The sequence below is a fragment of the Poromitra crassiceps genome (assembly GCF_964638095.1).
Source record: "Poromitra crassiceps genome assembly, chromosome: 17".
NCBI classification, from domain to species: domain Eukaryota; kingdom Metazoa; phylum Chordata; class Actinopteri; order Beryciformes; family Melamphaidae; genus Poromitra; species Poromitra crassiceps.
In genome coordinates this window covers 27,416,208-27,528,844 of record NC_139635.1, presented here as the reverse complement: position 1 = coordinate 27,528,844, position 112,637 = coordinate 27,416,208, and the positions used below count along the sequence as shown (strand labels likewise).

The 112,637-nt window shown below is 43.0% G+C and overlaps 3 protein-coding genes across 9 annotated transcripts in view; 1 reads left to right on the top strand and 2 right to left on the bottom strand.

Annotated features, from left to right (window-relative positions):
* Window positions 1–13,447: 13,447 nt before the first annotated feature.
* Window positions 13,448–42,276, bottom strand: mfsd14a2 (major facilitator superfamily domain containing 14A2). The gene is made up of 12 exons (XM_083653461.1): window positions 42,119–42,276; window positions 39,180–39,275; window positions 30,915–30,977; window positions 28,454–28,581; window positions 28,158–28,272; window positions 27,457–27,675; window positions 25,830–25,943; window positions 24,513–24,584; window positions 22,243–22,355; window positions 17,949–18,046; window positions 17,152–17,309; window positions 13,448–16,878 (listed from the first exon to the last, which is right to left on the bottom strand). Exons 1-12 carry the CDS (start codon window positions 42,200–42,202, stop codon window positions 16,666–16,668), a joined length of 1,473 nt encoding a protein of 490 aa, XP_083509587.1. The 5' UTR covers window positions 42,203–42,276; the 3' UTR covers window positions 13,448–16,665.
* A 2,026-nt stretch (window positions 42,277–44,302) lies between these two features.
* On the bottom strand, window positions 44,303–85,617 carry LOC310791778 (myosin IXb). Of its 6 annotated transcripts, none has more exons than XM_083653436.1 (41): window positions 85,177–85,617; window positions 83,626–84,452; window positions 73,529–73,623; window positions 72,438–72,500; window positions 71,946–72,045; window positions 70,751–70,851; window positions 68,251–68,374; window positions 68,051–68,086; window positions 67,813–67,929; window positions 66,829–66,963; window positions 66,491–66,612; window positions 65,721–65,862; window positions 62,791–62,980; window positions 61,431–61,506; window positions 60,599–60,691; window positions 60,411–60,450; window positions 59,930–60,052; window positions 58,851–58,931; window positions 58,606–58,716; window positions 58,136–58,258; window positions 57,541–57,690; window positions 56,399–56,547; window positions 55,262–55,621; window positions 54,949–55,021; window positions 54,505–54,702; window positions 53,419–53,528; window positions 53,259–53,332; window positions 52,599–52,783; window positions 51,953–52,060; window positions 51,465–51,635; window positions 50,090–50,131; window positions 49,877–49,988; window positions 49,695–49,768; window positions 49,305–49,497; window positions 48,625–48,753; window positions 47,720–47,825; window positions 47,372–47,503; window positions 47,100–47,223; window positions 46,482–46,588; window positions 46,245–46,372; window positions 44,303–45,803 (listed from the first exon to the last, which is right to left on the bottom strand). In XM_083653436.1, the coding sequence occupies exons 2-41, from the start codon at window positions 84,391–84,393 to the stop codon at window positions 45,514–45,516; spliced, it is 5,655 nt and encodes a 1,884-aa protein (XP_083509562.1). In that variant the 5' UTR covers window positions 84,394–84,452; window positions 85,177–85,617; the 3' UTR covers window positions 44,303–45,513. The 6 variants fall into 6 exon arrangements, with proteins under 6 accessions (XP_083509562.1, XP_083509563.1, XP_083509564.1 ...); XM_083653437.1 differs by having other exon boundaries at window positions 52,599–52,741; XM_083653439.1 differs by having other exon boundaries at window positions 45,620–45,798.
* A 25,830-nt stretch (window positions 85,618–111,447) lies between these two features.
* LOC310791795 (uncharacterized protein) overlaps window positions 111,448–112,637 on the top strand; it is a 6,762-nt gene continuing 5,572 nt past the window's right edge. For both annotated transcript variants that reach the window (XM_083653460.1, XM_083653459.1), the window contains exon 1: window positions 111,448–112,637. This exon is cut by the window's right edge and continues 120 nt beyond it. In XM_083653460.1, the coding sequence (XP_083509586.1) occupies window positions 111,756–112,637 (882 nt within the window). In that variant the 5' untranslated portion in view covers window positions 111,448–111,755.

Below are 112,637 nucleotides of genomic sequence, written 5' to 3'. Positions count from 1 at the left end.
AGCAGAATGACATCGCTGCCCCGGAACCATCCCGAAAAAGAATGTAAACCATCTTGAAGTTAGTGTAAACCGTCCAAAATTATAAAGGTTATCCTTTTCCTTTGTTATTGTCATCTATAGTGGTTATATGCATAAAAACACAATTTGATTTGGAAATGATTGTATGTTTATTTAAACATTGTGCTTTGATTAAAAAAAAAAAAAACTAAATTTGTAACTTGTGTTATAGTTGACAGAATGACTGGTATAATATTACTGAAATCATATTGGTAATAAGTTATTACTAAGTTACTGCTAAAAGTAATATATTACATGCAATATGTCACTTTTGTAATGAGTTACCCCCAACACTGGTCACCAGTGATGTCACTCGAGTGCTCAGTGATGATGTCATCAGTGAGGGATGTCTTCAGTGATTATGTCAGCAGATGATGTCATCATTGTACGAGTTACATCACATCATTAGGTAATTAGGGCAATTAATCTGCTCTAATTACCTAATGAAAAAATCCAGCTCCATTAGGTCACCCACAGGGGTGCTCTTTACACTTCCTGAAAGATTCAGCGCGATCACACGTAAAATGGCATAGCTGTGGCCGACGGCCGTACACAATTCTGCTCACACACAGACACTTCGCATTCTTATTGGTGATAGGATTTTTATGACCTCTTCTTAAGTCAGTGTTATGGAAATTTGACTAATGCCCCTTGGAAAAACTGTCACCTACACCCAGGTTTTAATGAAGTGGATGGTGGATAGGCGAGGTTAGACTCTCAGCCCATCTAATCATTAAAAACTGAAGAATCGATCGATCAAGATAGATAGATAGATAGATAGATAGAAACATATGCTCACCATGTTACTTGATGTTGATTTGTATTACAAATCAACATCAAACCTTTTCCTGAGCTTTGGATCTTTTAGTGATCAAAAAACGGATCACAAAACAGATAAATTCACTCCTCATTTGTGATTGGCTGAGTCAAGCATGACACAATTTGTTGGTCCAAATAAGGGATTCCAGATCCAACCCTCTTTCAGTTTAACATCAAAATGAGCATTCAAGCCTTCTGCGGCTTTATGAGCCAAGGACAATGGAATATCTACACTGTGGTTGTTAGTATGGTATGCAAGTATATAAAATCAGGTTTCGAAATCATGAAAAACTAAGCAGTATTCTCTGCTCTGAAACTGTGGACGTGTCTGCTGAAGTGCTCCCAGTGCTAGCTCCCCCCACAGTGCTGCACAACTTGACACATTCTGATCTATTTTTTTAATTTGCAGGGTAGAGGCACTTCAGCCTGATTGGTTCGCCGCGCACGCCCACTTCAATCCCAACATCAAAAACAGTGCAAAAACTTAAATGGGAATATTAGGATTTGGATTTAAACTAATGTCTAATACTTTTAGATGCTTATGCAGATAAGACCGTAAATTACATAGTTAGGTTATTGTGGATTTGGATTTCTGGGGGCTTTAAATTCAGTAGCTAACACATTAAAAATACATAATAATGCTGTAATTTCTACTATTGTTTGGCCCAATCACATTTAATTTTTGCAGTAGGAGGAAACAAATGGATCCATGTAGAATCCCAAAGCCCTGAGATGACAACACTTGAGTGGACAAATTACAATAAACACACATCTGTAATTGCGTCTTTCACAATCGATATGGAATAACCGCCCTCGCTAACATGTCACCTCGATTGGCCCAAACCCTTCAGTACATAAGAATAATGAATCACTCTGTATCTAAACTGTGCACTTGTCAAAACTTGACTGTTAATACAAGCTCTCTGTCAAGCCTTTCCCTTGAATAGTAGCTACATTTGACAAGTTGTATCTTGCACACACACACACACACACACACACACACACATCTGGGTAAGAAAGTACTTGTGACAACTGTGACAGAGGTCATAAGAGTAATTCAGCAGTAATCCACCCTCCGACGGCATTCAAGGCTCGCAGGCTAGTGAGTGAGCAAATGACTAGCCATGGGCTAGTGAGTGAGCAAATGACTAGCCATGGAGGGTTAATCAAATGTTCATCGTTGCACAGCACTAACAATGACTGAATCCCATCAGACGTGGTCCTCTCTCTTCGCATTGGGAACCAGCCCAATAGAACCACCGTTTGGATACACCGAGCAGCTCAGATGAAGCTGGCGGAGAGCCAAGTGGTCCGTGATCCGATACTAAGAGAGGTGGGGGTCAAGTCAACACAGAGGAAGCTACGGGCAGAACTACGTTCAGGTAAGGCCAAAAGTCTTCATGCTAAGCTATGGTCATCAATGCTAACTCCTGCCCAAACCAATGTACATTTCGGTCTACGTTGACGATGATGCCAAATGAATATGATCTGGGTAAGAAAGTACTTGTGACAACTGTGACAGAGGTCATAAGAGTAATTCAGCAGTAATCCACCCTCCGACGGCATTCAAGGCTCGCAGGCTAGTGAGTGAGAAAATGACTAGCCATGGGCTAGTGAGTGAGCAAATGACTAGCCATGGAGGGCTCACTCGAGTGCTCAGTGATGATGTCATCAGTGAGGGATGTCTTCAGTGATTATGTCAGCAGATGATGTCATCATTGTACGAGTTACATCACATCATTAGGTAATTAGGGCAATTAATCTGCTCTAATTACCTAATGAAAAAATCCAGCTCCATTAGGTCACCCACAGGGGTGCTCTTTACACTTCCTGAAAGATTCAGCGCGATCACACGTAAAATGGCATAGCTGTGGCCGACGGCCGTACACAATTCTGCTCACACACAGACACTTCGCATTCTTATTGGTGATAGGATTTTTATGACCTCTTCTTAAGTCAGTGTTATGGAAATTTGACTAATGCCCCTTGGAAAAACTGTCACCTACACCCAGGTTTTAATGAAGTGGATGGTGGATAGGCGAGGGTAGACTCTCAGCCCATCTAATCATTAAAAACTGAAGAATCGATCGATCGATCAAGATAGATAGATAGATAGATAGAAACATATGCTCACCATGTTACTTGATGTTGATTTGTATTACAAATCAACATCAAACCTTTTCCTGAGCTTTGGATCTTTTAGTGATCAAAAAACGGATCACAAAACAGATAATTTCACTCCTCATTTGTGATTGGCTGAGTCAAGCATGACACAATTTGTTGGTCCAAATAAGGGATTCCAGATCCAACCCTCTTTCAGTTTAACATCAAAATGAGCATTCAAGCCTTCTGCGGCTTTATGAGCCAAGGACAATGGAATATCTACACTGTGGTTGTTAGTATGGTATGCAAGTATATAAAATCAGGTTTCGAAATCATGAAAAACTAAGCAGTATTCTCTGCTCTGAAACTGTGGACGTGTCTGCTGAAGTGCTCCCAGTGCTAGCTCCCCCCACAGTGCTGCACAACTTGACACATTCTGATCTATTTTTTTAATTTGCAGGGTAGAGGCACTTCAGCCTGATTGGTTCGCCGCGCACGCCCACTTCAATCCCAACATCAAAAACAGTGCAAAAACTTAAATGGGAATATTAGGATTTGGATTTAAACTAATGTCTAATACTTTTAGATGCTTATGCAGATAAGACCGTAAATTACATAGTTAGGTTATTGTGGATTTGGATTTCTGGGGGCTTTAAATTCAGTAGCTAACACATTAAAAATACATAATAATGCTGTAATTTCTACTATTGTTTGGCCCAATCACATTTAATTTTTGCAGTAGGAGGAAACAAATGGATCCATGTAGAATCCCAAAGCCCTGAGATGACAACACTTGAGTGGACAAATTACAATAAACACACATCTGTAATTGCGTCTTTCACAATCGATATGGAATAACCGCCCTCGCTAACATGTCACCTCGATTGGCCCAAACCCTTCAGTACATAAGAATAATGAATCACTCTGTATCTAAACTGTGCACTTGTCAAAACTTGACTGTTAATACAAGCTCTCTGTCAAGCCTTTCCCTTGAATAGTAGCTACATTTGACAAGTTGTATCTTGCACACACACACACACACACACACACACACACACACATACACACACACACACACACACATCTGGGTAAGAAAGTACTTGTGACAACTGTGACAGAGGTCATAAGAGTAATTCAGCAGTAATCCACCCTCCGACGGCATTCAAGGCTCGCAGGCTAGTGAGTGAGCAAATGACTAGCCATGGGCTAGTGAGTGAGCAAATGACTAGCCATGGGCTAGTGAGTGAGCAAATGACTAGCCATGGAGGGTTAATCAAATGTTCATCGTTGCACAGCACTAACAATGACTGAATCCCATCAGACGTGGTCCTCTCTCTTCGCATTGGGAACCAGCCCAATAGAACCACCGTTTGGATACACCGAGCAGCTCAGATGAAGCTGGCGGAGAGCCAAGTGGTCCGTGATCCGATACTAAGAGAGGTGGGGGTCAAGTCAACACAGAGGAAGCTACGGGCAGAACTACGTTCAGGTAAGGCCAAAAGTCTTCATGCTAAGCTATGGTCATCAATGCTAACTCCTGCCCAAACCAATGTACATTTCGGTCTACGTTGACGATGATGCCAAATGAATATGATCTGGGTAAGAAAGTACTTGTGACAACTGTGACAGAGGTCATAAGAGTAATTCAGCAGTAATCCACCCTCCGACGGCATTCAAGGCTCGCAGGCTAGTGAGTGAGAAAATGACTAGCCATGGGCTAGTGAGTGAGCAAATGACTAGCCATGGAGGGTTAATCAAATGTTCATCGTTGCACAGCACTAACAATGACTGAATCCCATCAGACGTGGTCCTCTCTCTTCCCAAAACAGAAATAGATCTCCAGTTATTTTTAGAAGCAGAGGAAAAAGACGAGGAAACGTGTCCTTGTGCGATCCAGCCATTGTTTGAAAATAAAACGTGATGCCCCTCCCGACCTTGAGACGTTTCTCACACTCACACAGGCTAATGGAGCAACAAGTGGGATTACACATCACGAAATGTGTTCAAACACAGAGCGTTCAAAGGCAGAAGAAAATGTCGGAGATTGTTCTTCCTGGCATGTTCGTGCACTGGAACCGAGCCCACGGTGCCATCTCCGTTTACCACCGCTAATTCACTACCTGTTTACATCCTCCATCAAAAGCAGCAGCATGTTTAGTGGTGGATGAACAACATGTCCTGTTGCTAATTTAACTCAAATAGACCTCTATTTTACTGGAATACTAAATAAGCCTTGCTTACGGGATTCCCGGGGCGGCTGTGTGTCTGAAAAACACTCATGACTGCAATATAGGACGGTTAATGTATCACTGTACCAATCTCCTCCTCAGAGGCAATATTAGATCAGTCCGCTGACCAGAAATATACCATTTAGCTCACATATTTATCATCAATTCACTGTGAATTGTATAGTTTTTAAGATATGTCTGCTGGCACATGAGGAAGCTGGCAAATTTGTGAACAGTAAATGTAAAACAGTAAATGCACGCACACTTTTCTCTGGACTGGAAAGAATTGGATAGTATGATGTTGTGACCTATCCATGTTTTTGTTTTTTGTTTGTTTGTTTTTTGTTTATCTATTTTATATCTTGTTTATATGTTGTGACGATCAGTTTGCCACATCATTTAGACGCAATCATTGTTTGGTTTGGCTGTCAATCATAGTCACCATTTTGTATGATTGGCTAAGGTTTCGCGCGTCAGGGGGTTTGGGCTGTTGATTGGTTTGACCTAACAGAGGGCGGCCCTTACCGTGAGACACAAGAGAGTGGATTGAGGACAGTGGAGCCGTGAGCTCTGAGCGAGCCCATGGCGAAGGGAACGTTTGCCATGTGGACTCTGGGGAGATATTGCAAACCATGAATGAACTGATGAGTCTTTGAATGTAACCCAAGTGTTTACAGTATGTTTGTACCTGTGTATGTCTCTGGACCTTATCAATGTCTTTATTTTTGCTTACTTTATTGCATTTTACTACTGTTTTATTTTATGCTATGTGTGTTCTGAATGCGAGCTGCTGTAACCTGTCCCAATTTCCCCCCGGGGATCATTAAAGTCTTTCTGATTCTGATTCTGATTCTGAAGGGCCCTTCCGGCGCATTGGGAACCAGCCCAATAGAACCACCGTTTGGATACACCGAGCAGCTCAGATGAAGCTGGCGGAGAGCCAAGTGGTCCGTGATCCGATACTAAGAGAGGTGGGGGTCAAGTCAACACAGAGGAAGCTACGGGCAGAACTACGTTCAGGTAAGGCCAAAAGTCTTCATGCTAAGCTATGGTCATCAATGCTAACTCCTGCCCAAACCAATGTACATTTCGGTCTACGTTGACGATGATGCCAAATGAATATGATAATAATAGATCAGATAAACACTTTCAAAGCCGCGCCGTAACAATGTGTATGCATTATTGTGTATTGTGGTCTCTCTATGAACTCGCTGCCTTGAATTGACCCCTTGAGTAGATTTTGATCGAAACCATCTGATCGTGTGACAGACCACTAATCACCATCATCTCTACCTGAGACAGTGAAACCGAAGCAATTGGGTCAAGGGTCAACGCTCGCTGCGGTTTGTAATCTCACATTTCAACAAGTGTCACTCACAGAGAACCAAAAGGCAGAGAGGTTACCCGGTGGGGCGATGGTAATAAGCTACTGAGGCGATTTGACCAGCACTCAAGGAACATCTGGCATTATGGAAGGCAGCAGAGCTGAAATGCACTGCAGTGAATGCATGTGTCCTCACTATAATCCCATATTATTGAGTGGGCAGTCCGTCGGTGTGAGGTGTCATAAGATTACAGCCTGTTGAGTGTCTGGCTGGATGAAGTCACACACATTCATAATCTACCAGCCCAATAAACATGTTTAGCCTGTCAGAATGAACATCTTGACTTGCCTGGTGTTGGGCTCGTTAAGGCTGATTGGGTGCACCTGGGCTCAGTGGGCTCATTGGGCTTAAGAAGACCTTCAGACCATTCAGTTTTGCGCCCTCCTCACCGATGCACCTGTGTTGTTCTGTTCTTTTCACTTGTGTTTTCTAGTTATTTTCCCTTAGTTGTAATTATTAATAAATTATTGTTTTAACTTTTATTTTGGCGTCCCCATTTCTTACTTCCTTGAGCTGGGTTGTAACACTTTACAACATGTCAACTATGGCAGTACTACCTTGCCACCTTGCTATAATTTCCCCATCTCAAAGGGAATTCCACTGAATTGACTGTCGGTTTGATGTTATGCTAAAAGAAACACATTTCCTCTAAGGGGAATTTATGGAAATCTATTATTGTTATTAACTGACAATTAATTGTTTTTTTACTCTTTCTTTTGTTGTTTTTTTTGCAAATGCCCTTAAATATTGGCACCTGTAGATCGACGGGTGCGGCTAAGGTTTCAGCAGAGCAATCTAGTAAGAGAGTGGCGCCAGCGGAGGTCCAAAATGTGTGACTCATTAGCCAATGAACAGCCAGGAAGGGGGCTCGGGCTATTTTTGAAATGTATAAAATAAAGCTGATAATATACAATTTTATTCTTTACACGTCTGACCCTTTCAAAGTACATCACAAATGGTCAATTTTGCTGCAACTCGACAGCGCTGCTTAATCCAGAACCTTACTTCCGGGGACTTTTGTGAGGTAAAAAAAATGGTACATTGGATTGAATGGAGACGTCGCAACTCTTCTATTATAGCTCGGGGTTTCAGTACACAGACCTTCATCAGGTTATTTTGTTTTTAAATAACCTGATGAAGGTTTCTGTACCGAAACGTTCCCAATAAAAAGAAATCTAATTGCTGCAAGTGAAGAAGAGTTCTTTGTTCTACTAAGGTCTGGGGAAATGCAATCGTATGACAGAATTCTATTGTTTGGACAGTCATGTTCCCAATAAAACGTCTCCTTTTTTCATACTTCAATCTAGATGTTGAATATGGGTCTGGGAAAGTGAGTATCGCTAAAGAAATTCTGTCAGTGCAGTTTGAAGATGTTGTGGATCTTTCTTTATCTCGAGTGCTTAGAATGCGAACTTGAAAATGACTGTTATCGTCCCTCGCCTGGACTACTGCAACGTGCTCCTGGCTGGCCTACCTGCCACCGACATCCGACCGCTTCAGCTCATTCAGAACGCTGCAGCCCGTCTGGTATTCAACCAACCCAAATGCTCTCATGTCACTCCCCTCTTCCGGGACCTCCACTGGCTTCCCATCTCAGCTCGCATCAAATTCAAGACACTGGTACTGGCCTACAGGGCAGTACACCAGTCAGCTCCCCTGTACCTGCAATCTATGGTCAGGTTCCAAACCTCTCACCGCTCCCTTCGCTCCTCTACCAGTGCAGGGCGCCTCGCTCCTCCTTCGCTACGGGCGCTCAAAAGTCGCTCATCCCGATCTCGACTCTTCTCCTCCCTGGCACCCCAATGGTGGAACGAGCTGCCACCTTCGGTCAGGACTGCTGAATCACTGCCGATCTTTCGGAAAAGACTAAAGACTCACCTTTTCAGGCTCCACCTGGGCCCTTCTTGATCTAACTTCTTTCTCTCTCTTCTTTCTCTCTCTTTATTAAAAAAAAAAAAAAAAAAAAAAAAAAAACCTAAACTAAAACTCGTACCACTGTTCCTTCAGGATTTGTAGTTGTCATAGACTGTGCTCCATAGTTGATTGCTCTATTGCTGACAAAAAGTGTGTTACTGTAAGTCGCTTTGGATAAAAGCGTCTGCCAAATGACGTAATGTAATGTAATGTAATGTAATGTAATGTAATGACTGAAATTAACAATTTTCAGTGGAATTCTCCTTTAAAAATCAGTCTTCTTTTTGTTTCTTTGAAGCATGATGGTATGACAGTGTCCCATTTCTTTACACAGTTCTTTGCATTAAAAGTCAGTTAAAAGTACGGTTAACCTTAACCCAAACCCTGGCGTCCGGGTAGTGTAGCAGACGAGCAGTAGACTCCATGCCTACCAACACGAGGGTCGCAGGTTCATGCCCCCGTGTTACCTCCGGCTTGGTCGGGCGTCCATACAGGCACGATTGGCTGTCTGCGGGTGGGAAGCCAGATTCGGGGTATGTGTTGTGGTCACTGCACTAGCAGTGACCACAACCACCTCCTCTGGTCGGTCGGGGCACCTGTTCGGGGCGAAAGGGAACTGATGGGAATAGCATGATCCTCCCACGTGTCGGTGAAGCTCCCCGCTGTCAAGTGAAAAGAAGTGGCTGGCAACTGCGCATGTGTCGGAGGAAGCATGGTGCTAGTCTACGGCTCTCCCCAGATAGGTAGAGGGTGGAGCAGCGACCGGGGCAGCAGGGGGAAATTGGCCAAGTACAATTGTGGAGAAAATGGGGGGGGGGGGTCAGAAAAAAAATGAACCCAAACCCTAACCTGTTTAAAACCTGTTTTCTCTGCGCTCACTGAACTCTTCTTGACCAGATTAGAGTCATTCTGACTCAGCACTCAGCAGCGCTATTGATGTGTTATTGATGTAAGCATGAAAAAAACAAATGACTCATAAACACATGATCTGTGTGCTGACAGTGGGGCCTGTTGCTGTGCAGTCAAGGGGTCTGTTTGCTGAGCTCTGGCTGGTAATCCTGACGGCTCTGACCTGCTTCCAGAGGCCTTTGTTGGGGTCAGGTCAGCACTGCAATCCCATTATATACACGACATCACCACAGGGCCTAGTCTGCTTCAGCTCTGTGTGTGTGTGTGTGTGTGTGTGTGTGTGTGGGGGGGGGGGGGCGGTGGGGTCAACCAGTGAGAGTCTCTAGGCAGTGTCACTGATAGTGTTATGCCGCATTCCATTTGCACTGGGAACTAGGACTCTCCCAGTTGCATGACATCACACCCGGGTTGACTGCGCTCCAGTAAAACAGCCACAACCATTGTTAGCAATACCAGATCATAACAATTTTGCGCATACAAACACCGTCGTAACATGTCCACACATAGAAGTTAGACAGTACTGTGTGTACGACTGATTTAATAAGACAGAAGTGCTAGTAATAAACAGTGTATTACTACAGCTTTCACTTGTTGATGCAATAGCTGCCATCTTGGATTTTGAGGTCGGGGTTGGTGAGGTTCCCCTGAGTTTTGGAGTAGGAATTCTGAGTTCAGGTGACATCACAGGGGGCGTTTCAATCTGTTGACCTGGGAAATACCCAGTTCCCAGTGCAAATGGAACAGGGAATTACTGTATCTGCTTGTCCATTTCAAATAGACCAATAAAGACCCACTGCAGGCTGATAGGAGAGAAAAGATTCTAAACTGTCACTCACAGTGTGTTATCTTACATGCGATGTAATGCGATGTGATGCGATACGCCTGTCTCAGGGGTATATAAGGTAACAACAGATTTATGTCAATAATGACATAAATCAACTTGAAAGGATCAACTCGCAGCAGGAAGGGATTAAACTGTTCTCACATAGGAGCCCCGAGCTACACTTTCTGGCACACTTTGGGAGTCTGCTGCATAATAGTAACCATACACACGGCTGTGTAAGCTCTACCTCATTCCTACATATAGGTCCTGTATGTAGGTAGCACCCTGTTTGAGCATGACTAAAACAACAGGGTCAGGGTTCAGAGTGATAAGGCTGTAGCAGTGGCCTCACTCTGTTGTTAGGAATAGGATATGTTGTGGTTATTTTTAGCATTCCATAGTAGCATATAGTACAAAACGGTGAGATATGGGAGGTAGAAAGAAGAGGGCGGTTGACATGTTGATCTGAACGATTTGTACGAGCTGCACTGTTGGGACAAAAAGTCACAGCCTTGTGTCCAAGCGGTCTGGGGCCCCCCGTGTCAAACAGCGAGTGGCCAGAGGCCCACACCCATCCTCAGGTTAATGGTCAACTACATGTGCCTGGAAGTCATGTGAAGAAACATGGACGCTCTGCATATAGAACATGGGAAAGCAGGGCGTTGTGGCAGAGGTTAGTGATGAGCCCCCCTGTTCACACAGACCTGTTTGACTGGAAGAACAATGAGGTTCACACATGATTCATGCCCGGGCTCTTCCTAGACGCCAGTGCGCTCCGCGCCGCCGTAGCAGGAAGTGAAGATGCCATGTGTCAGGGCCGAGTGTGACATCCGCCACTCAGCTGACTTCCCCTCCTCTCGAAGGCCTGTCGGGCTCGAGGTGTATCGCTCGGAAGAAAGATTCCTTCCTGCTGCCGTTTCCACTGTACGCCAAGACAAGATGGATGCAGTGGTTCTCTGAGGTTAATGGACACTCACATTTATACTAATGGGGGCTGTGGTGTGTGTGTGTGTGTGTGTGGCCTTTGGCCAACTCCAGGTGGTCAGGTTTTCAAGCATGTAAGCATTCTTCCAGTCTCGTGCACCCAATAGGAGCCTGAAAGGTAAATGTGCTATGACAGCGACTCTGCATCACAATACATTCCTGTTCCCCGGAGGGTCACGCGGCCCTTTTCATCCCCGACACACGAGCGCAGGCAAATAAACGACGGGGGAACCGCTCGCTGCTCTCCCCACTGCCCTCACCTCACACCTCCACCTTGGAAGTGAGCTGACTGAGCAGCCATCTTCTCTGCAGCACTCGGTAACGTTGCTCTTGTTAAAACACGCCCAGTCCCCTCCCTGTCAGAGAGCAGTTAGCCTAATCCCAACAGGCCTGTGTGTGTGCCCCTAATTCCCTGAAGGCTGGAAACTGCTGTTTGCTGATGTGTTGAGAGCAGTGGAGACTATGAGTTGAAGCATTCCCTTCTTTCTCATGCCATTGAGCATTTTCAAAGGAAAAAAGGTTACACACACCTTACCAGTCAAACATTTTGACACACTTTTCTTTTTTCTTTTTCTTTTTTTACTATTTTTCACATGGAATTATGCACTGACAAAAGAAATGACTTTGACTTTGACTACCTTTGACTGGTAGTATATGCTTTAGAATACAGCCCGGTCTACTTGCAGGGTAAGTACAGGGTACAAAATCTGTACTTACAAGGTAAGTACGGGGTACAAAATCTGTACTTACAGGGTAAGTACAGGGTGTCACATCACATCTGTACTACATGGTACAAGATGTGACTTACAGGGTAAGTATGGGGTACAAGATGTGAATTTAATTCCCTTGTAGTTACATAGTAACTACAGGGGCGCGGGCTGTATTCTAAAACAATGGTAATTATCTCGTAGTTACATAGTAACTACAGTGTAACTACAGAGGTGTGGTAAAGTCACACCTTGTACCCCTGTACTTACCCTGTAAGTAGGCTACAGATTTGATACCCTGCACTTACAGGGTAAATTGACATATTGTACCCCCGTACTTACCCTGTAAGTACAGATCTTGTACCCTGTACTTGTAAGTAGATCTTGTTACCCTGTACTTACAGGGTAGTTTGCGGGCTGTGTTCTAAGGCGTTACCATGTATATTTGTCAACCACGTGTTAATCTTATAGAGGAGAATAAAATCATGCTTTAAATATGTAATACCGCAGTGCTTTATCCCCTCTGCCCAGATGGCCATCTTTTTTCAGTGTTTATGCGGCAGGATAAACGGATTCCTTTGCATGTTGTAGGTGATTATCTGGTACTTAATAAGGTACCCTATTGTGCTGATAAGTCCATCATAACCAAACCCATATGGCAGAATGCAGCGCCATTGGCTCATTAAGAAACAATGGGCATGGATTGAGGCTAAGAGTCTTATCGCTATCTCTTCCATCCCTGGTTAAGACCACATAACATCTGCTGCTCCACTTGGGAGACTTTCGCCTACATCATCATATTCCAGCAGACAATGCAAAGTTATGTGCTTCGATTTATGAAAATGGTATTTTACAAAGTTCTGCCTCCTGTCCGGTCAATGATATAAAAATTAGTTACAAAGTCAACATCAAGCTTAAAATGTATTCTACAACCTATCCTCATCTGCATTATGCTGTTGATTTAATTAAGAAACTGGAAACTTTGCAGAAATGATTTACCATTCAGATGATGAAAATATATCAGAGGATGACCTCCTAATCAATGAAATGCATCTGTATTTAGCTATTATTACAGTTAAAAAGATTTTAATTGTTTTGTATTGTGACAACTGACCCTACTGTAGATTCAATAGTGGCTCCTGTTCTGCCTACACAGGTATGTGAAGAATGCACTTTCTAAATAAAGTAAGCTTTCAAACAAAAATTCCACAAATGGTTAAAAAATAAGTTTGAATCCGATTCCAAATTAATTTGAGTAAAAGGAGCATACATCTGTGGTAAGCACTTGTTCATGGGCCGGAGAAGCCAAGGTGATGGTCTTGTTAAGAATTTTTGCCAGACTACTGCCTCCATGTGGCTTTAATAAAGAAATACACAGACCATAGGAAGGAAATGAGCTGAGAGCCGTGCATGGAGGAATAGTTGAGGATATGGGTGAAGGAAAGCATTAACTCCATTTGTCTTTTTTATCATTTTATTATATATTGATGTATTTATATTGTAAGAATTATGTGCACTCCAGGTAGCATCAAACAGGTGGTGTTTATTCATTTTAAGAATGGCATTTACCTGTTTTTTTTTGCAAATGAACTCTATGGTTAACTCATATGAACTATTATGAATAAACAATAAAACCAACTGGGGTACTATTTGTTCAGAAGGTGACCCAGTAGGATTTAGTAGCCATTAAATCTAGGATCACCATTTATAAACATTAAACTCCAACATTACCATTACGATAATATCTTGACACAAAATGAAAAATGCATGTTAGAAACATAAGGTTCCCACCCCCGAACCCACAAAAGCAAAGTCAACCATCTCATTGTACAATAAACCTTTAATAAATAGTTTGTCATTAGTTTCCCATATTTACATAATATCCACCATTTACTCATGTTGCCATATTCATTTCTTGGCTAATTTTAGGCACACAGAGAGGGGCTCAGGCCACAAACCACATTGTACTATAAACAGGAGTGGCTAGCAGGTAAGTCTTGAGAAATATATATTTGCACCATACAACCAAATAGACCAATAAGTGGCCATCTCCGTGAGCAATCCATATATACATTTGCTGTACGTACAGGTGATTTTGTACATTTACAGTCATTTGCTTGGGAGCTGTATGAGTGCACATGGGGCTGGTGCAGAATCTTACCAATTTATGTAGGATCTGAATTAATGGGTGTTGGTCCAATACGCTAAATAAATAAAATAAAGACAAGAAGAAATCAGTAATGATGGCCTCTTGTCTACCAACCTCTGAAATGATAAAATGCTATGGCAGGCATAGTCAAAAGATTTTAGGGTATAGTATAGTGGGTTTGTTTGGTATATACTGCATATCAACATGTACAGCTTAGCTTGAACGTTCCATGATTTTTGTCATGTCCTCTGTTGATACACGTGAAACAAAGCTTATCAAATGTAATTAACCAAGGTGAAATGCTTGTTAAATAAAGACGGAGACCGAAAAGAGACAAGAATGGACATTCAATAATTCACCATCTAGCCACAATGTTGAAAAGATTCCTAAAAAATAATGACTGGATCAAGTTTTAAAAAGCTATAAGAAAAATAGCATTTGAACTTACATCTTCAGCCAAAGAAATTAAGACAAGAGAAAACGAGAAAAAAAATAAAATCCAAATCACTCAAGCACACGCACACACAAAAGTACAAAAAAGAAAAAAAATGGCACATAAAATATGAGTGAAAAGTATATTTCAGTTCAGATCGATGTTAAACTTGAGACCCCATTGTTAGCTAATCCACATCAAGTTGTGATTTGGTTATTTCAATGCACTTGAGGCATTAAAAAAAAAAAGTTCAAAATTACACCAGCAAAAATGTAGCAGTTGCTAACTCAGTATCTGAAATATTCGCTGCCATCTTTGTTAGACATTGTTTCAGGAATATAACCTTGCGAGGCAGCTGATTCACAACTCCATCTTTCTTGCCACGCTCCAATCTATTGGTTTGAATCTGAACCACCAGTGGTTCGCACCAATCAGCATCCTAGCCATCGAGAGTGAGCCCGTGATAGACCCGATGGTTCATCCAATCACCTGCCAGGTATTTTTTGAAAGTGCCTGCTTTTGAAACACTTACCCGAGCGACTCGCACCCAGATGGCAACGTGAAAACAAACCATCTGGCAGCGTCAGGTTATAAGAAATACCCAAGTGCCCATTAATAAGCAGTTCTACGGGAGCGTGAATGTCAAGGGATTCTTTGCAACCGTTTTATAGTCCAAATACCAGTTTAGGTCCTCCATCACACATCACATTTAAACCTTTTAAATTTTCTATTGCAGCAGCACAAGTGATATTCTATATTTAACCTACTGATATTATTCCAAAGACATCTTATTAACACAGTCAGTGCCAACACTGACACGTTGATAGCAAAACTATAGCTCCAAGTGTTTGAGAGGCTTTAAAAGGAAACTATGGTTCAGACAGCTTTTGTTTCAACCCTGGTGGTGATAAATTTCAGAAACAAAAGAAAGAAGACCAGGAAGGGCATGAGTTGGGGGGAGGGGGGGTGTCAGGGATAAAATGTATATCTCGGCTCCGATGGGAGCGATAGCAGAAGATTACAGAGCCTTCTCAGACCTCGGTCTTCATACAGGTTGCGTAATTTCAATATATATATATTTATATATATATATATATATAAAGTCACTTGAAGGCAACATTTGTTTTCTGAATAAAAACGTGAAGCACAACTAGCCTTCAGCCTGAACAGAGGAAAATAACACAACCCAAACCGTACTGCTAATCTACAGAATGGCAAGTAAACATTGAAAACGGTCGCGGCAAATAAAGTGGTCTCTCCCGCACACTTTTCTGCCTGGGAAGTGTGATACCGTATTCAACAAAAGTGTGGTCTTTAGAATCTCTCAAGTTGCCCAGAGTCCCTCTGTAAAAAAAAAAAAGTTTGTTTTTATATCTGCACTGGCTGACCCATCCCAAACTAGCTTAAGGAGCGCCTCTCCAAGTCTGGTTTGCAGAGGCTCTTTTGGGTTTACAGTCGCTGTTCTCCCCTGTTGTACGTCCAGATGAAGACCTGCGTTCCCTTCTTGAATGCTTAAATGAAAAGCATCAGAACAGAAGTTAGCTCGTGAATGACCATTAGACAAGTCATCAACTAACCGTTTGTTACACTCTCGTTGGGCAAAAGGTGCCACTGAACGGCCTACAGAGGAATAAGAAGAACCACACAGGGATTTAGTAACAATTAAGATATGCCCACTCTCAACCAAATCACTTTGTGTGTGCTTGCAGGTTTTTGTTTTTGTCTTGCACAGGGGGGTAAGCTGCTATACGCTCCACCCTGCTTTACAGAAACCAAGGGTTAGAGTCCAGCTCAGGCAAGTCACTCCCCAAAACACGCGCATACCTCTCCACAGCAGCCCCCCAAAATACTCCACACACTCTCTGCCTACAGAGTCCTTAGAAGGTCCTCGCGTTACCCTGCTTATAAAAGAAAGACAAAAGGGCTGCTAAGGAGGGACTGCCCACTTTTGTGCTGTGGACACACACACACACACACACGCACGCACACACACACAAACACAAACACCTCTTCCTGGCACTCGGACCTCATGTGCCTGAGGTGCGAGTGTGTACATGTGGTAAAAGGTGTGCGTCTGTCCATTAGTGTGGGGGGAGTGGTGGTGGTGGTGGTGGGGTGGAGCGGAGCGAGTGTGTCCTCCCCCCTTAGCTGGGGTTATACACTGCTGTCCTCCAGTAGCGGCTCCTTGCCCTCGGCCCCGCTGCCCTGCGGGCTGTGGGAGTGACTCTGGGCCCCGTTGCTGTGCTTCTTGTAGGCGCCGGGCCTCACACCGGGCCCCGTGTGCTCCGGGATGAACAGGGCCACCAGCAGGGACAGCAGCACTGAGCACGCTCCGAACAGGAAGGGGGGTCCTGGGATGATGGCACTCTGGGGACGAGGGAGGAGAGAGGACAGATTGAGGATCAGGGTTGCCACTTTTTTTGTAATGATAGATTTCAAGCACAAGCAAGTTATTTCAAAATTACGGGCCAATAATTCACAGAGATGTTCACATATACCAGTCTCCTGAGATGACGGAGCGCACAAGGCTTTTTTTAACCCACCCTAGTAATATTGTCTAAATTCAAAACAGACACTATTATTTTATCCAAGTACATTACATGCATTTACCATGTCTTTTGTAGTGTGCAAACAACTCACCTCGTCAGTGGGGTTGGCCATGTTGAGTTTGGCACCTTTCTCAGAGCCTTCCGCGTCGGACAGCTCCACATGGAACAAGTAGAAGACGAAGCCGTACAGCGCCGGGCCCAAACCGTTACACAAGCCTCGAATCCCTGTGATCATCCCCTGGGCCACACCTAGCGGACGACACGCATACAAACACAACACAGTCAGGAAGATGTCCGATAGATGCCACGTTTCAGCGGTTAATTGACATTTCAGAGTGCAAAGTCAACTGGATCTCTGCTTGATGAATTCTGACAGGTGGATCTAACTAACGCCATTGGTGCATAAGTAATTTGCAGATATGGTTACTTGTGTTTCCCAGCTCCTAAGCCTCGTTGTATCAGTGGACAATGCTCTAGACCAGGTGCCCAGCAGGTCAACAAGCAGTTGTGGGAGAAAGTGGAAGCGATGCAAAAAGGCCAAAACAATAACTATTATGCATTAAGAGTGACTGGGCTTGGCTTCGTGTCTGATAATGGACAGAGGGGTTTGACTCAGAGCACTGCATCCATCATCGATTACACAAACAAAATGGTAGATGCACCGTTTTAACAATTATACTTTCATTATATTGAGAAAATGTATGGTCTTAATGGAAATTATCAAATCTTGCCAGAACTAAACAAAGTTGTTGTTACACAGACACACAATCTAGATGTATACACACTGAGCATTCAAGAAGGCTATAAAGTGATGTTAAGAACTTGTATCTCAACAGGAAGAATGCATTGTTGCGGACTGGTATGATAGTGATTGGTTGAGAAACTCACCCTGTTGGTCAGGGTCGGCGTTGCGGGACACGATGGCACCAATGGCTGGGAAAGTGATGCTGGACATGGCTGCTACAGCTCCAGCCGCCCACATCATCCTGCAGAGAACACATGCTTGTTAACACTTTCAGTGCCACGGCCCTTGGGCAAAAGGTTGCTTGCTGTGCCACATAGGCCGCAATGCATTTTAAAACAGTCATATCATTTCTTTAATAATTACTATGTAAACACTGAACACGCACAAATAACGATGAGACTCTCTTCTATCACCTGCAAAAAAAAGTTTATTGATCCCATTTTCCGTTCTTTAGTTATGAGCCGGAGAAGATAGCTTGATTGAACGAAAAACAGAGCTTTTTTTCTACGAGCTGAGATAATGAGCCTTTTGTGAAATTAAACATTTCAAGCACATCACTGACTCTGAAGCTAATTTTCTGATGTAGTCACACCTCAAAAATAATTTCCTTCAATAAAACAGTGAAGGCAAGGGAATTTTGTTTGGAAGAATAATATTTTTAGCTGAAACCAGCAGCGCTGGCGCCTGCATGCGCTGCTGGTTGCAGCTTCTTGCTGATCTTTTGCTGCTGGTGGGCATCGGATATTCTGGCTTGCGTTTGCCAACCCTGTCCTGCTGTCTGGGTCTGTGTTGTGTACTTGGCTCTGCGTGCCCACCTCCCCCCCTCCTCCTCCCCCCCCCCGTTGTGGGAGGAGTGTCTCTCTGCTCTGCTGTTTTCCCTGCCTGTGCTCAGCACTGAAAAAGTCCGCTAGATCCTGCTTTTTTACAGCCGCGTGTACCAGCTCCCATGCTTCGAGTTGAGAATAATAACAAATCCACGGCTGATCATGTGTTGCAGCGGACACGGAGGCTGTTGCAGCGCACACCGAGGTGCTCAATTGTGATAGCAGATTGGCTGCTGCAGGGGCACAGCTAAACGTTGCTTCAATGAAGCCTCTGCATACGGACGGATGCGATGCGATTTCCTTCCCCCCAATGACTTCTTCTGTGTGTTTCACTCCACGTTCTCTCATCTGGAGAGCGCTGTCGCCACCTAAGGGTTCTGTAAAATAGGTTAGACACATTCAATACCTCTGAATATTGTAAGAGGCGATGTAAGAGGCATAGATCGACACCCCCCCGTCAAAAAAAAAAAATCGAGTTATTGACGCCATTTGGCGTCGCTGGCACTCTACGGTAAATTTCTAATGACGCCATATGGCGTCGCTGGCACTGAATGTGTTAAGGATACAACAAACAGCTTATTTGACCATTCAGATGTTGGATTTATTCACATAGGTTTTTGAAGAGGCTGACTTGCAGGTATGCATGGTAAATAAGCCTCTTTTTGTGCACTTTCTCTGACCATCAAAATAGGTCTTTTTTCCCCTTGAGTGTTGACAAACAAATCTCATGTTTTTTTCTCAAGACCTCAGGAATAATAAATCAATTTAAAACAACCAACAAAATTGAAACCAGATTGATTGTTAGCTTCTATAGCAGTGATCCTCACTATTTGTTCGATGAGAGCCGCACTGGCAGGACAAAGTCAATAGGAGAGCCACTTTTACCGCAAAAGCCACCCCAACCAAGCACATCTGCCTACCATTTTTTTGTGTTTTTTTGTTTCACACACACAAGTTTCCCCTAGAAAATCTTTCAGGCCTGGAGGGATTTCGAAACGTACCCCGACCGCAACGGTGGGGGCCGTCTCACATCTATGTTCGCAATGACATCCCAAGTATCATCATACTATTATGGGATGCGATGCAAACAGTTGTATTATGGGATGTGTGTTTCCCAGGCAACGACACATGTTGACATGTTTTGGAACAGCGCTGCATGCTGGCACAATACTCCTAAAAGCAAAATGCTTATTGTTTTGAATGATTTGGCACCTTCTATTACTGTCAACACCAGTATTGTTGTATTGTAATAATATGCCATAAAGGTTTATTGAAATTTTGGGGAGAGCAGGGGGGAAAAAATGTAAAAAACAAATGTAAAAAAAATATATACAGTATCCACCTTATTTTTGAATGCCCCACTGTAAAAAATAATTGTGCGTACAAGGTCCGGTTTAACGTGACTATTGCTGCAGCTTGCCATTTCCTAATGTATTCTACTTGATTTGAAAAGATGGCTGCCTACACTCAGTCTCTTGTACCCTGGCTGAATTGAACATAACTTGGTCAATAAGTATGTAACATACAAAATAAAACAACCCATAATATCTTAATTTTATGTAGAATGCAGAGGACATGTAACTGTTTAGTTAAACTTGCATTCCAGGAATATTGTGCTCTTAAGATGACGTTAGTGGCTCGAGTCTGTTTCATCCTGAAACCCACACGCTTTGCGGTGGTGGTTTTAGCGTAACCTATGTGGGATTCGAGGCGTAAAGTATGTGCGTTTTAGCGTAACTTATGTGGGATTCGAGGCGTAACCTATGTGGGGTTTGGCGTAACCTATGTGCGATTCGAAATAACGTATCCGAGATAGAAAACGTTATGAATATAGCCACGTTATAAAGAACAAACTAACGCCGGTGATCCGTATGGAAACAGTGTTACTCGAAATGGTTAATATTGGCCACAGCAGGCGATTACCCATGAATGCACTGCGCTCTTAAAGGGATATTTATCGACGAGATTTTTGCCAAGCTGGACCTGATTAGTGATTTGCTCCGTTCGCCCAGACGGGTGTCAAGCTGTCAGCAACAAGGCTGGGAGGATCACACCGGAAGAAGCACCCATCAGCAGATGAGGCAAAAATGGCCGCCAAAAATAAGGTGGATATATATATATATTTTTGCAAATTCTTAGAGCCGCCAACTAAAGCTTCGAGAGCCGCCAGTGTCTCACGAGCCGCACAATGAGGAACTAGGTTCTATAGGAACATAGTTGTTTAACCATCTGATAGCTCACAGTAAGCCTACCACTGTTAAAACATAATGGCTACCAATCAAATCCTAAGTGAAAAACCTGTGGAAAATGTACTTCCATAATCCAATGTTTCAAATTTATACTACAATGATTGGGCTTTTAAACCTCCAGACTGTAGGATCCACACACAGATGTCAAACTGACTGCTAGCCCGTTAGCACTACCAAGAATAAATTCTATTGAGCATGCCTGCTGCTGCTTGCTTCAAGTGCAAAGCAAAAAGAAAGTTCCATTGAAAGTTGTGAAATGAGTGAGTAGTGTGAAGAGGAGTGGGAGTGTGTGAGATACAGCCATGTGCCCCTTATACAACCCTAGGTTAAAACAGTCTGACAGTCTCATGGCGTATAAGCTCTCTGGGCTTCCTTCTCTCCCAACACTTCCCACTGATTTTTGGATTGTTGGTTTGTTTTATTTTTGGATGCGCCAAATCAAATCAAATCAAATCCCTCTCCAGCCTAAGTTGTTTAGAGTGGGATACTGGGTGAAAGCAACATTTTAGAGCTTGTGAAATGTAGTGGGATAGAAACTTGTTTTTTTTTACATGGAAATCATTTCAATCCTAATATCAGAACTACAGAGAGCAAATGTGGCCTTTATTCAGCCACATTTCTAGAATATTGATCAAAGTAGTGATAACACCAACAAGACAATGTACTCATTCAGAATCAATAGACATTACGTTAGTCCAGCCCCCCCCCCCCCCAGGCCACAACGACAACAGCAACAGATGAAGCTGCCATCAGCTCACTTCAGGAGAAATTAAACTCATACCGTGACTAAGGTTTGTGGGTGGCTTATATTTGCCAGCATTACTTTTGTGTTTCCAGGTTCCAAGTCTGAATGGCCCTGAATCTCATCTTTATTCACATTAACAGCTATTCATTATTACAGCCTAACTTACATTTTAATTCACCATGGGATATTATTAAATGTTTTACTCCAGTCAAATAAAATAGATTTGAGTTTACACAACTAAATTAATCTTTTTGAAGAGTCTCAATTATCAAGATAACAGTGTTAGAACAATGGTTAGAACCTGGCTGGTTGTTGACAGTGTTTTTTGGGGTATTTGCTTCCCCCTGGTGGGGTTGTCAGCACACTACAATAATAGCAGGCAATTGCATGGAATTTCAATGTGAAATTGCATTGAGATGTCATTTAAACTCAAGCCATGCCAGTTAAAATAGCAATAATTTATTTATCATTTTCAGTACCTGGTAATTGCTCTGTGGCTGTTCATTTCCGATGTTCAATAAGCCCAGATGATGCATTTTCATTATTTTTCCATTACTTTCTAGCAGCAGGGGGCAATTTCCCAAGCAGTGTGAATGAAGGGTAAAACTGTGTTACTGACCAGGGCTGGGAGCCGAAGCCATACCAGGCCAGCTGGAGGATCTGGAAGCCGAGACCCAGCAGGATGGTGTTCTTATTCCCTATGGAGCGCATCAGCATCCCCAGCACCACCGTCTGATAGGCAGAGCACACGAGTCAAACAAGCCCCAAAGACACATGACCAAACAGACTATTTGCTCCTCGCTCGTTCTCAGCCATTATAAAATACCTGTGAAAATGCACTGTTACCACAACAGCAAATGTCAAATGTCAGTCAAATGCTATCAATCTCAACTTCAACCAGTATTACAAGTACTATAAATATCACATGCTCCTTTCTAGCGTGCCTCGCACGCGACCCTAGTCGCACATGCAGCTCGCCTGCTCAACTGAGTAATTGTGGGCTGAGTAAACCGCTGCCGGCTGCCTTATTGTAGTTATTGACAAATTCATTTTGTTTAGTCACAAACAAGTGAAAATGACGTATTCACCTTCTTAGCCAATTCGGAATGAAATCAATTTATCTATTGGAAATATCAATAAATAAACAAACAAACAAATAAATACATGTAAAAGAAGTAAATATTTATTTTCTCAGATTTTTATATGGAATCTCATTATTTTTACTTTCCAGAAAACATCCGATCAATGCTCAGATTTTTTTATCCTAATTCGTAGCACTAACTAGTAACTACATTTTAAATCCCAACCCTAACATGACTTCATTTCTAACCCCAAACCTGAGATTAATCCTAACCCAAACACAAAATATCGAGATGCTGCTTTATATTAAAATTTTTATTCTGATTTATGGTCGTGCGCTTGACGTTAATGTCGCTCAACAGAAATAAGAGTTGCACGACCTTTTCAATTTATACTTGAGCGTAAGGTTACAGTCATCTCCAAGGTAACAGCGAGTCGGCTCCTCCCGCCCCCTCCTCCCAGCAACAGCGTCTATTCCCCTCACTGACTTCACTGACTCCGAGGAGGAACAGCTGTTCGCCTTCCTCTGAGTCCAAATCACTGTATAAACATCTTGCCCAAGTCCTAAATGCAAAAACATAACCACAGACTCTTGTATCTGTATCTCCCCGACCGTATCACTTGACAGACAATGGCTCACTCCTCTTTTCATAGAATCGCTCCTCTCTTCCAGACCTCCACTCCGCCCACACCGGGAGGAAGCTGCTGGCCTGGGCAGGCTGGCTGTCAGACACTGCTACACTGACGGAACTCTCTCTCTAGCCAATCAGAGTGCACGACAAAATGTGACGGTGTCGGCAACATAACATTCTCCAGGTAGGCAACGAGAGACACTTTTTTTCTGTCGCTAAAGACGTCATATCTGTCGAGACACAGAAGTGTCGAGCGAGTGCGACGAAGCACATATTTATGTTGGGTTTCCAGGGTGTTGTTGAGGACTTTTTAGTTACACAATAGTCACATCACACTTCATATTAAGTTTGGACTATCCAAACGATGCAGGACCCCGTTTTCTTTCCCTAGAGCGGTTGTGGCATGACGGGCTTGTCCGTTACGAGAGTGTGTCCTGGGGGCTGGAATTTATTCATTTTGGGGAATCCAGAATTTCTGACAGTTAAAGATTATGTGCAAAGCAAACCTGCCCATTTCAACAGTTACACCCCGCCCAAACATCCTGTTCTGACTGGATGTTTACAATTTCAATACTTTGAATAACAGAAGACATATCAAAGCCAGTTCCTTGTGACATATCAGATTAAAGATTAAAAGTTGTATTGACTTTTTTTTATATTACCATTTTTATTTTTTTTATTACAACTATAATACAGTATTGTCAATTGGTGTTTACTGTGTTATTGCCTTTCTATGTGAGCAAAAGTCACTCAAGGCCATGCTTTATGGTGATTTTACAACAGGGAGGAGGGTTTTGCTTTGTGCCTAACAATGCCTCTAGCAGTTCCAAAATCACTGTACAGTGTAGCCTAAAGCACGGGAATAAGTATATATGACTGCTTAATCTGTGCTGTGAAAAAATAATGGTCCGCACACCAAAGGAGCTTAATCTGTGCTACCTTGTTGATAAATTTTCCTCATTTTGTAGATTTGAGGAAGAGTTCTGACAGAGGGAAAAGACATTTGAGATGAGACCCTCTATGTCACGTCATACCTCAATTAACTTTTGAACGCAGCATTCATTTCTGATATGCAGGGAACCATCCAATATTCATAAAATGAGTGGCTGAACAGTTCAATCCAGGGGCGTGTGCATGCATGTCTGCTGCAAGAGAATGATTTTTTCCTTTCCGATACCTGAGCGAGTATCGAGAGGATCCCCACCACGGCGATGAAGGCAGCCACCGTCGCTGATGAGAAGCGTATGACCTGAGGGCGACAAAAGCATTCATACAACACAAGTTAGGACACGGCGACTCACCAACAGACAAGCGCATATCTCAGCACAAAGCACAAAGCACACGACACACCCCTTTCTCACACGCATGAAAACCTGCAGGAGTAAAAAACACAGCAGAGAGGAAGCTTTGTCTGGGGTCTTTTGTGAACGCGCACCATTTACTACTGCATCCTTGGAATAACAAAAGACCTTCTTTCTTTTTCCTTTCCTTTCCTCTTCTCTTCTCTGGTGTTTCCAGGTCAAATGCGATCCCCTCTGTCTCCGTCTATACAGGCTACAGCAGGAGTGGGGCAGCCAGTGCGTAGGGGTCATTTATGACAATGAATGAGGACAGATATACGATAAAGCAATTCTGGCACAGGGGTGGTGGTGGTGGTAAACTGGGACAAAGGGGGCAGGTAGCAGTGGTGAGAAATGCTATCCCCACGTAGCAGAGAAGCAGGAGGCTTTGTCAGACCTGCTTGACAGGTTCTTCTGACAGTGTTTACACAAACCTAACAATCCTCAAGCCTAGAACAGTTTGGGAAAGGAGGAGACCATGTCGGTCAGTTCGTCTCAAAGCTGCCAGCTCCTTCCAGATGTTGTAGTTGGTTCCATAATAGCCACCTGAAGATGTCCGTTGCGGGCTTACTTCTGTTTTAAATGCATTGGCCTTTTTCTGCACCGCAATTTTGCTGAGACACCCAATGAAATTGTTGTAGTTATTCACAGGCTGAAACGGGCTGCTCAGCAAAGCTGCTAATCCAATCGTGTAGCAGCGTCGGTGAAAAGTGTCTGGTCGGCAACTTCCCCCCCTCCCATTTGTACTCAAGTACATCCCTGAGCTTCCCAGTAGCAATCTCTGCCTTTCATTAGCAACACAGATGGCGGAGGATGGAGCTGTCACATACAGCATGCTAATCCCAAACTATATGATCCCTCTCACCATCCACAACATCACCATGTCCTAGATGCTGCACATCTCTGCAGAAATTCTCCATCCGTTTCACACTCAACTAAAGGACTGTTGTCATTTGAGAATACACCTGCATCCTGGAATACTGGGTAAGCCCCGCATTAGGTTGGGCAGGTAGGTACTATTGCATGTGGTGGCATGTGTAGGTCTACATGTATGCAGAACAGTGTTTGACTAAACAATCTGTCCACTTTAAGTTGATCGTAAACAGTGGAGTGGCCTTTCTGACGGGATGTGTGAGGCGAGAGGGGGGCCTTACCTGTTTGAGATAGAGGAAGAAGCTGGAGTACTGGCCGGCCTCGGGGAGGTAGGAGAGGAACACTGTGATGCAGATGAGCAACACTGTGGAGTCCTGGCCCACCTTACGCAGAGACTGGGCCAAAGGAAAACAAGAAGAAAACAACAGATATCAGTTGGGGGACAGCCAAGGGAGGGAGTGAGCTCTGTCAATAATGCTGACGAAGAAAATCTCTGCTGCATCTCATTAAATGCTACCAATGTTGCTTCATCTTGTAAACCTAAGAAGCACTTGAGCAGCCTAATGTCACGCCATAATCATCATGATATATTACACATAACCAGTTATGCTAATGAGTCCATTAATTAAACAAATGAATGCATGAATTTGCAAATCAGCACACTTCACACAATGCATGGGTGATGTTGATAAGAACCCTGCATTAGTTTTATTACACAGCTTTGCTGAATACTCGATTGGTCAATCACAGCAGTCTGTTTCTGCATAACAGACTGCTGCTAGGCATAACAGACCATTGCTATGGACGCCGTTCTGAAAGACTGGAGGACCACGTCCAGTCATATCAATCTGCAGAAAGAAGTCCGGTAAATTTAACGGTTAATTTAGCTTATCCATGACACCCGGTGGCAAAAAAAACATTACCGTATCTTTCTTTAGTAAGTATCCATGTAATAAGCAGGGTAATGTAGAGTGAGCCGGTCATTGATGTGATCACCTGAAGGGGTTTATTTCATGATAATGATGAGCGTTGGACATTATCTCTAACATGATAGCTCAATACATTTGAGTGTTGCGACCTTTTGCACACAACTCTGTACATACGTTTAGTGTTGGGTACTTCTGTTCTGTCCCACTAACAGTTACATGTAAATGACATAGACCTGTTTTACTGTGAAGTAGGGGTGTCACGATACACTCAGTTCACGATACGATATGATACATGATATTGGGTTCACGATAACAATACGATATCTTAACAATATTTTTTTGCGATCGATTTGTAAGTTGAGGGGGCATCCTCCACGCTAATTTGAGTAATTTCACCATTTTCATCCTCCGTGTCTGTAACGTCCCTCATCTGTTCAAACAAAGCAATGAAAAGGAGAGCGAGCACGCAATCACATGCAGATCAGTGAACCACCATGTTCAGCTTCTTTTTCTCGCGATATGAGATTTCATCTCAACGATACATATTGTCACGTTTTGATATCGCGATATATTGTGGGACGATATATTGTGACATCCCTACTGTGAAGCTATTTGGATAAAGCTTCCACCCAGGGGTTTAACCTTCATTTATTATTATTTTTTCAATCATGTGCCAATGTGAACCAAGAGTAAGGATGTTTTCACTCAGATCAAAGACTACCAGCTCATTTCACTGATTGACACACCTGCTACCAGAGAGGAAGAACCAATCGGTGAAATCAGATGCTGTGTGTTTGGAATTAAAACACGGGGTACACCCCATTTCACTTAATGGCATCCACATTTCCCTCACTTGCATCTTTCCCTTGTATCCTCGCTCATAGCTCCTCAGAGATCTATCCTCAGAGCTGGATAAGAACTTTGGGACGCTCTTATGGGTAATCTCCGTTGATCGAGCCTACTGTGTGTGGTTACTCACAGCGAAGGGGTCGGCCTGTTCCCAGGAGATGGGCGCTCCCCACGACGCCGGCCTCATCTTCTCGGGCAGTGACTCCGGTACGGCCACCAGGATGAAGCAGATGTCCAGCAGGGCGATGGCTGTGGCCAGGATCACCACCAAGGTGTCGCCGTACGTCTCCGACAGGTAAGCCCCGATGGCCGGGCTCGTCACCAGGCTGGCCGCAAAGGTGGCCGACACCTGGAGGGAAGGCGAACAAGAGACGGGGTTAGTAAACATTCATTTGACCGTAAGCTGTTGTGCCTATATTGGCTAATGCTTGATTGTAAGACTTTACTGTTCACTTTTAAGGCATGGAGGCATCCGGCATCTAGACCTTTAGACCAATTAACCCCATATGAACCAAATCACAGCCTGAGGTGTTTCAAAGTCTTGACTGAAAACAAGAAGTGCTCTGGCCTTAGTGTTTAAACTGGCTGCCTTTATGGAAGAGGCTTTTGTTCATCGTTCTTGGCCTCCTTTTTATGTGTTTTATGTTCTTGCCCTGTTTTTCTGCTCATGGCTCTGCTTACATTGCTTACTTTGGCACTGTGTTTTGAAAAGTGCTTTACAAATAATTATAATTTTCGCTGACTACTGCTTCCCCTTGGTTACATAATGATTCAGGACTAGATATATTGAACAGAATCCTGTGAATCAATTTCAAACGAGCATCTCCTCACCAAACCGTATGCTGTGCTCCTCTCATGCTCCTGCGTAATGTCCGCCACGTAGGCAAAGACCACAGAGAAGGTGACGGCAAAAACGCCGGACATGGAGATGACTGCAAAGTACCACCTGAAAGAAGAGAAGAGAGCGGCTTGTCAGCACAGGCATTGCGAGTCACAGTAGCCAAGGTGGAGAATTGAGATGACAGAAGCCCTGAGGTTCTGCAGAGGGCAGACAGCACAGGATAAGGTTCCCACCACACACTAGGAACACTTCAGTAGTCGAGGAGAGTTGTCAGTGTTGCGCTCACCATGGGCTGATCTTCATCAGTGGGATGGGCGCGCACGTGAAGAAGACGGTTAGCAGCAGAAAAGACTTGCGTCCCCAGACGTCTGACAGCGCTCCAATCAGTGGAGCACTCAGAAATGATAATAGGCCCTGAAGGAGAGAGGAAGGGAGGGGGAGAGAGAGAGAGAGAGAGGGAGGGAGGGGAGGGGGAGGGGTGGAGTGGTAGACATACAAGAGAAGCATAGAGGACAGTGAGGGGCAGAAAGGGGACAAGTGAAAAGGAAACAAAAGTGTGTTCATTGAACTGAGAGCTGTAAATGGATAACTTGAGTTAAGTAACCGTTCAGATTCACAGGGACGATGCTTAGAGTAAACGGCCTCACGCTATGAACAAAGATCCAGTTCTGAGTCTCATGTGAATACTGTAGGGCAGGGGTGGCCAAACTACAGCCCGTGGGCCAACTGCGGCCCGCTGCCTGTTTTTAAGTGGCCCGCCATGAATTTAGCAAAAACAAAAAACAAAGAAAAATAGTTGTTTTTTGCCGGTGAAGCTTTTTTCGTTTTTCCATTTTAAATTTTGAAATGGAAAAACAAAAAAACTGAAAACGTTTTTGCCATGTAAAACCATTGAAAATGGGTTACTTGAGTCCCCTGACCTGGTCTATAAAAAAAAATTGTCCTTTTTTTTTAAATTACATTTTTAATACTGAATGTTGGTGAAATGATCTCTGTCTTAACCTGTTGGCACAGGAAAAGATTTTAAAACATACAGAAATACCCATTGTAACAGGTGAACACTGAACACATCAATAAACTATGTGTCATATATTTATTTAGGTGGAAATTAAATTGTTTATGGCACAAGGGTTTTCTGGTCTATCCCCCCTTCAGTTTCAACAGGTTGAAAACTGCCGCGCTTAATATTGGCCCGCGATTCCTATATCTATATCCATATCTATATATATATCTATATCTATATCTATACATGGTATAGATATATATATCTATGTCTATCTATATCTATCTATATCTCTATCTATATCTATCTACCTATCTATCTATCTATCTATATCTATATCTATCTATCTATATCTATCTATCTCTATCTATCTATCTATCTATATCTCTATATATATATATCTATCTATCTATCTATCTATCTATCTATATCTATATCTATATCTATATATATCTATATATCTATATCTATATCTATATATCTACTGTATATCTATATCTATATATTTGTCTTTGTCTTTGTTTGATCATAGCATGCTTATGGTTTTATCAATAATGTGGTCTGAATGTTGGCATGCTTTAACTGTCTGTGCTGGTCTGTCTGCCTGTATAGTCTGTTTTAACTTGCATGGTGCCAATTGCTTTGGCCTGCTACATGTTATTTTTACTTACATTTTTATTTGCTTGTGTGTATTATTGTTGGTGTTTGTTTTTAATGCTTGCTTGCTTGCTTTTAATGGCTATCCTAAGTTCTGGCCAAGGGACATCAGTTGAAAATTAGCCGTTTGGCTAACACTGGCATGTTTACAGTCATGTTAATTAATGTGCACTGTCCCTCAAATAAATCAATAAATACAAATATATATCTATATATATATATATATATATATATATATCTCTATATATATATCTATCTATATATATATATAGATAGATATATATCTATCTCTCTATATATCTATATATATGGTGGGAAAAAAAAAAAAAATCTATATATATCATCTTGCACAGTCTGCCCTGCTGCCGACCCTAATTTCACTGCTTACTGTATTATTGGTACAGTAAGAGTGTTGTATGTGTTGCTGTAAAGGGAGAGGTAACAAAAGGAAGTGAACAGCATATCATGTATTGTGTATTGTGATGGGTGGGGGGGGGGGACAGCATTGCGATATAGACTTTTGATATCGCCCAAGCCTGCATAGTATACAAACCTTGTCTATAGTCTATGTAAGCTTCTAGTATTTCAGCTGTTACAATTACAATCCAGGAGAGAGATGTAAACAGGTTCTTTAAGAAGCAGAAATAACAGAAACCAGCCTGAGTTGACTCTGTCTCACCCTCTGCCCAGAAGCACTGTGCTGACCAGCTGGCTCCACTGGAGACATACTGTATGATGCCACGCACCAGTCTGCTTCAAGACCTCAACTATTATCCCCATCCCGAAAAAGGCAAGACTGGACTGTAAGTTCCTATTTATCACTCCGGTCCTTCTAATACATGTGTATATTGTATATATTGGACTGTACTTTAGATTTTTTTGTGATTTTATCTGTTATATTTTTTGTCTTGACCGCTACGCTGCATTCTTACACAAAGTTAAATTCCTTGTATGTAATCTGATTACCTACTGTGGTAATAAAAGTGATTCTGCTTCTGATCATGAGAGTGTTTCCCACAGAATTCAAATCTACTTGTGTTGGTGGGTTGGTTGTCTGATTCTGTTTGTGTGAAGTACTGTCTCTTACCTTGACGCCATGAATAAGCCCATTCATCAGGAATGTGTGTTGGGGGAATGTCTGGTGCAATACCTGCAGAACAAACACAGATAACAGAATATGAATCCACCTTGTCCATATAAGGTGACCTACAGTAGGTCAAACAGTGACCTACAGAGGCTGGTTTACTTCTAAATGTTCATCTTACTAGGCAAAGCACTGAGGCAAGTCTGACAGTGTACACATATGTAATGTGGAAAATAATGCCCTTGGAAAGGTTGAGATGGAGAATATGGACTGAGGCTTATGGGACAAGACTAGATGCTGCAAATATTCATTGTAACAAGGAAAAAAGTGTTCTTGTACCAATTATAAACATACATGTTTGAAGATGAATTTCATTTCTTGTTTCATTGTACGCTATATGAGGAACCAAGATTATCTCTATTTCAGTTAATGCAAAATAAGAAACCGGAACTATTTTGGTCAGGAGATGATGCGAAGTTGGAATGGTTGTTCAGAGAAGTCTTCAGTTTGGCCAGGTTTATTGTGAGGGCTTGGAAACTCAGAATGGAGAAGCTGTTCATCTGAATATATAACTCTGTCTTGTTTATGTTTGAGCATTTTGTAGCTTGTTTGTTGATTTGTTTGTATTGTTGAACTTGAATGATTTGTGTCTTGTAAGCCCAGACGGGCTGGGCACCTTGAATATGGTGCATGACACGGAAATAAAAATGTATCTATCTATCTACATGTAATGCACGCTAGCTGTACATTCTGTATGTTACAAATATAAATATTTAACCATTTCTAATGCCCAGGTTGAGAACGTCAAAATGGAGTTATAGACACTAGATAAAAAGGGCCTGGCAATAACAGCTGGGTAATTTTGAGGGGGGAAATATCACAAAATGAGAGTACCGTAAATTCCGGACTATAAGCCGCGGCTTTTTCCCCGTTTTTTGGCCTTTTTTGGCCCCTGCGGCTTATATAACGGTGCGGCTTATCTATGGATTAAAAAAAAAAAAAAAAAAAAATCTCTTTTTTTAGCACTCTTTCTAACTATAAATCCACTTCTGTTTTAATTTCCTCTCTTGCCCTCTTTTCACCACACCACGGACACTGTGTGCACTGTAAAAAAGAAACACAGGTGGTGTTGTGTTATGTTGTTTTGTTGAAATGTTAATAAATGGGAGCTTCCTCAAACAGCCATCTCTTTCCCGACAATCCCCTCTGTGCATGAACCCTTACATATGGTAATTAAACATTAAAACACAATAAAAAAAAAAAAAAAAAAAAAAAAAAAATACCATTAAAACACCCGCGGCTCGCTTACACCTTTGTAAAGCCAAACTGGCCCGGATATATCCTGGCTCAGACCCAAATTGCATCAGATGCCATCAGTTTCCGGGTACTCTGGGCCACACGTTTTGGACTTGCCCAAAATTGTACACATTCTGGTCAGACATTTTTAATACATTCTCATATACCGTATATGTCAAAAACAGATTGACCCGGATCCAATTACTGCAATATTTGGGGTTGCCCCTAGCAACAGTGGGATATCCAGACATCAATCAGATCTAATGGCCTTTTCAACATTACTAGCTCGCCGGCTTATTCTTTTTAGCTGGAAATCGCCCACACCTCCATCACACTCACGCTGGATTCGTGAGGTAATGTCATTTCTTAAGCTAGAAAAAGTCAGATGTACAGTCCAGGGTTCTCTGGAAAAGTTTGAAATGACTTGGCACCCCTTCTTAGATTATTATGATAAGGAATTTGACGCAAGAACTTTAGATTAGTAGCCCCCAACAGCTCTACCCTACCCTCTTCCCACCTCCCTCTTGTTCTTTCCTTGTCTCTATTATTATTATTTTGTTTTTTTTGTTTGTTTTTTGTTTTGTTTTTTACACTTGGTTGTCATTGCATCACAAATACTCAGGACATTGTATACACGTATGACATCATGCAACCTTGCACTTATTTTGTATTGTCTGTCTTCTATGGGGTTTGCTTTTTCTTGTTTGTATTGTTTAAAAACGAATAAAAACAATTTGAAATAAATAAAACACCCGCGGCTTATAGTCCGGTGCGGCTTATATATGTAAAAAACAGTCAACTTTGCAGGTGCGGCTTATACTCCGGTGCGGCTTATAGTGCGGAATTTACGGTATTTAGTTCACCCAGTGGCCATTGCAGTACAATGCGACATCCTTTAGATGATGGCGTTTTAGTGAAAGTGCTGAGCGCAGCATTGTTCTTAGCAATGTTGATGGATGAGCTGTACTGGTCATTTTAAAGAGGCACTCTGACTGAAAGCTGCTGTGGTGTTAAGAGGTCTGGGGAATTTATCCTACCAGTGTCCACACATGACAGCAGGGTTTGGCTCAAGATCATACCAGATTGGCTTTGAGTGATGGTTTAGTCTTAACTCAACATCAGTGACGGCACCATTTTTCCTCTATCCAGACACACGGTATTGGTTCGAATTGCAATAAGCAAATGTCAAATTGTTGTGAAGACAAAAACAACAACAATCACTGCCCTCTCCCAGTCTGCTCCTCTCCCACTGTGGCCAGCAACAATGAAGACGTTATTCTGCATCTCCTGCGGGGATTCTTCTTCCGACAATTAGCCCACTTTAACATGGGCGTGTGCCGTGTAATGGAGATCACTGACTCGGCAAACGAGTGACAAACAAATATGCATTAAAACCCCATTATATTCTGTTAACGGGGGAAATCAGGCAGTTGATATCTTCAACTGAGCCACTGCCTTACTCTGAAGTCTATTCATATTCTTTTTTATTATTATTCTGTTTTTGTTGTTTTTTTAGATTTCTGTCATAACTAACAGACATGGTATACAGACTAGAGGCAGCTGATACTGACTGAGCGACAGGATTGGTGGCATTAAATGGGTTGGGTACCGACGACTTGTTATTGACGTTTCATTTAGCGAGCCCAGTAACTCATATTTTGTTTAATGTTTTTATTGACGTTTCATTTAGAGAGCCCAGTAACTATAACTATATATTAGGGGTGGGAAATCGTGGAGTAACTCACGATACGATATGGTCACGATACTTGGCCCTCGATAACGATATTATCACGATACAGCGATTCTGCGATAATCGATATATTGGAAGAAATTTAACCTACGATACATCACGATATCTGTGTAACTGAAGAGAAAAAAATACCCCTAAAAGGCAAGAAGCAGGTATTATGTATTTATTAGCAGAATTGACATGAACTCTCTGAGTTCACTCACTCACTCATACCATTTTCGATACCACGGGGGAAAAGTTACACATTAAGTCTTTTTATTATTATTATTATTATTAAAACAAGAAAACCTATATAACCTACCTACCTATATAATTTCTAAAAGTAGATATTAATGATCAAACATTTCCATTCATGTAGCCTACAGTATTTATGTTTTTGTTTCAACTACAAACATAAACGTCAACTTGAAACTATGTTTCAACTACCACACACAGCATAATATTTTAGCCTGTTTATTAATTATTATATATATATTTTTTAAATAAACATATCGATACTTGGTGGCAGTGTATTGATAACGTATCGCAAGTGGAAATATCGCGATACCGTGAGTATCGATATTTTGTCCCACCCCTACTATATATATCTATATCTATATATATTTATTGACGTTTTATTTAGCGAGCCCAGTAACTCATTTTTTTCAGGCACTGAAGTTGTCCATCCGACTTAAAGACTACGTTTCAAACTGTCTTTCCATTCAATTTGTCAGCACAGACAGCAACTCCAAGGAAGACAGATGTGCGGTGTCATAGGGGCAATGAATTGTGGTCATTGTAGTTCATTAAAGGGATAGTTAGGATTTTTTCATGTGGGGTTGTATGAGGTACTTGCCAGTGTACTACATGCAGTAGAAGCCAGTGTACTACATGCAGTAGAAGCCAGTGTACTACATGCAGTAGAAGCCAGTGTACTACATGCAGTAGAAGCCAGTGTACTACATGTAGTAGAAGCCAGTGTACTACATGCAGTAGAAGCCAGTGTACTACATGCAGTAGAAGCCAGTGTACTACATGCAGTAGAAGCCAGTGTACTACATGCAGTAGAAGCCAGTGTACTACATGCAGTAGAAGCCAGTGTACTACATGCAGTAGAAGCCAGTGTACTACATGCAGTAGAAGCCAGTGTACTACATGCAGTAGAAGCCAGTGTACTACATGCAGTAGAAGCCAGTGTACTACATGCAGTAGAAGCCAGTGTACTACATGCAGTAGAAGCCAGTGTACTACATGCAGTAGAAGCCAGTGTACTACATGCAGTAGAAGCCAGTGTACTACATGCAGTAGAAGCCAGTGTACTACATGCAGTAGAAGCCAGTGTACTACATGCAGTAGAAGCCAGTGTACTACATGCAGTAGAAGCCAGTGTACTACATGTAGTAGAAGCCAGTGTACTACATGTAGTAGAAGCCAGTGTACTACATGCAGTAGAAGCCAGTGTACTACATGCAGTAGAAGCCAGTGTACTACATGCAGTAGAAGCCAGTGTACTACATGCAGTAGAAGCCAGTGTACTACATGCAGTAGAAGCCAGTGTACTACATGCAGTAGAAGCCAGTGTACTACATGCAGTAGAAGCCAGTGTACTACATGTAGTAGAAGCCAGTGTACTACATGCAGTAGAAGCCAGTGTACTACATGTAGTAGAAGCCAGTGTACTACATGCAGTAGAAGCCAGTGTACTACATGCAGTAGAAGCCAGTGTACTACATGTAGTAGAAGCCAGTGTACTACATGTAGTAGAAGCCAGTGTACTACATGCAGTAGAAGCCAGTGTACTACATGCAGTAGAAGCCAGTGTACTACATGCAGTAGAAGCCAGTGTACTACATGCAGTAGAAGCCAGTGTACTACATGCAGTAGAAGCCAGTGTACTACATGTAGTAGAAGCCAGTGTACTACATGCAGTAGAAGCCAGTGTACTACATGCAGTAGAAGCCAGTGTACTACATGCAGTAGAAGCCAGTGTACTACATGTAGTAGAAGCCAGTGTACTACATGCAGTAGAAGCCAGTGTACTACATGCAGTAGAAGCCAGTGTACTACATGCAGTAGAAGCCAGTGTACTACATGCAGTAGAAGCCAGTGTACTACATGCAGTAGAAGCCAGTGTACTACATGTAGTAGAAGCCAGTGTACTACATGCAGTAGAAGCCAGTGTACTACATGTAGTAGAAGCCAGTGTACTACATGCAGTAGAAGCCAGTGTACTACATGCAGTAGAAGCCAGTGTACTACATGTAGTAGAAGCCAGTGTACTACATGTAGTAGAAGCCAGTGTACTACATGCAGTAGAAGCCAGTGTACTACATGCAGTAGAAGCCAGTGTACTACATGCAGTAGAAGCCAGTGTACTACATGCAGTAGAAGCCAGTGTACTACATGCAGTAGAAGCCAGTGTACTACATGTAGTAGAAGCCAGTGTACTACATGCAGTAGAAGCCAGTGTACTACATGTAGTAGAAGCCAGTGTACTACATGCAGTAGAAGCCAGTGTACTACATGCAGTAGAAGCCAGTGTACTACATGCAGTAGAAGCCAGTGTACTACATGCAGTAGAAGCCAGTGTACTACATGCAGTAGAAGCCAGTGTACTACATGCAGTAGAAGCCAGTGTACTACATGCAGTAGAAGCCAGTGTACTACATGTAGTAGAATGCTGCCGGCACGGTCCCAGTTTGGAGAAATGGAGACCGGCCGCATCAGGCAAGTAGAGCTGTCTGCTGAATGTGCACAGGGTCACAAGCAAACAGGTAAAACAGCAGAAAAAATGGCTTCCATACTGCTTAACTGGTGTAATCCAAGTCTCCCCAAGCTCTGAGATGCCAGGTTGACTTGGAAAGACGTCATTTACACCCAGTTTTAGCTGAAATCTGCACTGTAGTCACGTACTCCAAGAAGTGTTCAAGCTGGAGGACAGCTCCAGTGCAGATTTCAGCTAAAAACAGGGTCAGCTTGTCATCACAGGGCTTGTGAGGACATAGATTACGCCAGATGAGCAGTATGGGGACTTTTTTTCTCCTGTTTTTCTTTTTTTTTTAATGTTTTTGTAATTTTGTAACTCATGACCCTGTTCACAATCAGCAGACAGCTCCTACTTGCCTGATGACTTGCCAGCTGCCTTCTACTGCATATAGTACACCGACTGTAGGCAAGTACCTCATACAATCCCGCATAATAATAAAAAACCTGAACTATCCCTTTAACATGTTTTCAACACTCGGCAGCATTAAATCTTGACTGTATTAAAACTACTGCCGGCTCCATGGATCACAGCACCCGAAATTAGTCCAAATTGGTGGGCTGTTAGTTTGCCTGTGCGGGCCACGCAAATCTGATCTTAACACTGTATAGGAAACAAACTAAAGTTAGCAGGCTCAATCCCAGCCAACAGCCTTTTCAAGCATCCCTGAGTCCAAGACACTGTACCTCTACCTTTGTGTCTAAAAACAGGCCAAGTACATGTGACTGCAGAGGGGAAGTTCATGTGGATACAAATCAATGTGATGTTCAGGTCAAAGTCCACAGCATCAGTGAGTGAGCAGCAAGGACAGAGCAGAGGTGTCATTGACACGGGTGCAGGAACATAAAGCCCCTGCTTAATTTAGGACACGGAGCTTGACTGGGACTGAACAACAACAATGATGATGATTGGCCAGGCGTACAGCGTGAGAGCTGCGAGTCAGTTACTCCACAGACACAATGTGAATGCAGCAGTAGGAACAGTATTGGAAAGGGTTGTTGCTGCTGGATACTAAAGAAGCAGTGTGCTCATTGGGCGCAGCGAGGCAGTCCCTAATGAAGCAGTGTGCTCATTGGGCACAGCGAGCCGGTCCCTAATGAAGCAGTGTGCTCATTGGGCACAGCGCGAGGCAGGCAGTCCCTCCCGTCTTCCGGCGCCCTCTGATTAGCCTAAAATGCTAATGCTGCAACCGCCCAGGGATCTTAGGGGCAACAAACCCACAGTAATGAATGCTAAACCATCACACATACAACCGCCACTTCAAACCACAGGCTATTGGAAAGCCTGAACATTGCATAAAGCCTGTCTGGTAGATATCATGTGGCCCACAGATGTTTGTTTATCATTTGTTTGAGATAAGAGATTTTCTACCTCAAAAAAATATGGTGGGGGAAAAAATGGACAAGAACACAATAAATGGCAGTTACAAAGTGAGATAGCTACAGTCAGATGTTTTTGGGACAACTCATACAAAATGCTACAATCATTTGTGTTTTTTGAAATACTAGGCACCTCGCGTGCTCGATTCATAGGCTCGCGCGGCCTCACCCGCCCTGAAGCTCGGCCACTGTGCGGGCTCATTTGCTCCCTCGCCCGCCCTGCAGCTTGCCCGCTGTGTGGGCTCACATGCTCTTATGACATCACTGATGTCACAACTTTGCATCACTGATATCACTTGCTCCTATGACATCACTGATGATGTCACAATGCCTATCATCAGTGATGTCACACTGCGCAATTGCTCAAGTGACATCACTGATGACATCACTTCCAGGACTTTATGACATCACTGATGACATCATCAGTGATTTATGACATCACTGATAACATCATCAGTGGGACAAAAATGGAAACAGAGAACAGAGAAACATTGCCCACATGCTCCCTTTTATAATAGGAGGATTGACATGATTTTCTAATGGCATTATTAAACAGGATTTTTGGAATGTAACCCCTCAAAATGAGAACTCTCTTTTGTGCTGTGACAAACACTTGTACTAAACAATAACTGGCGTGCATGGAGGTGAGTGCGCGGCATGTTTGCCTGGCCTACATCTGTGCTGCGGCCTGACAACACAAACCACTGACCCCCTGATAAGCCTTTCAACAAAGAGCCACTGCTCACACAATAGGCGACGCCATTTGATGCCCTTTTCATATTTCTCAGTCCATTAGTGGCAGGCAAAGCATCAGCAAACACACACACTGACAAACACAACACTAAAGTGTGTCATCCAGCCTCTCATTTGATTAGAAATTAAATTACTCATAGAGGTGGCCCTGGCCTTGTGTGACTCCAGTCAATGGGAAATGTCACGCCCTATCTGCGCTTACAGAGATGTAGGTGTAGAGATGTAGGTGTATGGATATATCACAAGGAGTTATGTCTATTTACTTCACTGTGTGTGTGTGTGTGTGTGTGTGTGTGTGTGTGTGAGAGAGAGAGAGAGCATGGGGGGGGGTTTGCTACAAGACTTACCGCAAGCATTGGGGTGGTGAGGAGACCCCATGCAAAAAACTCCAGGAAGATGACCACCACAGCATGGTAAACACTAGGCTCACCGATTCCCTGAGGCTGGATGGAGAGAGCAGAAGAGTACAGACAGAGAGGTTAGCTGAAAGGCTATAAAGATCTCTCACCACATACAGTTAAGTGCCTGCTAACGGTAACACATAAACAACAGCTTGATGGAGACAGAAGGCTGGAATCAATTTCAAGACAACATTCACCATGAATATGCATCACCTGACCACTTGGGAAAGCATCACCTGACCACCTGGGAAAGCCATCTCTGTAAGCCAGACAATGGACCAAGAGATAAAGCGAGGGGATGAGAACCAAGACTGTGAAGATAGGATGAGGTGGGCTTTACTTTTTACTCTAGACTTTTGAATGTAGTAGTAAATATCAATGACGACATTCAAGCTCTGCACATAGTGCTCTTTCGGTGTTTTCATCTTATGCTGCACTGACTTGGCAGTAAAGTATTGAATGTCGAATTATTAAACGCAACAACAATCCAATTACTGTGGCCCATTTTTACTCAAATTCAAATAGGCTACTTCATATAACTAGCACAGCCCTCTGAGAGAAACTAACCAGAGTTCAGAACAATGTCAATGTAAACTCAGTTCTATTACCAACCAATCACAGCACAGCATTTTGAGACGTGTTCCAGGAAACTGAAACCATTCTCCTTTTTGTATTTTACAGCCTGGACCCAAAGGGGCTCAACCTAAGATGTGAGCTAATTTAACAATTCTATGCTATAGCAAAGTTCACTAGGTCAGTTGGAAATGCAGGTCTAATTTGTGTAATGAGTAAAACACAAATAGACCTTCCTTTTAATCTGTCAAACCCACTCCCAAGGGAGGAAGTCACTTGACAGCGGCACAATAAAATCCATACACGTCTATAAGATGAAAAGAGAGGGTGATGGAGTCAGTATGGATGCAGAGCAGGATCCTTGGCAGGAAACAGGGCGAGGTGTAAAAATTCTGGGGACTGTAAAGTAGGCCAGCCCAGTGCCATCACAATAATGACACTAGCTATCGGTTATTTATTTCCCCGTAGCATGGATCAGAGCGTCACATGAAAACCACAGGCCTGGGTGCAACAGCAGAGGACACGTACCACTGGGGGTGCCAGCACCAAATCTGATGAAACACACCCATCCTGTTTGTTCCATTATGAATCTATGATCATTCATGCCACCACTGACAAAATGGGGAACAAGCTGAAACGGTTTGTTTCTGTGTGTTGCAACTTCCTCACTATTGTAAAGATTCCCACAAATGGATTCACACTGTGCTTAGCCATTTTCCGGAGGAACATCTATAGTTAATGGTTGGATTGAGAACTAGTGTTGATGAAAAAGTCTAAACTTAATGGTTGAGGGGCGTCCGGGTAGTGTAGCGGTAGATTGCTTGCCTACCAACATGAGGGTCGCAGGTTCGGCTTGGTTAGGCGTCCATACAGGCACGATTGGCTGTGTCTGCGGGTGGGAAGCCAGATTGGGGGTATGATTGATTGAGTGATTGATTTAGGGTATGTGTCCAGGTCGCTGCACTAGCGCCTCCTCTGGTCGGTCGGGGGAAAAGGAACTGGTGGGAATAGCGTGATCCTCCTACATGCTACGTCGGTGAAGCTCCCCGCTGTCAGGTGAAAATAAGCGGCTGGCAACTGCACGTGTGTCAGAGGGGCGGGGACTTAATGGTTGAGTGGTCAGACCTGGCCACAGCAAACATTGTGGAACAACAATACTGATGTGAAATGAAGGCCTTGTCAGGACAGGCCACATCATGACAGGTGTTTAAGTCATTTACAGGCACAAAGACTGTCATCAGTGGATGGCCTTGCTATCTCTAAATAACACCTTGGATCTTTTCAGCCTATTTTCCAGATTAAAACTCTGTCTCTTGAACTCATTCATAATTTCACTTGATGAAATTTCAGCATATCAATTCAATTTCGGCATAGCAGCCTATTGCATAACTAGCACTAAGGCCTCATTACAGTCATAACAAACATTTCATCAGATCCGACTCGTAGAGAGATTTAGAGATAGGAACAACCATGACTTAACCTACTCATCTAACGTTATAGTGAACTACAATAGTGGTTTACAAACTCAAGGGAACTCCTGTCCTCTCTGGCCGCTAACGTTAGCTATCTACTTAATTCATTTAGTTGAGATATGTTGGCGCTTCCAAGGTACCAAAGAAGATAAAAAGTATGAATATTTCAGCAACCACAGGCCATAACTACTAAGTTACGTAACTAAACAACACCAGACAGCAAGCATTTGCTCACTAGCTTGCCAGTTAGCTAACGATAGTTATTAGCTAATGTTGGGCTGTCATTTGTATTGTTGATTGTTGTTCGGGTAAGGCTAACTTTTCACTACCGCCTGCCATGAGTAACAGATCAGATGTCATGCTTTGCAAGTTCGTGTCCCACGATATAACCTTACCACCATTTTCACGTTAGTTAGAAATTAGGGCTAAATGGGTAGCGTTAAGTACTGTTTTGCCGAATGCAAACGTTAACTATGATAACGTAAAGTAGCTAATGTCAGAGGTAACGTTAATTGGCGTACTATAGGAAACAGTTAAAATGTTAAAAGCATAGCTAACATTGGCTAGCTGGCGTTACCTGAGCTGAGTGAGCTGACGTGTAAACGATTAGGCCGCTAACGTTAGCTAAAGCTAGTTTTAGCTAGTTGTGTTAGCCAGCTAGCTAGATTGTCACTTCACCACCTAACATTAGCTAGCTGCAGAAAACCAAAACCATAACGTTACGTCGCGACAATGGCAACGATTTTGGAAAGAAAGCATGACTAACTAACTTTAATAACCAAGAGCCAGTGTTGGTAGCTCACAGGCAAGCTAACGAAGATAAATAAATATTTAACTCACACTGCCTCCATCTTTTATTATAATTTTCTTTGCAAGAAGAATACTGCGGTTCAGCCGCTTTTTCTTCTTTTTCTCCCCCGTCATTGTTAACTGTCCATTCTTGGTGTTAGAGGGCCATCGTTGTATCTATCAAAATAATCTATTGACTTCGGCTAGTGATCTCGTCAGCTCGCTATTCAGCTCCAGCTAGTAGCGACTAGCGAGCTAACTAGCTAAATGATGATTTCCCATCCCCACCTCACTTCGACCAGTCTTCCTGAACTAAATAGTAACCCGCCCCCTCATACAATATCGCTCACTGATTGGTTGATACATGTAAGAGGAAGTCAAAACTGTGCGTTTGATTGGCGTAGCAAAACGTTTGTACCATTGATCCCAAAATGTTATTTGTGAGCATCATCGCGGGTTTCAGTGGAAACAAAGAGGAAACGCTTATATGGCGAGTACACGATGTTCAGCCACCTCCTTAAAAACCTCACCGCATCTTTGAACATAGGTCCTTATATTGAGCTTACAGTATTTAAAAGCGAGAAAAAACTTGTAGGCCTGTGGCAAAAAAAGGAAAAAAGTATTTTTTGTATTGAGAATAAAACTTGTTGCTGTCAAAGTTGTATTAGCTTATTGTTGTCTTTTCTACAGGTATAGCCTACTAGGTAGGTTGGTTTCTCAACTAGACAGTAGACAGTAGACAGTACTTTATTGTCACTTCATGGTACAAGTGAGCGAAATTCTGCTTGGTTCACTCTCAGAGTCGGAGAGCAAACCGGGTCGCCATTGAACAGCGCCAGCAATTTGGATTGGACAAAGCATACAACTATCTTACAGATAGGACTCAGGCTACACAGTTTGATGGTCTGACATCTGAAGTCCTAAATGTTTGTAAGGGGGTCTCTCAGGGTTCAGTTCTGGGCCCACTTTTATTTACTGTTCATATAAACTGCTTGGGAGAGAATGTCCAAAACTCATCTCTCCATTTTTATGCAGATGACACGGTTATTTATTGTTATGCAGCAAGCGTCAAGAAGGCTTTTGAGTATCTGCAAAATGCTTTTAATGCTGTGCAAGCTCAGCTTTTTCATTTGAAGCTGGTCTTGAATGCTGAAAAAAACAAAGTAATGGTCTTTTCTAACTCTAAGAAGATAGTCAAATCTGAGTATTGCTACTATTCAAGGTCAACAAATTGAGGCAGTGTCCACCTACAAATATATAGGTTTTTTAATTGATGACCACCTTTCTTTTAAGCATCATATACAGCATATGGTGAAAAAGTTTAAATTAAAGTTAGGTTTTTATTTTAGGAACAAATCGTGTTTTTCTCTTCATGTCAGACAGAGATTGGTAGAAGCAACATTTCTGCCTGTTCTTGATTATGGTGACCTGCTGTACATGAATGCCTCAGCTCACTGTCTTCATATGTTGGATACTGTGTATCATGGTGCTTTGAGGTTCATTACAAATTGTAGAGCCCTCACTCATCACTGTGCATTGTACTCAATGGTCAATTGGCCTACTCTGTCGCCTCGCCGGCTTAGTCACTGGTATGTTTTTATTTATAAGGCCATTCTCGGTAGACTTCCTGAGTATTTATCAGTCTTTCTGTCCCAAAAGCACTGTACTTATGGCTTACGGTGTCAGGATGTTTTGCTCATGACTGTCCCTAAAGCTCGGACGGAGATGGGCAAAAAGGCCTTTATGTTTTCTGCACCATCCTCTTGGAATACCCTGCAGAATGGGCTTAAACTATGGGACCTAGTTACCCTTAGTGAATTTAAAGACGTAAAGTCCCAGGAATTTGATTCTATTAACTGTAAATGTTTTAATTGATGATTCAAATGTATTTTTTCCTGCACCCGTACTGTATTGCACTCTCGAGCTTGTTTGTTGTCTTGTAAGTTTTACTGTTTGTTGTGTCTGAAACTATGTAGCTGCAGCCATTCTTGGCCAGGTCTCTCTTGTAAAAGAGATTTTAATCTCAATGAGACATGCCTGGTTAAATAAAGGTTAAGTAAAAAAATAAAAAATACTCATACAGTATGTGAGGTGAGATGCTACATCTATTGATACCATTACAAAAAAAAAGTGTATTTCAGTTTGAGACACAAGTCAAAGGACATCAAACACATATAACAAAGTCCTACCCCTTAAAATGTACAGACAGAAAAGAAAAAAAAACTGCATGCATATAACAATTTTATTTGGTGAAACTGCAAACAGCCAAATAAAGCAAAATATTTTCAGTCAGTAAGGCAGCAAGAAGCCCACTTCCTTTGCAGGCACACTGAATCAATTATCATTATTGCAGTTTTATATTCCACAGGACAACGAATCAGGGAAAAAATACAAATGAGAGATTTGAGATGCACCCTTTAGGAGAAAATACACCCAATGATAACCCAAAGCACAACTTTACAAGACATTACTCGTTATCAAATGGAGAAACATTCTCTGTGCAAAGCTATAACTTTTTTTTTTATAGTTACAAAACGCATTATTTTGTTTCCCTGCAAAGAACACTCCTAAGCACTACCATTAGCGGTTTTGAACATTGATATAGGGCTGGACAATATATCAACATTATACCGATATGAGACTTCATATCGACCCAGATTTTGGATATATGGTACAAGTGTTATCTTGTCCTGGTTTAATGCTGCATAAAGTGATGTAATTTTCTGAACTTACCAGACTGTTCTTTTCCCTTTACCCACTTATATCCACATTAATGATGATTATTTATCAAAATCTCATTGTGTAAATATTTTTGTGAAAGCACCAATAGTCAGTGAAGGAAACCCTGTCTTTGCATTTTTTTAAATCATGATCACAGTCTTGTTTGAATAAAAGTGCTTGTGACATTTCATGTGTGGCTTTGACTTACATCTGAACTTTTAGGGCACTTAGAAAATATCCCTATATATATCGTCCATTGCCATTGAGCCTAAAAATATATGTATATGATTTTTGGTACATGTCGCCCAGCCCTACATTGAAGCATTGTCCATTTGTAATGAACTGAAAACGAGGCACTTGTAACATCATACAACATTGTCTGCATATGAGACACAACTTGTCACAATACTTCATAAAACAAAACTTTGTAAGATATGTACATTTCTGTGATATGTTTAAAACCACATACACTGTATTGCTATAAAGATAATGAGTGTTCCTAGCTGTTGGTTTTTCTCCAGATATCTTAAAAATACTGAAGAAACAGTCTGTATGATCTCCCATTATTAAATACAATAAATTCTTGAGGCTCTCCATTTATTTCCACAGCAGCTCTGACAAAAGGGGGCGTTTGCGGGGGGTGGGGGACAAAACGAAACGAAAGTGCATAGTTCTTGTTTCCATATTCCAGCTTCTCTAGTGACATACTTGAGACTATGCTTGTGTTAGATGTCATCATCTATGAAAGGGATGTCCAGGTCATCAAAGCTCCCATTGAAGCTCTGGCTGGTGAACTGGGGCTCGCTGGCTGGGGAGGAGCTTAAAGGGCCGTCTTGGCCAGCGATGGAGCACAGGGACTGGGTAACATCTGTGTGACGCCCTGGCTGGCTCTCGGCTAGTTTCCACTCCCTCTGCCCATCTGTCTGACCCATCAAACTTCGGACTCTCTGTGCCAAGTCGGGGGGTTTAGATGGGCACTCAGGCTTCTGGGCTTCCGACCACTTTGTCACCTTTCCTGGTATCAGAAACCTCAGATTACTGAATGGATTTGGTTGGTTTGGTGGTTGGCTCATAACACACACATCATCTCACACACATTGAACATACTTGCTTTCACATCGCACATGGGTGGTTATAATATGAACTGTATTCATGAATGATCTCCTCAGTTCCAATTCAATAGAGGAATTCTCAATTCCAATTAAACGGAGGAATTGGAATTTGACAAAACCTACAGGAAGGGTGGAATTTCATACACATGTGAATGTGTCTGCACTCTGCATGCGCACACGCACGCGCGAGCGCGCACGCACACACACACACACACACACACACACACACACAGAGCCACCACCAAGGCAAAAAAACAAAAGCAAAAAAACATCACATCTAGCTGATCAATGAGTAGCCTTATTTAACCCAGAGGAAGGTGAAAGTACCGTACCTCTCTACTGACCTTCCGAGTCCAGGCTTCCCAGTCGGTCTTCTAGCAGGCTGTCTGAGCTCATGGACGACTCAGAGTCCAGGTTGTCGTTGTCAGAGTTCTCCTGCTCTAACTCAGGCAACCTACAGGCCAAGTCCTCCCTGGAAGAAACAACCCAAGATGTTATTCTAACCCACAACGTAACATTGAGAGAACGCATCCACTTCCAGACCGGTCCATGAATAAATAAATAAAATGTTTTTGTCTCACTTCTCCTCCTTGATGGACTTGATCCTCTCGATGAGGGTCTTCTCCATTTCACTGTCAGTGTGTATTTGCTCAGGAACATCCAGCAGCGCTGATGCTTTCTCAATCACCTGCCCAGAGAACAGAGCAGGGGGCTAAATTAACACCAGAGAAGTTTCATTACAAAATGAGCCATCAACCTTTAGTAAAGTCTACTCTGTCAGAATGATCACTGGCATGTTCATTATTCAACATAATATGTTGAAGGCTAATATTATTAGCCTTCAAACTGCAAAACTAACATTTTACAGAATGTCATACTTGTACTGGGCAGCTCCCGGGTGTGAATGTGTGGAATTGTATGAATGTTACTGGAAAATAACGAGCATACTCAGTTGACTTTCCCCAGATTAATGTAAGGTTACAGCATGCAGCTGAGTGACAGAATGAGTTTAGGTTGTCCTGAAAACTGTATGTCTATTAATAAACTTTTCTGTCAGTTTGGTACACTTTTCTTCCTCTAAGTAGTCTTGATGCATCAGGTATCCCTCCAGTATTCAAAGCAGGTTCGAGCAAATTTATACTATTGACCCAAGTCTGTTTTCATGTCTCTTCCTTCGGCCTTGCATGTTTTCTCCTCACCGTGTTTTGTCTCTTCAGTTTGAGCTGATTGACGGCCAGGGCCTCTGCATACTCCAGCTCCTGGATGTTCTGCATCTTCTCTGTGTAGCGCCTGAACTGCTCAGTGATCAGGATTTCCACACACCTGCAGACAACAGGGTCAATGTTGATCTCCAAGTACTCCCCTCCATAAAACTGTGTCCATAAATACTTGTGCCTCTTATCATATTTTGGCCAAAGTTAGAATAAACCGCGGTGCTGGAGAGATGGGTGTTTGCAGTGTGGTGACTTACCGTGTAGTCTTGGACACATCCTTCATACCAAGCAAGGGGTCGCTATCATCAGTAGAGCGCAGGATGCAGGGGGCAAACACAATAGCCAAGGAGTTCGGAGTCATCCTATTGTGGTCTTCCTCCTTTGCAACTCTAGAATTGAACACTACGATCAGGATCTCACATGACTTTTACCACTAATACATAATATGATGGTTTAATCACATTCACAGTGGGGGGAAATAACAGTGCAATGGGAAATCCTTGCCAATTGTTATTGTGGAAGATGGTGTAAAACACAGAAGTCACAAAGGACAATGGTGGCAAACAGAAGACATGGGGAAGAGTGGAAAGAAATAATCTTCTTACTTGACAAGGTGAAAGATGAGCCGTTCCAATGTGTTGTAGTTGGCAGAAGGAAGTTCGTCGACCTTTTGGTATACGGCCCTTATTCGCTCAGATTTCTCTGGCAACTCTGCGTGTGAACAAACATGGCAATCAATGCATTTGAACAAGCTGTCAGAGTCAAAAATCTAAGCGTGCATGTCAAGCATTGTTATTATGTTACATTCAAGGTGAAAGAAGCAGGCTTGTAGCCAGGAGATAGTCTCACGTGGTCAGACCCAACATCGTACGTCAGCAAGCCTCCAGTGACGGAGGGTCTGAAGAGGTCCGTGATTGGTCAATTCATACCGTATGTCTGTCACACATCCTTTTTTGTTTTGGGGGGAGGGGGGGGCGCTAACTACTTTTCAGGGTTGTGTTCCAGACGTAGATGCATCTACGGCTGGCTACTGCGAGACTAGCCAGAAGATCACTGGCTCAGATCACCAGACAAACTCCACTGAAGTTTCTTATTGGCCAGCTGTAGAAGACTGTGGTTTAGTGGGCAGCACTCAGGTGTGAATAGGTTTAACTGTATGAGTGTGAAACAGTGGATTGCTGAAAAAGAGTGTACATGATCAGCATATCTTCCTTCAGTAAAAAAAATAAAAAAGCAGCTCCAACTTGCAGCCCTGAAGAAGAATGTGACAACAAGAGCCACTGTGTCCCGCCCACTAAACAAACACACAGCTCCGTTAAGTTTGCCATCACGAGAGATCACTTATCTAACCCCCTGATTCTGTGTGCCTGTTTTGACTCTATGAATAAGCCCATTCATGGGGAAGGCGCCTGTATGAATGCAAAAGCAGGGGTTTGGCTGAAAAAGTGCATGCATACTCACCAGCCCCAGTTTACATGCATACATAAAAATACTGTCAATGTTTACTCACCCACAGCATGCAGGAAGTCATTGTAGAGGGTAGAAGTCATGAGGGGGTCGGGCAGCTCTCTGAGCCAACGTTTAACCAGGCCGGTGATGGTGTGGATGGGGTAGTTCTCTAAACATGGTGCTTCAGGATCTGAGGCAACAAAACAAAACAAAACATACAGGTGATACGGGCCACATTGTCCCAACTATTGTGACTGACCTACACTGTCAAAAGTTTGGGGACCCCTAGCTTTTGAAAATACTTAATAAATAAGCATGTTTTCTTTGTCAGTTTGCAATAGATTAACCCATTAAAGACCAACTAGGTTTTTTAATGACATCACACAAACTAAATTAAACTATACTGTTTACTGTGAGCAAAAAATCCAGACATTCCTCAGACAATGCTATGCCTCTTACAGGTCCCAGAAGTTTGTGGTGCTGGTCGGTAGAAAAAACCATCTCTCCATACCAAAGACACTTTGATGAGTGGTGAGCTGAGTGTTGAATAAATACTATTATTAGTAAGTAGATGGTTTATGTTAAGAAAAACATTCCTTTACTTCATTCAAAAATAAAATGAAATAGTACTTTAGAAAAGGTAAGGTGCCCCCAAACTTTTGATGGACAGTGCAGCTCCACCCTGATCATGCCCATTCACAAATACAAGACACATCATGTTCTTGACAAAGTGTTTCTCACTCGTCTCCAGGATCTGGTACAGCTCCCTCGCTCGGCAGGTGGAGCCAGACTTGCGATAGATGCCCTCTGAGTAGAGGCCGTTTAGCTCCACGTGCATCAGCAGGATCTCCACCACCTTGGGCACCGGGTTGGCTTTACTGGTGAGGACACAGACCTGCACCCCAAAGTGAAGGGAGCCTGGCAAGCTGTCATCCTGTCACCAACAAACAAACACGCAGACAGACAGATGAACAGAGAGACAAGGGGAGCATACATGAGAGAGAGAGAACTAGAGAAAGACAGCAAGAGAGATCCTCTATTAATTGTCTATATTACTATTACAGTAGGTTATTCAATCATCAATCAAAACTTGATTTAAAAAAGAAAAAAAAAGAAAATGTCAATTCCTACCTTCCTGGCAATCCGTGTCGAGCAATCTGTGATGACTTTGGTAAGGCATTTCTTATGACATATTAACTTGCAAGCTGAAAAGAACAGAAGTAAAGAGAACCAAACATCACGGTGGCATAAAATCTGGGTCCGTTTCTGATTTAGTCACATTTTGTTGTTGTCCTGTAAGTCGGTGAACTCACCGCTGCACATGTAGGCTTTCTCCATTCCCCAGATATAGGAGCCACACAAGTCACATGACTGCATGATGTTCACCTGGTATGTGCTGAACAGGTGATCCAGAGGGCTGTTTAGCTGCAGAGACAATATATTAGATCCATAATGCTAGGATGATTTAACTAGATTTAGATTAGTAAGGAAACTTCACCATGCTGTTAAGAGATCATTCAACTTACACATATGTCCTTTTTCCTCCTCTTCTTTGTTTTCTTCGTAGCCTGGAAGAAATTAGAAATGAGAAATTTAGGAGTAAACAACTCTCCACAAAAATGTTAATGCTTTAAAGGAGAATTCCAGTTTTTACAACCTGGACCTTATTTTCAGCTTAGTTTATGGATAATAATACTTACCCAGAACAGAACTTTCTGAAAACAACTGTATAAAGCTAGAATGCACCACAAAACAGCCTGGAACAGAGGCCATAGGGAAAACTGCCAAGTATGTATTTACATCCTGTAAATAGCTTATTTTCTGCCACGCACTGGCTCATCCTTATTATATCATAGAGACAATGAGAAAATGAATGCTGTATTTACCTTGCTGCTGCCAGCGTGTTTGTTCACCCTGTCTCTGTCTGCTATCCATCACATTAGAAGAGATAGAAGCTCCCGTTCGCCCCGCTCCTCAGTTTGTGATCCATATGACGTTAGTCCGGCTCAAATAAATACGTGTGGCCATCAAATTCAAATGCATCGTCCATATTCTCGAAATCTGATAAATATCCAGCCATCCTACGGTGTTTACCATGGACTGTCATGGCGGCCTGATCCACTGCAGCTGAACTCTCAACTCTCAACTGATGCGAGACTCTCGCGGGACTTGGTTACACATCCACCCGGGTGTGGAAACTAGCAGACAGCTGGCTGAGAGAGGTAAATAGTGTGGCTCACATTTATGCCAGTATCATATAATAGCAGAAAATAAGCTATTTACAGGACGTTAATGCAGACTTTGCACATGCCCCTATGTCCTCTGTTCCAGGCCATTACTCTGCACATTCTAGCTTTATAGTGGCTCATGCTCAGAAATTTCTGTTCTGGGTGAGTTGTAAAACATAAAGCTGGAAATAAGGTCCAGGTTGTAAAAAAACAGAATTCTCCTTTAAAGTGCACAATGGATTCCAGGATGAAATATGTAGAATAAGGGTAGTGCTGATAGATAGAAATGGGAGTGCTGCATTGGGTCGATAAGCCAGCGTTTTTAGAGTAAAAATCAGGTGCTCTTCAAGGATGGGGCAAAAATAGGAACCGAGATTTAAAAAAAGAAGAAGCAGTGACTGTCCAGTTCAAAAAGCAAGGAAGTCCACGGGTGCAGGTGGCAGTCAAAAAGAGCATCCGAGGAACTCTGATAAACAACACGTTTCGACTCATCAGGTATAGGAGAATAACCTTTTGAAAATCCTTACTTGTTATTTTAAATCTCACAATGACATATTCAAGGAATAACCTCTAAAAGCAATGTGAACTAATATAATAGTGAGTCCACAAAAATACTTCTCGAAGGTCCAAAAAGATTCCAAATTCACTGATGGACTTAAATTCTCAAATGTACCTTGACCGGTTCAGGCTCCATGCGCTTGATCTCGCCCCTGATGAAGCCATCCAGCACAGACTGGAACAGGTTGACCACCAGCTTGACTTCTGTCTTCTGCTTGGGCCCTGCCAGGCTGCTGACTTTGTTATGGTAGCCCTTCAACAGGTCTTTGTAGGCGATCTGGGGCTTCTGTCGGTCACAATGCATGTGGGAAAGTAGAGTTAGTGATAGCTTTTATCTTAGGTTGTGTCTTAGTTTGGCTCCTTTTTGAGGCATTTAGATACAGTCTTGTCAAGAGTGACTTCGATTGTGCACAACATTCCTAGATCTGCAACATTTCAAGCAACAGTTCGTTAGGAATGCAAGGTCGGCAAGATTACCATGACCCCAAAAGACTTGAAGTTCCTTAAAGTGAAGAACTTCAGTCTTTGAGTATAATACCGTTTCACATCCTTCAGAAAGAACATGAAGAAACTTGACTCTACAGAGAATGGAGTTGAACTGACCGGGACAGAGTACATGCTTTTGATAGTCTCTCTGAACTGCCTGGTGGCTGCAAGGAAGATGCTCTCTGTTTCCGACAGCTCTTTTATCCTGGTGCACAGCTCATTCACCTGACGACAAAGATGAGGAAATGATTACGAATAGAAAATCTCCTGTACAGTTCACTTGAAGAGTTCCCTTTCAAAACACTCGAAATTCATTATTACCTTGTTACCTGGGGTTTGTCATTTAATATTTCTACAAGTAAGAGGATCCAGTCTGTAAAAGTGTCAAGTCATGTTGTCAATAAAATATTAAAGTTAAAACTATGCTTTAAAATATATCCAAATTTGGTTGGATATCAATTTTTTTTAACAAACCTTTATAAACAGTGTGTTAAGTATTTGTTCCAAAATTAGATACAGTATCCACCATTTGAAGATGAAAAAAAGGCACACAAATTGTGGTCGATTTTAAAGCATTTTAACCTCTGCACCTAAACTGATTGGTTGTTTATGATCATTTGTATGAACATTCTAAACTAAACTAAACATCTTCACATACACAGTGCAAACAAGTGAAACATTATGAGCCAAGTAGTGTATATATAAAATGTACGAGTTAGCCATCTCCTGTACTTCATGTTCCACTCCTAAACAAGCATCTCACCTGATTTCCCAGGAACTCGTCCAGGTTTCGTAGCTCCTTGGTGTCGGTGATCTCACGGTCCAGAGAGGCGTTTGGCTGTTCGGCCCGTGTGGCCCGGCTGATCCTGATGGTGGGGTTGCGACGTGTCCTCCCACTGCTCTGGTCTGGCATGTGGTAGGGATGAGGGGAGTAGATGGACAAGGGGACTGTAGACACCCAGGAGGAGACTAATGGATCTAATGTTGCATAAATACATCTAGCAGTGCTTCTATTTCTATTTCTGTGATGAATGTTTAACCACAAATAAATCGAAGGAATATTTTTACATTTTGTGGAGTCTCTGTAACACATCCAAAATATTATATAGGCATTATTATAGTGTTAGGAAGGCCTTCCGAGTGCTACACCGGCTGTAAATGTTTGTTATGAGCCACTAGATGGCAGTAATGAAGATGCTTGTATCAAACCAGTGATGTAGTGATCAACAAAAAGGTGGGTAAACTGTGATCTCCAGTTGGTGATCATCATAATATAAATAACAACAAATATAAACAAAATAAACCAGACTTTTGGAAAACTGTAACTTCGTGATTGTTTTTCCTGAAGAGACATTATCCTCACAGCCATCATCCAGTTAATACTACTCATCAGGGGAATTCGACTGTAAGATGTTTTAGCTACCTTTGTCGGACGGAGCTTCCATGATCTGTGAATCTCTAGGCCGCCTCTTCAGAATTCGACTGAGAAACCAAAGCCTGTAGAAAACACAACCCCCATAAAATTCCACACAGAAGCAGATCAAATACATCATGCAATGTTGATAAAGCATGAACGCTTTTACCTCTCAGGGGTTGTGGGTTGTGATTGGTTAGATCCCTGGTGTCCTGAGCCCTCATTGGTGCTCGTGGCGGGAAGGCTGAACCTTGACCCATCCGGTTCTTGTACCCGGAACTGTGTGAACCACAGAAACACGCTGTGACTCAACGTATTAAAACCTGATTAAACAACCAACGTGCCAATGTGTGACAAACCTTTCACACACAAACCAAACATTCCCCTTTAATAAAACAACATTCCTTTCCATATCCCAAGTAACATATTTAGCCCTCTTTCCGCACCATGTTCCCCTGCAGTGGCCACACCCATGCCTCTTCCAAAAGCAAAGCACTCCCGCCACCAAACAAGACTGCATGTTAAAAGCAGAACAGTTCAGTAAATGGTACTGGAGTTTTGCATTGGAGTCACAAGACTGCCTCACCATTTTTATTTATTTCATCATGCAAAGCCACCACCTGAACTTTGACCTTTTTTGCTTTAATTAACACAACCTCCACTTTGGATCTCCTATATCCCCTGTATCACTCTGTTTATGAACCTGTATTATTCAAAATAAGGATACACCCTGTTAGTACGTATTAATTCTGAAAATACCCCATTTTCATTCATATGCCCGATGTTTATAAGTTTAACATGACATGTGATTAGCTCCCACTATGTGATTATCAAGTAATTAACTCAAATTACTACAACCACAATGAACAAACTACTGGCTTAGTTTTGAGGTGACCAAAAGACACCGGCATAAGAGCAATACACCATGTTCTGTAGTATAAGCATAATTTACATTTAAGTTCTGAACTGTACGGGCCTACATATATCATGGCTAATTTGGGTGAAGTGACAAAAAAGGTCAGAAATGAGCTGTGGAGAAGAGCTTTGACACTTTTTTCTGGGAGGTGAATGGTTTACTGGAAGCAGCAGCTCATTTTCTCAGAGTCCTGGGTTGCAGAGTAGAGGCTGGAAGGCCCAGCACATTGCAACCTTAAATCTGTTTGGGACACAAGGCGAGGATATAACACATGCAAGGCCTGCATGCAGAGGACGGCAGGACAGCATCGGTCGGTCAAAGTTTCACTCCGGTCAGTACCTTGACCTTGGTTTTGAGGGCCCGGACGTCCACACTACTGGCAGAGCTCTTCATGCTGGGCCCTTTGGGGCTCATGGGAGGCAAGGGGAAGCTCCAGTACTCGCTCTCCTTGGAGCCCGCAAAGTTAAACATCAAACCGCTGCGGGCGTAGGCTAAGCGCCGCTTGCGTTTGGGCCGCTCGCGGAGACGCACACAGTCCTAATTGGGCCAGGACAGGTCATGAGGCACGGACTGGGAGTCCTTCCTCACTTGAGGTCTAAGGAGCCTCCATTTATGAGTTTGTCAACAAAATGTAAACTCATAGTACAAACAATTACAAAATGCAATTAAAAGTTTTCTGTTGTATGGCTGACACAACAAGATGTACTGTAAGAAGAAAAACTGGTAGATGATGGTGGAAAAACAGGTGTACATACAGGTGCAATGTTTTGGATCATATGGTACCTCATTGGTAGAATCAGAGCCTGAGGAGCTGAGCTTGGATAATTCATCAACAGACATGGACTTCCCTTTGCTCCTGTGTTGCAGAACGAAAGAAGAGCAGAGCTTTGGACCATGATGGAAATAAAATAAAATTATTGTTCTTGCAATTATTGGTGATCAAGAGAGAGGTAAAAAAACTGCCATAATAGATCAATTATATATATTTTATTGTCCTCTAAGATTAAATGTGCTTTCACATCCTGCACATGGAAACACTAAAGGGCAGTCATACAGGAGTATAGGAAATAATAAAGGAAAGCACAGTAAGACTTACTGGAACTTCTTCTCCCTTGGGCGGGTGTCTGGACTGGAGTCGTCTGTCCGCTCTTCCTCGCTCCGTCTCTCCTTCCACTTATCGGCCTTCTCCCTGATGCTGTCCGACTGGAGGTAGCGCTGGAGGGAGCTTGAGGGGCTGGTGGAACCCTCACCTCTACCAGCTTTAGGGTCCAGAGGGACGGACATGGGTCTGTGGAGAGGAGGTCCCGGGGATCCCCTGGTCCCCCGTGGCTCCCCGCCTCTGGTCCTCTGTGCAGGCTGGCTCTCTCCATCCCCGCCATTGACAGAGTCTGACTGCGCCTGGCTCCTGTTGGGACTTCCCTCCACTCCATCCTGCCTCTTCAGCCCTTTTCGCAGGCTGTTATAGACAAATCAATAATTCAGATAGTCATAACATCAACTAATTGCATATATCCTAATGGTCTTATGGGGACTTTTGCTCTTATTCCATATCTATCGACAATAAACAGAAAATGGACAACAGTAGCCTAATTGCCCCCAAGCTGACTGATGTTCAGCCCAGTTGAAACTACTGGGGTTCTTTCCGCGATATGCTGTGATAATATTTGACTGTTGCATATCCACTGCTGAACACAGCACTCTCTGCCAAATAGACAAAACATATTACGAAATTAGTTGATGGTGTTCCGCTAAGGTGAGTGTGGTTTCGAAAAGATTTTAATTACTGGCCTTCCATGCAAACTCGACCGTACGTCTGCAACATCTCACATATTTTAGATTTTCTCACAAATTGCATCTGTGGTTTTAATGAAAATGTTTCAAACATTGGCATTTCTCAATGTCATAGCATGATACAAACGTACAAACCTTCAGTCAGAATATGATTTTCTTATCTGCACCAACTTCCTGACTACTCCACTACACTTGTATGCTGCAATATCTATCTTGATACATTGTCAGATGTCCTGAGTTGAGAAAATAGACCTCATATTTTCAGATGCAAGTATAAACACATTTACATTTTGACCAGACACGCTGGGTGTTGGGAAAGCTTCCACTCTAGAATCAAAGCATTGATTTATCTTTTTTTTAACCCTTACAGCATTTGAAACCCTTTTAAGTTGACAGAGTACATGTTTATATACAGGACCAGCTATTGGTACAGGCAGTTTACCTCTCCCGTCCAGAGCGGTTTTTGGACGTATTCTTGTCGTCGTCCTGCTGACTGAGATACTCCACCCTCTTCAGTGAAGTCCGCCACGCAGTCTGGATCACTGTGGCGGCTCGGGCTCGGTTCTCATCGAAAAACCCACGCCAGCATTTCTGAAACAAGAGATTCTCCATCAACTCGAGCCTGATCTAGTGTCATTTGATTGTTCCTACACTATTAGGGATGTTCATTTTGAAAATTTTCCAAAATCGATAATCGGTGAGAATTAACGATCAATTATCGATTATCGATTTTATTAATACTTAGAAAATTTTCAATATTTTCAATATTTTCAATTTTTTTTTTTTTTTAACAAAATGAATGCCTATGGCAGAAAATACGAAAGACAACGTGTTCTCCTCAATGAACTCTTTATTTCAATGTGTCTCCTCTCCAACACTGCTGTCCCCGGCGCATGCCGGTGTGAATTTCTCATGTTTAAAACAGTTTTGTTGGCACAAAGGCCCGTGCCCAGCCAGAAAACTAGAGACTATATGAAGCTCCACCTCACGTTAGTTGGCTGTGCAATGGAGTGGGGCGAGGAGGAACGAATTCCACCCAAACCTAGTCAAAAAAAAAATAAAAAAAAAAAAAAAAATAAAAATAAAAATAATTAAAAAATCGATCCAAATGCCACAGGATCGATTCCAATCCTTAACGATCGATTATCGATTTTCGATAATTGATGAACATCCCTATACACTATGCTAATATTTGGGCATATCTATTGATAATATTTGGCTCCTGTTGTATGGATGGACCTATATAATCCACATAAGTCCTATAAACCAGCTGGTGTTTTTCTCTCATGTTTATTGTTGAAATTACATTTGTGTCTGGGGATAAAGTACTTTTTTATCTAGACATCCAGCTTATACTGTGTATTATTTAGATGTAGATACTATTAATCCCCATGAGGAAATTAAGTCATTGCACAATCAACTATATAGCAAATTAAGGTTATAATAATAATTATTCAAACACTAAAACATGTTAAATGGAATGTACAAGATATGCATTGTAAAGGTGTTCAAAAATAATAGCAATAAAACTTATGATATAGTATAAGCTATTATAGTACAAACTATGAATATCAGTACTATTACCTGTATGAGTATGGCAGCATCTTTCTTTTGCAGGAAGTGCATCCTGATCAGGCATACACGGAACCAGCGCTGCAGGATGACGATGTGACGCATCACTTCCTTTTTGAGGGTGTCTTGGAGTGTTTGTCTCTCTCTTTCCTTGAGGAACACCTGGGTGGATGAACAGGAGAGAAATTTTACCTTTCACAGAGTTCAGATGGACAGTCATCCAAAACATCTTACAGCAGTGGTTCTTAAAGTGGGTTCCGGGGACCCCCTAAAAAGCCAGGGGAATCATTTATTTTCACTATAATACCATCCATAAGTAACACAATGACAGAAGGTATGACTATTTTGGTCATGGGTTTCATATACTTTCTGTAATAAAACATCTTAAAGCAAAAAATCTTATCAGATGGGGAATCCTGGGATAAATCTTATAAAATGGGGGTCCATGGTCTATTGTCAGTTTAGGGGTCCTTGACATGAAAATGTTTGAGAACCACCACCTTACCCCATGTGAAGTGAACCCCAAACCGTGTCGAATGAGACACTACGACCACGGTAAGTCATGCTCACAATGAATACTTGATACGATAAGAGCAACGATCACTACCTTGGTTTTCCCTATTTGGTAGGTGGTCTGATCCAGGTCCATCCTCTCAAACAGTTTCGTTATGTCCTCTGGAGTCGCAGTTGCTCCTTTTGGAAGCAACATCCTGAACTTCTCAACAAATTCCTTTATCAAAAGAAAATCATTATCAAAAGGCGCCAATTAACTTTCTGCACATCCTCACATCCGCACATGAATGGGCACAGAGGTGAGTCATCAGTTTCTTTTTACTGTAAATTCCTTGAATTGCGTCTTTGATGTGAGATATTTTTACGAGCCCCTCAGGATGTTTTATCTCCACTCTGCACAGTCCATTTATTTGCACATATAAAACGCATATGAGAAAACACTTAGAACAACAGTAAGGTGACATGTATAACACTCTTCTGCAGTCAGTTTATTGTTTATTAGGATCCCCATTAGTTACAGCAAGGCTGCAGCTATTCTTCCTGGGGTCCGTAGTCAGTGCTCACCTTAAATGTGTATTTGGCACTGTAGCCGGCCTTCTGGATGCAAACCATCTCCAGCATACCTGTGTACTTGATTTGCTGCAGAACCAGTTCATCATCATAGTGCAGCTCATTCTGCAATAGAACATTTGTACCAGCATCAAATTACATGTTTATGTCATCAAGTCCAACATAGCTACACCTTTGACGAAATTGAGCAGGATAACATTACAGACTCACTGAGTAGACACTGAAGAAGATAATATTACCTTTTCAGCATTGGAGCGAATACAGTGAATGAAGAAAGGCTCAGCTTTTTCAAGAGTTTCCAACAGCTTATTGAGTGATGCCTGTAACATACATAACATGGAGCCAATAATGGTTTTAGTCATTCAATTCCATCAATTCACAAAATAGATTGAAAAACCTGCAAACTTCTATCATTAAAAAGCTATCATGAGAATATGGCTGGACAGTGGACACTGCCCTCAACACCGTTCTTCGGACTGTCTCCGGATGCCTACGAGCCACCCCAACAAACCAGCTGCCTCTCCTGGCTGTTATCGCACCAGCAGAGGTCAGACGAGAACTAACCACGCTGGCCCTCGTTCAAAAGGCACAGACGAGTTAATCCCACCTCCTCCACAAGACTGCCACGGAGACACCACAGCGCATGCGCCTCAAGTCCCAGCACCCCTTTGCCACACACGCCCAAGAACTGCTCCGCACAACACCATCTGATACCTCCAAGGCTGCCTGGGTCAAGGCAAGATGGAGGGACCAGTGGGAGTCAGCAGAACCATCTAGACTACATCACTACATTAAAGATCCCAGGGACGTTCTCGGCCAGCACGTGCCCCGAAAAGCAATGGACAATTCTGAACCGCCTGAGGACACCTGAGGACAGGTGTAGGACGTTTCGGTGCAGCGATGAAAAAATTGGGCCTCGTGGACAGTGCCCACTGCGAGTGCAGGGATCCATTATAAACTGTGGAACACATAATAGCCAGCTGCCCTAAACACCGGCCACCGAATGGCGATCGTGGTCTGACTGACCTGGACAATGACACACTGTACTGGCTTGCCTCAACGGAGCTGAAGGTCTAAGGACATACGCCAGAAGAAGAATATGGCCTCTATCATGGTTATGTGAGATACATCTTAATTTCAAAATGCTATATATCCTCAGGGATATTTAGCATACTTTAGTTTCATGCCAGCAATCACTTGGATAAAGGACGGGCACTTGAGTGAACTGAATGGGAATGGAACCCAACCCTTGAGATGTACAATACATCATGTGGTGAGAACTTTTAAAGTGAACACAGGCAGGGCAGAGGAGACTAACCTGAAATTGAGCACCAACACTTGGCGGCTTCTTCCTCTGGTGAGGATGGAGGAGGGATCTGGAGGTTCGGCCATTCAAGGTGACATCCACGATGTGTTTGAGGGAGCGCAAATCCTTGAGATTCTGTCAGACAACATACAGTAAGAGAGAAAAAGAGAGGGGGGGGAGAGAGAGACAGACACAGAGAGAGAGAGCCAGGGTTGTGATCAGAAGCTCAAAAAAGCAAGAAAAAGGCAGGAAAAGAGCCATATTCCATTAGAAATAAATGGGAACTGGGTGTCAAAGACACTCAGTGGTCCTGGGTGGAAAAAAGAAACAAATACATAAAAGGAATAAAAGACCACCCACTTCCTTATAATAATAATGATGATGATGATGATGATAATAATAAACACTAAGATGTACAGACGTACAAGAAGTGCTGCTTTTGAATGAGAATGACAGGAAACACTGATTCTGAAGGGCATTACTCAGAGTTTACCTTGGGAATGAGCTGCTTCTGCCGGTTGCCTCTATTCTTCCTGTAGAAAACAGAAAGATGAGGGTCACAGTTCTCCAGATAATAGACTTGGCAGAAGAATGGAAAAATAAATGGAAAAAGCACCATGTACAAAATGAATGCATTCAGGCTAAATGACAGGAAATAGTAAACGTAATGTAGGGACTTACTTTCTCTTCTCGTAGTTGGCAAAGATGTCTTCAAACACATCAAGAGGATGCTCGTCAGAGCGATCAAAGGAGAAATCCAGTGACAGGCTGTGGCTGTGAATGTCAGAGAGTATTTGGATTACTTCCTGTGAATGTCGGAGAGTATTTGGATTACTTCCTGCATGGGCAGAAAATAATGTGTTTTAAAGGGATGCTTCCCTTTGCCCGCCCCCCTTTTTTATTGGTCAATGTAGCCAAAAATGTACTTATACATTATACAATATCGCTACAGGCTAAGTAGACAAAGGTAATATTTTTGTTTCTTTGCTACTTTTCATATCCGTCTCTCAAAGATTCTGCAGAACAAAAACAAAACAAAAACAAATTCCACTGCAATTTTCAGATTTTTTCATTCCACGGATGAACACATTTTCTGCAGTTAATTCTGCGATTGCCGAATCTCGGAATCCTGTTGGGTCTATCTGTGTTGGACTGGCAAGGTGTTTTCCCTGCCTTCCACCCAATGTATGCGGGGATAGGACCCTAAATAGCGAATATAAGGGTAAAGACCATAAATGAATATATACGACAGCTGGGAATCAAACCTGAATACTGACTACTGTATATGCAGCTGTTACCTGAGGGAACTAATGTTGGAGGATGAGCCCTCCTAAACTCCAATGAAGGTTTGTATGCAAAAACTGAAAATGCCATCCCTGTTTTATATGCTCTTCTGATTCTCTCTTTGGTTCAACATATGAAAACATCACTTTCATCAAAAGAGAGAAAGGGGAGGAGCATTATATTCCATTATAACAGACAGTGAAGACTGGACTGAAGCCCTCTGGCTTACCTGGACAACCTGTTGAGTGCTAGGCTGTGCCTCTTGATCTCTCTGAGGGACTTGCGGGAGGTTTGTCTGGCAGCCACTGCGGGGACAACACACAACCAGTCTGGCTTTGTTAATGCTCATAACACAGCTCCAGAAAACAAGAACGCAAGACGGAATGAGTCAGTGAGTACATGTCGTTTACATGGACAGCAATAACCTGACATTAACCCGATTAAGACAATAGTCTGAATAAGAAACTGCCACGTAAACAGCCTTTTCTGATTACCGTCGGCATAGTCAGAGCAAACATAATCACATTAGGACATGAAGTATTCCCATCACAAGTATTCAAAGCATGTAAACAGCTTGGTCAAAATATTGCCTTATTTAGAATAAGGCCAATAGTGGGAATATTGTTGTCTATGTAAACGTAGTCAGTGAGAAGTGTCAGTTAGAGGAGAATTTCTGTATTTTTCAACCTGGACCCTATTTTCCTAACTTTTGTCCAAGTGACTCATCTGGACAACAATTTCAAGGAAGGAGGGGCTAGAGAAAAGGGGCCCTAGCTAGGGATAGGAAGGTGATAGAGAGTCGGGATTCGAGGGGTGGCTAGGTGGGTGGTGAGTGGTGGGAGCGGGCGTGGTGCCATAAAGCTGAATGGCCACACCACTGTGCCATGGGCTTAAAGGTTTGCGCTTGTTGCAACTGCAGGTTCAGATTGTTATTCTAACAGAGAGAGAAAATGAACGATTGTATTTACCTTGCGGGCCTTGCAGCAGCTTGTTCACCCTCTCTCTGCCTGTTGCTCCTCCCTCTCTCTCCTTGTCTGCTCCATAGACTATCTGTCTGCTCTTCAGTTTGTAGGATTTGTTCACCCGTATACTCTGGCTCAAATAAATAAGAGGCGGCTCAGGTGGCCATCAAATTCAAAGGCCTCGTTCCTATTCTCAAAAATCAACTATTCAGCCATTACTTCTTTGCTACTCAAATCTTTCAGGTAACAATAAGCTACGCTTTCTGCGCTCCAACACAGCAAACTCCTCCCGGCTCATCTCAGTCACGCTTCCACAGCAGACTTCCTGCAACAACGCAACTCTCACGAGACTTGAGTGAGACTTGGATCAAGTCAAGCTTATAACAATCTGAGCCTCTCAGTGGCAAAAACAAGTTTGTTTTGTGGATCTACATTGATGGTTCTGTGTGCCCCCATTTGATTACATTGCAGCCCGTGCAGCTGCCGGCCGGCTGATGCTCTCTCCTTCAATACTAGATCAAATTCAGAAATTGTTGTTCAGATTAGTCACTTAGACACAAAAAAGTTGAAAAATTCAGAAATTGTCCTTGAAAAAAGGAGGCAGGATTAGTAGCTACGGTTGCCTACGTGACTCCGCCCGCCGGCGTCCCATCTCCTTGAAGACTGCGAGGATGCGGATGGTGGCTCGGAGGAGGGCCCATCTGAACACTGCTACCGGACTGGACGCAACCAGCTGGTGCAGGAAGGCCCGCTCGCTGCTCCGTAGCAGCGATACAGTTGCAGGACGCATGTGGTCTTTGTTCTTGTCTCGAAAATCCTGAGGGACAAGGAGAGCCATCCTAAATACTCTGTGTGTTTTTATTCATAGTGTTCTTATACAAGGAGGATCTGCTGTGCAATGGCACACATTTAATGCCTGAGGACCACAGTCTTCTACTGGCTGCTGAGCATCTCTACTATGGCAACTGGTAGAAAACTGCCTTGCTCAAAGGCACATTAATGGGAGTTGTTGAGCGAGTGAACATCATTAATCATTCCTCCTTCTAGACCAGTGGTTCCCAACCTATGGTACGCGTACCGTAGGTGGTACTTGCGACCCCTGCTGGTGGTACTTGCAAGGCTCTGTGAAAATTCAAAAAAAAAATTTTTTTTTTTTTTTTTTTTTTTTTTTTAAGTTTTTGTGCAAAATCCATGGTGGTCATTAGTAGTAGTTTTCACATGTGAAAGTGAAATAATAATAATAATTATTAATATTATTGGCAGTGTTTCTTAAGGTAGGTGGTACTTGCGCCCCCCCTGCTGGTGGTACTTGATCCCTGGAATCCCAATGTTTAAATTATGAAGTGGATCAAAACGGGAGGGAATCGTAAAAGAGCTGTAGTAGAGGAGAGCAGCAACGATGAAGCACAAGGAGGTGAAGACAGCAGTCAACCCAGCACAAGTGCAGCTGCTGCAGGTTGCACATAGGCTGCAGGTTGGAATAAATTTGCCTCCTGCGTGAACTGTGCATAGCTGAATACAGGCCCGTAGCTACCATTGAGGACACCGAGGTTATGACCTCGGTATTTTCCACACCAAATTTTTTTTTTTTTTTTTTTTTTTTGAAAAATAGCACTGGTCCCCAGATCTATTAATCTGTCATTGATGTTTTAATGCGACAGTTGATCAGAAATGCAACAATTTGCTTCCTCTCTGTGTGCTATAGAAGAGAGATAACTCACAACATTCAGATTTTGCATTGAGGCTAGATTGGGGCTAGACTTTGGGGACAGTTTTATTTAAGTGAATGGGTAAGTAACTCCCCTGTAAGTGATGTTTGTGTAGATGGGCCATTGTATTTAACTCATTGAGTGCCAGCCACTTTTGGAGAACGGATGCTCCCAGTGCCAGAGTTTCAGAGCGTTTTCAGTGATTTCTCGAGGCCCACAGAATATTGTGTGATATTACTATGTAAACACTGAACACGCACAAAGAACGATGAGACTCTATTCTATCATCTGCAAAAAAAAGTTTATTGATCCCATTTTCCGTTCTTTAGTTATGAGCCGGAGAAGATAGCTTGATTCATCCAAAAAGAGCAATTTTTTTCTAGAAGCTGAGATAATTGGCCTTTTGTGAAATTAAACATTTCAAGCACATCACTGACTCTGAAGCTAATCTTTTCTAATGTAGTCACACCTCAAAAATAATTTCCTTCAATAAAACAGTGAAGGCCAGGGAATTCTGTTTGGCAGAATAATATTTTTTAGCTACAACCAGCAGCGCTGGCCCCTGCGTGCGCTGCTGGTTGCAGCTTCTTGCTGGTCTTGATTTGCTGCTGGTGGGCATCGGATATTCTGGCTTGCGTTTGTCAATCCTGTCCTGCTGCCTGGGTCTGTCTGGGTGTTGCGCGCTGCTCTGCGTGCCCCCCCCCCCCCCCCCCCCCGCCCCGCCCCGCCTCGCCTCAACTGCACACTCCTCCTCCTGTCTGTGGTGGCTCTCTGCTGAGTTTGCTGTGCGCACAGTGAAGGGACATCGACATCCTGCTTTTTTACAGCGTTCCGCGTGTGTTTGTCACCGGCAACGATGCTTCCAGTTGAGAATAATAACAACTCCACGGTGTGGATGTGCGGATGTGCTGTCCGGCTCAATTGTGGGAGCAGATTGGCTGCTGCAGGCACAGCTGCAGTAACGTGCTTCAGCATATCGATGCATACGGATGCGATGCGATTTCCGTTTCCATAACGACTTCTTCTTTGTTTTTTCCTTGCCTTTCTGTTATGTGGAGAGCACTGTCGCCACCTAAGGGTTCTGTAAAATAGGTTAGACACATCCAATAGCTATAATATTTGTACATCAGAGGCAGAAGGCTTTGATCGACGCCCCACCGTCAAAAAACGCAATTGACGAACATGTCCGTCCTTGGCACTCTACGTTACTATTTGAAATGACGAACATGTCCGTCCTTGGCACTCAATGAGTTAATTGAGCAGTATTCTGCCATGTGACCTGTATGCAGAATATAAATTATATCATATGGGGAGACATTTATTTTTTGTATCATTTTAAAGCAACAGCACAGTAAAGAGGATATTAATCTAACATGATGTATGTAGTTCTTTATATATCTAGCCTCTTCATTTTGCTCTCAAAGTGCACCAGATTGAAGCATTTTACTTTAAAATGGACAAAATTTTCTATCCGGGGGTGCACAGCCCCCCCTGGTCCCCCCACGCCGCGCTAAAATGACCTCGGTATTTCTCAAACCCTGGCTACGGGCCTGGCTGAATAGACTGTATATTAACGTCGGTCATATGGTGGTACTTGGAGAGCCAACTACTTTCTCAGGTGGTACTTGGTGTAAAAAGGTTGGGAACCACTGTTCTAGACTATCATAAGATGGTTCAAACTAACAATCTTCCTATCACATCTATCCAGGCCACTGCTGATTCCCACTATGTTGCAGTGTCCAAATGGTAAAGTTGAATACTGTACATATAGCGGATTACTTTAGACAGGCAAATTACAATTTCCTTGTCAGCAGACGGAATGTTTGCAGTGTTTGAGGAATATTTCACCTTGATCTGATATTTGACCTTCCCAGCAAAGTGGTGGATGACGAAGACCGGCTCCGTGACTGTGGTGGCTACAAAGAAGGGGTTGTCCTGATGCTGCTGCTTCAACACCTCCAACAAGGTTTCATCTGTGGCCTGAGGGAGGCTGGGGACGTTCAGAGAGAGAGAGAGAGACACACACACACACACACACACACAGACACTCACACACACACACACACACACAGGGAGACACAATATCAATTTCAACATATCTGCTTAAATGATTGCAGCTTGGATCGATATGCAACAAAAGTGCATGTTGTGATGGACCGTAACCAAGGCTACTTCTGTTTCTGCATTATCCTGTCCTGCGTGTGTGTGTGTGTGTGTGTGTGTGTGTGTGTGTGTGTGTGTGTGTGTGTGTGTGTGTGTGTCTTATTGAGTTAGTATTTGTGTTATTGGGTGTTATGGAAACCGAGGCAAGACTTGGCTACAATTGAGTATTATGTTGCTCAAGTCAAATTCATTCCTTATTGTCTGCTGAATTGGAACAAATGTCAACCATTTTTGTGGCATTTCTTTACATTCATTGTTAAAGAAAGGAATCATTCTTTCATTTCTTTGAGTCATTCGTAAAATTGTTACGAACACGACTGTGACTGACCAGGGTGTCACCAAAATACGCAAGGCGATGTCTTGACCTTCTTTGTGTGTCAGAATAAGCACAATAATAAGGATTTTGTGTGAGAAATCACAGCAGGTTATGGTGACACAAGCAAAACTGCGCCTACTTGCTCTCCACGTCCAGCAGGTGAAAGAGTCCAGTTTGTGCCTCACTGATCAGCTGAATGCAGCCCGTGTTGTCAGTGTAGCTGATGTGATGCCAGGTGACTCCCTCTGCCACATACTCTTCCTGGGTTAGAGAATATAAAAGACTTAATCAGAAACACTTTGCATGTGCAATACATATAAAGCAATTTGTCTGTGTGGCATTGATGCAGACATACATGAACAATAGTAACACATTACAAAGATAACAGGACATCAAATAAAGGACCATGTGAGGTCTGAATACAGAATCAATATGCTGAGGGACATTTTTGCTGAGAATGCCCACAGATACACCCACCTGCTCATGCTTGAAGATGTGCTGGTTAATGTAATACTGTAGTTTCTCGTTGGCGTAGTTAATGCAAAACTGCTCAAAACTGTTTGTCTGGAGGTTCTCGAATCCAAACATATCCAGGATGCCGATGGACAAACACTAAAAACAAAAAAGCAAACAAGACACTTAATCACCTCCAGACAGAAATGTGAAGAAGGGATGACAGTAGGGTTGCACAATATTGCCTAAAGTCATAGTTGTTTTCCATTTCTTCTTGGCAGAATAACATGCATGCATGTGGGCGCAGCCATTTCATATAATTCCTTCTTCAGGACATTTGGAGTGGAAACAGCAGATGCTAAGGATTAGCATTCGATCCATTTTAATATAATTAAGAATTTCCTCAAATGGGCGTCCGGGAAGTGTAGCGGTAGATTCCCTGCCTACCAACACGAGGATCGCAGGTTCGCGGCCCTGTGTTTCCTCTGGCTTGGTCGGGCGTCCATACAGGCATGATTGGCTGTGTCTGCGGGTTGGAAGTCGGACTGAGGGTATGTGACATGGTCACTGCACTAGCGCCTCCTCTGGTCGGTCGGGGGCCCTGTTCGGGGCGGAAGGGAACTGGTGGGAATAGCGTGATCCTCCCACGTGCTACGTCCTGCCGGTGAAGCTCCCGGCTGTCAGGTGAAAAGAAGCGGCTGTCAACTGCGCATGTGGCGGAGGAAGCAGCATGGAGCTAGTCTACGGCTCTCCCCAGATCTGCAGAGGGTGGAGCAGCAACCCGGGCAGCAGGGGGAAATTGGCCAAGCACAATTGGGGAGAAAAATGGGGGGGAATCAGTAAAAAAAAATATATATATATATCCTCAAATGTCCAACTTACCATCTCAAAAACTTTACCGTGTGATTTAATAGAAAATAATGACTCTTTCGGTCAATATTGCCTTTTTATAGTAGTTTATAAGTAGTTTTATAATAGTGCAGCCCTAAACAACAGTGTGCGACTTACAGAGACAGACTCCTCCATGTCTCGTCTGTTGAGCAGAGCGTGGTTGATGTGCATGATGATCCAGTCAAATAGAGCGCTGTACAAAGACTTGGCCATGGAGTCTCGCACTGTGGAGGCCTGTACACACACACACACACACACAGCAACATCAACAGCAAATCAAAACTCTAAGTCCAACAACCTTACATGTCATTTGCAATATGCAATACCAAAGCTAAACCCGACTGAGAACTTCTACCTGTTTCAGTGTGTCCACCAGTCGCTCCTTTTTGACCTAGAAAAGGAGAGAAACAGACAAAATAATTCTACAGTACAGGAACATATTATTTACCAAACGGCAATATCAATTTATATTTTAGACAGATGCAGGTGATATTAGATCCCACAGTGTATAATTAGGATACTTCATAATCAGCCATAATGTGTTATGCTTTATACCTTGAGCAGGTCACAGAGTGTGGACAAGATTTCAGCAGGTCCAACCTCCAGGACCTGACCGTCCTCTGACAGTGTGTACGTCACATTACCCAGGTACAGGATGGCAGAGAGGAGGGAGAATATCCTGCAACACACACACATTTAAATACTTTTATTTGGATCCAAAGTAGAGCAAATATTACAGATCCAAACATTTTAGAAGAAGGCCGCAGTACAGTACATTTATATTGAACCAGACACTGATGCATGTACTTGCTTAAGCACAGGAAAAGACATTGCAACAAGATGACTTGTGACTTAAATATAAAGTATGCAAACTGACATATGTAAGCATGTTTAGCACTCAAGGGTATACAAAGCATCGTCTCATGGAGCACGAGTTTGTGGACATGCCCCAGACTCCCAAACACAAGCACAATGAGTTGACAGCTGTAGCCTAGAGTTGTAATATATTCTACCACACACACACACACACACACACACACACACACACACACACACACACACACACACACACACACACACACACGATTGCAGATGTAAATGTACAACATAGAGGTCGCACCAGAATTGAATAGACATGGCTAATTTCAGTGCTGTTTAGACTCTGAAATGATCATTTCATCACTGATACATCTGGCTGATTTTGTGTTTAGGTCATTTCATCTGATTAGCTAGCCATAGGTGTAGATTTGGGGGGAGAGAGAGGGACATGCTCCCCCCAATGTTAGAGGGATGAACTGCCATCCGGCCTCAATTATTTCTGCCTCAGAAGCATGGTCTTTACTGAAGCATATTTACCAGCCCCAACAGCATGTGGCTGGTATTGTTTTCACCTTGTGATTCTGTGCGTCATCATGGCTAAATGTGGCCCTGGAGACACTTGTTGTAGTGGGAACTACCACAGAAGTGGGTTTGAGGACTTTGCCAGGTGTTTATACTGTATGTCTGTCTGTCTGTCTGTCTGTCTGTCTGTCTGTCTGTCTGTCTGTGGAGAGATTTTGCGAGTGCGATAGCGTCAAAACTGTGCAAGATGCAGTCATAAAACTTTACCAGGTGTGTAGTTCACATCAAAATGATGAAGTGAGAGAAAATAGAGTTGCTTTTAGACTACTACTATGCTCATACATGTAGCATGTCAGTGTGAGTCACTGCCCAGGGTTTAACCCAGAGCGCAGCACACCCCAGAAAGGTTGAAGTGAAACTTGGGCTCTTGTAGCTAGCTAACCATACTGCAGTATCTAGTCAGTTAACCATCCCTGTCTTGTTCCAAACACATCTGAATTGTCCACTAGTACACACTGACACATCTCATAGCTGCATGTTCAGGTCAACTGAGCGGACTCTTCCTAAGCTACAACTTGTGCTTTTGAGTTCAGACTAGGAACACAGGATCTATAGTAGCCTGGGTAAACCCATCCCCCACGTGACCTGCTCTCAGACCTGCTCTCAGTCATGCTAGTGACTGGGAACTGAGAGAGCAGGTCACGTGGGGGCTGGGTTTACCTAGGCTAGATCTATAGGGCTAAAGACAATATTATAGTTGACCTAAATCTAGACACAAATCTTCCTTAGCTTAATTGGATCTACACCCACACCACAACAGTTGTTTTCATGTATCTCTCTGATTCTTGCCTAGTTGTTACACATTTAGCCATTATTTGCATCTACTGTAGCCAATTCTCCTCTGGACTTCCATGATGGCATCAGATGCGTTTGCTAGGTAGGAGATTTATCATGCAATCCTGCATGCTTCTAACTGCCTGGAGTCTCCGATTATATTCCTGTTCTCCTTACAATAGTACAAATTACACTGTAGATTAAGTCACATAACAGGTAAACGGCTTCAGTGTGGCTATTCACCAAGGGAAACTGAACAGGTGAGAAACTATGGAGCCCTCAGGCAGTCAGGCGCTTGCTGACATGCTTGCTGCATTTTTATCCTGCTTGACTTGACAAGCTCTGACCTGCTACTGTCACCACTGGAGAGAGGAGAAACTTTTGGATGGCATTCAGATGCGTTTACATTGCTTTGTGAAATTATACACACTTTTTTAGGAAGGGGTAATGACACAGCTAATATAGCACTGTGCAATGGACACTGTCTCATTGAGAAATGGTGTGAAATGTTACTGGGTGATGCAGATAATATCAGGCATGGGTCAAATAGTTCTGCAATTCTTCTTCGTCTGCTTTTTTGGGTGGAGTTTCCCACATCCACCTCTTATTTCCTGCGATTGCCTTACCTTTGTGGCACTTACCGTACTACAAACCCCACTCCAACTACATTCAAATAATTGCTAATTATTATTTACAAATGCTGTTTGACCCAAGTCAGACATACAGTACTGGACATGGCCAAGTAACATTTCTTAAAGAGACAGTGTTTACATGCATGTTGTTGTTGACGTTTCCTAAGTAGTATGAAGAGGTCACACCACTATTTGACTCAGGCCTGCAGCATTTCAGCTTTATTTTCCATCATTAAAGCCATACGCACTGCTTCTTGGTGGGAGCCAGGAAGCCAACCATCTCCATAGCTTGATGGAGCCTCTTGTACGCCTGCCTAAGTTTCTCCTCGTCTTCTAAATGGAAGTCTTCCTGTAGAATGGGCAAAAGGAGATGAGAGATGGAGAGAGAGAGAGAGGGTAGATACAGTATTATCTAGCATGGCTGCAGGTTGATGATGTAATGTAATGTAAACTCTCCATAAAATATCAATAATGTGGAAATGGATTTATTGAAACTATATTCTGAGGAGAAGCCTATGTGTTAAATGCAGTGTCAGTGTAGTTTATGTGAGTGGTGGTCTTATTAATGCATACTGTAGTCTTGCATTTTCTCACAATCTTGCTTAGGGTTTGGGAAATACCTAGCTCTTTTTCTTTCAGTTAGTGCTTCTTGGTAACCTGATGCGCCAGATGGTTTTTTACACAGAACCATCTGCGTCCTTGGTTTGTTATAGAGAGCCAAAGTGGAACGTCAATTCCTGCTTCAGCACTGTACCAGAGATTTTCATCCACCATTTATTTTCCCATAGACATTTCGTAAAATGCTTATAAAAAGAGTTCTACTAGTTCAAATCAAACGGTACAAACAGGGGAGATCGCATAACATTTCACTCAGATCAAAACGTTAAAAAAAATGCGGGTTTGAAGAAAATATTTTTTCAATGTTGTTTTTTGAAGTTTTGGTCCGAGTGAAATGTTCTATGGTCTCTCCCGATTATAGCATTAGCTGAACCGTTTGGTTTGAACCAATACAACTCTTTTTATAAGCATTTTACGAAATGTCTATGGGAAAATAAATGGCGAATGAAAATCTCTGGTACAGTGCTGAAGCAGGAAGTGACGTTCACTTTGCCTCTCTATTAAAATATAGATGTCAGTTTTAGACATGTCATGCTCATCATGACTCAAGTTTGTGCTGACATCATATTACAGACATGACAGCTCACAGAAGCTGTGTTTACAGGAGTTAGTTCAAGGGAGAGATACAGCAAGTGAGCATGTCTGCTAACAGGTTCCCGTATTATACAAGCGAGTTAAAAATCACAAGAGATATTTATGTCATATCGTGTGTACAGGTGAAATGACTTTGCATCATATCCTGTGTACAGGTGAAATGACTTTGCATCATATAGTTGACAAAGGGAATATGCCTGAGCAGCTGTGCAGTGTGAGGACGGAGGGTACCTGCTTGAGGTAGAGGTAATCTTGTGGCTGTAACAGCTGAAACTCCTTCCGCTCCTCCTTGGACGCTCCCACCAGCAGATAGTAGAACACGTGGTAGTTCCTGGGGGTCAGAGAGGTCGCGGAGAGACAACCAGCCAATCAGGGCACACGTGAGTTTTATTTTAGCCTTTGTTCGCTCAATATTTCACTGCATAAGGTGCAGTAAAGTTGAGTAGATCACATTGACCCTCCTCCCAACCACATGTTTTGACTGTGGTTTCCTTTTACCTGGTAATGCAAAGGTCATATATAATGGGGGGTCAGAGTACAAACCAGTGATACAAATGTGAACAAAGTTACAAACAACATGAGAATATGAAAATATATCATCCCAGCTTTTAAATTAAAATGGAAATGACTAATCCTTCTATGAGGATTTCAGACACCAAATGACTATAAAGCCTCTATATCTTGAAGTGTCAAGGGTTAGGAATTCCTTCTTCTCCTTCATACCTCTCATTCTTATCTCTGAACACCAGGCGACACTTTTCTAGCAAATACTTCTCAATAACGGCCCTGCAAGAGAAAACAAAAACAAGGAGGTGGTCAACAAATTTGATAGTCAAATCACAAAAGAAATTTGTCAAATTGTCAAAATGTTCCAGAAATAACCATGAGGTAAAAGAGTTGAGCACAATGAGCAGTCAGCTGTCATAGTATGTACAAAGTCAGCCACTGTTAAAGGAACAGTTCACCCAAAAATGAAAATTATTTCTGTCATCATCTACTCACTATCATGCCAGTTGAAACACAGGCAAAGTTTGTCCATATAACACACAGGGATGTTGCCAGCACAACTCAAGAGAAAAATTCAAAACAGTCACGTTTGTTTCTCTATTAATCTGATGACACAATTTTCATTTTTGGGTGAACTGTTCCTTTAATTTGACCGAGTTCACTTTGGGCTGCTGACTCAATAATGTAAACATGGTTACAAATCAATCAATCAAAAGAAATCAAGGAGCCCTTGCTGCAGAACTCTTGATTCACTCAAACAGCCTGCTCTTCCCCCAGGTGTAGCACTCCAGTGAGGTTAGGTAGGTACTCCAAGTATGAACTTATGTTTGAACCTATGTTTTTTTTTACTGCTCTTACTTTGGTCTTATTTCTCTTACCTCTTAATCCTATTTTTTAATGGTTTATTCTTTTACTTTTTTATTCTTTTATCTAATCCGCTGCCGATTTTTATTTTTATGATTTTTATGGTTTTATGGTTTTATTGCTTATTTTATTCTTCCCTTACTAAGGGATTTAATGATTTAAACATACTGTGCAATAGGGCTGTGCAATCATGTGCCTTAGCTGGCACTCTTCCTGTGTTTTAGTGCAATGCTGTGACTGTGACCGTGTCTGTTCTGTGTTACTGTGTCTGTTACACCTATGTTGGTACAAGCACTTTTGCCCAAGACAAATTTCCCTCCTGGGACAACAAAGTTTATCTCATCATCATCTCATGATTCTGTTTGCTGTGCTGCCAGTAGTTGTAAACTGGGCCGTCCTCTACAAGAGGAGGTTAGTGAGGAGAATAAAACCCGGTGCCTCACCCTCTCATCACACCACTCTCCAGATAGTTGAGCTGGATGAACCTCCCAAAGCGACTGGAGTTGTTGTTCTCTGCAGTCTTAGCGTTGCCAAAGGCCTGTTTAAAACATAGGAACATTCGTTTACAATAGAATAAACACATGTGTAGGCGAGTTACATATGCACACATAGTTGGCACACAGAACTAACAAACTGTAAATATTTAGCTGGGGACTTAACAGGTGACTATCAAATAAATTACTTTGAGTGGTGCAGGCAGCCTATGTCTTTTGTCTGCCAGAGAATCCAGCGAGGGCAACGTTTGCCTAAGCAACCTTATGTAAGGCCAAGAATTAAATCAACCTGCAGTCTGACTCACTAAACTCATTATTTCATCCAAGTACAGGAACCGTCATGTGTTAGCCACAAAATCTTCACTTCGTCATTCTCGTTATGAATCGGTTACAAGATAAACACAACGGACCAGGCAGAGATATATATAGCACACCTAAACTCAGTTTTAGCACGTTTTGATTTGCACAATAAGAGTTGATCCACCTTTTTAGTACCACTCCTTTTTAGATAAATATTTGTAAATGTAAATTCACTATATGCGTTTTAGTAGGTACAGTAGTATCAAACTGATGTGAGGATACAGTCGTTAAGGGAAAAACAGCATCAAATCAATCATGCTTTTCTGAAAATATAATTGTTTTTGTATCAATTATATTGGTGGTTGTTTGCCTTGCCTCACCAACTGGAGGTCATACTGTAATTGACCTACCTACCATCAACATCATGTTAACCCTCCTGCATCACTGACATATTTCGCTCCTCCTTGCCTATCCCACAATACAATGCATTCTCTGTGCTTCCAAATAGACAGGAACTAAGAGCTAAGCTGATGTTTCCTGGCTTTGCCCTGTGAGATGAGGAATGTAATCAAACAAGGAGACTTTTATAAGAACATAGCTGAGTGGTTACAAGCAAGCAAGTGCAGCCATTTGTTCCTTTCGCTATGAGGCTCCTGAATGAACACAGTGGAGTTGGGCCTGACTCTTCCTTTTACTGTCACTTACAGTACAGTAGTATTATTTAATGTTTATTATGAATGGATTTCTGCTCCGTTTATGCAAGTAGTAACCTGATTGTTCTTTGTTCCATGTATTGTATTACTGTACTTGTGGTGTTTGATAAATATATCAATACATTTCCCACTGCGGGATCAATAAAGAACTACGAGTCCACTACTACCACAACTACTAAGTACTCACTACCCACTGAGTGAGCACTAGAGGTCATTTCAACGTTGCGTCAATGCTTCAGCTCACATATCGCCCAGGATCTTTTTGGCAATGTATAGCCCAGTTTTAGAGTAAGCAGTAAAAACATGATCACATATGCCATGCATAAATAGCTGTAACTAACAATCCAAAATATGTACCACTGAAGTACATATGTACAAGACGTCGCTTTATTTTGTCATATACAGTATCCCAGAAGACGTAGCCTATGATGTAGATGTCTACTAAAACCCTTTTAAACCCTATGCAGCCTAATTTTAATCTAAATATATATTACCATTTTGATGTCTTTTAAATGGATAATAATAAAAGTGCTCAGTACTACTACTACTACTACTACTACTACTACTACTACTACAACAATCATTGGTCCTATGGGAAATATACCAGCTGCCAGGAAGGAAAAGTGAAACCTTACGCTCGGTCCCCAGGAGTGTTTGCTGTTATTGTGAAACATACTGGAGACGGTTACTAAGATTCACCATTCACAACAACAGACTCCACCCAGGCAATTTGATTGGGTAAGGTGAAGCATACTGGAGGATTATGAGTGCTCAAGAGTTGCTCCTGAAGACTGACTTTGGATCAGCTTCTACTTCCCAAAGCCTAGTCTGACTCAGTGGAAGCAGGCTGCGAGGATCAGCTCTGCCACTGCCTCCGACCATTTCAGTCAGAGCGGAAGGCAAATCCCTTTCCGCTTCCTGCGTGTCCGCTCTCAAATGCATCTGCCGCTGTGAAACAACAACAACAACAACGCTAGCTTGCAAGCTAGCTACATGCTGAAAATGGCAAGTTTTGACAGAGATTTGAATTGTGCAATAAAGCAGGCCTGCTTGGTACTTTCGGTGGATCATGGCTGTAGAGATAACAGAGCATTTCCCCCTGCTATACCAGAGTGAGAGTAAGAGGAGCCAGACTCTCTCCTGTGCTGGTACAGCGAAAAAAGAGATAGTCTGGGAAGCGAGACGACCCAAAGCCTAACCTTTCCAAACAGTTAAAAAAAGAAGCGTGTGGAGGCTTGGTGCTCCTGTACAGGAGGGACTTGTTCCAACAGGCCCAGGCAATGCAGGCAGGCCTGCATGCTGCACTCTGCCCATGGCTGACAGGTACAGCGTCAGCGTGGAGTACCTGGAATGCTTCTCCCCAGCCCACGTTTATGAACACAGTGAGGGATTTCTCAAACATGGCTTCCATTTTCTACCACATGGATATAATTTATGTGATGGAGTTGAACGGGGAAGATCGAGATGAAAGAACCGTGGAGAGAAAAATTGGAGCGAGACTGTTGCAGGGCAGGAACTGGAAGAGGCATAGAGAAGTATCAAGAGAAGTATTTTTTAAGGGGGGGTAGAGACAGAGACTTCATAGTGAGACTCCATACATCTTTATGTGCCACAACCTAAGAGGTAATGAGCAAAGGAAAGGACATAACAAAACAAAAAAGGGAGCAAGTGAGCAATCTCTGTCTGTCTGTTCTCTGTTTCCCGTTTCAATTTTTGTCCCACTGATGATGTCATATGGATGCATTGTGACATCTCTGATGATGTCATTACCTAAGAAAAAAATCCGTCTTCGTTAGGTGACCCGCAGGGGTGCACTTTTTTTTATTTTTTGCAATCTTCGAAACGTAAAACAGAAACAACAACAAAAGGCTCAGACAGAGAAAGAAAAAACAAACAAACATAATTCACATTCCAATACTACAGCTTGGCACTACCAGCCACGTAATGTCCCCATGTGCCTGCAAGGGATGTGCGTGGGATCCCACGCAAGGGTCCATGAGAAGTCAGTTATGCGAGTCACGTATCGCTATTAACCTCATCCAAATAGGCCAGAAATGGGTCCCAGATAACCAAGAACTTCCCAAGAGAATTTGTCCTCAAAAACCAGAGCCTCTCCATACGTATAACCAAGATCATGTCCGTCAGCCACAGCTGAAAAGAAGGTGTAGAGGGAGACTTCCACTCCCTCAGAATGAGTCTCTTGGCGACGGTCGTTCCCTGCATCAGAGACTGTTGCACAGCCGTAGGGAGGAGCAGAGAGGATTCCGAGCAGCCGAAGATGGCGAGTTCCGCCTCCGGCTGAAGGGTTGTTCTATAGGCCTTAGAGTACCAGTCAAATATTTTGGCCCAAAAACCAGATAATGAAGCACAAAACCAAAAAGCATGGGACAATGTACCCTCTAACACCTGACACCTATCACATAGTGGTGAGACAGAAGGGTAGGTCTTGTGCAATCTAGACTTGGAATAATGGAGATGGTGAATGACTTTAAATTGGATCAGCTGGTGTCTGCTATTAATTGAGCAGAGTTGGACCACAGATAGACTCCTGTCCCAAATAACTTCAGACAATTCAACACCAAGTTCATCCTGCCATGCCTCTTTAATCCTCTCAGTGGGGGCTCAGGGGTGCTCTTTAAACTTCCTGAAAGATTTAGCATGATCGCAGGTAAAATGGCTAATCATCATTATTATTATTAATTATACAATTACTGATTAACACCAAAGCTTTCAAATATTGAACTTGGGGGAGGGGAGGGGAGGGAGAGAGAGAGAAAGAGAGAAGAAGGAAGTAGGTGATTTATACGTTGTTATACGTTGCTGGTTTGCCAGCTGACCTGGCTGAGCCTGTTCTGACACGTTCCTGTTTCTCCCCTCTTCCTGGAGTTCCCTTCAAGCCAACACCCTGCACATTCCCCCAGCAGAGCTCAGCCTCCTCCTCCAACATCCACCTCTCTCACAACAACCGCCCGGCCCAACACCCTGCACATTCCCCCAGCAGAGCTCAGCCTCCTCATGCAACATCCACCTCTCTCACAACACCCCCCCAACACCCTGCACATTCCCCCAGTAGAGCTCAGCCTCCTCATCCAACACCCACCTCTCTCACAACACCCCCCCCCAACACCCTGCACATTCCCCCAGCAGAGCTCAGCCTCCTCATCCAACATCCACCTCTCTCACAACACCCTGCACATTCCCCCAGCAGAGCTCAGCCTCCTCATCCAACATCCACCTCTCTCACAACACCCCCCAACACCCTGCACATTCCCCCAGCAGAGCTCAGCCTCCTCATCCAACATCCACCTCTCTCACAACACCCCCCCAACACCCTGCACATTCCCCCAGCAGAGCTCAGCCTCCTCCTCCAACATCCACCTCTCTCACAACACCCTGCACATTCCCCCAGCAGAGCTCAGCCTCCTCATCCAACATCCACCTCTCTCACAACACCCCCCCAACACCCTGCACATTCCCCCAGCAGAGCTCAGCCTCCTCATCCAACATCCACCTCTCTCACAACACCCCCCCAACACCCTGCACATTCCCCCAGCAGAGCTCAGCCTCCTCCTCCAACATCCACCTCTCTCACAACACCCTGCACATTCCCCCAGCAGAGCTCAGCCTCCTCATCCAACATCCACCTCTCTCACAACACCCCCCAACACCCTGCACATTCCCCCAGCAGAGCTCAGCCTCCTCATCCAACATCCACCTCTCTCACAACACCCCCCCAACACCCTGCACATTCCCCCAGCAGAGCTCAGCCTCCTCATCCAACATCCACCTCTCTCACAACACCCCCCCCAACACCCTGCACATTCCCCCAGCAGAGCTCAGCCTCCTCCTCCAACATCCACCTCTCTCACAACAACCACCCAGTCAGTCAAACAGCCCTTCGTAGCAAGGTGCCATCATCTGCCTTGCATCTGCCTGTACTCTTTCCCCCCGGTTTTCCAGACTTTGATATCTCTGCCACAAACAACCATCTTAAATCTGAGCATGGGTCAGCGAGAGGTTTTTTGGATTTTTTTGGTTAAAGAGATCAAAAGTGTGCGTCACTTGTTCCCATACTGAGGTCTAGTAGAGATATCATTCAAACAAAGATGCCAGAAAAATCACGCCACTCTCATTTCAGATTCTTCTTTTTTTTAAGGAACATAAGGTATGACTCATGTTGAACACTGATTGGATTTCCCATGCTAGCGAAAGTAACATTGCAATGAGGCCAAATTGCAGAACCATAAAAACCCCAAACAAAAGATTAACACATCAATTAATCCCCATTATTACTGCAGGAATCTGGTCCCTGTTTCTTGGCTTTCTCTACCACGTTCACATCCAGTTGCTGTGTAAACACTCTGCTATCCACCAGATGCATAGTGTCTTCTCGGCTAAACCCCAGGCTAAATGCTGTGGCACGACATCTTAATCTTCAGCAAGCTCATTTCCTTTTCATCCAATTAAAAATAAATCAAATCAAACTAAGCCACTCCCACCCTCGTCTAGCTATGCAAATCTCGGCCACTTTGATCACCAATGAGGGAAGAGCAAGAGAACAGAAAGGGCTGGGGAAAATCTGCAGAGGGCTAAAATAGCTGTTGATTATTTCAAGGGGAAAACTCGTCAGACTTGTTCAGAGATTCAGAAAGAATCCATACTTAACAACAACAGTCTAAGGAAGGGCCGGTCCTGCGGGGAGGGGTGTGTGATCCGAGTGGGCCACAGGATTTCGTGTAAAAGGTTAGCTGCACTACTGAGAGATAGATCGAGCATTTGCACTTTCATTTAGAGTAAAAACTGAAGTACAACCTAAATCTGTTACAGACCTATCTACAGTATTTCAATGTATGATATAACAGGACAGTTTTACACAGGGTAGAGCCCCAAGCAATACGGTCAACAACAACATGCATGAAACAAGTCCCACCGTTTCATAATACTAAATGCATTATGTATGACGTGACTCCAACTAATAGAATACCCTGTGTCCCACTTACTGGCCCGCGCTCAGAAAACAGGCATGTGGAACAAGGCTGTGTGGGTGTTTTCAGAAAACACTGTAATTTCCCCAAGAACTTGAGAAGACTGGTATTTCCCTCAGAATGTGCTGCTGGCCTATTTAATGGCCAGGTAGCATTGAAAGAGACTTGTTTTCAGCCTTCTGTAAAGGTACATGTGTTGTGTCCCTGTTACTCATTGACACACCTAGCCATGCATTGATGGGAAAGGCAAACAAACAGCCAAGGCCCTCTGACTTGATGAGTGAGAGTGAAGCTGAAGTTATGTTAGCATGGCAAGAAAATAGAAAGTGTTGTGGATCCCCGGCTAATATACATTTCCCCTTGGTCCTGTTTGATTTAAGAAAAATGTATCTGATCATACGCTGTATATAGATTTAAATAATTTATACGTCAATATAAGTCTTCAAAACTGTTGCCCCCTGCTGAAAAAGGAACTGAACTTTTATGTGGAAAAGTGTCAGTGTCTTGCTAGGGCTGGGTATTGGCAAGGACCTCACGATACGATACGTATCACGATACAGTACATGGGTCGCGATACGATTGTATCACGATACATTGCGATACAATACATATTGCGATATATTGCAATACTCTACATAATTTACTGAAAATTTAAAAATAGAGCTAAAAATACAACACGTTGTGTGCCACCCAGGTAGTGTAATAATATGTACATCGCTTTATATTGACAACTTAGTGGACAAATTTAGTCAAAACTACTGAGTGTTGAGTGTCTTACTGAACGCACTGAAATAAAAAGTATCCTTAATGTGTCACTGAACACACGGCTGTTCAAAAAAGTCAATATGGCGATATATCACAATATCTTTCTGAAATATCGATACAGTATTGTGGAAAAAAGTATCACGATATATTGCCGTATCGATTTTATTGCACAGCCCTAGTCCTTGCCAATGGCGCTTCATTGTGATAACGGATCATTCGTCAGTGTTCATTTAGTAGGAGGACCTTCCCATTCCCGCTTTTTTTGACTCTGAAGAAGACGCAGTGCGCGTCGAAACGTCAGTTTTGTACCTTTATTAAATTTATTTAAGTGACTTCGTGTGCTCCAGCTCACTCATTGGGTTAGTCCTTTTGGAAGTGGCCCATTGACCTGTTTACATTGTTTTGTCCTGTTCTGAGAGCACCGACCTCCCTCTGTGGAGGGGTTGAAGCACAGGAGATTCCTTCTACAGACCTTCCCATTGAGTTCAGTGAGAAAATTAGTCAAGCGAATAAGTAGCATATCTACTGTATATTAGAAGCAAACAGTAATCTTAACCTCTGTTCTGGAGCTTCTGGTATTTTTCAGCCTGGACACTGCAGGATGGAACATTTCTTGTTATTATTTCAATCGGGAATGTTATGCTGAATCGTGTTTTGGGCATTCCATTGCAGTGCATGACTGGTACTGTTTTCACCTAGTGAGTGAGTGAGTGTGTGAGTGTGTGAGTGTGTGTGTGTGTGTGTGTGTGTGTGTGTGTGTGTGTGTGTGTGTGTGTGTGTGTGTGTGTGTGTGTGTGTGTGTGTGTGTGTGTGTGTGTGTGTGTGTCATCATGGCAAAATGTGATCCTGGAGACACCTGTAACAGGAAGTACCATAGAAGCTGTTTTGAGTACTTTGCTAGGTGCTGTCTGTCTGCGATAGCATCACAACCATGCAAGATGCAATCATGAAACTTTACGCATGTAGTTAAGATCACAATGAAAGCAGAGTTCAAAAAGGGGTGTGGTCAGAGCAAGGGGGCCTGAAGTAAGGGGTTAGGAAGCAAGGATACACCCCTGGTCCGCATTCATTTTAGGTTGAGGGAATCAAGGCTGGTGTGATCCCATTTCAAGATGGTCTCTAGTTTGTGGATATTGTTGACAAATTTGATGATTTTATTGCAGGAGGTGCAAACAGTAATGCTGAATATGCATTTCCTGTAGATGTGGGTACTGTTGTTGCCACTTCATCTATCATGTGGTTTTGTTTTTCTGTAACTCTTAGCTGATGAGTAGGTAAGATAATAAGCTGGCAGTGGCAGAGCACGGTAATAATTCTCTAGCTCAAACATGAGAGGATTGGTTTTGTTACCTAGCGTAGGTACACAAAACACTTGACTTGATCTTTCATTCAAACAGATCAGACCAGGTCAATCCAAGTGGAAGCCATGTCCTCTCACCTGTTAGATCTAATTCAGCCATGCCTTCATGTAGCTGTATGTGGAGAGGATTTAAGATTTGAGTCAACTGATAAATATGCAACTCACTGACTGCGTTTACATGGACTTGAGTATCCCGGTTATGAGGCTTATCCTGGTTTTGATCATATTCGGGATATGGCGTTTACATGGAAGAGAGAGAAAGCAGGTTACTCATATCCCTGTATACATGATAAGTAGTAGTATCCTGGTTACTGATCACTGCATGCTATTTGCGCAGGCGCCTGTGATCATTACAATACAAACCAGGGTCATTATTATTATTATTTGCTTATATTGGGTGCGTGTGACGTGACGTCATTCACCTTTTTTGGGCAAAGACGTGGGATTCCCTTGGATTCCGTCTTCATGGTGGAGTGTCCCTGTTTGCACGCAGCGCGCGGCTTTGGCTTTAATTTGAGTCACAACACCATCGTCCTGTAGTCTGTATACTACAGACTTGAATAGGGCAGCATTTTGATGCTTTCTCCTATCTAAGCTGCCAAGCATTTAATTATTTCATCACCGAAATACAAAACTCGGCAAAACTCTTTCCTCATCGCTTCAGAAGTGAGACTTTTAAGTCGAATTGCACTGACATTTGCGCGTGAGTATTTCCAGGTAAAACGATTAGGTATGTGCGGGACCTACAGCAGCGAGGTTAGAGAGGAAAATGCCTGGAGTCTGACGGCGGTATGATGAGGAAGTAGCCTAATCGTGCGGCACTTCTATACTTTATACTGGACGAAATTCCGATAGTGAAACGGGTCATTTTGCGCAAGCTGTGTTGTGTACGGTAGCCCCTCGCGTTGGAGGGTGTTCACGGTGTGTTTCGCGTTGTTTGGTCATGAAATGGAGGGGGGGGGGGGGGGGGGGGAATGCCTGCAAGTCTGCTGCCTTTTGGAGATGAACTGAACTGAAGCCGCGCCTGCGCAGGAAGTCTGCTGCGGTCAGAAAGCAGGATAAGGTGTATACATGCAACAGTATCCCGGGTTCTTTCGGAGTACTCCACCTCGCATAACCGGCTTTCTCAAAACCGGGATAAGGGCTTATCCAGCTTTCTGAAACCGGGATATGATGTTTACATGCGCAAACACAAAAACGGGATACTCCAAAACCCCGACAGTAACCGGGATACTCAAGTCCATGTAAACGCAGTCACTGTCAGGAAGGCAAGCCTGATATCGTGTACAATCAGTATCTGACACTCATCATGACCAGCGACCAGGAAATCAATCTATGTTTTTCACACAACAGAGATATGATACATACAACCTTGAAAAACTCATTATGTCTAGTCTACTTCTGCTGGTATGCGACTGTGACGTTGGCGTCAGTGTGGTTCTTAATCTTAACCCTGGTCTTCAGGACACAGAGTGCTGATGGGTTTCTATCATAACAGCTATTTTTTCCAGATAATTTTATTTGCATTCTGGCCTTTTTAAAGACTGTTCTAAAGTCGATAGAGATAGGAAAAGACTGGGAGAGAGGGGCACGACATGTGTCAAAGGTCCTGGGCCAGATTCAAACTCAGGACTGTGCGTTTATATCAGGACTCCGCGTTGACATGGTACACGCCTTAGATCACAGTCACCAGGTGGATGCCCTCCTACCAGCTATGTACAGTAGTTACTGACGTTCATTGCATTCACCTTGCATCCTAGGTGTAAATCAGACCATAATTGGATGGTTTGAATGTAAACCAGAACTGAGATTGAGAAGCGATTGGGGGGGCAAGAGTCTACAGGTTAGAATGCTCTCGGCATGGTACATGGTTGAAAAGTGCTGGTTTAGGGGCAGCTGACCCACTCTACATCGGGGACTTACCTCCAGTACCAGGCCGGCCCCCAGAATGGTCCGCTCCACCCCCGCGGTGGTGTACCTCTTCTGGCTGAGGGCGGTCAGGCAGTGGATCAGATAGCTGGTGCTCTCCGTCTTCCCTGAGCCGCTCTCCCCAGAAATCATGACACACTGGTTGACCTGCTTGTTCAGCATGGCGCGGTACGCCACGTCCGCCATCGCGAATATATGAGGACTCAGCTTGCCCAGCGGTTGGTTCTCATACATCTTGACATACTTGGGGTTGTAGTAAACGGGCATTAACTTATAGGGGTTGACGGCGATGAGGATGCCGCTGGCGTAGGTGTAGATTTTGTGTTTGTAGAAGCGCCGGCGTAAAGCCTCCAGAATACTCTCCTCAGTCAAATTGGGGAGGCTGCAGAGGTCATCGTAGTCCTCTCCGCCGGCTTCCCCCACCTGGGGGCCTCCGTCTTGGGTCTGCTGGTGTAAGATGAAGTGATACCCCTGGCTCTGTGGCTGCTGCTCCCGGGCCTCCGGGGGCCACAGGAAGACCCGCTCCATGGGACGGTCCCCGGCTTCCAGCGCCCGTTCCTCCCCTCCACTCTCCCTCAGCTCCAGCAGACTGTACACCCGGCTCGCATCCAGACCCAGAGCGGCCACTGCCCTCTGGATGACCTCCACCGCCGTGTCCCCGGCACTGACCTGCAGGGCGCAGGGAGAGGCCGCCTCCCGGGACGGCCTGGGGTAGATGTGTAGAACGTGGGCCTCTCCATCCTGACCATCCGTAGTGCTCATCCTGACACACAGAGGCAGGCTTCAGCATGCCTCGCTGCCCCCAACTCTACCAGCATACACTGCAGAGAAACACAGGGAGGCATGGGAGACAAGAGGAAGTGATATTTCAAAAGTACAAACTGTTCTAAATCAGTGGTTCTCAACATGGGGTCTGGGGACCGCCAGTCTCCTTGACGGGGTTCCCAGCAAACTGTTGAATTGTTCAACTTCAGCACATTTCATTTATCAGAAGTTAATACAGAATGTAGACGAATGACTGTTTCGATCATAGTTTGTCTGTTATCGCTCTACCTGCAGATAGTCATGGAGTTCTGAACAAAATCATATCTGACAAATTAAATCAGAAGGGTCACGCCCATTGAAACTGAGGGGGCAACACACAAATTTCGCCCCCTGAGAATTTTGGCTTGCATGACGCCCCTGGATTAGATCTCATCAGAGGGGTGTCTGACTGTGGGTCTAATGTGGATTGAGTTGAGTTGATGTGAAAAAGGTTGAAAATCACGGTCCTAAATCATGCTTTTGTAACATTACATTTCAAACAATACTTTCCATTGTATCATTATTATTATTATTATTACATTTGGCTATGTACTCATATAACCTATGCCAAACCTTCGTGTACACTACTTGTCCAACAACAAGCAAGGAAGGTACTGAAGAGAACAATGTAAAGACAAAAACATACAGACAATCCGGGTTTACGCCCTGCAGGTGACATGAAACAGTAAGAAGTGTCAAACTAGTATCACACACGACTAGACGGTCAGAAATAAGCCTCACCTTTCCAAGAAGAGCACTCACTTCATTTCAGAAAATAAAAAAACATTGTTGACAGCAACGAGCAAGATCTCCGCACCCGGTTCTCCACTTATCCAACTTGAGGAGGGGAGAGGATAGGAGGGGGGACAGAAAGGGAAAAGAAGAAGAAAATGTTCCTCCACCTGCGCTTCCAACACGGTGAGCAAAAGAAAACTGCTTGTTCCAAGTTTTAAGTTGTGCAAAAGTAATTTCCCCAACGGTTCGTCAACGTTATTGCTTTTATAAACCAGTTATTTAAAAGAAAATGCCTTATTGAGATCTCCTCGTCGTCCTGGTCGGATAGTTGGTAACGCTACTTCCTACATTTCTCTCCACACGCGCGCTCGTCGATGAGGTGGAAAATGTGGATGGGTTCCCTTCAGCCTTCAATCGCTGCCCCTGAAAGATTTCAGAGATAAACCTTCAAAGCCAACGCCGACTAACTTTATAATAATACGGTTAGACTTTCGCATTCCCGAAAGGGATAGCTGATATAGTGCCACAGGCTGTCAGCAAAACGTAGGCTATATTATAATTTTGTCTGTGTCGTGAGCAAGTTAATTGACCTCATCATTATGACTGGGAAGTTGTGAGGGATGAGCGGCCCCTAGTGGATTGTCAAAGTATTACAACACAATTACTGTACACGCCTAAACTAAACTCGTGATGAAAACTCACTACCGGTATATATTCCTATACTGCAACAAGGACTTGAAGTGTGGTACTCAATCGTGAGTTTCTGACTGTATATTGTTTGGCCTTCTATGGTAGGCTATGACATAATATTCCCATAATATTCTTATATGATATTCAACTTGTGGTTTGCTGTGATATTTGTAGAGTAGGCCTAGCCTAGGTCAGGAGGGTCCACAATATACAGTAATGCCTAACTTACCCCTATGCAGTATTACTAGTAGAGTAGAATTTTTCTCCTTTTGTACTGTCTCAGATTATACAGTAGGTCAGAATCAGAAGTGTCATGCCCATTGCAAAATTCATGGCGGTCATTTAGTAGTAGAGCATCAATCCCCTTTTCAAACATGTGAAAATGAAATGCTGTTAGTTATTATAGGCATAGTTTTTGCATAGCAAGTTAGTTGGCTACTTGTACCATGCAGCTAAAGTTAGCAGTGTAATGTTAGCCAGAGCTTTTATGGCAGTGAGCTGTTTGTTTTGACCACCACTATCACATGTTATACTGTAGTTAGCAAACACTGAATTCCATTTGATGTCTCCAGGTCAAGATGCAGTTCTTTAAAATAATTAGCATTTTGGATATAGTCTTTTTATGTGAATAACATTTTGGATGAAGCAAGATTTTGCTATATTTCAAGAAAAGTGGCAGCAGTGTAAAAGCTATAGTGTAGAAGTGAGTGACTAAGCTAAATAACCACAAAAGCACAAATAATTGACCAAAATCTCTAAATAAATATACAGTATTTACCATAATGAGAAAAGGAGCAAAATATAGATGGTTATTGGTTACAACTGAATAATGACATCACAACAGTCTAATCCTAATGTTAATTTAAAATAAGATATTCCTCTAAATCTGGCTTCAAATGGTCAACATTTTAGAAATAGCTAAATGGCCCGAATCAGAGCCATTTGCAACATCTCCATTCACTCCAATGGACCTTTTTTTTTTAACCTCACAAAAGTTCCTGGAAGTAAGGTTCTGGATGAAGCAGCGCTGTCGAGTTGCAGCAAAATAGACCGTTTGTATATTATCAGCTTTATTTTATGCATTCAAACGTTGCGCAAGCCCCCTTCCTGGCTATTCATTGGCTAGCCTACATGTCACAATGTATTTTGGACCTCCGCTGGCGCCACTCTCTTACTAGATTGCTCTGGACCAATTGATAGATAAATCAATCAAGCATGCGTGGATTCAGCACACTTTATCTGGGCAGATTGATTGAATCATTGCAAATCTATTCAGACCTTAGGTCGCTGCCAAAAATCTTTAGCACCACTATCACATGTAATAATGTAGTTGGTAAAACACTGAAATCCATTTGATGTCTCCAGGTCAAGATGCAGTTCTTTAAAATAATTAGCATTGTGGATATAGTCTTTTTATGTGAATAACATTTTGGATGAAGCAAGATTTAGGGTAACGCTTTTAGAATATAGCCCGCAAATTACCCTGTAATTACAAGGTAACAAGATCTGTACTTACAGGTTAAGTACTACGGGGTATAAGATGTGAATTTACCCTGTAAGTACAGGGTACCAAATCTGTACTTACAGGGTCCTAACCACCAGGGTTGAGTTCAGCCCCGACAACACGTAACAAGCACCTGTTGGATCCATTGAGGCGGGGTTTATATACAGCTGGCTGCTGATTGGGTAACACCTCTGACACGCCCGCCAAACAAGAGACCTATACCTGTTGCGCACCATTGCAAACCGTTTCGAGGAAACATGATGTTCAACCCGGAAACCGTAGCACATGGTGCACACACCCTTTCGCAGATTGAACATACCCCAGGCAAGTCACAGAAACAGGAAAGTGGGAGGGTTGTCACAACCTGTGAGGGACAGCAGTATAAAACTGCCTGTGCTACAGTTTTATAATTAATGTACCTATTATAATGTTTAGATCCATAAATACATTTGTGAACACAAACTTTGATCATTCATGTTTGTTTGTTTTTTATCGCGTCTGCACAAACGTGTATTAGCATCTCCTCCACACATCTCCTAGTTTGTATCACTTAACTTGGGCCATTTTGTAACCATGAAAACAAACAAACCAAACCAGCTAAACTCAGCTATCCAAATTCCCGCCGGATGCCACAACAGAGCAGTTTGGGAGTAATGGCAAGCAGAGCAAGACAGGCTAATTTAATCCTCACAAAGACTAAGTGCTTCGGTCCCTGATGCATGAAAGAGCAAAGAGACTTTGTAGATGCTCTCCAAACCTCCAGAAGGAACTACACTGTTTTAAGTCAAAAGCAGCAATAATGACCACACACACAATCATTGAATAAAAAGTCCAGGCTGCATTTCATGGTATCTCAACATGAATTTACTCGGGTACCATGTTTACAGTTTAGGGGGGGATCAATTACTTGCACGGTTTAAAATTTCATAGCAATACAACAAGTTTGTTTTCCAAGCAGCCTATATGGATTTCTGCACCCATCTGCAGAATCTTTAATGCAACAGTCCTAATAGGAACACGGCTCAAGGTGAAAAATAATTGTTTACATGGCAACCTGACAACTGAGGCCATCCAAAATCAATAACATGTCTATTGATGATCAGAACTGAGTCTAGTTTTTCCTATGCTAAAGCAGCAGCAGGCTGTATAATGAGTGCGCATGTGAGAGGCGGTCTATCCTAATTTAGCGAGCAGGCTTGCCCGACGCGCTGACAGCTTATTATACTGTGAAGAATGAAGAGGCGCCGTAAACTGTTGCTCAGCACAAATCAGCTGCTGTTGACAACAAGCACCACACACAGGAAGACAAACTGGGACACACACACACACACACACACACACACACACACGCTTGTACAGTACAGCTATCTTAGTGAGGACAGTCATTGCCATAATGCATTGCATAGCCCCTAACCTCAAACCTAAACGCCTAACCGTTACCCTTAGCCTAACCCTAAACCCAATTCTAACCTAACACTTTGAAGGTGCGTGAGAAAGTGAGAACTGGCCAAAATGTCCTCACTTCTGAGGAATAAAACACAAATTGGTCATCAGTAAGATAGCTACACACACACACACACACACACACACACACACACACCCCATTAAACCTGACAAACTATCCACTGCTGATTGCCGTAACAGAGATATTCATGGTAGTGATGATTTTACTGGTAATAATGACGACGAGCTCCATGATGATGTTGTTAACGCTGCTGGCGTCACATTAGGTGTCACTCTTGTTCCTGCTGGACTGAGCCAGTTCTTTAAAGACACACTGAATCCAGTTCAGTAGGCACAGGAGTACACAACCCCAAATTACCACAATGCCAAAATCACTGCTTAGTTGCACAAAATGAAAAACTTATGGTACAATTTAAAAAGAAAATGTAGAAGGCAATGTAAGTCAGTACACACTGATTATGCTTTTACAGACTAGATGCTCTTTATCTTAGACATTTTGCACATTGAACTCAAGGAAAACATTTGAAAATAAGTAGATATACAATGTGTGGAAAATTCTCCTATATTTCTCCTATATTTAAAGTAAAAGTAGGACGATACCATATGAACCTTTCTGCTGTGGTTTATACATCTTGAATATCATCATCTGCTACTGGCCTTTTGCCTCCCACAGCCATGAAAGTCCCGCAAAGCAGAGGAGGCTGAATACTGTACAGTGTGTCTGAACACGCAAAGGCTTTTGACAGCATTCCTGTTTGTTTTGCAGATGGCCCCGGCCAGCTTCCCCGTCCTTCGTGGCGTCTTCCTTCACCTCGGCGCAGGATTCACGAACCCATTCTTTCATGTCAGACACTGAACTTAGCCACTGTGAACAATTCCCGTTTGGTTCAATGCTCACTAATGAGCTAAGTTCTGCATCTTCAGAAAAGTCATGACCGGGACCGGGACGGCGTTTGCAGGAGGAGCGGCGTGAGGAGCATCCAAAATGTGAGATTTGTATATCGCTCTGTTCTGTATATAGAGAAGAAATCATTGAAAAGTTTCCTTATACAACTTAGAGAGAGAAACTTTGTAACGTTTTGACACTTGGTGTACAGTGTACAGATCATTACTGGAGATCGTGAAATGGACTGGAATCATACGCAATCATGTCATACACTGTAATGAGGCATAAACCACTGGCTGCTGATTTCAGTGATTTCAGTGATTTATCCAAATGAGAAAACCAGGTCCAGGCTCAGTAGTCATGGCACACATTGAGGCTGACTCTGTAAAAGAAAATTAGATGATTAGAAATGGCTAGATTTGGACGATATGCTTCTGAAAGTCACATCAGTTTACCATGTGAATATGCAAGAGCAGATTGGTGCTCCAAATTTTTTGGACAATAGGGCAAATGTAAGAGAAGTCGTGGGCCAAAAATTGCCACTAGACAACAGTTTATTACTTTGAGATTCAAAAAGTTTAATAGCTTCTCAGGATCTTTTTGCACCAACTTGCATGGTAATAAGCCTAAACAAAAAGAGAATTGTCTCAGCTCACTCCTCAGATGTAATTAAATTGCACTAAAATAGACAAGACACAGAATATTTGCATTCTCTGGAGTGATCAAATGGGCCAACCTAAAAATTGTGGACATTTTTCTGTAAATTGTGTGACTACGTCTACTAGATGTTTTATCAACTTTCAAAACAGTGATCTGCTTTCTTTTGAGCACTTTGCTGGGTATATTCCACCCCCTCCTCAGCTGTGAAGAGTCTCTCCTCCTTAGTCTGTGCACAGATAGTTTGTCTGAGCCTCAGGACACGGGCTCAGTTTTCAGAATAAACTGTTAGTCCACCCAACAGCGCTGTGTCATGACATCACTGCTCAGTGGAAAACAACTCACTCTCATGTTCGTGTTCCTTTGAGCTGGAGCCTTACCAGCAAAACTTGTCACACACACACACACACACACACACACACACGTACTACATACTGGATACATGTGCACACGCACACACCAACCTGATATTTGTGCAGTTTCTTTTATTTACAGCGAAGTGTCTCTTTTCTCGTCAAAGTTTCTCAGTAACGAGAATACGGAGATAAACAGACTTAATAGCAGTGTTAATGAGGCTATGCTGTCATTTTCCTCATCGTTGCATCATAGGCTCTGTATTCAAAGTGAATTTCACACTCCTACGGCGGCATAAACTCGGCATAAACACGACCCAGGTTGGATTAGTTTCAGGAGTATCGGTGTCTGAGTGAAGTTACCTGAGCTTCCGATGTCATCATGTCATTTTTCACCCTGCTCCAGGAGAAGAAAGGGCAGCCGCAGCCTTTGTCATCCACGCCGCCTCCTCTCCTCTGCTGGCTGGAGAAGAAGCGTGATGATGATCCATCCTGGGATTAAAACAAACAACGGGACAAAGCCTTCCAACTTCAAGGTAGTGCTATCGCCATCACATGCATTACTTTGTTTAGTTTTTTTACCTTTATTTCTCCGCCGGGATCAAAGATGTCTTCTACATGGGATGTCCAAGGGAGTCAGTGACAGACAGAAAAACAAAGCATTTCAGTAAAGTAAAGTTGATCTCAGTAAAACAAAAGTAGGGAGGGAGAGATAGAGAACAAAAGAAGAGGGAGACAGAACAAAATAAGCCATAATGGGGCTTCATATTCAGTCGTAGTATCCTATGAAAAGATACATTTAGGTATCAAAGTTGTAACTGATAGTGCAGTGTATCATTCCAAAACATTTTGAATTTCATGTTTTGCATACAGTTTGCTACATTCCATCTTACTCATCCCATCTTATTGACCTGGAAGTTAAGAAAGCAGCCAGTCAGGCCAGTTAATCTAATAAAAGCACCTATAGAAGATGTGAATCATAACTCACCAGTTTGTTGGACGATGACGATTATGTGAGAGAGAGAGAGAGAGAGAGAGAGAGAGAGAGAGAGAGAGAGAGAGAGAGAGAGAGAGAAAGAGAGAGACAGGCAGGCAGAGGCCCTCAACCTTGTCAAACCCAGATGTCCTGTCTCTGTCTTATACTCTTGTATGTTCTTAGCAGGACAGCGGCCGCTCTCTGCTCCTCAAGCTCTTCAGTCAGTGTGAGGTGTGGGCAAGAAGAGGGGGAGTACGTGTGCAAGAGAGAACAGCACAAAAGAGGGAGGGGAGAGCGGAGGGAGGAGGGAGGAGGGAGGGAGGGAGAGAGAGAGAGAGAGAGAGGATGATGGGACAGGTGTGGAATTTACACACCCTGCCGGCAGTGCACACTATTGGCATATTTGCCTCGACGTGATGAGTCATGGGTGGGTGTCTGTGAGAGAGAGAGAGAGAGAGAGAGAGAGAGAGAGAGAGAGTGAGAGAGCGGGAGAGAGCGAGCGGGAGAGAGAGGGAGAGAGAGAAACAAACTAAAGGTGTGCGATGCCCAGAGAATGCATCATTGTCTGGGTCAAAAAGTGTTTTGCGAATACTAATAATTTTGTGTGTTTTGATGGGGTCTTCTTCTCGTTAGTACCAGATGAGTGGAGCAGGGTTGGGGGGTGGATTCATGAACTAAATTGAGAATGCATGGCAAAGTCAAGTACAGTTCCTGGAGTCGGAATTGGAATTGAATTAGAACGAAAGGAAATAATTGAATTCCAGAAATTCCACTTCTAAGAGAGGTTGTCTTGACTTGCTAAACAATATGAGTCAAATACAGTAAAAGACAAGGTAAACAATTCAAATACATTCAATCATAATGTATGTATTACGATGACATGTTATGGCATTAAATACCACCTGAAACACAACATTTTATGATGTTCATACTATTTATAGATATTCAAACATGGACTTTCACAGAATTTCATTGAACTAAATTCAGCTTCCTGACATTCCAATTCTGTTTACTGTTTTTCTTTTTCCAAAATTCCAATTCCAGTTCCTCAGTTGAAATTGAATTTATGAGTTTGTTAATGAATTGACCTTTAGGAGAATGACATTAGGAGAATTCAGATATTGTGATGTGACAAATCACAGAAATCTACACTAATCTGATCGTCACATACTCCCCTTCCTAATGTGGTATTGCCAGAGTGGCAATCTGGTAATTCCAAGCACGTTGATGAAGCAAACGCTAACAATATATTGTCAAACTCTACTGGACCCATAAGAGGAGGATCAGGAGGAGATGGAAAACTTCCACCCTCCGTCGGCTGTGGGCCTTCGCGTCAGTCGCTATACCCTCCACATACATCTTGCCCACCCCCCCCACACACACACACACACACACACACACACACACACCCACACACAGTCTGCGGACGATTGTTTTGATTTCAGAGCTGCAACCCGACACCCAGCGCTTCCCTACATGGCTGCTACGTGTCACTGTCCCTCTATAGCGGGGCGGCAGGCTGACAAAAGCGAGGCTGTCTCTACGCTTTTTTCTTCTCGCCTTTTAAGAGCACTCTGCAGCGCGCTGCTCTCCGGCCCCTAATGCACCCGCTCCATTTAGCAAGGCTCGAGCTGTGAAACCCAAGATCACAGGCATGGTCAGAAACAATTTCACCCTCTGATTGAGCCAATATCCACTTTAACATTTTGAGGAGAAACAGGAAACTGATATGTATTGCTGCGCATGTATACGGTAATACACAACCTCTGCACAAAGGTTTTCTTAGTTGTCGTCAGCAAAACATGCAATTGGAAGTATTTACTGGACATGCAACACTTGTTTTTATACATGCCGGCAAGCCCCGGATTTCCGTGTTTATTGCCAAATACCTTATATTCTGTCCCAGGCCTTAACATTTCCCTTGTAACCCCAGCAATTACATCCAATGCAGTGACGCACACACACAGAATTCACTACATAAGCACATACACCATTACAGCTATGTTATAGCCTAAATGCTGTAACCATTACATCCAATACAGTGATGAAGATATCAAATTCACTACACAAACTGTTTTACTACTAACATAATACCCCTGCAGTGTATCGAGTGTATATGTTGCGCCTCCATGCAGAACGATGATGTGCCTCCCTTTGTCCCGGTGGAGCATCGCAAATTCGACCATTAATTGGTCCTAATTACCTAATTTAAAAAATCCGGCTCCCTTAGGTCACCTGCAGGGGCGCTCTTTACACAAAGATTCAGCGCGATCACACGTAAAATGGCATAGCTGTGGCCGGACACAATACTTGGCATTCTTATTATAGGATGATAGAGGGAAAAGCGCACAGTAAATAGCAGCAGCTATTCCATGATTTGTTCTGTCCGGTGTCTCTGGGTTCCTTTGGGTCTCTCTGGGTCTCTCTGGGTCATTGTTTTGGAGCGCGAGTTGCAGAGAAGACGAGGAGAGATGTGGCGGCTTCAGTGTGAAACCAGATCCAGTCTGAAGTGATGGGCAGCGCATGGCGGAGTGTTCTGGATGCATTAGCCCGGGCTAATGGGCTAGCTGGCTCCAGCAGAGCTGCCTGTCCATTATGTGTGGCTACGGCTGGAACAGTCTGAAGGTAAACTGCTATTGGCTGATGTCTGGCAAGGCCTCAGACCCCCATGTCATCATTGTATGTGATGCTGATGTCCACGTTTAATGACCATCGTGTTGATAATGACATAATTTCTACTGGACACAGAGTTTCTGTTGTCTATTCTTATTGCAGGCCAGTGTCTATTGCGATAACTCAGTTTGGTCCAATCAATATCCTCTTTTAAATGTCTACTTGGGGCTAGATAAATTTTATGCAAATGTTTTTGATTTAGTTTGTCTTGTGTTGTGTTCTTTTTGGCTGAACCACAACAGCGGGGTTGAGTTATCTCAAGGCGCTTTACAAATAGAGCAGGTTAGAAGACCAGGCTCTTTATTTTAGAGCCAACAATTGAAATAATTCTCACATGCACTGGCGATTATACTGCGAGGTCATGTGGCAATTGAAACAATTAACAAACAAGAGCACATATCCAAGAGCATTATGTCTACTATCTTTTCCTATTTCTTGTCAGAACACATGCAGAAGCATTCTGAATCAACTGGAGAGTCTTTATGGACTTTTTGGGGCAGCCTGATAATGCAGAATTGCAGTAATCCAGCCTAGGAGTAACAATTACATGAACTAGTTTTTCTGCATCTTTCTGAGACAGGTTGTGGCGGATCTGTGCAAAGTTACATAGTGAAAGAAACACGAATGATTACTGACTGATTGATGAAGTTAGCTGTAGCATAATACTGTACACAGTCCAGCCATATACTAGGTTTTGACCTAGTCTTGTTTTTCTTTGTGCTTTTTTTCTTCTGTTTTCTGTTAACTTCTTTTGAACCCTTGTGCTATTAATTTTTATCCTCTTGGTTCTATTGCTGCTAATACAGTAAGTTATATACTGTACAGTACTAGGTTACCACCACTGCATTAGCAGGTCGTCAGAATGACTTTAAATTTGGCAAGTGCATTAATTGAGTATACCTTCATGAAGTTATTAACCTAAAAAGAGGAAAATGTGCTTTTAGTGGTCCCAAGCATGATTTATTTTATCATCATTTTTAGTCTTATGCTGTGAAGTTATTACCTTATATTTTTCAAAGATTTGCACAATTTTTTTTAGCTGACGTTAAAATAATGATAATAATTGACCCGCTTGAAATTCTACAGTTTTGTCAGAAACAGTTTTGTTTTGTATTCATATTTTAATATTCTATCTATCTATCTATCTATCTATCTATCTATCTATCTATCTATCTATCTATCTATCTATCTATCTATCTATCTATCTATTTGCATTGAATGTGTCACACATTAGCATCCGCAGAAAATGCCTTGAGAAACCTGTCAACATAATTATGGAGATAGACACATGACCGAAACCTGTCAACATAATTATGGTCATACTATAGACACATGAGCGGAACCTGTCAACATATGGGGATAGACACATGATCCATGCATTTTTGAAAATGTGAGTTTTGATTGAAATGGTGGTGAAGTGAGTTTGGCAGCAGCTGATTGGAGCCTCGGTGTGTGACGGGTAAAGAGAGGTCCGTGAGATAGAAGGATCTGGATGATGGATAGCTCTGTATGAAGAGAGAAGTGGCTTGATCTGCATTCTTTGCTGGATGGAAAGCCAACGGGCGTTCTGAAAGCTGTGAGTAATGTGATCCCTGAGCCGGACTGAGGCAGCACACAGGAGAGGAGGAGAGTTTTTGGACGTACTGCAGTTTGCTCAGGACTTTGGAGGATGTGCCGTAGAGGGTGCTGTTGCATTAATCAAATCTCGAAGTGATAAATGCCTGAATAAGAGTTTCAGCGGCCAAGAAAGGGAATGGGGGACAGAGATTGGCAATGTTTTTGTGGCAGAAAAGGTCATTTCACTCACTTAGGTCTGTGCACTGAAATTATGTTAAGCACTGCAGTGAAGTTATTACTGTATATATCTTAAGACCTTTTTTTTACTCAATATAGTGACATTTACAGTAAGAAAAGCAATTGTGTATTTTGTTTACAAATCTACATTGATTAATAATATGGGAGATATTTATATCACGTAACATGGTTTTTAAATCACAAAAGCAGGTGAATACAAAATGTGGTTAATCCCCTTGACTCATTGTTTGTAACAGTGATTTATTTGATGGGATGATCTTGCAAAAGCTGTCAAGAGATTCAACATAGCACATCTGTCTGATTTTAGGTTCATGAGCGCCACCTATTGATCATAATGAGGATATTCATCTATTTCACAAAGGTAAAGATCTTTTCAATAAGTCTCTACTCTGATAAAAAAAGAGAAGGTTGCCACTGTTCTAGGTTCATTTGCTTTTGAAGTGAACAGCTGCAAAGTGTGCCGCACTCACTCCACACGCCTCTCAGTGGGATCAGTAGATATCCAGTTGCCAACGGAACAGGAAAACAACATCTGTGCAAATGACTGGGGTGACCCTTGACCCCTCCCAGTGGTTTGTGGCGGTCGGTGACACTTTGCACATTCCAGACTAGGTTCGCTGCACCCCTCCCCTCCCTGTGCGCCTGTGGTACAAGTGGTGAGATGCCGACGATTACACGGTGCTCATATCCCACAGGAAATGCAGCTCAGCTAATTATATTTCGGCAAATTTGAAGTGTCAAAAAATTTGTTCCAAAACACCATATAAAATAAAATTAATCGTCCGTGAATGAAAGGAGTGACACTTGTTTTCCCAAATGGTTGATATCTCATTTTTGGAGCCAAACTCTTGCATGTCGTTCAGTAATTGTCAAACTAATGCACAAATTGGTTTCCCGCAAATGTCATTTCTTGAGTTATCTCAATAAATATAAAGACCTCCTCAGGGGATTTTGAGGGCCGCTGTGCTCTCTGTGACATTTTTCTTATTGAGAAGTGAAAGGGCTATTCACAATCCAAGGCCTGCCTGAGAGGTTGACGAGTTTTCCTGCAAAATGAGGTGTCCGCTCGCAAAATATGACACCTGCTTTTACAGAAGATAGAGTACTTTATTTATCCCCGGAGGGAAATATTACCGAAATATTACAAAATTACCGAAAGGCACAAACTAGAGCTTAGGAATTGGCAATGCAATGAAGTGTTCCATATCTTTAGACACATAATTCTAGCATTTAAGAGAAAGCAATCATGTTTTGTTTTTTTGTTTTTTTCATAAAGCTAGATTGATTAATGAATACCAGGTGACGTGTTTGGTTCAAGGCTGTGACAAACCGTATCCATGCTCACTACACACAAGAGCAACAGACTATTTCTTGAAAAATACTAATGGCAGAGTATTAGAGGCAGAACTACAGTGTTTAAAGGATAAGTTCACCCAAAAAGGAACATTCAGTCATTAGCTTGTTAATATAAGTTCACACAGAAGTGAAAGTTTGGGGGGATGATCAGTGGCGCATGTACATTTTGTCCATTTAAAAAATAACTTTGCATGTCAAGAAAGTCACAGTTTGTCCTGAATTCCTGAAACCGAAATCTAAGGTTTAGTTTTGTCGATCAATTACATCTCTCATGTCGCACAATATACGTCACACCATCAACAACATGGAGAGACGTCACTTATGCGACTGGTTGTGCATATCTTTCTGATTTATAACTTATAGTGCCACAGTTTTACCACAAACTGCGACTTTCTTGACTTGCAAAGTTATCTTTTACATTGACAAACATGATATGTGTACCCCCTGGCAATTTCCACACATCAAGCCAAAACAAGACGCTTGACATTTGATCTGAGGTGGGCAAAGGCCACCACCGCTCACTCATGTGGGCGGACAGGTAGGTATAGGTAGCCCAGGGATGCAGTGTAAAGTCTGATGGCTGCAGTTCAGGCAGCACAGGAAGTTTAATTTCTCCTTCAGGGATGAAAGTTTTGGCCGTTGTTTCCTGGAGGTCTTCTGCTCTCACAGATCTGCTGTGGATCTTCTGCTGAAACAGGTGTTGGGTCTGTGTTGAGTTTGACCATTTTAAATTAAGGTAATTCATTTTTGAGGGGGCATAAAATATATTTCAAAAATAAAAAGCTGAGAATGGTCATACCGAGGAGAAGTCTGAACTGAGTTGTTACCTCCGCCAACGGAGTTGGCCTGGAGGTCGTGTTTTCGTCCCGTTTGTCAGCAGGATATCTCAGGATTTGCACAAAACTTTGTAGAAAGTTTGGTCATGTGCCAACTTAGAACTCATTAAGTTTCCATGCCCACTCATGGCCAATCACAAAAAGGTGCCTAACTTCCAAATGGATTTTGTCGAAAGGTTGGCAGAGGTATACACTCTACTACCGAGTGCACGCTAGTTGTGAACTTGCACAACACTGAGTGGCAGCAGTCTGGGTCCGGCTTAACTAGGCTTGCCTAGTCTTGGTTTGATTAATTTAATTTAGTTCTTTCATTAGTTAACTGCCATGGTTACATGTTAGTGAAAAGTAACCTTTTGTGGTGGAATAATGTTGCCTCCTAAGAGGTATTGTTACGTCACTTTAGTTCTTGTATTTCTATGCAGCGTGTTAAATAAAGACTATGATGGATGTGAAATTGTTTAAAGGGGACCTACTATTCTTTTTTGGATTTCAGTTATTTATATACTGCTATGATGTCAGATATCTATGCTAAACCAAGTTCCAAACCTTGAGGTTAACATGTAGAAATGCTACCAGTAAGTCAAAAGCCCTCACAGAAGGCGATTAACAGCTGAACTGAGGGAGAAATCAGTTGTGCTGAAAAACAACTAAAACTGAAATTGAAGGACTGCAGCAGTGTGTTAGGGGGTACACAAAGGAAAATACTGTGACAGAGGACTAAAGAGAGGATTTACCGTCTGAGGGCTAAAGAAACCAGAAAATGTCACTTTTGAGATTAGGACATCTTTCCTAAAGAAATGGCAATGAATAGATTAAGTGAATAATTGCTGCCGCTCTTTATCAGTTTTTATCAAATGCATTTTTTTCGTATTTTCAAAATACGTATTTGTATTATAAATAAATTTTTCAGACCAGTATTTTGTATTTGTACTTTGATCAATTTTTGAGCAAGTATTTGTAATTTTTTATCAAAATACTTTTTGATGTATTTTCGCCCATCTCTGTCGAACTCCACTAAAAAATAATCAGTGCTGATGTTCACAAAAATGCTACTTTCTGTGTGATTTCAGAACAAGGAGACTCTGACCAAAAGCTGCTTTTATCTCAAACGCCCTCCAGTCCTCTGGAGGAAGTAAACATGACGTTCATCATCCAGCGGATCTTTTCGGGAAAGCTTTGCGGTGACTGACGCCAGCTGTTGCTAGACAATGGCAGAGGAGGAGAGGGAATCCTAACGCACAGAGACAATGTTAAACAAGAGCGGCAGCACTAAATAAGATACTGCCACTTAGGAAAATAAGAGAGGTCGCATGGCTGCTGGTGGAGCCAAGACTGGATGTGGTGTCAGCACAGTAGCGTAGAACCACACTCCCAGGCTTGGCTGTTGTTGGAGTCGGTTCAACCAAGGTCACGGAGTACTGCCCATCTCTCTATAATGGCTGTTTACTCAGCATAAAACACCTCCAATGACCATCTGTAACTTTTGTTAGGGCCAGGCGAGGATATCTCTGCAAACTTTCTCCACTCAAACGAGGTCACCGAGGCCCTTTTTATATAATATATAACGTTCAATTCTGCTTGGCACCTCCTCTCTCCTTAGATTAGTTGTGAACCAAGTGATGGGCCTCACTTGCGAGGAGCTATTGCACACAAGCCGCTCCACAAATGAGATAATGAGATGTTTTTTCACCATCGGCTGTAAATGTAGGCTATATTACTTACATATGACAAGTAATTGAGAGGTAAATGAATATAATCCACGTGGAACTAGACACTTTTTCAGGGTAAGATACTAAATTATTTGAAGCTGTTATGAGATTGAAGCAGATGAGCGGGGGGGTATGATGACGATTGACTAGTTACTGGGAAGGATTTTCTACCTTGTCATAAAAGATCCAGAGTTGAATATGGCTTACAGTAGATTTCTCCATCACGCAGCTTTATGCAACGCTATTCATCTTATAGGTGAAATTGAAGGCTGGAGGAGGTATGTGTTAAAAGGCAGCGTTTTCCACACTCGCTCTTGCGGCGTCAACTTTGACAGTGTTGCTTTGAATGACGCTGAATGAGTGACTCAGTCATTGTCGGAGGGTAAACGTCAGAGATGACTCGGCACAAAGGGACAGTCGTGAACTTGAAAGCCAGGGGAACAGTCAAACCGAGTGCTTCTAGACTGGCTCGCAGCTCGCTCTGTCCCAAACGGCTGTTGAAACCAAATGTGAGAACTGCAGTAGATAGCGCATGCTGCAAGGGGAACACAAGCATGAGAATGAGAATCACTTTCATTGCCACAGTATGTAATCAGATTACTAGTGTTGGGCAAGTTACTGAAAATGAATAATTAGTTACAGTTGCTAGTTACCTTTCTCAATGAGTAATTTAATTGCTTTACAAATTACTGCAAAATTAGTAATTAGTTACTAGGGCAAGTAACTTGCGTTACTTTTAAAAGTCTGCTTCAATTCCTTATTTATGCACAGATATTATTTTAGTGTATCTGTGGCACAGTGTGGGACAAGACATACTGTCAAATTTCATCTATGTACCTGAATAGAGTAGAATATAATAGAATAGAACTTTAATTGCCACGTGACCGGTGGTATTTGGTTTTGGTACAGATGTAAAAAGACACTGTTTCATAGTTCCATCACACAATACAATTTCACATACACTCGGTCCATAACAACACAAACAGTAAAGTGCATCACAATAAAGTGCAGACATTCAGACCACATCACCCAGTAAACATAGTGCAATTGCAACAAACAATAACCAATGAAACAAATCTATTGACGAGACGTACATAAAACGCAGTACAGCAATGTTCAGTCCTTATACGTAGATGGTTAATGGAGGGAGTTGAGCGTTCTTATTGCTGTGGGAAAGAAGCTGTTTTTAAAGTGGGTGGATTTTGTGGCAAGTGACCTGAGGCGCCTCCCGGAGCGAAGTGTCTGAAAGACTTGGTTTGCAGGATGGGAGAGGTCTGAGATGATCTGTTTTGCCCTTTTTGACTTGAACATTCGCTTATTGGGGTCGGGAGGCTTATAGCCTACTCAAGGTCATTAGCCAGTGGGGCTTATAGCCTACTCAAGGTCATTAGCCTCTGGGGCTTATAGCCTACTCAAGGTCATTAGCCTCGGGGGCTCTGGCTGCAGCTGTGGCGTGTGGAGCATTTTTTCTGGGTAGGCAGACTAGGTCTGATGATCATAACCCAGATAATGCATTATTACATTTGAAAAAGTAATTAGTTAGATTACTAGTTACCACAAAGAGTAGTGGAATTCTGGTTTCTGGCCTGTTGATGTGGTCGGGGTGGTGTGTGTGTGTTTGTGTGTGTGTGTGTGTGTGTGGGGGGGGGGGGTGGTAGAGTCCTTAGTGGTGGGGGGTTTCAGGCCTTAAGTGCAAATTATGCTAGAGCGAAATCGGTGGCGCTGACTGTGCCGAGGGGGTCGCCGCAGCTGGGCGTCCTATCGTCGCAGCTCGGCGTAGGGGGCGTGCAGCTCCTCGAAAATGTCACTCTGCGCCAATAACTCCTTGTTGTGAGGAATGAGGAAATGCCATTTCCTCATTTAACGTGCTTGTTCCTCATCTAGCAAAGCCTTCTGCAGGCTCACCGGAATGAGTTTTGAAATGGAGGGACAATAAAATGTCCCCCCACTGACATGATTGCAAGTTCTTGGTAAACGACACGATAATGTTTTGGACGAGTTACGTTCGAGTATGCACAGTCTCGCTGTCGCCGCTCGGCGGCGGCAAGGCTCCAAGTCGAGGCTGCGCAGAACCTTGCCGGGCGCTTTATTGATGAGGCCCATCGCAGTTGGGAAGAAGCCGTTCTTGTGGCGAGAGGTTTTGGTCTTGCCAGACCTCATCCTCTTGCCTAGGGGGAGCATTACAAAGAGTTTATGTCCGGGGTGGGAGGGCTTGGCCATGTGTTTTCCCGCTCAGTTCAGCATCCTGGAGGTATACAGCTCCTGAAGGGAAGGCAGGTTGCATCCAATCACCATTTCTGCACACAGCTACAGTCTGCTGATGTCCTTGAGAGTAGCAGCAGAGTACCATATGGTGATGGAGGAGGAGAGGATGGTTTTGATTTGATTTGATTTACAACGTAAATATCTGCAATATTTATATCTTGACTGCATCTGAAAATGAGTTGATCAAATCTAAGGAAGACCGGTATAGTGAGTATAAGTATAAGTGGAGCCTCATATTCCCTGCCTGTTACGTAATCAGTGTGAAATATCTGGCTGTGTGGTTCTCAAACTGTTTGAACCACGTACCACCTCTGATCAAAGCAAACCAAGTACCAATGAACGGTATGAGCGCATATGTATGCAACAGAGATGGACATCTCAATGGGACTCACCTGGTTAAGTTAAGGAGAAATAGCCTAAAATAAAAAATAAAATGTGTCATTCACATAAGCAGTGCCAAGATACTGTAAACATATGTTGGTGTGCAGACTGAAACAGTAAAATTGAAAGTGAAAAGATGAAATCACAAATTAAGAAATTATAAACACTGTAATGGTTTCAGAGGGTTTTTCCACCAGTCATCTGGCGTACCACCTGGCAGCGTTCCACGTACCACTGATGGTACCCTTACCACAGTTTGAGAACCAGTCTTACACTATGTAAGAACTCTAAAATGTAACACCAGGTAGCAGAAATGTTACTTGAATTTACTCATTCAGTGGTCCAAAGATGTAGATTCTCAAGAAATGTTAGAATTGTTGTAGGCTATGTTCTTTAGATGTATGAAAACATATCTGAAATCATATCTGTGCTAGCTTACATACTCTTTTAACACACCAAATGAAACAGCCAAAGGCCTTGGTTAATGGACAATGTGATGCGTGCTTATCTGGGTCAGTGTGTGTTTCGGCTGAAAAGACGTGTGACTGTCTGTTCCTGTTATAGACGCAGCGTCCCGGGCCAGGAGAGGAGGCCAGTGTCCCGGGCCGATGTGCTCATTGTGCCCCTCGCCGTTTAATTCCCTGATGAAACAGAGGTAAGAGCAAACGCCTTCAGTGAGAATCTCATGTCGCTCTGTACCCTCTAGCCTGGCTGTAGGACTCGAGTCGGCTCTCCAGACAACTTTTGTGACATCTTGGACTAGATATCGGTATCGGTATCGTATCTATTTTCAGACTTGTCTTGACCTTGGATGTTGACTTTACTTTCTTCTCTACTTTCTACTTTTTCCTCTACTTTGCAATGATATATTTCTCTACAGCTGGTCCACCTTTATTTACTGTATCTCCCCCCTCAGCACGCCAAACTATAGGGATGGTCCACATACTTCTATGCATTGAGTAGTCAAAAATCTACATCTAGATCTACATCTCCGCTGATGCAAAGGAAACTTGGGAAGACATGTACAATGTTTATTTTTTTATTTTTTTTCCGGTGTTGAATAGGATTCGATTTGCTCTGGTCTCGGTCTCGACCTAACCTCAATTTGGACGAGTCAGTCCCACCCATATCTGGTCTTTAAATTGATTTGGACCCGACTCAAAGTGTTGTTGACTGCCGTCCTGGCTGCCCTCTAGACACCATTGCATTCACCGTCACATGTCCCATTTGTTCTGCCAGTGCAGGATTGATCAAATCTCCCTCCCATGCTTGCCATCTTTCTCCTTCCCCTTGGCACCACTCAAAAGCCAAAGCAGGTAAACACCACAACTAGTTTTCTCTCCACTCTTTGTCCCGATCCTCCCCGGCGAGCCAACAGCGCAAAATGAACAATTTTGTTCCCATTTTCTTACTGTCGGCCATGGCAACAGCTTTCTGCCATCCCTCCCAGCGTCTCAAGTCAGCGCCTCCTCTCCCCCGTCACGCTGTCTATTAGTGCTTCTTGCATTTGGATTTCAGGACGATTTGAACGGCTGACTTCAATGGTGGTGTGTCCTCACATTAAGACAAATTGGAGAGTGAAGCGTTTTACACGTACAGATGTTTGCAGATTCACTGTTCAATGTGCTGTGAGATGCGTCACATGATAGCGACTGATCATTTGAAATGGTCTCAGGATCAAAATCAAAATCACCGCCAGAACTCACGTAGCAATAACAGTTTTCTCTTTCGACAATGCATTTCTAACCTTGCACTAACAATAAAGGCATACAAGCAATAGTGATTTGCTTTGACACATTGTGTCTGTCAACTCCTGGGCATTTCCAACCTCACACTAAAACCATGTACGGTAGTTCTACCACAGCGCTCAAGGAATACCTTATCTTGTAAGTTGCTGTAAGTTGTTGTGGTGCCATTTAGCCATGATGCAACAGTCTTTCCTGGCTTGGAAGGGGGAATTGTTTTCTAATCCTCTTTGGAACAACACAAGCATTGTGTCGCTAAAAGCAGGACATGTACCAACGACCACTGATTTAAACCATGACCTCACTGGACTGGCTGTTTGATCTAAAGTGGTCCTCCACACTGTCGCCAGTGTCGCTATCCTAGCGTGGAGAAATCACTCCTGACCGGAGGATCAGAGTTCTCTCTGTAGTAGAGCTTCTTTTGTCTCAGCGAGTCCCATCCTGCTTCAAAGCTTTTTTTGGACAATTTAATACCTGCAAGATGCCCCCAAGATGATATGAATCTGACCACTTATGATCAATTTCTGCACCTTCTCTGTCTTTATAGATATTTTAAACACACACTCGGTGAGACGTTATTCTATTTATTTTACCCAAAAAAAACCAATGTCAATTCAAGGCTCGGTGAAACTAGCTATCATGATTGCGGTGGCACCCAAGTAAATGCGTTCCTTTCCTCACAATAGAAGGTTAGTGTGACCTCATCTGATTTCTCCAGAGACCCTGGAACAGTTCATTCTTCTTCATGCACTCAATATACTGCTGCATGTAGAATATATCAGCGACACTTAGTCGTGTCATGAACTACAATGAGGAGGCGAATCCAGGTAAAAGCCATTATCCCTTATCGATTGTCCTCATCAAAACTGTACCAATAACTAAGGAGGAGATATAGGCCCTAGATATAGAGACGCAGACCAGTTGGAGAACCATTTTTTTAAGCTTAGGGATTATTGAGATGTGGGTTGTTGCATAGAGTGACTGCAACCCAATATGAGGTATGATGTGAGTGGGAGACTGAATCAAGTCTGAGATTCTGTTACTTGAGTCAGTTTCAGAGCCTTTGGGGATAGTGTTTGCCAAAAGGAAATGTATTGTACTCCGGGTGGGGGTGGGGGGGATTGTTTTAGTCACGGGACAACTTTTTCTGCTGCTCTTTTTAGCTTTGATTATCCATAGTTATAATTATAGCATACGTGTGGCGGAGTTTAAAATAGTCATTGGATCATGTTGCATACCACACGGCAAATAACAAAAAGCATGTGACCGCAGCATTCTTAGAATAGTTTGCTAGCTCCCAAGGCAACCTAAGCCAATACCTAAGCCAATGTTCACAGCGACATACCCTGATATCTATATCACAGAGAAGCCATTAAACACACCATATCTTGTTCAATGGTGCAGCAGTAACAGTCTGCTTATCAGGCTGATACGGGACACACTGCTCTACGTCGGTAAATAACACACACACACACACACACACACACACACACACACACACACTTATTGAAACCTTTTTAAAATGCCAATTGGGTAAACTAAGAAATGCACATTGTTCAATCTAAAAAGAAGGTTTTCAATGTGGTGTGCAGAGACCACCAGCAAATTGACAAATTGTTAAATTTCACCATTATTTCATTTACAAGAAGTTAAGACAAAGACAATGAAGATGAATGATTATTTCGATCATACTTTCACTGTTATCTCTCTATGTACAATACAGTTAGTCATGGAATTATGGAGCAAAATTCTAGAGACAACATCTCACCAAATTGGGGGTCGGTGGCTCTAATGTGTGCTAATTAAGGATCCTTGATATGAAAAAGGTTTGAGAATCAGTGATACAGGGAAAGAAAATAAATTTTTCAGTAGCTGCCTTACACTTGGAATGAATGCACACACAAGATCACGAGTCAGTGTCCTCTAGTTTCTCTAAAGCAGCGGTTCCCAACCTTATATATGTATATATATATATATATATATATATATATATATATATATATATATATATATATATATATATATATATATATATATTCCCACAGGTTGGGAATCACTGCTTTAAAGTATCCACCTCTGCCATCTAATTCGCAAACAAATCTTCCCTCAAACCTAGTATTCAAGTCAATCTTTTCATTCTCCATAGTTCCTGTATGATGTTTGATGTCCAACCCAGGGGTGTAGTGCTATTTGTTTAGGTACTGGAGTGCACCTATGACACACGCACATGCATTCACACGCACAGTTAAGTGGCTTGTTTTTTCCAAGGTAATGTAACCACCACAGTGGCAAGACCACACGATCAAATATACTGACTTAAGAGTAGTTTCATGTTGAGTCTCAACATGATATGATATGAATATAGAAAACATATTGGTGACAGTGCACCTTGACAGATATAAAAACTCAGCGCACCCTGACAAATATGAAAAGATGATGGGTGACAGCGCGGTAATAGGGCTATATAGGTAGAAGACAAAAAATATAATAAGTAGCATACCATAAATACTCTAAACTCACAGTCATTATGGAAATATATAGCAGTAGTGATACATTTGGAATAGTAACAAAGCTATTATAAACTCAGTTGAGGACAACAGACATACCTCCTTGACTATAGGAATATTATAGAGAGGCAAAGTGAACGTCACTTCCTGCTTTTCTCCCTGTACCAGCGCTGAAAAAATATGAATGGCAGTGAACGGAGAATAACGTTACTTTTTTATCCCGTTTGAATTGTGCCACGGCGTGCCAACGTTAATTTTGTCATTTTAAAACATAACTTTGCATGTCCCGAAAGTCGCAGTTTGTCGCCAAACTGTTGCACTATAAGTTATAAATCAGAAAGACTACATACAGTACACTGTCGCGGAAGTGACGTCACTTTCTCTAGCGGCAAAGCTGAAGACCGGCGACATGCAACAAGATTCCACGAGCTATGTAGTTTTTATACGAAACTAACCCCTACGTTTCAGTTTGACGACAAACTGCGACTTTCTTGACATGCAAAGTTATGTTTTAAATTGACAAAATTAACGTTGGCACCCCGTTCACTGCCATTCATATTTTTTTCAGCACTGGTACAAGGAGAAAGCAGGAAGTGACGTTTCACTTTGGCTCTCTATAGGAATATTATGGTGATTTCTCATTGGTGTATCAAGCCAGTGCAGCTTAATATGCGTCCTTAGCTTTATTTACATTAAGAATGATAATTTCTCATCTTTTTGCAGCTGTGGGTCAAAACTCTCAGTGCCTGGCTGTGTTTGGGCCGTGCCGTGTTTGTGTCGGAGGTTAGGACGCTATATATTATTTCTCTATTTCACTATTGTTTCTAGACTTTTTTCTTTTCTTTTTTTCTCATGCCATGCAGCCCCGAAGTCTAATCGTTTGGACATCACACAATTGTTGCAAGGCTTATTCCAAGTGCATCGATCTGCCCGCGCGACGTGGCAACTGTCCCCGACGTGCCGCGCGAATCAATCAACACCATATGTCAATGTGACAACTTTGACCATTGCATTTGTTTTTATTGGCTGTCTTGCTTGAAATACGCTTTAGTGATGATTGGATCTTCAAATGCTTCAAACTGCACCCCTGGTCCAATGACTTGTCTGCTTAAGAGACTGATACCCACCCAAAGTGTCTTACAAGACTATGAGGGTATACATTTTCAACATGGGTGGCCACAATGGGGTCTTACAGTAACCTGCCACCAACCAACCATTCACTAATTGTTAAAATGTCTTGGCTATGCATAATTATACTCCAGGAGGTAAAAATGCTGTAAATGGGCCTGCACTCTGATTTCTACTGTAAATCACAAAGTAAATGTTCAAATGTTAAATATATCACATACTATCTCTTGCACCATAGCATTAGCAACAATCTGCATATCAGTGTGATGTGGGACACTCAAGTATGTGGGCCCGTGCTTCTGCAGGGGGGTAAATAGGCCGAATGGCATCTGACCCTGTCCCAATGCCACATTGAGCTCTTTTGAACTCATTTAGACGTATCCATATGCGCTAATTAGGTCGCCATGACCCTGATAAGGACAGGGACTGCGGAGTGGCAGAAGTGTGGCTGCCATTCTCTGCCTGGCCGAGTGGCCGCTACCCTACAGCCGTGCAGCCAAGCAGGACGTGGGCCGGGCAGGTTGCCACAAAGAAGTGTGATGTAAGAGCAGTACAAGCAAGGCCTTTGAAGGGGAGGGATTTTCTTTCTGAGGCAAGCCGGCAGACCAACACACACGCGCGCGCGCACGTACGCATGCTACATCCATTCATATCCGAGGACAGACAGTGCGGACACCTACGTCCTTTGTTTGCAGCTCAGATTCAAGGATCTTCGTCTGGGGAACAGGCTGAGAAATACTGTGATCTGAGATGCAATGTGACTGTTTTTCTGTCTACCTGCTCTGTCTGTCTGACGTTCTATATTAGAGGTGCCCAAATTCTTTCCTATGAAGGGCCAAAAATGCATAATATGAATATGGCCGTGGGCCAAAAATAAATGTTCATGTTATGTGAAATTGCATTACTGTACATTAAAATGTATGTATAGACAATTTACATTCTAAATCTAAAATACATTTTCAAAATAATAACTTATTAAACAGCCATGTTCTATCTATATGGACTGTAGCCTTTTTCACTTCCCACCCAATTCACCAATTTTGTGTCTAAAATGCAGTAAGTAACACAGGTACAAGCAAAACAGTAATGAGGGCCCTGGCACTGGATCACCAAGTGGATTGGAAGTTGGAAGCCGTCATTAATGTTCTGCTTGCACCTGTGTTACGTCCTGCCAAAAAGGCGGATGGGGTGGGAAAGTTACCAAAATATCCTACTCAAGTAGAAGTACTGTTATTTTGCATAAGTAACATTACTGGTGTAAAAATCTACTCAAGCAAAAGTTTGGACTACATTTAAAGTGTACTCTGAGTAAAAGGTTATCAAGTTCCATCTAATTCTAAAATGCTGAGAGAGGATTGTCGCAACTGTCCTACATAAGGGTGTGTGGATGCAGATGTGTGTGTTCCTCTATGAAACTGTTTATAGGGCACTTATTCTCACACCTTTTCATATCAAGGACCATATTTTAGTCCACATTAGGGCCACAGACCCCCCATTTAGTATTTATAATATTGCTAGATGTGATTTTGTCCAGAAATCATGACTATCTGTACAGTATATGACCAAAACATATTCTTATTCCTCCCCTAGTTGTGTTAACTTCTGAAATAAATTAAATAATGCTAAAAAGTCATCAATTTGCTGGGGACCCCCAGGAGCCCCCTCAAGGACCACCGGTGGTCCCCAGACGGGCCAGACCCCACGTTTAGAACCACCGTATTAGGGTAAAGGACCCATTCACAAGAGTACTATATTGATTGAATGTGTTCTCGTTGTTGAGATCAACCCCAAAATATAGGCTACGGTACTTTAAATACTACCTTAGTTGTGGTTTTTCGATTGTTTTTATTTTTATTTTATTTTAGCTACTGTATCATTGTAGTTGGAACACAGGCATTGTCTTCTTTACTTAGATACATTGCAATCTTTTTATAATTACAGTTACCTTTGTAATTATCTCTCAGGATGTGAATGGGCCTTAACTGCACTTCCTCTCCGTAATGAGGCACCTACTCCCAGGTTCTGCTCTGCTTCCCAGCCCGCTGGGCCTGGATGGTCCAGACTCACGCTGGGGTAGATGAATCCCCCTCATCCTCTCCTGCTGTTATTCTCGGTAGTTTTTTTTATTTATTTTTTACAACCCATTGTTTTCAAAGCTCCAGTTAGTTTCTGTGAAAATAACTGCCCGTTCTCAGCCGTCGTGGACAAAAGAGTGCAGGCATGCAATGCTATTTTTGAAAGCACCAGAGATCTTCTCGATTTCTCGTCCGGCTTCTCCGTGTGAAGACACACCAACCCGATTGTGTTTGGAAGGAGATCTTTGTTCCATTCTGTGGGAGATTCTGGCCAGCTACTCCCAGCACAGAGGTTTATAATGATCATGTGCTGCTCCGTTAAGAATGAATGAATTCTACATGAGCTGGAGAAAATGTTTGGACTTGTCAGACAGTGTCCTTCCTTCCTTTACAAATTGGCTATAAAAACCACTGTAAGGGGTATCTGGCATTGAGAGGGGGGAAACGCATACTTTCCTATGCAGAGTTACTGTCGGTGCGTGTCTCGACAGAGTGAAGTTTAGCTGAACTGCTGAACCGAATTCACTTCAATTGAGAGAATGATAGAGTGTGCGAATGACAGAAGTAGCAAAGGACAAAGAGAGAGAATGAGAGAGAGAGAACTACAAAGCATCTATGGGGAAGAAGGCAGTGACTCTGTCTCGTCTACTCAGTGCTGTCTGCGCCTTCAGTCTGTCTATGTTAGAAACCCCACCTCCTCCAGTGCCCCTCCCCTCCCCTCTCCTCCCCTCCCCTCCACTCTCCTCCCCTCCCCTCCCCTCCCCTCTCCTCCCCTCCCCTCTCAGTCTGTGAAGCTGAGGAATCCCAGGCAGCATTTAATTGCAGAGTGCAAAAGGCTTGTAGTTGAAGGCTAATGAGCTCGGCACCGGAGCCCAGACTCTCTCACACACAGACCCGCATGGAGGCGCCGTCTTTTGCCGGAGGAGCCGCACACGGCAGCTGGATTCCAGCCGGAGAGGAGGGAAGGATTTCAGAATTCCAGGTACTACAGCCGACTGTGTGAGAGAGAATACCAGAGACGGACCGGGCGAGAGACGGAGTTGAGAGGTGGAGAAACAGAGAGAGAGAGCGGGAGAGGGGAGGGGACGGAAACGGGAAACACACGGCCAAGTGCAGGAGAGGGAGAGAGGGAGAGAGACGCAGCAGCAAATGAGACAGAACAACGAAGGCGGGAGAGGGAGAGAGAGAGAAGGGGGGAGGTGGAGAGGGGCCCCTGTGCAGGAGAGAGGGCTACAGGCTGAGGAGGAAGAAGGAAGAAGAAAAAGTTAGGAGAAGGAGTACAGGAGAAGGAGGTCCAGGGTAAGAAAGGAGAAGGGTGCTGGAATTAACAACTCCAGGAGAGGAGAAAAGGGAAACAACGGCCAGGAAGGAAGAGGAGGGAGAGAGGGAGAAGTCTTGGGCACGGCACAAAAAAGAGAGAGCTGAAGAAAAGTTTTCTTGTGGGAAAGACGGCAGATGAGGAAAACAGAGCGAGTGAATGACTGGGCTGGAGAGAGCTGGGAGGGGAGGAAACCAGTTGTTTTCTAAGGCGTTCTCCACACAAGCCTGTCTGGACTCCTTTGGACATGTACACAGACAGGACCCGGGCAGCAGGGCACCACCGGTTTCTTCAGCACAACGCCCCCTGCCAGTGCCCCCGCTGTGTCCGCTATGAGCCGCCGCCGTTTCCCCCCCACCACGGCGGGCCAGGATACCGGCCCACGCCGACGCAAGCGGACCACCCATCGCCGGACCGCAGGAGAGACATTCAGGCTCCTCGGCTTAAAGACGTAGGAGGGAGAGCCTTCGCAGTGGACAGGGATGAGAGGGGCGGTCATCGCAGCCCACAGAGGAGGCCTGTGTTCGCTGTAGGGCCGGGTCCCTACAGCCAGCCAGACGACCCCAGCCAAAGCTACCCCTGGGACCCGAAGCCTGCCCAGTGGAGCTGCCCGCCGGAGCCCGGGGCCAGACACTACCCCCCTGTCAGAGAACAGTGTGGCTGTGTGGCAGTGTGGGGTGACGCGGGGGCACGCCCCTTTAACACCGGCCAGCCGCCACGGCCACCACTCCCACCCCCGCAGGTCAAAGGTCAGGCCCACAGACACAGGCGGACGGTCAAGTACGTCTCAGAGGAGGAGGAGGCAAACGCTATTGATCGTTATCATTTGGAGCCGTACACACACGCCCCCCAGACGGGTCCTTTACACATGCCCAATGGCCACTGTGGACAGAGGCCTGTGTGCTATGAGGGAGTGGAGGAGAGAGATAGCCATCAGGACTGGAGCGGATTGAAGGGTGGATCAGAGGAGGGCTGTAATGGACGCGGCGCCCCTCACAAAGGTTTCTTCTCCACCGAAGTCCCACAGAAACACTTGAACCAGAGCAGACGGAAGGGGCCCTGCGCCCCTCCGCCTGGCGCCTCCAGCAGCCACGAGCCCTTGAAAGCGGTGGCTAACAGCCACCAGGGC

Coding starts and splice junctions, on each gene's coding strand:
- mfsd14a2 (XM_083653461.1), bottom strand. CDS start 42,202: ATGACGGGGGAGAAAAAGAAGAAAAAGCGGCTGAACCGCAGTATTCTT. Junction 28,273..28,453: donor CTGATGAAGATCAGCCCATG/GTGAGCGCAACA, acceptor CTCTTCTTTCAG/GTGGTACTTTGCAGTCATCT. Junction 24,585..25,829: donor TCTTCCTCTATCTCAAACAG/GTAAGGCCCCCC, acceptor TGTCGCCCTCAG/GTCATACGCTTCTCATCAGC.
- LOC310791778 (XM_083653436.1), bottom strand. CDS start 84,393: ATGAGCACTACGGATGGTCAGGATGGAGAGGCCCACGTTCTACACATC. Junction 52,061..52,598: donor ACGAGTTCCTGGGAAATCAG/GTGAGATGCTTG, acceptor CTTTGTCGTCAG/GTGAATGAGCTGTGCACCAG. Junction 47,504..47,719: donor CTCATCTTTCACCTTGTCAA/GTAAGAAGATTA, acceptor GTTCAATTCTAG/AGTTGCAAAGGAGGAAGACC.